At 45.4% G+C, this 144,179-nt stretch overlaps 1 protein-coding gene across 1 annotated transcript; it reads right to left on the bottom strand.

Annotated features, from left to right (window-relative positions):
* Positions 1 to 58,588: 58,588 nt before the first annotated feature.
* LIAT1 (ligand of ATE1) lies at positions 58,589 to 111,627 on the bottom strand. Its single transcript, XM_075589576.1, has 2 exons — positions 111,151 to 111,627; positions 58,589 to 59,317 (listed from the first exon to the last, which is right to left on the bottom strand). Exons 1-2 carry the CDS (start codon positions 111,344 to 111,346, stop codon positions 58,809 to 58,811), a joined length of 705 nt encoding a protein of 234 aa, XP_075445691.1. The 5' UTR covers positions 111,347 to 111,627; the 3' UTR covers positions 58,589 to 58,808.
* Positions 111,628 to 144,179: the final 32,552 nt, after the last annotated feature.

Raw genomic sequence — 144,179 nt, 5'->3', positions numbered from 1 at the left:
GGGCCTGCTCAGTGAGTTCTAATTACCTTTCAAGATTGCCAATGTCCCTCAATATTGCAAGTTGCCTCTTCAGATCAGCAATCTCTGATTCTAAAGAGACCACCTGCTCACACTTCTCACAGCGGTATGCTCCTTGGAACAGCTGCTCCAAGTGCACATACATGTGGCAAGATGTGCATTGAGTGGCATTTTCAATCCTGCTCATTCTAGCAACTATGAAGTTTAGAAGTACTAACAGTAAACTGTACTTCAATAAACTATACCTTGTTTAACTGCTTCCTTGTTCAAACTGCTTCTGGTTCTAACTGCACACACTTTAACCAACCAGCACTTCAATCAACCACACAGATCAATCACACAGGTAAATATTTTGTTCCCAGAGTTAAGAGCTCTGGTCCCCTTTTTGATCCCATGATGGGGGTAAGTGGGCTCTGTGTGAGGGGGATCTGGGGGGGCTTGTGTAGCCCCTGCTGGGATTCAAGAGGGTGGGAGAGACCGGAGAGTGTGAGTGGGGGAGGGCGGGGGAGGTGGGAGGACACATGGGGGGAGGACGGAATGCGGGCTTTCAGGGAGCCCAAGAGAGATTTTCTTGGTCACCGTAGTGAAAAAGGAGGGGGGGTCCGAAACCCCTGGAGAACTTCTCGGGACGCCAAACATGGGGCGAGACCAGGAATTGAGGTCCAACACCCTCCTAGTTCGATGCGGGTAGAGAAACTGCGTATTGCAGGGGGGGAATAACGCAAAAAATATGAAAACCTTTCTAAACAACAGTATTGGGGAAATGGGAACTGTTGGGGGGTTAGGTGATGGGGGTAGATCGGGGGTCCTGTAGAGGGGGGTTAGGTAGGGGGGGAAGAAACCTGGAACATTGGGCAGTCAGCCAACTTAGTATAGTAAACCTTCTACTTGAGATCAGAAAGAAACTGTGGGAGGAAGGGATTGGGATAGGGGGGGGGGGGGGGGAAGGGGAGGGCAAGGAAATATAAGCATCAGCTAATTGGGAAAACGAAAGAAAAAACAATACCGATAAATACAGCTAGAAGAGCATATGTGAGAATTTCCAATTGATATTGTCCTGATTTGGATAGTTGCTAACCTTGATTGAGGAGACTCGTGAGACTCCAGATATCCACCTCGTTGGGGGGGGGGGGGGGTTGATCTCTTGCCATACTCAAGTTCAGCGTGAGACCTTGAGGAGGGGGTGTCAGCTCTATTTCACAACATTTCTCAGAAATTATTAGATATCGTGGAGGTTTAGTAGGGGGGAGGGAGGGGGGTATGGGTATGTGTGAACTATCCAACATATTAAAAAGGATGTTTAAAGGTTAACAGGAGTGTGGATTCAGGTTGGGAAAGTTCTTTACGCCCTTAGTAGGGCGGAGGGGAGGGGAGGGAGAGGGGGGGAGGGGTGGGCAGTACATTAGAGGCATCGCATTGGAACAAATATAAGACTTTTTCAGCAGTGTACATTCAACATGGTATTATACTCCTCTGATACGCATTTGGAGGGATATGACATTTTGAGGGGGGTATATACAGGAGAGCAGGAGTTTGGGGTTAGGGCCAGGGAAGCTCATTATGCCCTTTATTGCAAATGATTCCTGGGGGGGGAGGGGTAGGGTCGTGGGACCCAGGTGGGGGGAAAGAGGGAGGGGGGGAGACAGGGGGAAAGGGGAGGGAGGGGGGGACAGGGGGAAAGGGGAGGGAGGGGGAGGAGAGGGGGGAGAGGGAGAGGGGGGCAGAGGTGGGGGGGAGGAGGAGAGGGGGGGTTGGAGATATACGACCTTCCCTCTGAGTTTATTGGAGTGGGGTGTGAGTCCTCTACCCGGAGGTTCAGAGTAGGTTTAGTGTCTCTTGGGCTCGGATTCCTCCCACCGTTCGTGTCTAGCATTCAGCGGCTTGGGAAGAGAAGCGAAAACCCGGGAGCGACCCTGGGGTTTTCTGCAGCTCCGTGCGAGGTCACTCTCAGCTCCTCGAGGCTCCGGGGCGTGCCGTCAGTCGTGGAGCACTGGTAGCGAGTCAATCCAGGTACAGCTTCGTCCAGTGGGGCGGGGAGGCGGGACCCGCTGGGAGCCCTCCCGTCCTCAGCTCAGTGAGAGGGATCCGTCGGGCCAGCTCGGCGACAGCCAGCAGAGGTAGGTCAAGGCAGTAGGTAGGAAAGGGCAGGGGGTGGGGGGTGGGCTGAGTTGTGAGGGAATCATGCTCGAAACGTTTCCTCGGGAGATCCAGGGATCCTGGGGTAGAGGGGGAGGGGGGAGGGTTGCAATGCCAGCCCAGATGGAGTGTCCTGATGGCAGCTTGCGGGGTGGAGCATCGGGTTTGCCTGGTAGCTGGGCGGTCGAGGGCGTAAGTAGCTTTCTGATTGTCGGGTTCTTTATGTGGTAGAGCGGAGAGGGTAACTGCCGGATAACTGATAGGGAAGCACTTGAGTTAGTGGGTATTCTGGTTGGCGAGATGTTCCGATGCTCTTGGAGTTTCTGTGGGTTCTTGTCTTCCCGTGGCGTGAGAAGGGCGGTCCTCATTTCGCAAGGGAGTAAGGCTGAGAGCTTTCAGGAAATCGCTGGAATCTTCAGGGTCTGAGATGGTAAAATATCTGCCGTTCCTGGGTATGATCAGTTTGAAAAGGAAGCCCCAACTATACTTGACTCCTCGGTCTCTTAGGAGGGATGTGAGGGGCTTCATCTCCTTTCTTTTGGCGACAGTTACCCTGGATAGGTCGCTAAAGATTTGGAAGGTATAATCATCCACACGGATGTCTCCCGCTCCTCTTGCGGCCATCATTATCTTTTCTTTCGCGGAGTATACGTGGAATTTCACAATAACGTCTCTGGGACGGTTCGGGTCCGGGGATTTGGGGCCCAGGGCCCTATGTGCCCTATCGAGCTGAAGGTCATGCTCAGATAAGTCGGGAACCAAATTCAGAAACACTTTTTTAAGGTAAGCTTGGAGGGTATCTGGAGACACTGATTCAGGGATACTCCTGAAGCGCAAGTTTTGTCTCCGGTCTCGGTTTTCTTGATCCTTGAGAGCACTTTTTAAATCTGCGATTTCATGTCCCAGTCTGGTCATATCATCTTCTGTGTTGGAGTGGGATATCATGGCTGCGTCCATTTTGGCCTCCAGGACCTCGGTCCTTGTAGTAAGGGAGCCCAGGTCAGATCTAATCCCCTGCAGGGCCGTCTCAAGGTCTTCTTAAAAACCCCTCCTCATTCTGAGGAACAGGGATTCAAAAAAGTCCCTGTTTAGCCCTTGTTGTGATGGGTCAAATTGTCCCAGCATTGCGGCCTCAGCGGCGTGCTCAGGTTCCTCGCCGCCATCTTGGAGCTCGGAGGTCGGCTCCATCTGCCGTTGTGCGGGAGGAAAAAACTTTGTGACCGTGTTTTGGTGCTTTTTCTGTTGTTTGCCTGCCATTTCCTTGTCTTCAGGAGGGATATTGGCCACTTTTGTGGGATTGTTTAGCAGTGTGAATTGCTCGATCTGATCTTTTTCTTCGGAGGGTGTCAGGAGCTCTCCACCTAGTCAGCCATTCATGGTGACGTCACCGGAAGTCTCTCGTGATTTTTTTAAAATCACAATAATACTATAAAATGTAACAAGTGGTCTGGAAACGTCCTGACCAATACCACCGCAGGTGCCAGAGCGTCAGCGGCGCACGCCCCCTCCTCTCTCGCCCAAACAAGACACTTTTAAATGTACCTTCAAAGACATTCTTTGGAGTTTTCAGGGGACATGGCTAAAAAGGTATTTCACAAAGAGTAAATGTATTAAATGTAAAGATATCATGGGCCTGACACCAATTCTTAAGAATAACTAATAGATATTTGTTACAAATGCAATAAGGCCAAACCCTTCATGTTTAGGAGGTGACAAGGGACAGGTATCCATTTGTCCTCCAAATTTAGCAGTCAAAATTTGTCTTGTTACATTTAGAAAACTGACCTGAACCTATTGATATGAATCATGTTATTCCAAGTATTAAAGGAATAAAGTTAAGAGGTCTTTATGTCAGCCAGAGCTGATTTACGACAGTAGTGGGCTTATGTTGTTTTCAGTGGGAGAAGAATATTACAGTACATAAGTCTTACCAAGGTTTTATGAAATCAGAATACAACAGAGGTGTGTTTTAGGATCAGACACATGAATTTTCATCTTTTCTATGCCACTGACCTCTCCAGGAAGAACCTATGACATGGTAATGTACAATATAAGGAATTTTGCTATGTTTACCCTTTTATTTTAAGAACCTGGTCTGTATTTATTATAACTGTATGTTCTTGTAATCTTGTTTCTGTAATTGAAGCACTTTATTTTTAGTATATTAAAGCAAAACTTTAGTAAGTATTACTTTGGGCTCTAATTGAACTGTTGCACACTTTGTAGAGAGTAAATGACAGTTTTGGACACATTTTGCTACAACAGATGTTTGTGTGTTAAGTGTGTCACGTACAGCACACCTGTTAGCACATAACCTGCATACGGGACAAGGGTTAATACACAGCTCGCAAGCTGTCCCACTCACCTTCGCAAAGGTCCCTCAAATGGACAATATCTCCCCTAAGTCCATCCCTATATACCACCTATCATGAACAGCACACAAGAAAGCACGTGACTTTGATATGCAACCAGGGTTGATACACACATCTACTCTAGCAACTCACCTTTATCCTCCACAAAGGTACCTTCAATGAGTTAATATTAACCCCTTACTGAATTGCAATCATGAAGACAAAGGTACGCTTTTCAGGTCGTGGAGCAACCCTGCTCGAACGTCTCAGTGGGCAAATAGTAAGTGACAAGTGAAGTTCCAAACAACAAATAATCCCCTTGTGCAGCACTAAGACACCCTCAAGTGTATAAAATAAACTTTTAATTGTATGATTAAAAAATATATTTGTTTGGGAATGAGTAACGGCGAAAAGTGGACAACAAATAAAATATATGTTAAAAATGGAGAACGGCATGTAGGCGTAAATGTGCTTTCAGTTAAGCTTGCTAATGGTGTCAGTCGGTCTTAATAGATAATATCGTAACACCCACAGCTAATGCTTAGCACAGAGGAAAATCTTTTGGAATTAGTGGTGGATAAAGCAGAGTTCCACCACTATAAATTCTGCTACTATTTGGTAACAGTTAAATATATAATATAGTATACTGTTCACTGACGCTATATAGGGCTAGAAGTGCTGGTACCTTATCACTATTGGTGCACCTAATAACCCAGAGTAGTGAGCAGACAATTAGTATTAGTGCCTCCCACCACTAAACAGATATTAGTTTGCTGTTTAGTTGGGTAATACTCAAAATAGTACTTCAGTAAAGAACACAGAAGTGTCTACTCTGGTAAATAGATCAGTAGTAGTATTAATTACTTTGTATAGTGAGCAAAAATCACAACAGTTAAATAGTAAATATATTTTGTCAGAGTGCTCTTGCTGCCCACGGCTGCAGTCTCCGAAACACTCTGACTTCCCTTTAACTGTTGCGATTTGGGCTCACTATACAAAGTAACCAATACTACTACTGCTCCATTTACCAGAGGTAATGCCAAGACCCAAATTGATGGACATTGAAATTGAACCAGTAAACCACGGTCATCATACCATGGAATGTTTTGGATGCCTTGTGGGTATCGTGCCTGGGAAAACAGTTGGATCATTGAGACTTTTACTGAGGTTTGTGTCATTTCATGTGCATTACTGTTGGTTTACTCCTCTGTATGGTGAACGTTCTGTGGTTTTAATCAAAATCTGATCTCTAAACTAAACTCTCCTGTCTGTTTGTCATTTTAAGAAACAAGGCCGGCTAAAGTTATGCCTAAAAGGCCACTCAATCTTTAGAATTTTTTTGGTTTTGTGAATTTACAGAATGCGGCGAGACACATTTTTGTATATTGTGTGCTACTAATACAACTCTGCAGTATATAGTGTTTTTGTTGTGTATGTGATTATCAATGTGACTGGATTCAACAGTCATACCCCTGTGATTTCCTTTTAAAGGAAATATGCATTTAAGCCAGAGTTTTCTTAATATTTTTCAAAACAATTGTTTTTGCTTTTCTTGTAAAATGTACATTTAATACCTTGTTTTTGCAGTCTCCAAAAGGAGATTCCTTCTGGCAATACTATATTTCTTTATATATTAAATTAATATATGATTTATTTACCATAATAGATGTGTACAGCAGTATTTTGTATTTTGAAGAAACTGTGTTTACTGTATTTATAAATTAAAAAATAAAAAAAGGAACCTATTTGTTATCTTATACAGGCCTTAAAAAAATCCCTTTAAACATCTAATTTTAATACACTTCTAGAGAAAAGGTAATCCCCAAGAGAGTGGCACTCAGTCATTAGTATTAAAAGAACAATATTTATACTTAAAATGCAACTTTAATATGATTATAAAAAAAATGTTAAAACCCATTTAGATGGTAAGTGCAACTCTACAACTTAATATAGCTGTTATCTTACAAAGATGAAAAAATCCAATGTGAGAGGCAGCTAAAGTGATAAGCTATAACTGTTTTAAATGTAACAGCTAAATAAACAGCATAACATTTCAACCACAGGGAAAAAGGGAAATGCAAATATATATATTTACAGTGGTCGACAAATCACCCAAAAATCTACTCGCCACCTAGTCCTGCCCCTGGTGCCGCCCCTAGTCCCACCCCCAGGCCTGCTTTAAAAAAAATGGAATAAATTCCTTGTAAGAACAACATTCGTTTTTGACATAAGTTTATTTATTGTATTACATTATACTACAAGAATACAGAGAGAGAGAGAGAAAGAAACAGAGAGCGAGACAGGGAGAGACTGGGAGAGACTGGGAGACAGAGAGAGACTGGGAGAGACTGGGAGACAGAGAGAGACTGGGGGAGACAGAGAGAGACTGGGGGAGACAGAGAGAGACTGGGGGAGACAGAGAGAGACTGGGAGAGACAGAGAGAGTCTGGGGGAGACAGAGAGAGTCTGGGGGAGACAGAGAGAAACTGGGGGAGACAGAGAGAGACTGGGGGAGACTGGGAGAGACTTGGAGACAGAGAGAGAATAGGGGGGGTGACTGACTGACTTGGGGGGGACCGAGGGGGAATACCCCCACTACCATCTCCCACCGCGCAGGCAGACACAAGGACTGGGGAGGGGGGGGGAGCGGGGACCGTGGGGGAAGGGGGAGAACACCCCCGCTACAATCTCCCGCCCGGGCAGACACAGGGACCTGGAGGGAAGCAGGGACTGGGGGGTGGGGGGAAGGGGGGAACACCCCCACTACCATCTCTCACCCCATGTGTAGACACGGGGACCTGGGGGGAAAGCAGGGACTGGGGGGGGAGGGAAGCGGAGACCGGGGGGGAAGGGTGGAACACCCCCACTACCATCCCTACTACCATCCCTGCTACCATCCCCCACCCCGTGGGTAGACATGGGAAGCAGGGCGGGGAGGGAAAGGGGGAACACACCTACCATCTCCCACCCCGCAGGCAGACACAGGGATGGGGGGGGGGAAGCGGTTACCGGGGGTGAAGGGGGAACTCCCCCGCTACCATCTCCCACCACCACGGGGGCTGGGGGAAGCGGGGAACACCCCTGCTATCATCTCCCGCCCTACAAGCCAGTTCACAAGGTAGCGGGCCGCGGGATGCAATGGAGTACTAACCTCTTCAAGCAGCAGAAATAAAGAGGATGCGCCTGCGTGGCCTGAGCCTGGATGAAAAAAAAATCTTGGCATCACGCCAAGTCCTGTCAGCCAATCAGTCTGCTGGATTTAAAATGTATTTTTTTCTTCAGCGCAAGCAGGTAAAATTTCAAAGCACTGCGTGCGCTGCTTGGGGTGTGTATGTACAGTATGTACAGACATGGCCTTTAGCGCTCACATACTGTACATACTGTGCTATATGTATGCACACACAGCTGTCTCTCACACATACTAATACTCCTTATTTTTCCATCCATATACACCAATAGGGACCACATAGTATCCACACACACTTTTAGTTGTGCTACAAACTCTCACATTTCCACACCCACCCACACCATTTATATCCCTCTCACTCCACACACACCTTGTGTAGAGCACTGTTTATACTGTGGGCTCTCCATTCATTTTTATTCACACTGATACACATACACACTCTTTCTTCACTTGCTTTCAGTTACCCTTTGACACCTCTAGCCATAAAACACATCCACACCGGGGGAAGGAGAAGCACAGATAACATTCCAGAGACACTGTTTTTAAGTTATCCTTGCTTCATTCATTGTAACATCGCCGGAAGAAGAGATCAGTGTATCTCGAAAGCTCGCACAAATAAAAGCATTTCGTTAGCCACAGAACGGTATCATCTATTTATTTTTTGATTATTGAAGCTCGGCTAACACGGTACTGATACCTCTACATATATATATATATATATATATATATATATATATATATATATATATATATATATATATATTCAAATAACGGGGGGGAAAAGAAACCTCGCATCTACTTTTGCAATATTCCTGCCACCATAAGCCAAAAATAATTTTACATTAGTAAGAATTGGCGGTGCTCACGGGTTGTAAATGATATGATTGAAAAGAGAAAAAAGTAACCCTTATGGGAGCACTCAGGTATGCAAATTAACATATAGTATTTATTTATTTGACACAATGCAAAAAAGGATTAGTAAACAGTACATGATTAAAAACACTTAAAAAAGGCTTGGACCCCTGTCACGGGTACTACCCATAAACACAAATGGGCAAAGCTAGGGAATGACTCAAATTGTCAATCCTTGATATGAGAAGGATAGTGACTCAAGAAACACTAGGATTGATCAATATAAATCACGGTAGGTTAATGGGTTCACAGGCACCTATACAAAGCTAAAGATAATTCGTACTACACACCAATAAAATGACTAGTCAAAATATAAATGACAATCATGAACCATCATAAATCTGCTTAGGCATACAAATATGTAACCAATACCAACAGCTCAAATTAATCACTTGTAGGAAAAAGGTGGTATGATGGAATGCAGTTACTAGATGTGTGGGGCAGTGAAGTGTGTGAATAGCATGTATGGAAAATAACCTGATGAACACCTATTAGATAACCTTGTTTGTGTTGTCAATATCCATAATGAAAAAATAGAATGTCACAGTCCAGAAATAAATTGCACCAGTGCTGGGTAGCATAGTTACGTGAACATCTGTCAGGGGTCCTGCCTAGCACCCCCACTCCGACGCGTTTCGTCCAGAGACTTAGACTTGGAGTGGTGAGGGAACTAGGGCAGGAGACTGTTTATGTAGGATTGAGTTTCGCGCCAAAAACGGGTAGGGGAGGTAACAGCTACAGCTGCTTATTTTGATTACCGGATGTATGCCGCTTACGCGTGTCAGTCTGGCACGCATTATAATGTGTAGTCATGGCGATGTCCGCATGTGTAGTGTGCACATGCGCGACTCGTAAGTAATGACTTATCTCTGGATGTCTTTATCCTACAGTGTTGTCTGCTGCGCGTGCGCAGTATGGTACCTCTTGTTCTCAACGCTTATCATTATGAGGGGCAGCACGTCACGTCACCCTGTCAATGCGTGTCGGCTTGGACCGCACACCGCGCATGCGCACTGGACGTGTAAGGCGACCCATGCGATCCTGTGCGGAGGCGCCAGCAAAAATATCTGTAAATACAGATACAAATGCCCTTTGTAACATTTATGCGTGGAACTAGAGTAATCAATATAGTTATGGTCCTGAAATGACCAATAGGCAGCAAACGCTGTCCACAGAGTCTCTAAAGAGTGCCATAAATAAAGCATTATGTGGGGGCACTGCAACAGTAGTCCCTAAAGAAAAGTGGAACTGCAGTGCGCTTCATGTTGTCTGTAGGTGAAGGATAGTGACAAGAAAATGGGCAATATATCCAAATACAAATCATCACTATATAAGTACTGCATAAGTACCTCCACCCTGCATTGTTCAAAACTATTATGATGAGCTATGTGCCCTTAATCTCTGGGCCAATCAACAATATATAATCAAAACAGTGTGGTATAAGAAAAAATGAGTAACACAGAAGTCATATATTGATACAGTCGAGATATGATAGTGTCCAAAAAATAGCACATTGGTCCGTTGTGTCCAAGTGTTTTTTTACCCCATAAGTCCAGGAGTTGACAAAAAAGTGAGCAGTCCGAATATAGCAGAGATTGACTTGTCTTGGCATCCATGATGGATATCTGTGCAGGAAGGTGAATTCCTTCTACATGATTGTTAATAACTTCTAGCATCTCAGAGTTGTATTTGTTCGTAGATTATGTCCATGGTTATACAGAATTTGAACCATGTAGAATCTTGATCACAGATGCATAGAGTATTGAGAAAATGTTATCCAAATTCCATGGATGATGTAGCTCTTGTTCAGATAGCATGCAGTATCTAAAAGATTACACAGAATACATGCAATAAGTGCACTCATCAGATTAAATATAGAACATTTTCCTATATACAAGTAAATTTGGGGCAAGGTATTTGTTACAAAAACATTGCGTAACCAATGTAGTCGTTCAGACCTTTTGGAATCATTGAATTGATTTGTGTGATCCATCTGGTCTCTTTTTTAAGCAGAGCTTTTTCCAGATCACCTTCACGTATGCCGAGGGAGACTTTGTCAAGCGCAAAGGCCCTAATTAACGTGGTGTCCGCCGCATGTTTATTCAAAAAATGCCGGGCGACACTTGTTATTTTTTTTAAATTATCAAGGTCCCTTTGCGCATTCTTAACGTTCCTTACGTGTTCTAGGACCCGAAATCTGACCTCTCTTGTAGTCATACCAACATAGGGTAGATCACAAGGGCATAGGATACAATAGATCACCCCTTTTGATTTGCAATTAAGTGTGGAATGAATTGTATAAACATGGGTCTTTTGACTATTGGTAAAAGTGAGTCTGTTTTCCATATATTTGCAAGCTGAGCAGTTGGAACATTTGGCAAACCCTATGCGTGGGGTAACGGACAAAAAGGTTTTATCAACATGTGGGATGTAATGACTGTTGACCAAAGTGTCTTTAAGGTTTGGTGCCCGGCGGCTCGTCATGGTGACATGTTTCCCCAGGGCCTGTGCCAGGTCAGGATCAGTCATTAACACCCCCCAATGTTGCTGTAAAACCCCACGTAGTAATGGCCATTGCTGATTGTAAGATCCTACAAAGCGGTTAACTGTTTTGTCTTTTTTCTTACGCTTGGGTTGTAAAAGGGAGGTACGGGTTTTACTCAAGCTGTTACGGTACCCTCTCTCTACCATGGTCTTACTATAACCTCTTTGTTGGAATCTTGCTTTCATTTCCCCTGATCTTACATCAAAGTCATGGGTTGACGAGACATTTCTCTTGAGTCTAAGAAACTCGCTAGTGGGGATACCTTTCACTTGATGGGGGGGATGAAAGCTTTTGGCGTGCAGAATCGAATTCGTGGCAGTTTGTTTCCGAAAAATGTCGGTGCTCAGTACTCCACCCTCGCCAATACTGATTGTCAAGTCCAAAAATTCAATTTTCGTTGGACTTGACTGAAAAGTCAGTCTGATGTTTAAATCGTTGTGGTTGAGGGCATCGATAAACGCAGAGAACCCACCAGCATTACCTCGCCAGAGGACAAGCACGTCATCGATGTACCTCAACCACAACAGGACATTATGTGTGTGTACATTATTCTCATCAGTAAAAACGACTTCTCTCTCCCACCAGCCCAAGAAGAGATTGGCATAGGAGGGTGCACAAGTCGCGCCCATTGCAGTACCTCTCTTCTGCAAGTAATATCTGTTTTTGAAGATGAAATAGTTGTGGGACAGTATAAAATTCAGTAGATTGATAATCAGCTCAATCAGATCACCAGAGAGATTTTGCATGGACAAGTAAAATTTTGTCGCTTTTAAACCATCTCTATGATGGATACATGTGTAGAGAGATTCTACATCACAGGTCGCGAGGAGAACGCCCTCATCGACCGTGATGTGCTCCAGTTTAGATAATACATCCATGCTATCTCTTAAAAAAGATGGTAATGTTTCAACAGACAATTGCAGGAAGAGGTCAATGAATCTGCATATGGGCTCGCTCAACCCCCCTATGCCTGATACTATAGGTCTACCCGGGGGGTGGGAGAGATTTTTGTGTACCTTAGGCAATATGTAGAAGGTGGGTACGACCGGACATTTGGTCACCATGGCATCCATGTTGTGCTGAGTAATTACCCCATCCAGGACGGCAGCTCGGAGTAAACTCTCGAGCTCCTCCTTAAACTTAATAGTGGGATTTCTACTCAGCTCACCATAGCACTGGGTATCTCTGAGTTGTTTAAAGACTTCTCGCTCATACATCACCTTCGGCCATATGATCACATTTCCCCCTTTATCACTCGGTTTGATCTCCACCTCCTTAAGGTCGCGTAGCTCTGCAACTGCTCGTCTTTCAGCTTTGGATAAGTTCTGTTCACCTCTCTGGATATGAATCTTGTTAAATCCTTCCGTAACAAGTTTTGCATAAACTTCTACCTGTGGGCACACTTGCCATGGTGGGCAGAAACTGGACTTGGGTTTAAGTTTGGACAATAGCACACTCTGGTCAACTGGAACAACACCCTGTTCAAGATGCAATATATTGAGGTCCTCTAGGGCCAATATTTCCTGTTCGTTCCATTCCACTAGTAAGGACATATCCTGATCTGGGTCATGTGGTTTGATGAAGTACTTATGTAAAAGCAACTTCCGACAAAATAGCTGCAGGTCTTTTGACCATTCAAAAAGATCCATAGACATGGTGGGGCTAAAGGAGAGGCCCTTCTGTAAAACACTCAGTTGATCTGCACTCAAGATAATTTCTGACAGATTTATTACAGTAAGGGTGTCGATGGTATCTAAAGGCTGTGGCATGGGGTCTGGCAGTCCAATTAGTTTCTTTTTCTTAATTGCCTTTTTCCCTCTTCTTGTCCGCCTTTTTGTGATGTATTCCTTGCCCCTCTGTCTAAAAAAGCTTTTTGCCTTTGTGTGCTAGTGTCAGGACCCCCTTCTAAGTCGGACGACTCTATATCTGAAGCAGTTATTTCAGATGAAGTGGATGCTGCAGTGACTCTCTGTTGGTCTTTCTGTTTTTTATTGAATCTTTTCCCTTTTTGCCACTTATAAACTTTATTGTTCTTATAATCGTCTTGATCTCTGTCAAATTTCTTCTTTTTGAATGCTATTAAGTCTTTTTCGAACTTTTCAAGATCTAGTTCTATTTTGGCAAAAGATTGTGTTTCCACTTCTGAGAGTCCTGATTTAGTTGACTATATTTGATTGGATACCTCCAAAATTACTGCTTTATCATGTTCAATCAAAATTTGTAGTAATTGGAATGAACATGTTGACAGGGCTTCTTCCCATCTTTTTTTGTACGTGACATCTGTAAAGTCAAAGGAGGGGAAGGTTTGGAGACGAAGACCCCTAGGAATAAATTTATATTCCGTATATTTTTCAAGTGCTGTCTTCGTCCACCAAACCCGCAACCTCCTCTGTGATAGATGTTTAAGATTCCTCAATTTGTCTACACTCTCACTGTTGTGTGGTGTTTGTGATTGCGTGTTATCTGGTGATTCTATATTAAAGGCTGCATCTGCAGTTGCTTTTCTATTCTCCTCTTTGGCGAAAAAATCCATGAAAACAGAGTATCAAAAAAACAAGTGAGCCGAGGTTAGTTGAAATCCACAAAGCGGATAAGGCAAATATGTTCAAATAACGGGGGAAAAAAGGGGGGGAGAGGGTGGGGAAAAGAAACCTCGCATCTACTTTTGCAATATTCCTGCCACCATAAGCCAAAAATAATTTTACATCAGTAAGAATTGGCGGTGCTCACGGGTTGTAAATGATATGATTGAAAAGAGAAAAAAGTAACCCTTATGGGAGCACTCAGGTATGCAAATTAACATATAGTATTTATTTATTTGACACAATGCAAAAAAGGATTAGTAAACAGTACATGATTAAAAACACTTAAAAAAGGCTTGGACCCCTGTCACGGGTACTACCCATAAACACAAATGGGCAAAGCTAGGGAATGACTCAAATTGTCAATCCTTGATATGAGAAGGATAGTGACTCAAGAAACACTAGGATAGATCAATATAAATCACGGTAGGTTAATGGGTTCACAGGCACCTATACAAAGCTAAAGATAATTCGTACTACACACCAATAAAATGACTAGTCAAAATATAAATGACAATCATGAACCATCATAAATCTGCTTAGGCATACAAATATGTAACCAATACCAACAGCTCAAATTAATCACTTGTAGGAAAAAGGTGGTATGATGGAATGCAGTTACTAGATGTGTGGGGCAGTGAAGTGTGTGAATAGCATGTATGGAAAATAACCTGATGAACACCTATTAGATAACCTTGTTTGTGTTGTCAATATCCATAATGAAAAAATAGAATGTCACAGTCCAGAAATAAATTGCACCAGTGCTGGGTAGCATAGTTACGTGAACATCTGTCAGGGGTCCTGCCTAGCACCCCCACTCCGACGCGTTTCGTCCAGAGACTTAGACTTGGAGTGGTGAGGGAACTAGGGCAGGAGACTGTTTATGTAGGATTGAGTTTCGCGCCAAAAACGGGTAGGGGAGGTAACAGCTGCAGCTGCTTATTTTGATTACCGGATGTATGCCGCTTACGCGTGTCAGTCTGGCACGCATTATAATGTGTAGTCATCTATCCTAGTGTTTCTTGAGTCACTATCCTTCTCATATCATATCAAGGATTGACAATTTGAGTCATTCCCTAGCTTTGCCCATTTGTGTTTATGGGTAGTACCCGTGACAGGGGTCCAAGCCTTTTTTAAGTGTTTTTAATCATGTACTGTTTACTAATCCTTTTTTGCATTGTGTCAAATAAATAAATACTATATGTTAATTTGCATACCTGAGTGCTCCCATACGGGTTACTTTTTTCTCTTTTCAATCATATATATATATATATACACACACATATACTGTATACAGGGGAAAAAAAAGAAAAAAGTAGCGCTATCAGTGTGTAAGTGTAGGAATGTTCTAAAAATAGTGCAATAACTATTAGTGTTAACTAATTGTGAAAATAGTGAAAAAATGAATTGAATTTGATGGTAATATATATGTAACGGTGTTTGCCCGGGCCAATCTCATATTGCCCCCCCCTATGTGGACACTGACCCATGTTACAAGACATACTAGTGTGGTGCACCTGCTGGCTTACAGGACTCCTGAGTCTCCCGCTTGATGGTATTATGGGGAATGGCATCAGGACTGGCTGAAGAGGTAATGCTGAGTTATACTCACTCATGGTACAGCACCTCCATCTCTTCCAGACCCCAGCATAGTAGGGAGGAGTCTCTGAAAGAGAACCTCTATGTGCACCTTCTTCCCAAGTGACTCCACACACAGGACAGAAGCGATCTCTTTCTTTGGCATCCTTTATTGTCACCATACATGGACAGCCGCCCATCATAGTGGCTGGTCTTCTAGCCACTCATCTCAGGTTGCCAACCCAAAGGAAGTCCCTGACCAAACACTCCCAGGCAAGGGCACTGAAAGCAGGTCTAGCTCTTCCCTTACTCCCTGATGGAGTAAGAGGAAAAGTCTTCCACACCACTCCCTTGAGGAAGGGCCACAAACACTGCCAGAGCCCTGACAGGTTGCTGGACATACTCACCTCACTCAGGTGGTGAGGCACACACTGACTAAATTCAGGAAGTGCTGCACATTATATAGATTCAGTAGGCACCACCCCTGTGTCACTGTAAGTGGACACAGAGCCTGATGTCACTTCCTTCACTGAATAATACACAGCACAGGAGGTGAGGGCAAACCCCATGATTACTCCTGGCAAACCTGCCCTTAACAGGGATTATTGCACAGGAAGAGAAAGGCATGTAACCCCAAAACTACACAGGGCTACAATCTCCCTCTGGTGGATCCAATGGTCCCCACTTGGTTCTAAATTTGCTGGGTCTTCCTTCAAATGAACAACCTACAAACATAACAGTACAAAATCACATCAATACAAAAATACAGATACAGCAGGGCCCCGCTTCTCGGTGCTCCGGTTTTCGGCGATCCGCTGAATCCACTCAGTAATAGTGCCTGAGATCAGGTTTCTTGACTTCTCGCCCGTTGCGATCGATAATAGTAATAAAATACGATCTGGGCGGCCCACTCTCTGGTCTGTACTCTAACTTATGCATATAAGTGTTCCGGCCTACACTCCAAATACGCATGAGATAACATACCCTCTCCTCGGTGCGGTACTCATAGTGACTAGACTTAGATTTAAGATAGTCTTCCACCGCTTCCCTTAACTAGGTATCCCGATTGTCCTCAATTTCCTGCATTATGGGCTCAGGAACATACAGGTACTCAAATCCGTGAGATTGTTTATATCGGGCCACTATGGCTCTCTCAGCCCTGATTACTCTCACCAGATTTTTGTTCCCTGCTTTACCTAGCAATACCCAGGACAGTGGTTCTACAGGGGAAATGACGTCGTACAAAATAGAGGACCCTTTAGGTGTGACTATCTCCCTTTGGATCTCATCCCGCCTCCTCACGATCTCCTCTTGGCCTTCCTCAGCCGAGTACACACCCACATCCCACCAGTGATCAATCACATCTCCTCGCATCAGGATGAATCTAGTGCGGTCCAACCAATCTGAATAACCCTCATATAACGGAGCCCACCACTTATAGTAGTACTATGCTCCCGCAATTGGTTTCGCACCCCCAGTGCAGTCTCATGTCCTCCTGACGAGACCCCAGATGTGATACTAGAATGTGTAGAGGCCCCATAACGCTTAGGCCTCCCTCTAACAATGTGGGTGTAAATAGTAGGATTCATCTTGGGTGGTTTCACATATGGTACTACCTCCTTCTCCATTCTGCCAATGAGATTTGTCCATGGAGGTTTCGCGCCAATTCCACAGCGTGACGTCACTGTTGGGGGCGGGGGATCACATACAAGTTCAGAAGTGCGGACAGACGCGAACAAACTCTTCGACAAAGCGATTGCCTCCCGAAATGCGTCAGAGTGTTCCTGTACCCCTCACCCACCATGGAATAAAGATTCTTTTAACTATTTTGCTGGTTGAAGCCCCCGTTTTTCCACACACAGCTGTGCTCCATTCTGGACCTCATGGACCGTTCTCCCTTACTTCTACTGACGTGATGCACGCATCTGGGTGAGCTGCTACAAAAGTGAGTACTTTATACCTTTCATTATCAAGACGTGGTGTTACTCCAGGATCGTGGTCTCAGTGATAGTATTGACATGACCTTTATGGCTTAGATCTAGGTCTGTCCTTTTTCACAGAGACTATTACATTGTCCTATACACAGGAGTCATATACACAGGTCTCATGAGTCTCACGTAGCTTTAATTAGAGCTCTATCCCCAAATTTCAAGTGATGATCATATCAGAACTGTATATGTACCTGTCCATATTGCTACTGAGCCCTGATATCTGGGACTAGTTCCCTTTTACTCTGTCTACATACTCTGATCAGGAGCTCGTTCTTCTTGGATGGTTGATATTCTTATTTTTATTTTTCCACAGGGGCTACTATACATACCAGACTGGACATATTGTTACATTTTTACTTTTGGATTGGTGAGGGATTTTAACAATGGAAGAAGTTTCTGAGGATGCGATTACTGTTAATCCGGCCAACACCACATTTGTTCAGAATTGTGCAGACAACACTGGGCGGAAGCGGAGAGCTGCACATGTGTTTACAGGTACAACACTAAATAGTTGTGAAGACAATGTTGATTTGACTATGTACTTTGCTAAATTGGAAAAAGCACTTACAACCAATCTCAGACTCTGGTGGGACATAACTACCTTGGATAACTATGTTATCTCAAAAAGGATACCTAGAGGTCTTCGAGTTAAAAAGATGCCTTCATTCGGTTTCCCGTCAAAAGGTTTTGAAACAGAATGGATCAAAGTACTAGACGATTGTTCGATCAAACTGATGGACCTGATTATTAAAACAAAAATACAAGAGAGGAATGTGGTTAAAAAGACCATTAAGGATTTACAACAGAATCTACATACTTTTAGGGATATGGATGATTTTGAAAAGATGGATTACAAGTTGAGTCAAGATGTGGAGAAAATAGAGGACGAGATCATGATAAGGATTACAAATCGACAAGAAAATACACAGAGGAGAAATTCCAACAGACGTCCGGATCACCTGAGAAAATCCACAACTAAAAAAATCAATTTTGAAAAAATATCTTGATACTACTAGTCTTTCAGACATGTCAGATAACGACACTCGCCAGTCAACAGTCTCTTTTTCCACAGATGATGACACTGATAAGAGTCGGGATCACACTGAATATGAGACACGTCACATGAGATCATCACATGAAGCCCCTATGTCCTACGATTTGAGAAGCTCAAAGAACTCAAAAAACCAACAAAAAGGACTAGGCGCTCGCCCAAAAGAAGGGGCGCCAAACAGAGGGAAGAGGGACTTTTGACCTGTCCTAATAATATCCTGAATATTTCGGGTATAGAAATCACGAAATGTGAAATGGCAGTGCTGGATAAGGGACTTAACTTTGCTTTAGGCGATCATTTTGACCTTTTCAGCACTGTCATTGACCTTCAGAAGTATATCAGAAAACTTTCTTTAAAAAAATTCTTTCTCTCTAGGGGTGATACTAATATCAGACGTCCTCCACCGGACGGTCTGGACAATTCCAGTCCAGCCTCTCCGGCTGATGACGTACCTGATAGACTATCCTTTAAGGAATGGAGTGTCCTTCAGGATATGAATGACTTACTTACAGAACAGGAATCAGATGAGACACGAGTTATTAATATTGAAGAACAATACACTTTTTTGACTGACAGCAAACATACTAATTTCAAAAATAAGTCGGTGTTCTGTCCGCTTTTTACCAAGGGGGCACATATAGAGACCTTCGGGAAGCTAGTCGAGAAAGATCTCCAAACTCTGGCAGGAGGTTTTTCCTTTTCTGCATCTACCCATGGAAATTTTTCTAAGGAAGAAAGAGAGCATCTTAATTCCCTTAGAAAAAGAGAGGACATTATAATAAAAAATGCGGATAAAGGAGGGGCAGTAGTAGTCATGCATATTGACACATATTTGAATGAAGCTTTGAGACAACTTAACAACACTCAAGCTTACTGTAAACTAGATAGAGATCCTACAGTCCCTTACCTCGCAGAGATCTGAGACCTGATAGATATGGGCAAAGAGTTGGGAGTTCTCACTCAACAGGAGTCTATGTTTCTTTTCAATCCATTCCCCAGAGTACCTATTTTTCACCATCTCCCAAAGATCCATAAGTCTCTTGTCTGCCCTCCTGGCAGACCAATTATTTCGAGCATTGGATCTTTGGGAGATGATCTTTCTAAGTACGTGGATCATTTCCTTCAAACTATGGTGAAGTTTCTTCCTTCGTATTTGAGATATTCATCAGATTTACTTTCAGATATTCGAAACATTACATGGGCACATTCTTTTTTTATGGGTCACACTTGATGTGACCTCACTATACACCGTTATAGATCATACTTTAGGCACAAAAGCTATTAGTCACTACCTTAATCACTCTAATATTCACTTAGCACAAGGCACTTTTATTTTGGATTGTGTTATGTTTTTATTACAACACAATTATTTCTTATTTGAAAAAACATATTACGTATTTACAGACACAGGGCACTGCGATGGACACATCTTTTGCACCCTCATACGCCAACCTCTTCATGGGATTCTGGGAAACCACACACATTTTTGGTGATACCAACCCCTTTAGAGATTATATCATGTTTTAGCGTCGTTATATAGATGATTTATTATTAATTTGGTGTAGGGATACACAAACACTACATGCATTTTTCGAATATCTGGACACTAATATTTATAATCTAAAATTTACTCATAAATTTCATGACACTAAAATAGACAACCTGGATTTACATCTTTATGTTGACGTGAATCTAAAAATTCAAACAGATATGTTCAGAAAAGAGAACTCCCGAAACTCTTTACTCAGAGCTAACAGTGCCCATCCTAGACCCCTATTAAGAGGAATTCCCTAAGGACAATTTTTGAGATTGAGAAGGATCTGCTCTATGGAGCAGACCTTCCTGTCTCAAGCTGAACAACTGTCAATTAGGTTCAAGACCCGGGGTTATAGTGATGGAGACATTACGGCAGCTTTTGAGCATGCATTACATACAGACAGAACAAAACTATTGGATAAAACTAAAATTATGAAAGACAGGTTTATTAAAGATAAATCATACTCTAAAAAGGATCAAAAAGACGACATACCATTGTTTATAACAACATATTCCAAACAAGCTCAACAAATTAGAGCCATTTTGTGCAAACACTGGGATGTATTAAAATTGGATGAAGATTTGGACAGCTATACCAAGATAGTCTTTAGGAGGGCAAAGACCATTGGAAGTAAAATGTCACCTAGCTTATTTTGTCTTAAGAAAGACATTAATACGATAAAAATAAAAGGTTTCTTCAGTTGTGGTAACTGTAGACTATTCAGATATGCGTTATCTATAAAACATATCAAAGATGTTCATACTCAGCAGAAATATAAGTTACGTTCTTTTATGACGTGCAATACAAAATACGTTGTTTACTTATTGAGATGCTCCTGTGGTAGCGGATATGTCGGGAGAACTATACGAACACTCAGAGAGAGAGTGAGTGAACACGTGAGAAGTATAAAGATTAGGGATGAAAGATTCCCAGTAGCACGCCACTTTAACCATTGTCCATTGGGTTCACTGAAAACTTTCCCATTCAGCGCAATTGAAAATATATGTTTGAACACTAGAGGGGGAGATAGAGAAGCCCTCTTCAACCGTAGAGAGATGCACTGGATTTATGCCCTTGGGACATTGGCACCCAGGGGCATGAATCTGGACTGGGAATTAAAACATTTCCTATAAATCCAGCTGTTCTATTATTATTTTTGTTCATTCTTTTGTTTATTACATTACTTTTGAGTTTTGGTATCTCTATGATTTCATTGGTCTTTATACTTTATGAGGTCTATTATCTCTTATATGTATATCCATACTTATTATCTTTATTATCATTACCATAATTATGTTTCATTACATTTATTATATGTGTATATATTTATCAACAAATGTCTCTTAGCATTCTATTCATAGAAAAAAAGAAAAAACACAAAAGCGCACCAAGATTGAGATTTGATATGTATTGACAACAAATAAAGATAATAATATGCACTTACATATATAAAAACTTTAATGGTCCAGATCACGATCGTCACTTCTATTGGTAGGGCAACATATGGGATGAAGAGGGGGGGTAATCTCAGTCCTCAGGAACAAGCCCCGCGCGCTGGGGCTGTATTCAGAGGCTGCGCTGCGTCTCTGCTTCACACGCTTGTTGGCGTGTTGATCTGCGTAGTGCGCATGCGCGGCAAATGAGGCCCCCTATAGTAGTCCCGGAAGTGCCCGCCCGTTTTCCGTTTCGATCGAAAATGGCAATAAAAATAGCAATAAAAACACTTGTGTGAAGACTGGCTGTATGTGATAAACAGACCAGCGACACCCTTCACAACGCGTTTCGAATACAAAAGTATTCTTCCTCAGGCAATATCAGGGGCACCTGTTTGGGGTCCTTTATATACCACATAGATGATTGGTTAATACCAACATTCTATTCATAGGTTCAAATAATGCATTATAGAATACTTCGTATGCATATATGCCTATTTCTCATCATCCAGACCCATAGATATATATTAACCATATATATATACAGCTAAACCCCGTTATAACGCGCCTCGTTATACCGCGATTCGGTTATAACGCGGTTTTCCCGTGGCTCAAGTTTTTATAAAAAAAAAAAAAAATAAAAAAAAAAAATAATTTTTTTTTTTTTTACATTTTTTTTTGCACACTGCACACACTCACTGCACACACACTGCTCATTGCTCACACTGCCACACTGCACACACACTGCACACTGCACACACACTGCTCATTGCTCACACTGACACACTGCACACACACTGCACACTGCACACACACTGCACACTGCACACACACTGCTCATTGCTCACACTGCACACACACTGCACACACACTGCACACACACTGCACACACACTGCACACACACTGCACACTGCACACACACTGCACACTGCACACACACTGCACACACACTGCTCATTGCTCACACTGACACACTGCACACACACTGCACACTGCACACACACTGCTCATTGCTCACACTGCACACACTGACACACTGCACACACACTGCACACACACTGCACACTGCACACACACTGCTCATTGCTCACACTGCACACACTGACACACACTTAGACACACTTAGACACTCACAGACACTCACAGACACTCACAGACACTCACACACACTCACACACACTTACAGACACTCACACACACTCACACACACTCACACACACTTACAGACACTCACAGACACTTACGCACACTCACGCACACTCACACACACTCACACACACCCACGCACACTTACACACACTCACACACACTTACAGACACACACACACACTCACACACACTTACAGACACTCACACACACTCACACACACTTACAGACACTCACACACACTCACACACACTCACACACACTTACACACACTTACACACACTTAGACACTCACAGACACTCATAGACACTCACAGACACTCACACACACTCACACACACTTACAGACACTTACAGACACTCACACACACTCACACACACTTACAGACACTCACACACACTCACACACACTTACAGACACTCACACACACTCACACACACTTACAGACACTCACAGACACTCACACACACTTACACACACTTACACACACACTCAGACACTTACACACACTCACAGACACTTACACACACTCACACCCACATACACACACCCATATACACACACACACTTTCTCTCCCATATATACATACACACACACACTCTCTCACTCTACACAGACGGGGGGTGGGGTCGGAGCAGAGGAAAGGCCGCGACCAGCACCACCACCCGCTCCCCCCCCCTCCTCCCGCGCAGGCAGCGGGAGCACCGGGGACAGCGGTGGGGAGAAGAAACCCCCCGCTACCACCTCCATGCAGGCAGCGGGATCTGAGGTAAGCGGCGACCTGAGGGACATCCCCGCTCCCATCTCCTGCCCCGCGGCCTGTCCTGCGGTGACAGGGGGAAGCGGGGACAGGAGGGACATCCCCGCTCCCATCTCCTGCCCCGCGGCCTGTCCCGCGGTGACAGGGGGAAGCGGGGACAGGAGGGACATCCCCGCTCCCATCTCCTGCCCCGCGGTCTGTCCCGCGGTGACAGGGGGAAGCGGGGAGCGGAGGGACATGCCCGCTCCCATCTCCTGTCCCGCGGGATGAATATGCGCTAAAGCGCGGCGGCCATTTTTTTTCCGCGACCCCGTTAGTAACGCGGTGGTCTCGGGGTGGACCCCGAGACCCGCGTTATAACGGGGTTTAGCTGTATATATATATATATATATATTCTTCCTTGTTACAACAAGATCTAGTTCGTGTTTTTAACTAAATGTGTTTTTTGCTATAAGCTTTTAAATTAATCACTTGTTTGTTATGATATTTTGTCTTTTGTTCTGTCCAGCTTTCGTTTTTGTTTTTGTGAACCACCGCACTCACGGGAGGCAGGCCCCTCATCTGGCTGTCCATTGGTAGATACTCTCTGCCAATGAGATTTGTCCATGGAGGTTTCGCACCAATTCCACCGTGTGACGTCACTGTTGGGGGCGGGGGATCACATATAAGTTCAGAAGTGCGGACAGACGCGAACAAACTCTTCGACAAAGGGATTGCCTCCCGAAACGCATCAGAGTGTTCCTGTACCCCTCACCCACCATGGAATAAAGATTCTTTTAACTATTTTGCTGGTTGTAGCCCCCATTTTTCCACACACAGCTGTGCTCCGCTCTGGACCTCATGGACCGTTCTCCCCTACCTCCTTCTCCGATCCCTCATCTGAAGGAAAACAGTCCCCCCAGTCCATAGCCGACACAGGCCGCTCCTCCGATGTGTCCCGTGACTCCCCAGACTACCCTTGGCTCGAACGTGACCCCAAAGGTGACATGGTAGGGATAGGGGCAGGGGCATTGGCCTTGGCACTGGGCAAGGGGAATGGGGAAGTGTTCTTACTCTTTGGCAGGTAAATCAGCAGTTTGGCGATGCCACGACCAGTCGTGGCTTTGGGTGTAGCAGAATCACCAACCCGCTGTCCTCCACAGCGTCGCATAGCCTGCCGATATTTATCCACATCCTGCTGCGATAGACGGTTTCTGCTCAGCACTGCTGCCGGATGCTCCCAGTCGGTTCCGCTGCTAAACCCGGAAGTGACGTCATCTCGCGATGTGGCGCCATCTTGGGTAGGGTCGTCCCACCCCGGAACTTCCTCCTCTATCTCGACATCCGGCACCGGATGTCCCACGATGCTTCTCGGCTCCACTTGGGCCTTGGTTGGGGCCTTCACTACGGCCGCCTCCATTGGAGCCTGTGGGGAGTATGGAGGTTCCTCACTACTCCGCCGGCTTGCAATGGTCTCCTCTTCCCCCCGGTCCTGTCTTCGGATGTCCCTCCGCTGTACTGGGAGTCGCCGCGGCCGTGGAACTCTTCCGCTGCTCCGATCGCACCAGCGCTTGTTGTCGAGGGATGTCGATTTGTAGCGGACCCAGGTCACAGGTGAGTCGCTCTTCTTTCACAGCACTGCTGCAGTGGTCCGCCAGTAGGCGCATCACCACCGATGTACTGCTCCCATGCTCATCGTCCGACGAGGATGATGCCGGCTGTAGTTCCTTCCGCCTCTGCGTGCCCAGGTACAAATGGCTCCATGGCCCACAAGTAGTGGATTCCGCATTGAGGGCATCTCGCCGTCGTACTGGCTTCTCCGCCCGGTAGTCTACACTGCATGCATAGACACCGGAGGACTTCTCGATCACCCATCTTCACTACCAGGAAGCCTCCTGGAAGTTGGTAGGGGTGGATATCCAAATCCGCCATGGCACAGTCAGTAGTTGCGCTGGGTAAGGGAGACACAAGGCACAACAGTCTCTCTTGCTACCCAGCTCTTTGCAACTGAAGGATAGGAAGCTCACATCGGCTTCTCCTTTACTCAGATTAGCTTTCCATTGGTGGGTGCAGTGACCCCTCCCTCTGGTGGAGATTAGAAGAGGGTCCCACAGTTGAACGTCAGAACCCAGAATCGGCTCTGATCCTGTCACTGTATCGAGGGGTGCGGCCACAGCTATCGCGCCACTTCCCGGCCAAGTCCCTGCAGAATTTCTCTCTGCACTCTGCCCAAGTGGTTTCCCCACGTTGGCAGGAACCGCCATCTTGAATTACTCTGCAATCCACACTCACCACAGCTTTGACTTGCGTGGTAATCACCGACTGGCAATCAGGTACATCATCCGACATCTCACATGTAATTGCAATGTGCTCACTGATCTCCTGTTCTGATACACTCAGGGAATTCAGACAGGACAGAAAGGGTGCGACCATCGCTTTCGCACCACTCCACAGCCTACTCAGTATTGGCGCCTCCGCACACGACTCTTCCTCTGTCCACACAGCACGTGCGCCTCTCATCTCTGATGCGAACCGCCATTTTGGGCTCTCCGCACCGCGCGGGACCACATCACATATAGCCTCCATCTTTACTTCTTTGCTGAAATCGCACATGGTACTCCTCTGCTGGGCGGCCGCCATGCTGATGCAATAAAGTAAGCCAGCGTGCACATCTACATGTATCTCAAGTGTATATGCCTCAGTTGTAGGCTAGGCTAAACTCTCTCTCTGTATGCTGCACACGATATCAGTCCATTGTAAGTGCTCTGTGGGGTATAGTCTGGTTACTGGCTAGAAGTACCTAGGATCAGCCCCACTCTACTTAACATGTCACCCATTGTTGGTTATACATAGTGTTGACCCATACCAGGAGTTCCTGTCCCAAGTTAACCAGGCTACCCCCTAGGCATCAAACAACTACCCTCCTCCAGGTGACCACAAGCAATAGCCTTGTCCCCAATCCTATATCACACCAGACAGGGGCATTTAGGGTGTGCTTTGCGAGCAGACAATCTACCCCTGACTACCCCTAGGCTCCTTTCCATCCACAGCACTTTCCTGGAAGCATACATGTTCCTACATCAGTTCGCCTAGCTGAAAGCCTGTCCTGTTGCCTATCTCAGCAGCGCCTCCAATTGTAACGGTGTTTGCCCGGGCCAATCTCATATTGCCCCCCCCCATGTGGACATTGACCCATGTTACAAGACATACTAGGGTGGTGCACCTGCTGGCTTACAGGACTCCTGAGTCTCCCGCTTGATGGTATTATGGGGAATGGCATCAGGACTGGCTGAAGAGGTAATACTTAGTTATACCCATGGTACAGCACCTCCATCTCTTTCAGACCCTTAGTGTAGTAGGGAGGAGTCTCTGAAAGAGAACCTCTAAGTGCACCTTCTTCCCAAGTGACTCCACACACAGGACAGAAGCGATCTCTTTCTTTGGCATCCTTTATTGTCACCATACATGGACAGCCGCCCATCATAGTGGCTGGTCTTCTAGCCACTCATCTCAGGTTGCCAACCCAAAGGAAGTCCCTGACCGAACACTCCCAGGCAAGGGCACTGAAAGCAGGTCTAGCTCTTCCCTTACTCCCTGATGGAGTAAGAGGAAAAGTCTTCCACACCACTCCCTTGAGGAAGGGCCACAAACACTGCCAGAGCCCTGACAGGTTGCTGGACTTACTCACCTCACTCAGGTGGTGAGGCACACACTGACTAAATTCAGGAAGTGCTGCATATTATATAGATTCAGTAGGCACTACCCCTGTGTCACTGTAAGTGGACACAGAGCCTGATGATACTTCGTTCACTGAATAATACACAGCACAGGAGGTGAGGGCAAACCCCATGATTACTCCTGGCAAACCTGCCCTTAACAGGGATTATTGCACAGGAGGAGAAAGGCATGTAACCCCAAAACTACACAGGGCTACATATATATAACAAAAAGAAGTTATATATAAAAGAAAAAATAGTTTAACACAAAAATGAAATTATATGGATAAAACAGTGTCCAGTGAAAAAATAAAAATAGAGCAGTCCAATAGGTAGATGAAAACAAGTCCAGAAAGGTGTTCCAGTCACTGTATGGGGAGGCAGCTTCTATATGATCTAGCCAGATCAAAGGAATCTACAAGAACAAAAGAAAAAGAAGCATCAACTCCATAGCATAATACTGTTGTAAAAAACACAAATTTATTAACATAACACATTATTTAAGTTATGGTGGGTGAAAAGGGCAACAAGAAACCTCCACCGTATAACATATAGCCAATAAAGAATATCACTTGTGAACACATTCACATGTCTTAGACGGGTATGCAACCCTGTCTTTCCCCATTATCACCTAGCATACAGTACTTTCACTGCAGCAAGGGATTCTGGGAGCCATAACTTAAATAATGTTTATTGTAAACCTACCCAGCCCGAAAATTTCAAAGCCAATACAACGAACCTCACACTGATGAGACCCACAAGGTCAAAACAGCTGTCTGTGAGTGGTTTGACTGGCTTTGCATCTAATCCCATGATGTGCTAGAAAGCTGTGTGAATAGCAGAGCATTTGCTTATAAGGCCTGGGACATAGCAGGTTCAGCCGCGCTGAGCCGCGCTCCTGCTCTGCCTCGCCTGCTCAAAATTGAGCTTTTTCCTGTCCTTGCAGGCGAGGCAGTGAGCGCGCTGTGGGGGCTGAGGCGGAGCAGAGGCGGAGTGGAGGCGTGTCAGGAGGCAGAGCGGGAGCCGGGGCTAGTCCCTCACTCCCATTGGATGTGAGCGGTCACATGACTGCTCAAATCGCTTCCCTGAGTGGCAAATTTGAAACTTGCCTGTCTCGGCAAAGTTTCTGAGCCTCCGCATGCATCAGCACGCATGCGGAAGGGGAAACTATAGCGGGGCTGATGACAGATGCAGGGGGTTAGTGCATCTGCTCAGCGCGGCTCAGCCCGGCTCAGCGAGGCTGAAGCTACTATGTCCCAGGCCTAATGGTTCCATGTAAAAATGGATTTCAGGCAAAAGTGGATTTATATCAATAGCATGCATATTGCTTATTAAAAGATCTATGTCCATTATAATGAATACATATTAATAATCTTTCCTTTTGGTACTTTTTGCCATTTATTCAATTTTGCGGGATTTAATGAATTAGACCTTAACTGATATATGATTAACATTTACAGTTCTCTGTATCATCTCAGCAAATGTGTATATAACTGTTCTGTATATACCATTCTTTTCTATGGAGGTTTTCTTGACATGTCAGTATGCCCTTTTATGGTTTATACATTATGTATTTATTTTTTCTCTGCTTATTTTTATATATTTTTTCATTCTTGACATGTTATTAGCAGTTACTTTGTGGTTATTAATTAGTTGTTAATTTTTTATTACTGGTATGTTGTTCCTTTATATTTATTGTTTATTTTCGGCTGATCTGGGCGCTTGTGGAGTTAATGTGTTTGTTTCTTTGTCTTTTTAGCATTAATAAAGTTGTGTATATTGAATTAGCTTCACATGGTCACACAGCCCCGTGGAGGAACCTTGTTGCTATAAACACGCAAACGTGCATGACAACAGAGACTTGTTCCCTTTCCCACTTTGTTAATAGCAATAAAGTTTTGTCTTTTGTGATTCACTTATACCAATGGGAATCCGCGATCGTTAATGCTTGCGGAGGAATGTAGTGGGGGTGTGGTCTGACGTAATGCGTGGGACAGATAGTTTAAATTTGCCGGTTTTGCCCACAGTATTACACCATGATGAAGCGCGAAACGCGTTGTGTTTTGTTGCCTCGTTAACTTTTTTTTGTATGATCTAATAAAGTCTACCATTTTTTATGAGTGAAACCCCTCTGGATATTTTTTTTGTTCGTGGATGGTGCTCGGTTCCTCTTCAATCATCTTGCTGTTTACACCTATGGATGCACATCACTGGACCGCCCTGGATTATCCCAGATCTCCATAATAGTGAGTTCTGAATATATGGATATTATTAATGTTATTATAACAGTGGGTGGGAGATTTTTATTTTGTGTCTGGAATTGCTGTTTGTGTATACCGACAGGTTGCACTAGACACTAGTCTCCCTAGATCTGCTTTTTGTTATGGCTACTGAAATTATGGCGGTATCCTTATTTCTCATATAATTCTTAATATATCGGATGGATGGATGTCTGGTAGCACCATATCGTTTTTACATTGTACATTTCAAGATGCACTGTTTTTAATTAAAAACCACTCTTGCTTTATCCATTGTAACATCGACGGAAGAAGAGATCAGTGTATCTCGAAAGCTCGCACAAATGAAAGCATTTCGTTAGCCACAGAACGGTATCGTCTATTAGTTGTTGATTATTAACCTCTGGTAGAAAAAAGGGGGTCCTCTGGCGCGTTGCTCTGCTTGTGGCTCCATGGCGTTTAAAGCATGTAAAATAAAGGAGAGAAGAGAGGGGACCACAGTAAGGGACCAACACAGTGGTTATACACAGCTCTTCGTTTGAATAAGGGGGGGGGGCAGTGGGGGTGGTTAGAAGATCAGTGGAGGTTGAAAGATAATGCTGTATCCTCAGTGACGGAAGCATTGGCGAAACGCGTTTGACTTTTTTGGCCACTGCAAGCCACCGTAGTGAGGATTTGATTCCCCTGCTCTATCTGGCTCAGTGTCCCGCCGTCTGCGCATGCGCACGCGCAACGGAGCAGGGAGCTGGAATCTGTGTATGCTGAGGGGTAGGCGGCTTGAGGAGGACATAGCCTGTGCACGGGCTTTTGGAAATTCTCAGCACAGCCACCTACAGTGAAGACCAACACAGCAATCATCTGCCAACAGGAAAACAGCCAGGACAAACCACCCCAACCCAGGAAGGGACGTGTTGTGGAGTCTGGCAGCATCTCCTCTCTATGCTTGAAATTATCGGCCGCTTGTAAGAGGATACCAGGAGGCTTTTCCTCACCCTCAACAAATACAGTCACATAAAGAGAAGAGTACAACAGCTCAAGATATCAGACATTTGATGTGAGTGTGTCTCCTCTCATACAGCATTATCTTTCAACCTCCACTGATCTTCTAACCACCCCCACTGCCCCCCCCCCTTATTCAAACAAAGAGCTGTGTATAACCACTGTGTTGGTCCCTTACTGTGGTCCCCTCTCTTCTCTCCTTTATTTTACATGCTTTAAACGGCGTGGAGCCACAAGCAGAGCAACGCGCCAGAGGACCCCCTTTTTTCTACCAGTATCTATACAGAGGTTGGTGAATCACCTCTGAGAGACTCAGGCTGCGGAACTGCATTGTGCAAAGACTGAAGCTACATACTGAACAGTAGGATAACCCACTTTTGGCGCAACTTTTCTGTCTTTTATATGATTATTAACCTCGCCTAACAAAGTACAGATACCTCTATTTATTTATATATATATATAAAAATTAACCATCGCTCGATTCAAATATATAAGTGATAAAGTCCAAATATGTCAATATAGTTTATAACAGTGGTTCCCAAACTGTGCGCCGCGGCGCCCTGGTGCGCCGTGGCTTGGCTAGAGGGGCGCCGCGATCAGGGCCGCCAGCAGCGGGAAACAAGGGCCAGTAAATTAAAAAACAAACAAAACAAAAAACGCTGAACCCGGCGCCGGCTCTCCCTGCGCGCGCTGGAGGAGCAGCACCGGGAGACAGATGTCTCCCAGCAGCACTAACACCCCACCCCCCGGCCAAACCCGCCACCCCCTGGCAGCATCGGTGCACCATCACCCTCCCCCCGCAGCACACCGGCCCTCCCCCAATGTGGCACAGGCCCCCGCAGCACTGACCCCCCCCCTCCCCTCACCCCGTGCAGGGACTGGGCCGTTCAGCCACCCCATGCTGCCGCTGTCCCATGCAGCACTGGGCCGTCTGCCCCCCCCGCAGAATTGCCCCCCGCAGAATTGCTCCCCACATCACCGGCATGCCGCCGTCCCCCTCCTCCCCCCCCCCCCCCCGCAAGCCACCGGCCTGACCATCATCCCCAAGGAGATTATCCCCAAGGTAAATATATATATATGAATTGGGGTAATTTTTATATGTATTGGGGGTGTGGGGGTAATTTTTAAATGTATTGGGGGTGTGGGGGTAATTTTTAAATGCATTGAGGGTGTGGGGGTAATTTTTAAATGTATTGGGGTTGTGGGGGTAATTTTTATATGTATTGGGGGTGTGGGGGTAATTTTTAAATGTATTGGGGGTGTGGGGGTAATTTTTAAATGTATTGGGGGTGTGGGGGTAATTTTTAAATGTATTGGGGGTGTGGGGGTAATTTTTAAATGTATTGGGGGTGTGGGTGTAATTTTTAAATGTATTGGGGGTGTGGGTGTAATTTTTAAATGTATTGGGGGTGTGGGGGTAATTTTTAAATGCATTGAGGGTGTGGGGGTAATTTTTAAATGTATTGGGGTTGTGGGGATAATTTTTAAATGTATTGGGGTGTGGGGGTAATTTTTAAATGTATTGGGGGTAATTTTTAAATGTATTGGAGGTGTGGGGGTAATTTTTGTGTGTGTGTGTGTGTGTCTGTGAGAGAGAGGTGTCTGTGAGAGAGAGGTGTCTGTGAGAGAGAGGTGTCTGTGAGAGAGAGGTGTCTGTGAGAGAGAGGTGTCTGTGAGAGAGAGCTGTCTGTGAGAGAGAGCTGTCTGTGAGAGAGAGCTGTCTGTGAGAGAGAGCTGTCTGTGAGAGAGAGCTGTCTGTGAGAGAGAGCTGTCTGTGAGAGAGAGCTGTCTGTGAGAGAGAGCTGTCTGTGAGAGAGAGCTGTCTGTGAGAGAGAGCTGTCTGTGAGAGAGAGCTGTCTGTGAGAGAGAGGACTGTGTGTGTCTGTGTGTGTGTGTGACAGAGAGAGTGTGAGTGCGTCTGAGAGAGAGAGAGTGTGTCTGAGAGAAACACCAACTGCGCACTGCAACTGTTAGGTATGTATATACAACTTTGTTTTTACTTTGGGTGCCGCAGAAAAATCGTGATCGCCTTGGGGAGCCTTGAAAAAATCCTGATAGCCTTGGGGAGCCTTGAGCAGAAAAAGTTTGGGAACAACTGGTTTATAATATATAGTCATGTGAAAAAGAAAGTACACCCTCTTTGAATTCCATGGTTTTACATATCAGGACATTATAACAATCATCTATTCCTTAGCAGGACTTAAAATTAGGTAAATACAACCTCAGATGAACAACAACACATGACATATTACACCGTGTCATGATTTATTTAACAAAAATAAAGCCAAAATGGAGAAGCCATGTGTGAAAAACTAAGTACACGTTATGATTCAATAGCTTGTAGAACCACCTTTAGCAGCAATAACTTGAAGTAATCGTTTTCTGTATGACTTTATCAGTCTCTCACATCGTTGTGGAGGAATTTTGGCCCACTTCTTTACAACGTTGCTGCAGTTCATTGAGGTTTCTGGGCATTTGTTTATGTACAGCTCTCTTAAGGTCCAGCCACAGCATTTCAATTGGGTTGAGGTCTGAACTTTGACTGGGCCATTGCAACACCTTGATTCTTTTCTTTTTCAGCCATTCTGTTGTAGATTTGCTGGTGTGCTTGGGATCATTGTCCTGTTGCATGACCAAATTTTGGCCAAGCTGTAGCTGTCGGACAGATGGCCTCACATTTGACTCTAGAATACTTTGGTATACAGAGGAGTCCATGGTCGACTCAATGACTGCAAGGTTCCCAGGTCCTGTGGTTGCAAAAACGAGCCCAAATCATCACCCCTCCACCACCATGCTTGACAGTTGGTATGAGGTGTTTGTGCTGATATGCTGTGTTTGGTTTTCGCCAAACGTGGCGCTCTGCATTATGGCCAAACATCTCCATTTGGTCTCGTCTGTCCAAAGGACATTGTTCCAGAAGTCTTGTGGTTTGTTCAGATGCAACTTTGCAAACCTAAGCCATGCTGCCATGTTCTTTTTAGAGAGAAGAAGCTTTCTCCTGGCAACCCTTCCAAACAAACCATACCTGTTCAGTCTTTTTCTAATTGTACTGTCATGAACTTTAATATTTAACATGCTAACTGAGGCCTGTAGAGTCTGAGATGTACTGTAACTCTTGGGTATTTTGCAATTTCGCTGAGCATTGCACGGTCTGACCTTGGGGTGAATTTGCTGGGATGTCCACTCATGGGAAGATTGGCAACTGTCTTGAATGTTTTCCCCTTTTGAATAATGTTTCTCACTGTAGAATGATGGACTTTAAATTGTTTGGAAATGGCCTTATAACCCTTCCCAGATTGATGGGCAGCAACAATTGCTTCTCTAAGATCATTGCTGATGTCTTTCCTCCTTGGCATTGTGTTAACACAAACCTGAATGCTCCAGACCAGCAAACTGCTAAAACTTCGGCTTTTATAGAGGTGTTCACACATGCTGATGATCAATTAATCAAGGGCATTTGATTTGTAGCACCTGTCTGCTACTTAGCATCTTAATTCCTATGGAAGCAGTAAGGGTGTACTTAGTTTTTCACACATGTCTTCTCCATTTTGGCTTTATTTTTGTTAAATAAATCATGACACGGTGTAATATGTTGTTGTTCATCTAAGGTTGTATTTACCTAATTTTTAGACCTGCTAAGGGACAGATGATTGTTATTATGCCCTCATATGTAAAACCATGGAATTCAAAGAGGGTGTACTTTCTTTTTCACATGACTGTATATAGTAATCCACAAAAAGGGGTGCTGCGCTTCTGAGAAGTATCACATCCAGTGAATAGATCTAACAATCAAGAGAAAAAGAGCGCACACACCCTAGTGCATTAACAACATAACACAACATTTTATTGGAGGGAGGGGGAAACAAATGCCCACTTATAAAAAGATAGATAAAATCAAGAATTGAAATGTATCCCAATACGGGCAACCGGCTAGATCATCTGCTGTCAGCTGGAGTGTAAAGTACTCAATGGTAAATGCAGAGGTCCCATGAACCTGTATCTCTGTGTACCGACTCCACAAACGGAACACTCAAGTCCTCTTGGGAGTCAGATGTGAGCTCACTCACTGCTTTCGGCGTCCGATAGACTACCTGTATTTACGATGTTTAGAAAAGATTGTCCCGTGGGGTCCAATAGTGGAGCACAGCTGTAGAAAAATAGGGGCTACAAACCAGTAAAAACTATTAAAAAGACTTTATTGGGTGGTCAGCGAGGGGTACAGGGCTTCTCTGATACGTTTCGGGAACAAGTCCCTTTGTCAAAGAGTAAATTCGCGTTTTTATAACCTCCCATATAAATATGCGAACCCCCGCCCCCAACGATGACGTCAAAGAGATCAAGTCTCACGCGAACACCCTAGCCGGCATAACCCATTGGTGGAAACCAACCACCAATTGGATGCCAGGCTGCGGACTCGCCTCCCATGTAGGCTAGGGCTGCATGAGGTGTGTGTGTGGTGTCGCGAGCCGAGGGGGAAAAGAGTGGCAGTTGGGTGACGTCACACACAGCAATCTGATTGGCCAGAGGCTGAGGACCAATCAGATTCACCGCAGATAGCATTAACCTCACTAACCATTCGATTTTATATATTAAGATATTTAGGTCTGTCACCACCTCATACAAACTCTCATACTGCTGCACGCACACATCATTCATGACTCAAGTCAATACAGGTGTTTATTGAGTCTCACGTAGCTTTTATCATAGCTCTGTCCCCCTTACCAATGATTATTGCTTTTTGGATTACATATATATGTCCTGTTTGCTGCTGAGCCCTGATTACAGGGACTAGATCCCTTAAACCTTGTTTACGATGTTTTGGGCAACGCCTCTTTGGTATAAGAATAGCACATAATACTTTGTCAAGAAAAACTAGACTAAACTCTGCGTTATGGTGCTTTGAAGATACCCGATAGCACCTAACAATGCGATAACTTAAGTTAACGTATCGTGAAGTAAATAAAGGAGTTCTGTGGATCTGGGCCAAAGAGGGTTATTCATTAGGCTGTGATAGTGCTAATCAGGGCACTATCGCACAGAAACTCCCTTTCATTTCAGTGGGAGTTTCCTTGCGATTGTGTTCCAATCAGCACTTATGCTATGTAACCCTTTTATCATACCCCCCCCCCCCTTAGTGAGATGGGCGGTATGCTCCTTGCTGGTTACTTCAAGCGGTCTGGATGCTACAACCTGCTGGCAACAGGAGGGCTGAGGGCTCCGCTGTGGTGTGGGGAGAGCCAGGACAGGGAACAGGGGGGGAACAGATTACCTTGATCTTGGTATCTCCTGATGGTGCAGTGCCTCTAGGCAGTGAGGATCCCCTTGAGATCTTCAGGGGATGGACCCCCACTGACACTCCTCCATTCAGAGCCAGTAACTCACACAGCATGTATTTTCATATTTATTCAACAGTCAGCTCCAGGACAGAGAATATACAGCTCACACGATTCTTATCCTCATCTGCTTCTCTCTCTACTCCCTCTACATCAGATTCCTGATATAGGCAGCATGGATTCCCTCCCCTCTCAGCCTTAACTTGGCTAGGAGGGAGAGACAGGTCTTCCTCTGACTGACTTCTTCTCAGATCTCTCTCCACTAACTAATTTAGGAGGCATGTCCCAATTTGAACATCCTTGGGGAGTGTCTCTAACTCTGAATCATTACAAGCCAGAGCCGGATACAGATTGCCCACACACAGCAGGGGGCGTTCCAACCAATATCCACCTCTTAGATTGACAGCCTCAGAGTTGCTAAGCCTGCCCTTGAATACTGATACAATATTCAAGGCTGAAATACACATACAGGGCAACTGAAGGAATTAACCTTTCTACTGCCTATACTAATAGGATTGACAGAGGAAAGGCCCAGAAAAAGAAATAGCTGCCGGAAGGCCAGGCTATAGCTATATGAAATGGCTTCAAAAACATTGGACTAAAGTTTTCTCCATGGCAGGAACACAGCCTATTGGACAAGGGCCTAACTTATGTATTGAAACAGAAGTAACATTTACATAGTCCATTTATTATTTTGTTTTGCAAAGTTCTATAGTAACCACATACGGTACTTTATTGTGAAATGATCCAGCAGTTTTCACTTCAGGGAAAGATTGGTATCAAATAACATCACATGTGAGTCCTCAAAATACTGCAGATTTATAAGTTAGAAGTTGATTCAAAGAAGTCACTGCAGCATTTAATTTAGTGTTCATTAATTTTCACTATACAATGATGCTGTCAAAGAGCATTTACATACATACTTAAATAACTATTTACTAAATCGGGGCTCTGCCAGAAGAGACTTTACAATCTATTCACTTGAATAACCCATTTTAATTTAAACTTTTTCTAACGCACCACTCACCAAGAAATTCCGTAATAGAGCGCATGTAGGAGTTTGGGGAGGACACCCATCCTAGACTTATAACTGGGACCTACCATAAAACCGTAAATTGTCTATTAGAAGTGCACCACTTGGTAAAGATGGGCCAGAAACTTTACAATGCTGAATGCATTAACAAAAAAGCATGCAAATAGGAAAAGTCAATGACATTCCAAAGAAGAATATACATATGTTTTGAACTGAGGAAGTGACTGGTGCCTTAAATAGGTCTGCAAAAAAATATGTTGTTGCTGAAAAGCACAGCTGTGATTCAAACAGCACTGAAAACTATTCAATCCTACCCCCTTGCATTCCAACAAACTGCTGAGAATATAGTGGTAATTCAGTGAATTTTTAAACTATCCAACACACCTCTGAAAGGAACGAACAGAAATTCTTTCAGTTATATAGGGACGTGCTAGCCCACATTTTATTTCCTGTGTACATGTGTAACATACTGTAGCATAATGCCATTGGTGTCTAGTCGTAGGCAAGTTAATGGGAAATCCAGAATTATGTTTTAAACAGATTTTTGTTTAGGTTTCTCTTTCTTTCTATACCCCCCACCCCCCCAATGAGAGCATTTGTGTCTGATACAGTATTTATTCTAGAAGGCCCGAAGGACGATTGAGCAGTTTAATCTAGCAGGAACAGCTTAACTGTTTTTGCAGCAGTTCTGCAAGTCTGCTGAGAGTATTTCAGCAGAGCAGATGCCACAGGTTTCATTGTCTTCTGGGAACTGTTAAGTTCTCTAGTGCTGAAGGAAGTGTAAACATACAAGACTGCCCCCTCTATGCCATACATGGTTTCAGATTCCAAAACTCCACTTTTTCTATTGTGAGATGCACAGAATCATTGGTGGTGTGAAAGAAAAGAGAAAGGGTGTTATTTATACTTCCAGAGAATTACTGTAAGTAAGCAAGGTGCCCTCATTGGGAGAAATGTGATGGTACTGTACAAAAGAAATGGACACCCTCATATTAAAAATCAGGAGGTTAATTAATAAAAACAAAATCAAGTTTGCCAAAATATTTCCCCATGATCCCATCATCCTGATGTATTTCTGTTATCGCCTATTGTCACCTAAAGCTCTTATTTCTTCTCTGTTTCTTCACTAATCTCGTTTTTGCTTCTATCTTTCTCTGGAGTCCACTCTGGCTGTCTTCTTCAAGAACACAAAATCAAAAATACTTTTTTTGAGCGTTACATGCAAGCCAGCTCTGGGGAACCGATAAGTAATGATTTGCTTTAAGAGTGGCCTTAATTGATAGTACTTGTTCAAAAGTTCTGCTCTATTGTATAGAGTATTTTTTAGAGTGTGATTGTCTTGTCTACACAACAGAAAAAAGTTACAATATCAGCAAAATAAGAGAATATTCCATTTAATAAGAACTTATCAACATCTTCACAAAGGGAGGAACCTGTAACTTTCTGCTCTGTTGCAAGCTCTGATAAAGAAGCGTTTAATATTTTTTTCAACATGTCTTTTAAAGATACATACTGTAAGGATGTCAGGTATTTCATGTTCATTAACAAGAATATAATTCTAAGTAACTTGATAACATAATTTTACTATGTCTACTAAAGTAGATGGGAGAAAAGATTAGATAAGATTGGATAAGACTCCAAAGCATATTTTGGTTTAGTACATATAATAATACTACATATAATTGCCCATGAATCCTCAACATATACACGGATATGGATATATATATATTGGACAACTGGCCATGGCCTTTTCGCCCCAGGGTTTAGGCTTTTTATGTTTTTTGGGGGGTTAGGGGTTTTAGGTGTTAAGGTTAGAAATATTATGGTTAAGGTGTTTAGGGGTGAAGGTTAGGAATATTAGGGTTAGCGATTTGGTGTTAGGGAGTAAGGTCCTAGGTTAGTTATTGGCATTACCCCAAATGTCCAGGAATTCCCCAGACTCCCTGGCGGCAAATTGTCTCATTGGCTAACTGTCTGGCAGTCAAATGGCCATGACTATCTGCACTTTGTTGGAGTATTCTGGGATTTTGGGGCTGTTATACCAATTCAGACAAGGCACAGTATTATCCTCCGAATAATGCCAAATTTGGAAACTGCTCTGCGCACCTGCTAATTTGGGACCTATAATTACCAGAAACATATACAGTATCAAGATAACTTTATGCATTATGTGCACTATAATGTCTGTAATGCTTTTAAAGAAAAACCGAATCTGTTTTTGAGGAATTACTATGCCTTCACTATGCCTCAGTTAGTGTGGTAATGCAGAACTTTTATCAATACTTTAGGCTGGTGTGACATTTCTTAAAACAGTTCTGGATGCAGAGACACAGTTTAGAGAAAGGCAATAGTACCAGGAGTCCCTCCTGATGCCTTTTAGAATAAACTTTACAGCAGTGGTTTTCAACCTTTTTTCTTTCGGGTACCACTAATCCCAGTGCTCACTTGCTGAGGCACCCCTACAAAAGGATAGGGTCACAGAAAACACAGGACAGTGAGTCACATAAGACAGTCACAGAAAACACACACCAACAGGACAAAACAAATACACACACCAACACGACAGAACACACATCTCTCTCCGGTCCATTCTGCCTCCTCCTCTGCTTTGCCACACCCCACAGGCTCCTGACACCTACCAATTGGCTGCTGCTGGGTAATGCAGTCAATCAGAATAGAGGAAACTGCTCAGTGCCCTAGCAGCAGGCCTGATTTCTCTGGGAGATTGGGAAATCCAGAGGCACCCTTTTCCCGGTTAGGAAAACTGTACCAGTGTGTTTCTGTTCTTTTGCCTTCCTTTACATGTGAAATATCTCCCTGAGTCTGAACACACTTTTCTGACCTTATAGATTTAGACACAGCTTTCTCCTCATATATTAAGATAGATATGAGCTTTAGTAGTCAAAAAAATGAGACATTTTGGCCAAATGCTGCCGCATTAAATAGCAAAAAAAACTATACATTGCCATTTGTGTCATAAAGATGGCAACTTTTAATACCATATGATGGTCTTTGTAATGGTAATGTATGGCCACAGCAGCCTAGCGATCTACTTCACCAATGTATTTCTTGTAATAAATAATGGACTGAAGTTTGTGTGTGTTTTGACCATGTACAGGAACTGCTAGGATGGTAGTTGTGTATGGTAGTTAAAACGTACACGGCTTTGTTATTTTTAATCTGCGTACTTCGCAACTAGCATATCCTCACCTTGTAATGCAGATGTTACACCAATCTTTTACTTTGTGACAACCAGTTGATATGGGATAGCCCTTGCTGTTTTTCCTGATTGTGCCGCAACCAAGTGTATCAAAACAGTATAAAATTTTGATCACAGGGATATCAATATAATATTGATCAACATACTGTAGAGATGATAAACATAACTTTGAACTTGATGGACGTACGTCTTTTTTCAACCTCATTTGATAGGTAACTGTAACTAGTAACCTAGCAGGGGGGGGGGGGGGGGGCAGGGGAAGAAATCCCAGACAATCTTTCTGTCTATGCTCAAATAAATAGGGGGGATTTTGCCAAATGCCTTGCTCTGCATAGAAGTTTGAATGGGCAACTGTAAGGATCCGCGCTGCTGGTAGACCCGCTTTCAGCGCCTCCTTACCTTCTCTCCGTGCCGCCCAGGCTCCCCGGCGGTGTGCCTCACTCCTCGCAGTCCCCTCCATGGCTGCTCCTGCACCCAGGCTTTCATTTACTGGCGCCGTGCGCCCGACTCCGCCTCAGGTGCTGCGCGTGCATCACACGCTTCCCTGCCCCTGCTCCATTAGGTCCACCCCCCAGGCCCTTGTCCCCTATCTGATCCTTCCCCGGGCCGCTCCTCCACTCCTCCGCTCCTCCGCTCCTCCCCTTGCTCTGATAGGCCCCAGCTTCCCAGGCACTTCTCCCCTATCAGAGCAAGGGGAGGAGCGGCCCGGGGAAGGATCAGATAGGGAGAAGTGCCTGGGAAGCTGGGGCCTATCAGGTCCTCCCTCGGGCCGCTCCTCCGTTCCTCTGATAGGTCCCTATTTAGTCTCCCCTCACCATTACCTCCTTGCTCTGCATAGCTTCTGTACCTTGGTGCTGTCTGCTTTTTCCTGGCCCCTTTTGTCTTTCAGTTCCTGTTCCTGTCCCTGGATATTCTGCTGACCTCCCTGGATCTTGACCTTTGGCTTTGGACTTCGATTACGCTGCTCTCTGGTACCCGTTGGATTTGGCTTTGGACATTACTACCCTGAAGACTTCTATATCCCCTGGACACGGCTTACTGACACTCTACTACGCTGCTCTCTCCATCCCACGACCATTGGCTTACGGACTTACCTTTCTATGCTGGAGTTGTCAAGTACGGTAACCTTTCTATTTTTTGTTACCTGGACCATCTATGCTACTTCCACACTCCGGTCATGCCCCCGTTTACTGCTAGGTGTGTGGTATTACTCCTTTCCATCTCAGTCCCGGGGTCTCATCTGGCTTGTGGGCAGGCCGGGCATTACATTATGCAGAGCCCATCAGACCCAGACCCCCCTGAGGTGGAAGATACCCTAACTACCATCTCCAAACACTTTACCTTCTTGGACAACCAAGTCACCGCTCTTAACCAACAGGTTGCTACCTTAACCGCCCAGATTCCCCAGGTTAATATCTCCAGTTCCATTATCTCCCCCACTGTCTCCCGTGAAGGAACAGGGTCTTCGGAGTTGCGTATCCCTACGCCGAGTAAATATGCGGGGGACCCGCTTGCATTACGTGGGTTTTTAAATCCGTGCGATTTGAACTGTCACCCTCTCGCTTCCCCACGGATCGTACCAAGGTAGCTTATGTTTTTTCCCTTCTCACCGGGAACGCCCTGGCCTGGGCTTCACCAATCTGGGAGCTGAAACCTGAACTCACTTACAACTTCCCTAACTTTAAAAGAGAATTTCGTTTAGTCTTTGACACCCCTGGACGTAGTGATATGGCTGCTTCCTACTTGTTCCACATTTTGCAGGGTCAGAGATCAGTTCCACGTTACGCTCTGGAGTTCCGGACTATCGCGGCTGAGACTGATTGGAACGATGGGGCACTTTCCGCGGCTTTCTGGTAGGGACTTTCGGAATCCTTAAAGGATGAGCTGGTGGCTCGTGAGAGGCCATCCTCACTGGAGGCCCTAATCGCTTTGTGCATCAGGGTGGATCAAAGACTTCTGGAGAGGCGGGCTGAACATCAACGTCCTCGTACTTCTGTTTCCATGTCTTCTAATTCTAGGTCTCCTGCTCTTGTTCTACCAGCATTGGACGCTCCGGAACCCATGCAACTGAACAGTCATCAACTTCCTTCTATGGAGCGACTACGTCGGAGAAACAAGGGCCTGTGCTTCTATTGTGGATCTCCTGGGCACATCCTGCCGCGTTGTCCTTTGAGGCCGGGAAACGCCAACGCCCAGTGAGGTATGAGGGAATCTCACTGGGTACCATCTCTTCTTTTCCCTCTCCTGCACAGGGTCTTCCCAAACGCATCTTACTGCCTGTCCTCCTTACGTACACCAGCATTCAAACCCCTGCTCTGGCCTTCCTCGATTCAGGATCCGGAGGGAATTTCATAAATCGGGCTTTTGCTATCTAGCACAACATTCCACTCTGGGAGAAGGCCTTTCCTTGGAGACACTCCCAATTGAACTTTCTATGAACAATGGACATTTAGAACTAATTTCTTTTGATGTCATCCATTCCCCTTCGGTTCAAATAATCCTGGGCTTACCCATGGCTGCAACTACACAATCCCATCATCGATTGGACTGCCGAGTTCCCCGTCCAATGGAGATCCTCCCAGGTGGAATCGTCTTCTCCGTCCGCTGCGGTATTGGCCGCCTTGGAAACCTTTCCCCCGCAGACGCCACCTTACCGTACGTTTATTCGGAGTTCCTGGATGTCTTCATTAAGACCAAATCCGAGGAGCTTCCCCCTCATCGCCCCTTTCGACTGCCCAATTGACTTAATTCCGGGTGCTCCTTTTCCCAAAGCCAGGTCATATCCATTATCTTTGCCTAAGACGGAGGCCATGTCCGAGTATATCACAGAAAACCTTCAAAAAGGCTTCATCCGGAAATCCACTTCTCCCGCCGGAGCAGGATTCTTTTTTGTAAAAAAGAAGGATGGGACGCTTCGCCCGTGCATCGATTTCCGTGGCCTAAACAAGATTACCGTCAAGAATCGCTACCCATTGCCTCTTATCCCAGAGCTCTTCGATAGACTGCAAGGCGCGACGATTTTCTCTAAACTTGATCTACGGGGGGCATATAACCTTAATCGCACCCGCAGTGGAGACGAGTGGAAGACCGCGTTCAACACGCGCAGCGGTCACTATGAGTACCTGGTGATGCAGTTTGGGTTGTGCAATGCCCCTGCAGTCTTCCAAGACTTTATGAATGAGGTTTTTCGTGATCTATTGAATTCTTTTGTGATCATCTACTTGGATGATATTCTTACCTTTTCCAAAACCCTCGAGGAACACATTCTCCATACCAAGATGGTGCTCTCTCGTTTACGGGCAACAAGCTCTACACCAAGATGGAGAAGTGTCTTTCACCAATCCTCAACTACCTTCCTGGGATACATTGTCTCGGATCAAGAGTTCAACATGGATCCGGAGAAGCTCAATTCTGTACTCGAGTGGCCACAACCTAACTCTTTTTAAAGGTGAATCAGCGTTTCCTCAGTTTCGCAAATTATTATAGGAAATTTATTGCTGTTTTTTCTACCTTCGTAGCACCCAGTACGGCCCTTACCAAAAAAGGGGCCAATCCTTCCTCTTGGCCATTGGAGGCCAGCCGGGCCTTTGAGTCTCTTAAAAGAGCCTTTGTCTTGGCTCCCATTCTGCGATATCCCGTCCCCACCCTCTCCTTTACCTTGGAAGTTGACGCCTCCGACGTGGGAGCCGGTGCGGTCCTCTCTCAAAGAACCACCCCCGAAGATAAACTACACCCCTGTGGGTTTTTTTCTAAAAAAAAATCTTCAGCAGAAAGAAATTACGATGTGGGGAATAGGGAATTGATGGCCATCAAGATGACATTACAAGAGTGGAGACAACTTCTGGAAGGAACCAAGGAACCCATTCTGAACCCGACAGACCACAAAAATCTTTCTTACATTGAAGGTGCTGGTCGTCTTGGGCCCCGTCAAGCTCGTTGGGCGTTGTTCTTCTCAAGGTTTAACTTTATCATCATCTCTTATATTCCTGGGACAAAGAATATCAAAGCGGATGCATTGTCCCATCAGTTTATCACTGAAAAGAAGTGACAGGAAGTCCCGGAGAGTATTCTGTCCCCTCAAATGTTTATCTCTGCCATCTCCTTTGACATTCTGGATAAGATTTTTTAGTCTCAATCACAGGTCCCCGAAGGGCTAGAAGTCCCTGATGGTCTTTACGCAGCCCCACATTTTCATCTCAAAATTCTTGAATGGGGTCACTCCTCCAGATCTGCCGGCCATCCCGGGTTTAAGAAGACTACTGATCTGATTCGGCGAACCTTCTGGTGGCCCAATACTTTATGTTAAAGGACATTAGAGCTTTCACCTCCTCTTATCCAGTGTGCGCACAAAATAAATCTGTCCGTCAAAAGCCTTCCGGTCTTCTACAACCCCTCCCGGTCCCGGACCGTCCTTGGAGTCACATTGCTATGGACTTCATCATGGATCTTTCCCCATCTAATGGTATGACTACTATTCTTGTAATTGTTGACAGATTCTCAAAGCAAGCTCATTTTGTTCCCCTCAAGGGTCTACCCAATTCCAGTACTTTGGCAGATATTTTCGTAAAAGAAAATTTCCGTATTCATGGCGTCCCGTGGTCCATTGTCTCGGATCGTGGTACTCAATTTTGTGACGATAGCTTTGTGACAGGCTGTAATTTACACCAAAAATATATAAAATATATATAACTGGGTCTGAACTGGGACGAGACTTAGATATGATAAAATATAATTTATTCCTTGATAAAGGTGAACACTTACAAAAACATTCAGTTCCTTTGGTCCCTGGGCCAAGCATAAACAATTAGGTAATTAGCCTTTGATCACCAGGCTATGTAAATTCTAGCAAGCTGTCCTGCTTGCATAGGCAAGTGACCCAGCTCATAGGTGTCCAAAACATTTGGTCTGGTATGCATAAAATTTGTTCCTCATGCATTACAAAGGGCAGACAGAGACCCTAGCATCCTGCCTGTACACATTTTTTTTAAACTGCAACAGAAAGGCACTTTATCAAAAATATATGTTTCCCGTATGACAAAGTTTTATTTTTAATAGGTGTGTTCTTGGGGGGTTACCCTGAGGCTACCCACCAAGAATCAGGGTGCTGGCTCACTCCGTTCCCAAATTACCAGTTTTCATGGAACGGCTCCTGTTATTCAGTACTGCATATAATATTAACCCCTTAAGCCCCAGTGTGTGTGTTGCAGACACTGATATAACAATAAAACATGGGGAACAGGGGAATATACATTTAGACGGCTGAAAAATGGAGCATGAAAAGGCGGGAAAAAGGGAACAACGGGCTATAATCACTATTTTAACATTAACCCTTTCCCTCCCGCAGCAACCCTAGTGTATGTGTGAGTGCAAACACCAGGATAACACAATACAGTTACACAGGGGAATATACATTTTCATGTTATAACAAGGGTTAAATCACATTTCTGGACCTCAGCCCAGTTAGCCCCTTGTCTCCCTGGTGAGGTTAGAGGGTGGCCAATTGGGGTGTAACCCCTTTAATCCCGGGCCAAATCCTCACGAACGTCACAAATTTGTTTCTAAATTCTGGCGTGCATTTTCCCAGAGGTTGGGCATTACCCTTCTTTTTTCCTCAGGCTACCACCCCCAAACGAATGGGCTGACTGAACGCATGAACCAGTCCCTCGAACAGTATTTGCGTTGTTTTTCTTCCGATTCTCAGGATAATTGGGCTGAGTTACTTCCTTGGGCAGAATTTGCGATTAACTCTCTCAAGAATGAGTCCACTCAAGAATCACCGTTTTTTGTAAACTACGGTTTTCATCCTAACCGTCTTCCCATGCATTCTCCCAGGTCCGGAGTTCCTGCAGCAGATGATAGGGTATCCACCTTACAGGGGTCATGGAGGAGGATTCAAACAGTTTTACAGGAGTCCGTGCTAAGACAGAAGAGACAAGCAGATAGGCTTCGTCGGGAGGCCCATAAGTTCGCACCTGGAGAGAAGGTCTGGCTTTCTTCTAAAAATATCAAACTGAAGGCCCCAACCCCTAAACTGTCTCCCAGGTTTCTGGGTCCTTTCTCTATTCTGAGACAAATTAATCCTGTGGCCTATCAGCTTCGCTTGCCTCCCTCTATGAAGATTTCACCCGTCTTCCATGTTTCACTCTTGAAACCGTTTATCCAAGGCAAACAATTCGCTCATCCTTCCCTTCGGCCTTATCCCCCCATTGTACGGGGGCAACAGGAGTTCGAAATCCAGTCCATCATTGACTCTCGCATCTCCAGGGGCATGCTCCAATTTTTGGTCCACTGGAAGGGATACGGACCTCAGGATCGTTCTTGGGTCTCGCATGCGGATCTTCATGCCCCGTCTCTACTCAAACGATTCCACCAAAAATTTCCCCTCAGACCTTGGATGGTTCGTCTGGAGTCTGACCCTCCAGGGGGTGGGGGTACTGTAAGGATCCGCGCTGTGGGTAGACCCACTTCCAGTGCCTCCTTACCTTCTCTCCGTGCCGCCAAGGCTCCCCGGTGGCGTGCCTCACTCCTCGCGGTCCCCCCCACAGCTGCTCCCACACTTCCGGGTCGCGCGCAGACCCAGGCTTCCATTTACTGGCGCCGTGCGCCCGACAACGCCTCAAGTGCTGCGCGCGCATCACACGCTTCCCTGCCCTTGCTCTATCAGGTCCGCCCCCCCGCCCCCCAGGCCCTTCTCTCCGATCTGATTCTTCCCCGGGCCGCTCCTCCCCTTGCTATGATAGGCCCCAGCATCCCAGGCACTTCTCCCCTATCAGGTCCTCCCTCGGTCTGCTCCTCCATTCCTCCCCTTCCTCTGATAGGTCCCAGACCCCTATTTAGTCTCCACTCAACATTACCTCCTTGCTCTGTATAGCTTCTGTACCTTGGTGCTGTCTGCTGTTGCCTGGCCCCTTTTGTCTTTCAGTTCCTGTTCCTGTCCCTTGATATTCTGCTGACCTGCCTGGATCTTGACCTTTGGCTTTGGACTTCGATTACGCTGCTCTCTGGTACCCGTTGGATTTGGCTTTGTACATTACTACCCTGCAGACTTCTATATCCCCTGGACACGGCTTACGGACACTCTACTACGCTGCTCTCTCCATCCCACGACCATTGGCTTACAGACTTTACCTTTCTACGCTGGAGTTGTCAAGTATGGTAACCTTTCTATCTTTTGTTACCTGGACCATCTACGCTACTTCCACACTCCAGCCATGCCCCGTTTACTGCTAGGTGTGTGGTATTACTTCTTTCCACCTCAGTCCCGGGGTCTCGTCTGGCTTGTGGGCAGGCCGAGCGTTACAGCAACCATTGATTAAAGAAAGCATCAGACAGAAAGAAACATGAAATCTATTGGTTTCAAATTTGCAATATTACCATTTTGTGGATTAAGTAATTTCCATGATACATGGAAATTTGAAAGACACCTGGGGAACCTAACCCACAGGCCAGTCAATCAACGAGCTTGAGGTCCACTGCTCCATTAGATTAGGATCCATTATTGTAGATTCTAGACCGTGGTGTGATTGTCTAGCTTTTGTCTTGGATGGAGCAATATAAATAAAGATATACAGTTGTGTGAAAAAGAAAGTACACCCTCTTTGAATTCTATGGTCCTACATATCAGGACATAATAACAATCATCTGTTCCTTAGCAGGTCTTAAAATTTGGTAAATACAACTTCAGATGAACCAGAACACATGACAAATTACACTGTCATGATTTATTTAACAAAAATAAAGCCAAAATGGAGAAGCTATGTGTGAAAAACCAAGAACACCCTTACTGCGTCCATAGGAATTAAGATGCAAAGTAGCAGACAGGTGCTGCTAATCAAATGCTCTTGATTAATTGATCATCAGCAAGTGTGACCACCTCTATAAAAGCCGAAGTTTTAGCAGTTTGCTGGTCTGGAGCATGCAGGTGTGTTAACACAATGCCAAGGAGGAAAAACATCGGCAATGATCTTAGAGAAGCAATTGTTGCTGCCCATCAATCTGGGAAGGTTTATAAGGCCATTTCCAAACAATTTAAAGTCCATCATTCTACAGTGAGAAACATTATTCAAAAGGGGAAAACATTCAAGACAGTTGCCAATCTTCCCAGGAGTGGACATCCCAGCAAATTCACCCCAAGGTCAGACCGTGCAATGCTCAGAGAAATTGCAAAATACCCAAAAGTTACATCTCAGACTCTACAGGCCTCAGTTAGCATGTTAAATATTAAAGTTCATGACAGTACAATAAGAAGAAAAAGACTGAACAAGTATGGTTTGTTTGGAAGGGTTTCCAGGAGAAAGCCTCATCTCTCTAAAAAGAACATGGCAGCACGGCTTAGGTTTGCAAAGTTGCATCTGAACAAACCACAAGTCTTCTGGAACAATATCCTTTGGACAGACGAGACCAAAGTTGAGATGTTTGGCCATAATGCACAGCGCCACGTTTGGCAAAAACCAAACAAAGCATATCAGCACAAACGCCTCATACCAACTGTCAAGCACGGTGGTGGAGGGGTGATGATTTGGGCTTGTTTTGCAGTCACATGACCTGGGAACCTTGCAGTCATTGAATCGACCATGGACTCCTCTGTATATCAAAGTATTCTAGAGTCAAATGTGAGGCCATATGTTCGACAGCTAAAGCTTGGCCGAAATTTGGTCATTCAACAGGACAATAATCCCAAGCCCACCAGCAAATCTACAACAGAATGGCTGAAAAAGGAAAAAATCAAGGTGTTGCAATGGCCCAGTCAAAGTCCAGACCTCAACCCGATTGAAATGCTGTGGCTGGACCTTAAGAGAGCTGTGCATAAACAAATGCCCACAAACCTCAATGAACTGAAGCAACGTTGTGGATGAATTTTGTCCCACTCTTCTTTACAACGATGTGAGAGACTGATAAAGTTATACAGAAAACGATTACTTCAAGTTATTGCTGCTAAAGGTGGTTCTACAAGCTATTGAATCATACGGTGTACTTAGTTTTTCACACATGGCTTTTCCATTTTGGCTTTATTTTTGTTAAATAAAACATGACACGGTGTAATATGTCATGTGTTGTTGTTCATCTGAGGTTGTATTTACCTAATTTTAAGACCTGCTAAGGAACAGATGATTGTTATGTCCTGATATGTAAAACCATAGAATTCAAAGAGGGTGGACTTTCTTTTTCACACCACTGTACATACTTGGGGGAAGGGACATCAGGATCACTAGTGATGGTTTTGGCACTAGTGGAGTAAGATGGTTCATAATTAGATCCCAAGTCTTTCACACAATTTAACTCTGAAAGTTCCTGAAAATGTTCAATCCCCCCAGCAAAAATACGTTTTTGCCATCACAGAAACTCCACAACTAAAATAGATTAGCTACAAATGAGAGGTCGATCAATGAGGTACAAAAAGGAATTTATTTGTCATAATAAGGGTGATTATCCTCACCCTTATATACGTTTGTGCCAAAAATTCCTTTTGTACTTCATGGATCTGCATCCAGCCCTCTGTCAATTTTTCACGCATATAAACATTCCTAAAGCCAAACGTGAAGCCCTGGAAACATTTATAAATATTCATAGTGCAGTGAAGGGGCTAAAGAAGGTTCAGGGTCAGTAACAGGGGAATCCAAACAGACACCTAACTCCCAGGTGACCAGTCGTCTTGGAGTTATGACCCCATTGCAATACCTCATTTTGAAAATTGGGAGGGGGGGTGGACAACTAGTTTGGCCGAACAAGTGGACATTGAGTGGGGTCTTCTGCCTGGGCATGTGAAACCTGTTGCAGGTGTGACGATGAAACTGCAGATGGTATGATGGGCCCCTGCTCTATCTCCTTGGTGTCGTCTGGGGAGAATTGCCTCAATAGAACATCTGCTTTGACATTCGTGGATCCTGGACGATAGGAGATCACAACGTTGAACTGGGTGAAGAGAGCCCACCTCACCTGACACGTCCCAAGTCTCTTTGCTCCTTCAATATATTAGAGGTTCTTGTGATCTGTAAGGATTGTGCTCAGAGAAGTTGCCCCTTCAAGTAAATGTCTCCATTCTTCTAGAGCCGTTTTCATGGCCTGAAGTTCCCGATTTCCAACATAATAATTTCTTTCTGTGGCAGAATATTTAATTTTTTTTTAGAAAAGAAGGCACAGGGTGGAGTTTCACATGAAATTCCTTCCTTTGAGAGAGAACGGTTCCGGCTGTCAGATTAGATGCGTCCACTTCAAGCACGAAGGGTTTCATAGGGCCTGGATGGATCATCACAGGTGCGGATGAAAAGGTGGGCTTGAGCTTCTCAAAAGCTAGAAGAGCCTCAGAGGGCCATATCTAGGGTTCACCCCTTTCTTAGTAAGAGCCGTAATTGGTGCAACCACCTTAGAGAAGTTCCTGATAACACGTCGGTAGTAGTTGACAAACCCAAGAAATCGTTGAGTTGGTTTGAGGCCTGTCGGTAAAGGCCAATCTAGCACTGCTGATACTTCTGCACAATCCATCTCAAACCCAAGGGAAGAGCTGAAATATCCAAAGAAAGAAATCTTCCTTTGTTCGATTTGGCATTTCTCAAGCTTGGCATAGAGGGAGTGGTCCCAAAGTCTTTGGAGGACCAGTCTAACTTCTGCCTTATGTTTGGACAAAGAACTGGAATAAATAAGGATATCATCCAGATATACCACGAGAAATTGGTCAAGTAGATCCTGGAAAATCTCATTGATGAAATTAAAAAATATGGCTGGTGCGTTGCATAAGCCGAATGGCATGACTAGATATTCGTAGTGGCCATCACAGGTATTAAAGGCTGTATTTCACTCATCACCCTCTCTGATCTGAATTAAATTGTAAGTTCCTCAAAGATCCAGTTTGGTGAAGATCGTAGCCTTGCATAAGCAGACAAACAGTTCAAGAATGAGGGGTAGAGGATACAGATTTTTTTACGGTGATTTTATTTAGGCCTCTAATCGATATATGGCCTGAGAGAACTGTATTTTTTGGAAACAAAGAAGAAACCCACACCAGCAGGGCAACTTCATTTGCGAATAAACCCACCCTGAAGGTTCTCCGAAATGTATTCCTGCATAGACTTGGTTTCTGGCTCCGAAAGGGAATAAGTGCGGCATCGAGGAGGGATGGCCCCTGGGAGCATATCGATTGCAGATTCATAAGGTCGGAGTGATGGTAACTCCTCTGCCCGTTTGTCAAATACATCAGCAAACTCCTAGTAAGAAACTGGAAGGCATTATGAGGAAGTCTCAGTAGGTAGCTGAACCTTGGAGATGGTGCAAGACACCGAGACACAGGATCCATGGCAATGTTGTCCCCAGGCTGTCACTTGATTTGATGACCAATCGATCTTAGGGGTGTGGTGCCGAAACCAGGGAAGTCCTAGAACCACTGGTGTCGAGGGAGGGCAAATGACATAGAATGACTTAAATGACAAAGTGCCTCTTTGCTGTTTACGGTTGGGGCACTTCACAAAGGATTAGTCTTGAGGGTGATGGTCCCAGGTATCAGAGGTCTTCAATCAATGGCCACTATTGCTAATGGAATCTCACTAGTACAGAGAGAAAGGGAGTTGAGTTCTGCAAATGCGTAGTCAATGAAAATCCCTTTGGCTCCCGAATCCACAAAAGACTGAGTTAAAATGGAGAATGGTCCCCAGGAAAGTGAAACTGGCAGGAGCAGCCGTGAAGGTTGTGATGGAGAAGGAATACAAGAAATACCCAGAGAATATTCTTCTATCTTCATTGGACACTGGAGTTTCCCGAATTAGGACAATTTCAGTCAAGATTACATTTGAACCCACAGTACAAACACAGCCCCCTGACACGTCTCCTAGTTCTCTCCTGATCAGGTAATTTGCTATCACCTAATTGCATTGGTGTAGAAAGAGGGGTCTGAAAGTGTGGTGCAAGCTGGATTATTAGGGTTTTTGGGGACCGGTCTCGTTTGGTCTGTCATCCTCGCATCCGGAGATCCATTCTGAAACAGAGAGCAATTAATTCATCCAGGTCCTTCAAGGTGGGGTGGGGGGGGGGGGGGGGCGCGACGGCAAGTCAGTTCATCCTTTAAACCCTCAGAAAGCCCCTACCAAAATGCTGCCAGCAGAGCTTAATTTCACTGCAGCAAGGATAAGGAATTCAATGACATACTAGCCCACAGTACGGGTTTCTTGCCGGATTCGAAGGAGCAAAGCAGAAGCCCGGGAGCATCAAAAACGCTTTGCTCACTTGGAGAAAGTTAGTGTCATTGTTAACCAGCCAGGATTCCTTTTCCCAGAGAGGGGAGGCTCGGGCCAATGCCTCGTCTGTCAGTAGGGAAATGACGTAGGCTACCCTGGAACGATGGGTGCAGAACATGGAGGGCTGGAGTTCAAACTGAATCAAACATTGGTTCAAAAATCCTCTACAAGCCATAGGGTCCCCTCCATAATGTAGAGACGTCGGGATCCATCGTTCCCTGGGCATAGGGGATGACTGAGTCGGCACCGGAGACGCTGCCAGCAATGGCGGTACAGGGTAGAACCCACCTGGAATGTATTCAGCCAGATGATAATGTCCTGAAGTCGAGTAGAAATGAGTGCCATCTTTTGGTTTTACTGGGTGAGGACTGTCTCAAGTTGTTCCCCTTGGAGAGATACGGCTCGCACTAACTCAGCGGAGTCCATGTTTGTCCGAGCAAAATATGACGGTGCTCTTCTCCAATCAGGAAGTGGACCCGAAGGGCTGAGGTAGGAATGCAAATAATGAAAAAATAAGAGGCGCTAAAGTGAAATAACTGAAAAAAAATGAGTGATTATTAAATTATAATCTGTGTTAAGGTTACCTCATATCATAGGGATTGATGGGTCCTTTAAGAAAATTGACGTTCTGCAGCCGGAGTTATAGGGGATCTCGATTCCCCTATGAACTGATAGGAAAACAAGAGAAAACTCTGGCGCATGAACCCAATTATCTCTAAAAAATATAAAGCTTACTGTGTTGAGGTATAGATTAGAAAAAGCCTGGGATCTATATTAATAGCAGAACAAACTGTGCCAAGGTGCCTAAGAATAAAGTATTCAAGACATACTTATAGTGCAAAATATACATTTATTAAAAATACAATATAATATATAAATCCACGAACAAAATGTTTAGACCCAAACCTTGACTAAGCTTAATCAGTAAAATACATATACTGTACAGGAGAACACCAGTAGTAGAAATGTCTACTCCAAAGAGGAACAATGATATAACTGTCCTGCTATTTTTTCCCTAATAGATCCAAAGCTGGATGTTTAAGTTGATATTATAAACTCCAGCTTATAATTAAGTAGATTATTAACCTAAAACAGGCCTTCTGAAGGATAGAAAAGAAAATCCTCTGTTATTTCAGGATGGTTTGAATTTCATTGGGTGAACTGGCTTCTTGTAGTTCTACCGTTTAATAAACATATATTTAAAAAGTCTTGAATTTTAAAAGTCACAGCAATATTTGCAATATAAGACATCCTGTAGGTGATGTGTGCAGGGGATTTGAATGATAATTAGTGAGTAACTCCACTCAGGCAATGTAAGGATTAAATGTTACCTTATTTTCTGCCCTTTTGTTCAGAGTACTGTGCTTAGACAGACTGGTTAACTCTCACCATCAAGTCTGTTACTCCTGTTCATCTGCTTGAACTCTGTGCAGCTTCTCTGGCAATTTGCAGGGAAAGTGGGGGCGCTTTTTCTCCGTTTCTTTCCTTAGTATACAGGATGCTGAGCTCCGGTGCGCTAGTTGTCTCTCACCACCCGGTCAGCTGCAGCTGATCGTCCACTCAGCCTCTGGGTGGCTCCTCCGGTAATCCGTGGGTTTATAGAGAAGGACCTGGTGAGGGAAACATGAGGGGAAATAGCCTCCAAACCGTGGTTAAAGGATCAGCGATCATTCCGGCTGTCCTCCCGCAGCCAAGCTTTACGGCACAGTCTAGTAGCAGCTCTCCACACCTTACTCAGTCTCCTCTGCTTTCTCCCATAACCATGGCTCAGCAGCTGATGCCTCAATGATTTTTTAATTTGGTGCCAAACATGGAGGGCAGGTGAGTGATGGGAGCTTCCAAGGTTCAGAATCCTCACCCTATGAATTTCATCCATCTATGGACTTCATCAGGGATGCAAATAAGATGACCAGAGCCCAGGGACAGAGTCCTGTTAGAGTATCTGTAGTCAGTAAGCAGGCAGAGGGCAGGGCTTGCGGCAGTGGTGCAAAGTCCAGTAAACAGGCAAAAGGTCAGGGCAAGCAGAAAGCAGCGAGGTCAGGGTCACAGTCTGGGGCCAGCAACAGGAGAATCCAAACAGACAAAAGGGTAAGGCGTGACAGCGTAGACAACAGGAACTGCAAACGTTAGAACCTTTGCTCGGCGACTCCCATTAGGAGCCGCAGCCTTTTATAGCAGGCTCCCAGTACCAAAAATGGCCAAAATGAGCAGAAAGGGCAGGCAACTTGGAAAACCCGGCACGGATTGAGCAGAATCCTTACACAATTACCCAATTAAACATATCACTGCTATTAATTTACTTTGGTCCGAAGTGTGACTGCGATTTTGATAAGGAATAAGTACACAACTTAAGTGTTACATAATGGATGTGATTGGAAAAAAAAAGACATACAGTGACAAGAAAAGTTTGTGAATTGCAATGTTAATTACAGAAATTCCATAGTTTTTCCATGATAATCTTCTTGAATCAAAACCAGTCTTTTCTTAAATATCCAATAGGGTTTTTAATAACCAATTCCATGTTTCTTTAAACAAAATGATGTATGAATTAGACAAACGATGAGTAATTAAGAGTTAAGCTATGTGAAAAAGTAAGTGAAACCCTGGTTTTATCACCTAATTAAGAGGGATAATTAGAATCAGGTGTTTAAATAATTAGATTGTAGATGTAGCTTTGGGGAGTGCAGATCTCACCATATGTGGAACAAAGAAATAATACAATAGTGTAATAAGTTCCCAAATTTTGTGACTTCTAGGTATCAGCCAAAAATAGGGACTCACGCTTTCCCAGCAAATAGATAGCAGTTTCTACACAGGTGTAGTCTTAGATGTCTTCCAAACTCAGGTGGATAACAAGGGTCTATTTGTATTCTTATGCATGGACACATACAAATTAAAGATGAGTAGCTTGCTTACTATAAAGCCCTTACTATAAAGAACCATTTCCATTGTTGCTGATGAAATATCCTTCCTTCAACCTTAAGGTATGAAACAGTGTCTGTTCTGTCCTTGAGATGAATAGTTCTTTTGAAAGCTCCTTGAATTGTCCCCAAAAATATTTGTATATAGTTATCATATCCCCCTCACAAGCCAAGACAAGGAGGGGGACCCTGTATCGAGGTGGGAAAGCCGCAGGAGACACGAGATAGGAGAAAGTTGTTGCACAGCTGGGGAGCAGTGCACGTCCGGAGGAGTGGAGCCAGGCTCCGTGGCACAGCTGAGCCATGTGCACGTGCATGCATGTTCTGTTAGCAGAGCGGAGATGCGCGCACTCTCAGGCACCAGCGCGGGGTGTGAGATGCCATAGGTAAGAAGAGAAGGTAGAGCAGAGTCAAGAGCACAAGGTTATAATGGATGGTTGCTTCCTGAAGGACGTCCAGTCACGTGTATGTGCCGCGTGACGCGCGGCTCCGTGGCACAAGTAGAAGAACCAGGGGTTCGTGCGCGCTCTAACGAGCGGGGATCTGAGATGCGGAAGGTAAGGAGGGAACATGCCACAGGGGGCGTGTTCCCCGATTCTTTACAGACACCTCTTTTCTAATACAAACAAATCTAATTTAACTAGCCTCTCCTCATAAATCAGATTATCCATCCCCTTTATTAATTTGGTGGCTCTTCTCTGCACTCTCTCTAGTTCCATGCCTTTTCTAAGGATTGGTGCCCAACATTGTACTCCATATTCAAGGTGTGGCTTCCTAATGCTTTATAAAGGGGCATAATTAGGTTTACTTCCCGTCCATCCATTGCCTAAGATCTTGTTTGCCTTAGTAGCTACTGCATGATTTTGGGCACTATTGTTAAGCCTGCTGTCTACAAGCACTCCCAAATCCTTCTCTATCAAGGACTCTCCTTTTTTATACCCATTTCATTTGTAAATTGCCTGTTAATTCTTTTTTCCCAAATGTATAACCTTACATTTATCTGTATTAAACCTCATCTGCCATTTACTTGCCCAAATATCCAGTCTATCCAGGTTTTTCTGGAGAGAAATTACATCCTGCTCTGATTCTACTAACTTACACAATTTAGTGTCATCATCAAATATGGAGACTTTGCTCTCTATACCAACCGCAAGGTCATTAATAAACAAGTTAAAAGGCAGGGGCCCCAGTACCAATCCATGAGGTACTCCACTCACAACTGTAGACCAACCCGAAAAAGTTCCATTTATTAAAACTCTCTGTTGTCTATCCTTCAACCAGTTTTCAATCCAGGTGCAAATATTTTGACCATTTCCAATTTGCTTTATTTTGTACAATAACCTTGTGTGGAACTGTATTCAATATGGGTGTCTCCTTGCTTCCCAAACTCCCACTTGCCCCCATTCTACCTCCATGACCCATAGCTCTTTCCCTATCTATTTAGTTAATTTTATCTGTTTCTTGTCCCTCCCCCCTACTTCCTAGTTTAAAATCTCCTCCAACCTTTTAAACATCCCCCCCCCCCCCCCCATAGCACAGAAGACCCCTCTCCATTGTGGTGCAATCCATCCCTACAATAAAGATTGTACCTCTAAGAAAATGAATCCCAGGGCTCTAAACCCAAAACCTTGGAGGTCCTTGCCTTAAACGTGGGACCTAGATCCCTGAAATAATTTTATAGGAACCTCCATCTTTCTATTATTTTGTCATTGGTGCCAACATGTACCAAGACAACCGGGTCAGCCACAGTCCCTCCCAAAATCTGTCTACTCGATCCGCAATGTGCCAAATCCTAGCACCTGGGAAAAAACAAACTGTTCGGTTCATGTGGTCATGGCAACACATTGCCCTATCTCCTACCACCACAATTTTTCTTAGCCTCTGAGTATCCTTATTCCCCTCAGTGCTGGAAGAACTATTGGCTGTTAAGAGGAACCCTGGCTGTTGAGAGGAATTGGTCTTCCCAAGCCTTACCATTCCTGCCCTGACACTCCTAATATATTCACTCAATCTGGCAAATCTACTGGGAAGGGTCAGCTCAAAACTGTCCTTCCTCTCCCCATTCTAACTGTTACCCAGCTACCTACCTGTTCCTGGTCCTACCTCACAGATCCACCCTCTGCAACACTAGTCCCAGCCATGGCCTGCTCAGTGAGCACTAAACTCCATTCAAGATTGTCAATGTCCCTCAATATTGCAAGTTTCCTCTTCATATCAGCAATCTGAGATGCTAAAGAGACCACTTGCTCACAGCGGTATGTACCCTGGAACAGCTGCTCCAAGTGAACATACATGTGACAAAATGTGCATTGAGTGGCATTCTCAATCCTGCTTATTGTTGCAACTATGTACTTATAAGTGCTAACAATTTACTGTACTTCAAAATACTATACCTTGTTTCACACCTTCCTTGTTCCAACTCCTTCTCGTTTTAACACCACACAATACAAACAGCACTTGAAATCAACCAGTAATTAAAATCACACAGATCAGGACATGCAAGCTGAGGATTGCAACAGGTTTGTTTTTGTTGAAAGGGTGCAGCCTAAAATTCTTCTCAGCGATTTTACTTGCCCAGTACACATTGTCTACCTGAATATCATGTGCTCTTTAATAAAAACAGCAGACCCTGTAAATTGTTATGGCACTGGCATGTAAAGGAGCACATTTGTCATTTTTAAGTTCCATGTGTGCCATAGACTACATTAATCCATTCTGAAAGCTTGTGCAGCTAGGAAGCAAACAGCCACTTAAACCATACATTTGTATGCCTAGTCCAGTGATTATCAACCAGGGCTCCGTGGAACTCTGGGGCTCAGTGGAACAATCCCAAGGGTTCCGCCTGGCCGCCCACACTCCCTGCGGCCCCTGGCTCTCCTCCCTCCTAGGAGCGCGCTCTAGCAGTCTGGCACTTCCGGTGCTTGCTGCTATAGAGCGTGTGCAGTCCTCGCCGCCTCAAGCCTCCTGCTGCCTGAGGTAGGCATATGGGATGTGAGAGGGAGATCTTGGTTTGTGAGCTACGGGGGGAGGGGGAGAGGGTGATTCGTGGTGTTGGTGGTGCTGCTGCAAACTTTGCTTGTGAGCTACGGGAAGGGGGTGGGGGGAGGAGAGGCTGCTGCTTCTGCTGCAAACTTTGCTTGCGTGCGAGAGAGGGGAGGGAGAGGAGAGATGAGAGGAGGGAGAGGGAGGAGAAGGAGAGAGGGATAGAGAGGGATAGAGAGGAGCGAGGAGGGGGAGAGGGGAGGAGGAGAGAGATCGATCGATCCGTGGGGTGTGATGTCAGATGCAGGGGGGGGGGGAGTGATGTGAGATGCGGGGGGGGGAGGATTTTTAAACCAAAATCATTACAAAATATATACACATTGTATAAAGTATGAGTTAATTATTATTTATTACCCCTACTGCTTTACATGTCTATTTTGTGATTTACCTCAAACATGTCATCCAGATAGGGGTTCCCTGAAATTTTACGAAATACTTAAAGGGTTCCTCCAAACAAAAAATGGCTGGGAATCAATGGCCTAGTCCCATAATCTTTTGTGCTGGGCAGCTTCAATATTCTGCATAGAGTGTAAACATTAGCACTCAAAAATGTATTCTGCCCTCTGCTCTGTATAATGGTGTTTTCCCCCAAGCTTTATTTGTATTTGCCGGTTAGCTACAAAAACAAGTTCCTGACCATTGACATAATAGAATACTTTATTGACAATATCCAACATATACTCTGCCTACCCAGAAGTCATTAAAAAAAAGTGATTTCATAGATAAGTTTTTGCCAACAGCAAATTGTGACTTAATTCAATGTTTATCTCATAATGAGGCCCAACATGATACCCAACAATGATTGAATAAATGAGCTTCGCAAAATACTTTTATTTGTGTAGTAATTATTAAAAAATAATCTTTAAAGAGAATTCATAGACCATTCTTATGCATTTTTGCCAGCACTGGCAATTTTAGTTGCAACGCTCTTAGACGTGGTTTATCTTGCTGTCTATTTCCTAAAAAGTATGAGTTGGAGTAGTCTCTCTTATTTGATACGTCATTATTAGTGGTCACAGATGGATATGGGTCTTGCTTTTGAGTTGAGTGCAGCGTTGCTGGATGCTCTTTTGTTAAATTATTAGCACTGAAGGAGGTCTGCTGAGCAGCTAACAAATAACGTTTTCTCCTATTGATTTTATATTTACGTATCCTTTCCTCTTCTGCCACTGGATCATCAAGAATTCCCTCCCATCGTAAGGTCTCATTCACTAGGCCTTCAAGTACTATGCTGGAGGGCCAGGCAGTGGCAGGAGCTACCTCCTCGTTTTTACTCTTGAAATCCTCCTTTTCTAGGATGAGGTAATTGATAGTGTTGATCTGTGGGTCAGAAGAAGTGGGCATGAATGGTCGACTCTTCACATTTTTGTTGTGATGCTTATCTGTAAAATGAAGTTGAAAAAAAGCTGGAATTAGAAAAACGGTACCAGATTGGTATACAAAAGATCAGAATGCTTAAGGGTCGATAAAGATGTGTTTCTTTGGGCCACTGTACACTTAATTTTACTAGTTGAGGTACATTGACTGCTGAAAAGATAAACTTGTTCACCAAACATTAAAAAATAGTCCTTAAAAATAATCATGGTATTAACTTTGGATATTAAAATCTGTATAAGCACTAGAGCAGCATTAGTCTGATTGCTTAGTTGGGTATGTACTAGGACTCCAAATCCAACCCAAAAGGAGGCACTGGGAGCCGTTTCCAGAGCATGGAACATAACTGGAGAGAGAGGTCAGTTTGTGCCCAATTGCCTGAACCTTATAAAATGGTAGTGGTCAGCAAATGGATCTCTAGCAAAATGTATTCAGGAGCCATATACTACAGTAATCAGCCTTATTGAGCCATGTTAAATAAAAATACAACACTCAGGGAATTACAAAATAGTAACAGTTGAGCATGTCCAAGACTAGGATGCCCTGTAAACCAATAGGACCAGAAGACTCATGAGTGAAAATGAGAATATAGATCCAAGTACCCTTTGACATTGAACAAGACTCCGCTGTATTTGTTGCTCTATACACTTGTGCCTCAGATAAAAAATATACTAAATTATATACTAATCAGTCAACTGAAGGGTTAATATCAGTGTTCAGCGGCAGAAAAGAAAACCGGGATGGATTATCCTTTTAATCATTTGTATTTTTGTGGGGAAATTAGCTATTAACTATCCCAATATGGTCATTAACCTCCATACTTTTTTTTACTGCTGAGTATTGATTTTAATGATATACTGTTAGTATATAATAATACTGGCAAGAATGGTAGCACATCTGTGAGTACGATACTTGGATATGTGCAAGGGTTAATACACTCAGCTACCTAGTAGACTCTCTTTTCACTCCAACAAATGAGTAATATCCCCCCGCAATCTGTTTCAAATATCACCTTAACGCTGCCACTACCAAAGATACAGAAAAATATAAAATCACTAAGGTCCTTGGTCCCTGTTTACTTAGTAAAATCTGAAATTAACACACCTTTATTGTAGCAAAATGTGTTAGAAAATGTAATCTCTCTTCAAAACATGATAATAAAAAATGCACAAATGCGCACCAGGGATTAGTGGAAGGTAATTTATTAAAAATACACAAAGACTGAGGGGATCCAACCCCACCTCAGAACAGCTGTGCAGCTGGACGGCTAAGTACTACCAAGGAGAACACCTAATGGTGACTAAACCCTAAGCTGCACAGTATACAAATACAGTGAAATTTATATAAAAAACATGAAAGAAAAAAACAAACATGAAAACAACCTATCAACAGATTTGTATAGAAACCGCCATAGGGTTGGGCACTGGCAAGGGGAAACGGACACTCACACTGAGACAGTCAGCAGACTCGCGGTGTCTGCACAGGATCCGGATCTCGGCACCGCGGGGATGGATAAAACCGCTGCTGTCTCCTGCAGGCTCCGTCTCAGCTTACCAGCATACACGCGCAGGATAACCTGTCGGGTACCTGACGAAGTACTTGGTACGAAACGCGTAGAGGTCACGCGTAGAGGTCACGTAGAGGTCATCAACAGGTCATCCTGCGCGTGTATGCTGGTAAGCTGAGACGGAGCCTGCAGGAGACAGCAGCGGTTTTATCCATCTCCGCGGTGCCGAGATCCAGATCCTGTGCAGACACCGCGAGTCTGCTGACTGTCTCAGTGTGAGTGTCCGTTTCCCCTTGCCAGTGCCCAACCCTATGGCGGTTTCTATACAAATCTGTTGATAGGTTGTTTTCATGTTTGTTTTTTTCTTTCATGTTTTTTATATAAATTTTACTGTATTTGTATACTGTGCAGCTTAGGGTTTAGTCACCATTAGGTGTTCTCCTTGGTAGTACTTAGCCGTCCAGCTGCACAGCTATTCTGAGGTGGGGTTGGATCCCCTCAGTTTTTGTGTATTTTTAATAAATTACCTTCCACTAATCCCTGGTGCGCATTTGTGCATTTTTTATTATCTTGTTTTTCAGGGTGCCTTCCCCCCTTTCTCAGGGGGGTTCACCTAGATTTGAGAGTTTCTGGGGAGACGCTTTATGTACATGCTGCAAAGGGATCATCTACACCATCACACAGCACGAGCGCTGAATATCCTGTTTTTTCTCTCTTCAAAACATGCAGAATTCAATTAAAGCACAAAGACAATACAAGTTATTTTAAAAGGTTTGTTGCTTATTTCAACTGTCAATCACCCACTTTCCAAAACAGATCCGGATAACCTCACTCCTAGACAAACACAGAAACCCAGGCTGGGTCAGTGGCCTGCCCTGCCATAAAATCATACATGGATTTTTAAGTTGCACCTTCTAACAAGTTAATGGTTTGTGTACCAGATTATTAAAATACTTGAGTTATGACACATACTATACATAATTTCACAGTTTCTGCTTTTATTCTGTTTGCTCTTCACATTTTAAATGTGTAGTTTATATTTTCATGCAATAAATTAGAATTCAATATATTTCTCATGACATTACAGGGTTTGTTGTTTAGCAACTAAATGCACTGGCTAGTTTGGGACCGGTTTCTGTTCCCTCCCCTTCTCCCATGTTTCTCCTTTGGGGTATGGTGCAGGGGTGTAGCTATAGCCCAGGGGCCCGTGCTCTTGGGGGGTCCTTTTCTGAAGCCAGGGTCACGTTTGATGTGTGAATGGCTCCTGATAGCATTAACTCAGTTCCCTTTTAAATCACTCCAAGCCCTGTAATATTTCCTCCACTTTATTGGGAAAAGCAGCAGAATACAGATACTTGTGGATGGTACTGCACCGACACACTTTATTCGAGCAAATACCCGGTATGTACCTGGCAGATACCTGGAATGCGCCGCTCCTCACCTCTGACAAGCCCCGTTGCGTTTGCCTTCCCAGCCTGGGTTCATGCCTGGCTGACGGGCGGCTGATCTGTTAAATGATAATGATTAGGATTTAATAGGCTGCAATGCTTCGCGTGTCTACCAGATGGCATAAATTCATGAATTGTAATGCAGTATATATATATGTACTGTGCAGTATTGCAGCCAGCGGGAATAAAATGCTTCAATCCCTGCTTGGAAAATACCTCAATGCACTCGGGCAGAAAACAGTCACAAACCTCAATACACCCGGGTATACCCGAATTCGTGGGACTAGCCGAGCTCGAATAAAGTGTGTCGCCAGTGTATGTAGTGGTGATTATTAGTTAGAAACCGGTAAAAAGAGATGGCCTCACCATGGGAGATGAACAGAGAAGGGTCCTGTACTCACTGTCTCCAGGGTGGAAAAGGAAGTGAGGGCAGTGTGGGTAAAGGGAATAGTCTAGGGGCAGACTATCTCTGAACAAACAGGAGGGGGGGGCAGACTAGCCCATTCTGGTGAGGATCTCAGAAACTGCAGTAGCAGCTCACTGATTTCATGCCCAGAGGCAAGAAATGCAACATAGTTACATGTCACACAGGCACAGTATGTGTATGCAAACTCCATGCAGCTGAAATAAGAACTGACAGGCAGAAGCTGCAAAGGAAAGAAGGGGGTGAACCAAAAATGTAGTTCTTGTTCTAAGACAGGTCCACTCTCCCCCCTTGTCTGTGGCCCGGGCCCCTGCCCGCACATTAATTCCCTGCAGCGAGCAGGAAGCACAGAGGGAAATCCCTTCCTCTGCAGGTGGGTGGGGCATCGGTCAGGGGCCTAAGCTGCAGCAGGAAGGACAGAGGTGAAATTCCTTCCTCTGCAGAGCCTCCGTAGGTGGGCGGGGCCTAGGTCAGGGTGCGGGGCCACAAGTAGTGCAAGCTGGAGCTGCAGCCTGAGAGACAGGCTGGGAAAGGTGAGAGGGAGGGGAAGGGTTAAATCACAGGGGTAAAAACAGACATGAAAAGGAAAGGATACCGGAAGCAAGAGACACAGAGTAAAGAAGTACAAGAGAGAAATACATAAGAGGGAAAAGAAAGACAGAGAGAGCAGAGACCAAAGAGAGAGAGAGCAAAAAGAGAGAAGAGAGAGAGCAAAGAGAGAGACATGAGGGGACCCTGACATTTTTTTTTGCTCGGGGGCCCGCACATGTCTAGCTACGCCCCTGGTATGGTGTATAAATAGCAAAGCAGTATCACTATTTTCTTTATCTTGAAAAAGGTGCAAGACTGGGACCGAAACGTTGATCATTTGATGTATCCTCAATACAATTTCAACTGGGGTGCTGTCATTGCTTATGCCAAATTATATTAAGGTTCATATCTAAACTTACAGTGCATAGTGGCTTAGGCTGCGCTTATAGTGCCAGCGGCAGCGAGGTGACGGCAAAACAAATGCATTGCCGCCGTCGCGTGCGCTTATAGTAAGCGCGGCACGACGGATTGGTCTGGATCGCTGGAAGTCATCTCTATTTGATTTTCCAGCGACCGTCGCGTCGCTGGCACTATAAGTGTAGCCTTAGGAATGTCCAGAAAATGGCTCAAACTGGCCTAATCATGAATCATCATAGATCAAATGAAATGGCTAGATAAATAAAACAAATTGCACAGTTAACACACTTACTGTAAGCTACTCTTAAAGGTGCGATATGTTTTCAAGCAATTTTGCCCTTTACAGCTCAAAGTCCATTCTTGCACTTAAATGAATAGGCCACAGTCTCAATTTACTTCCTCATTGATATGTACTCTAGAAAATACATTTTTTTATTTCACCAAGATAACAAGATGTGGTTCACAAGGATCATTAATTATTTTGCTCTTTAAAACCACATGTAGCTATTTCAGTGCCAGAAACACCTATTTTGCAATGCATTGCAAGCTACTTTTGCGCTGACAGGGTTAAGAAACCTAGAAGGTGACCACCACAGAGAAGTGAAACTTCTTTAGTGGCACCTCATTCGTGATGGGGCAAAAATGGATTGTGGAGACAGAAATGAAACGGATGTGACGTCAGTGCTGGCAGTTGAGGCCGGGCTGTGTTCTGGCTCAGCCCGGCCCCAACACTGACATCACACCCGCTCCACAAATCAGATGCCGGCGCCGCTCCTAATGGCCACCGCACCCCCCACACAGCCGCTGACATGCGGCGGCGGCGATAGCCGCCGGCGCCGCTCATAACGGCCGCCGTTCCCCATTCGCTGCCTACTGCCGTGCCGCGCATGCGCGATGGCGCCAGTGACTCCTGGCTCCTGCTCGGGTAAAGTGGGAAGCGGGGGGGTGTGAGCGCGCCGCTTCCCACGCATACGGCGGGCCCGGTGCGGCCGCGTCTCAACCTTCCCCCACCCCTCTCCCCCCAATTACCCCCTCTATTCCTCCCCCCACACCCCCCCACCGGCATCATGGTGTTCTTCCCCGGGGGGGGGGCGTCACACTCACATGGGCCTCCTCGCCGTATGTGCCGTCCTCCCTGCCCTGATCACCGGCACTGCGGGGCAACACAACCTGTGCCCATCCCTCCTCCTACCACACTGCTCTGCCGCCGTGCTCGCAGGTGCAGGGGGTGATCGGAGGTGCAGGGGGTGAGGGGAGGTGCAGGTGAGGAGGTGAAGGGGGGTGATGTGAGGAGGTGAAGGGGGGTGATGTGAGGAGGTGAAGGGGGGGTGATGTGAGGAGGTGAAGGGGGGTGATGTGAGATGCAGGGGGGGTGATGTGAGGTGCAGGGGGGGTGATGTGAGATGCAGGGGGGGTGATGTGAGGTGGAGGAGGGTGATGTGAGGTGCAGGGGGGTGATGTGAGGTGCAGGGGGGTGATGTAAGGTGCAGGGAGGTGATGTGAGGTGCAGGGGGGTGTTGTAAGGTGCAGGGGGGGTGATGTGAGGTGCAGGGGGTGAAGGGGGGTGATGTGAGGTGCAGGGGGGTGATGTGAGGTGCAGGGAGATGATGTAAGGTGCAGGGGGGTGATGCGAGGTGCAGGGTGATGCGAGGTGCAGGGTGATGCGAGGTGCAGGGGGGTGATGCGAGGTGCAGGGGGGTGATGCGAGGTGCAGGGGGGTGATGCGAGGTGCAGGAGGGTGATGCGAGGTGCAGGGGGGTGATGCGAGGTGCAGGGGGGGATGTGAGGTGCAGGGGGGGGATGCGAGGTGCAGGGGGGGGATGCGAGGTGCAGGGGGGTGATGCGAGGTGCAGGGGGGTGATGCGAGGTGCAGGGGCATATGCGAGGTGCAGGGGCATATGCAAGGTGCAGGATGGGTGCGCATACATCACACACGCACACACACAGTCACACGCACACACACACAGTCACACGCGCACACTACACAGTCACACGCGCACACTACACAGTCACACGCGCACACTACACAGTCACACGCACAGACACACAGTCACACGCACACACACACAGTCACACGCACACACACACAGTCACACGCACACACACACAGTCACACGCACGAGGAATTCACGCTTAGTGCAAATAGCTAATACAGGGGATGTGTGCCGAGTACGCACATTCTAAGTCCAAATTTATTTGCGTTTTGTCAAAGAAATTGTATTTTGATTTTTAATTAAAACATCACAAACACAATTTCTGTGACAAAAGTCAAAGAAGTTTTACTTACTATGCGCGTGCACAGCACACACAGCTTTTTTTTTTTAATAAAACTTATCACTAATGGGTAGTCCTCCAATACCTAAATACAAGACTACAGGGACAAATCTATTGCCAAGTATCAAACAACGTAGTAATAAATATCATACACTACACAGTATATTGTACTTGCAAAATCATGACATGATTGCCACCTACTGACAAAACAGAGCAATAAGATATTTTGTGTCAGGGAACGCAACCAGTACAAATAATAAATATAAGCAGTGGCAGAACTACTACTTGTTCAGCTGGTTTAGCTGCACCACAGCCCAGGATTCTTAATGGCCCATCCTCGCAGGCACCGGAACATTGTGTCCACCCTGCCTCCCCTCCTCATTAGGCCCTACCTGTGGAGTGGGTCTGCCTGTGTCATTCCTCGCTCCACAGGCTGTATCCATAGGGGGTTGGGGGTGGAGGGGGTACATATACTTGCAACGGGGCCCACAATTGACTTGTTCCACCTGAGTACAGCACTACTGAAAAATATATAAGGCACAGGGAGATAAAGGGGGTTCATTGACAATGGTCACTAAGAATCATTGCCAACATCACTAACCATCCATATTAAAGACTTAACATTTGCTAATGGCTTTCATGAATTAGTGAATGCCAGCAAAATTAATCATCATGGATCCAGAACTAGTTTGTGAACTCTGAACTCTGAACTACAGTACTTACTTCAGGGGCAAATGTCTTGGAAAAAGGGGTTGTTATCTGTTTCCAAATAACCAATACAAATTCCCAATAATTATATTATATTTGTGATGGAAGTTTTGATGTGGTTGCATCTCTAGTCAATTGCAGTTTTAATCACTTATATTGCGAAATTAGGCAAATCTTTATATGGATTAGGGAGTATGGACAAAATGACCAATATGACTCAGATTACATAGTAATGAATCAGCTCCAACGTTATTATCTACAGTGATTTCTTGGTAACAGTATTTTCATCCTGCTCTTATCTGTTCTTCTAGTACAATAAAGGTTCTGCAGAGGACTACTCTTAAAATAGATAAACCCCCAATAGACTAGGTGTGCTGGCACCCAGATTAGCAATTGACTGATTATTGCGAATAAGAAAGCAACATTCATCTCACACCATGTAGCAGGTCAAAAAAAAATAAAAAATAAGAAGCGTATAACATTGAAGTGTTCTTAAAATTTACATTATTTTTTTTCTTTTAAATCATTATAAATGCTAAAATGATAAAAATCAGAAGATGGCATTCCTAAAGCAATGCTCAAAAAGTAAACCACCAAAGAAAGGTATCCATAGAGTAATATCAATGCTTGAAAATGAATGTCCATCAAAATTGAGTACCGAAATGTTATAGACAATGTCCTCGGATGCATGGAAGTAATAATAATTATTGAAGGTCACATATATACTCCAAGGCAGGTATCTGTGCACCTCGTAAAAGAAAACGCTCAGACCCCCTGGTAATCTAAAGCAATCCACAAGTTCTTGTATGGATAAAGTACAAACAATTAGATGTTCACCCGAGAGATCTGCGTGCTCAGCCTAAAACAGGAACAGAAAAAATGGCATCCCATAGGAGAAGCCTTGGGCGATGCACTGCGTGTCAATGCAGAGAAAATGACGGAATGTCAGATTTGCATACATATAGTGCAGTATGTATAGACATGGCCTTTAGCACTCATGGGAAGAGAGTTCTCTTGTGTCAATAGTATATATAGTGGCTCAGTGAGTAAAGACATTGATTAGCACTGAGTTTGAAGCTGGTTCAATTCCCGGTGTTGGCTCCTTGTGACCTTGGGCAAGTCACTTTATCTCCCTGTGCCTCAGGCACCAAAAAACATAGATTGTAAGCTCCACGGGGCAGGGACCTGTGCCTGCAAAATGTCGCTGTAAAGCGCTACGTAAAACTAGCAACGCTATACAAGAAATATATATTTCATTGGGAATGTGGGGGGTAAATATGGAGAAGCTCCTGTGGCAAAGAGAGTGCCGGTGGATTTTCACACTTGGCACTCTTCTTCCGCACGGCCTTAATGAATACACTGGCTATGCCATGTTTCTGTAATGGGCGAGTCTCTATGTCCCTCCCTTCAGTACATCAATATGAGGGAGTTTAATATTTAATACTTAAATGTCTTTTATTTCTTGTTTATTTCTTTTCACGCAAATCCTATAAAATTAAATTATATATTGTATATTATTTTTTCATTTTTGTTTTTATTCATAATAGTCTTCCAATCTGGAAATCTTAATTTAAGTTTTGGCTACATCACATCATACTTATATATTATATATAGAGATTTTGAGTGCACTATTTAGACAATTAATTCGAGGTTTATAGTCTTTATTATACACTATACAATGATATTAGTTAACACATTTATACATTTAATAATTGCACTTTCACACTTTTATATTATTTATAACTTCATAATTTAATATGTTATTAATAATCATTCTGTATGTATCCTATTTCCTCAATTCTAAGACGCCATCAATTCTAAGACGCACCCTTGATTTAATAAAAAAAATTGGGGGGAAAAAAACCACTATATTAAATGTGCAGAATTTTTTTCTGGGGGAGAGAAGAGAAAAGAGGGAAGTGGGGGGAGAGAGGAAGAGAGAGAGGAAGAGAGAGAGAGAGAGGCGGTAGGGGGGGGGAGAGAAAGAGAGAGAGGGAAGGAGGGAGAGAGAGGGAAGGGGGGGGAGAGAGGGAAGGGGGGGGAGAGAGAGGGAAGGGGGGGAGAGAGAGGGAAGGGGGGAAGAGGGAGAGAGAGGGAAGGGGGGAAGAGAGAGAGAGGGAAGGGGGGGGAGAGAGAGAGGGAGAGAGGAAGAGAGGAGAGAGGAAGAGAGAGAGGGAGATAGGAAGAGAGAGAGAGGAAGGGGGAAGGGGGGAGAGAAAGAAAGGGGAAGGGGGGGAGAGAGAGAGGGAAAGGGGGGAGAGAGAGATAGAGGGAAGGGGGGGAGAGAGAGGGAAGGGGGGGGGAGAGAGGAAGAGAAAGAGGAGAGAGGAAGAGAGAGGAGAGAGGAAGGGAGAGAGAGGGAAGGGGGGGATAGGAAGAGAAAGAGGAGAGAGGAAGAGAGAGGAAGGGAGAGAGAGGGAAGGGGGGAGAGAGGGGGAAGGGTGGAGAGAGAGGTAAGGGGGGAGAGAGAGAGAGGTAAGGGGGGGAGAGGGAAAGGGGGGGGGATAGGAAGAGAAAGAGGAGAGAGGAAGGGAGAGAGAGGGAAGGGGGAGAGAGGGGGAAGGGTGGAGAGAGAGGTAAGGGGGGAGAGAGAGAGGTAAGGGGGGGAGAGGGAAAGGGGGGGGGACTATGCAAGGTATCCTGAGGTATTCCCCTTGAGAACAGCAACAGCTGTTCTCACGGGTTGGACTTCCCCAGGTTATGTTGACAGACCAAGGTACAAATTTTGTGGCAAAACTGATGCAGGATGTCTTAAAATTACTAGAGGTCAAGTCTGTTCTGACATCGGTCTACCATCCACAGACTGACGGATTAGTGGAAAGATTTAACCGAACTCTAAAAGGGATGTTGAGGAAATTTGTAGATTCAAGAAGAGAGCCTGGGATGAACTTCTCCCTTTTCTGCTGTTTGCAGTGCGGGAAGTTCCCCAGGAAACGAACTTGGGTCCTCAACCCCCACGGGAGAACATCGTGGTTGATGATAAAATCCCAATGGGTAAACAGTTGTCCTCTGAACAAAAAGGGGACTTGTTAGCAATAGTTACACAATTTCATGATGTTTTTTCTGATTTACCAGGGCAAACTAACTTAATTTCACATGCGATCGTGACAGCACCGGGAGTAAAAATACGTCCCCATCCTTATAGGTTGCCTGAAAGTCATAGGGCCCTGGTAGAGAATGAGGTACAAGAAATGTTACACTTAGAAGTGATTTAGGAATCATGCGATTGGTGTAGTCCACTAGTTATGGTCCCTAAACCCGATGGGAAGGTAAGATTTTGTGTGGACCTCCGAAAGGTCAATGCGGTATCCAAGTTTGACGCATATCTGATGCCAAGGGTGGACGAGTTAATTGACGCCCTTGGTAACGCGGAATATATATCCATGCTGGACTTAACAAAAGGTTACCGGCAAATACCCTTAGAGGAAAAGTCCAACTGCAAAACAGCCTTTGCCACTCCTATGGGTTTATACCAGTTTGTGACAATGCCATTTGGACTGCATGGAGCCCCAGCCATATTTCAGAGACTCATGGATAAGGTACTGAGGCCCCATAGGACTTATGCCGCAGCCTACCTAGATGACATTGTCATTTATAGTAAACACTGGCGGGCCCATCTAAATAGGCTGAAAGTGGTCCTCAAATCTCTAAGAGAGGCAGGGCTCACAGCAAACCCTAAGAAATGTGCCTTGGGTAAGGCAGAAACCAAATACTTAGGGTATGCAGTGGGAGGTGGAAAAGTAAGGCCACTAGCTGACAAGGTAGTTGCCCTGAAAGAAGTTCCAACCCCCCAAACAAAAACGCAGGGACGCTCTCTGCTGGGTTTAGCAGGGTACTACCGGCGGTTCATCCCCAACTATTCGGAAGTGGCAGCCCCTTTAACGGACCTCACAAAAAAGTGTGTCCCTACACAAGTGGTGTGGTCAAGGGATTGTCAGAGAGCCTTTGAGGACATAAAAAGGTGTCTATCAGAGGGTCCCATCCTTAGAAGCCCGGACTTCAACAGCCCTTTTAAAGTGCAAACAGATGCATCAGAGATAGGGCTAGGGGCAGTGTTGTCACAACAGTTTGAGGGAGTTGAACACCCTATCCTTTTCCTGAGTAGGAAATTGTTCCCGAGGGAAAAAAGTACTCAGTGATTGAGGAGTGCCTCGCAGTAAAGTGGGCAATCGAGAATTTAAGGCATTACCTGGCAGGAGTCCATTTTACTCTGGTGACGAACCATGCTCCACTGAAGTGGTTAAATAGTATGAAAGATTCAATTGCTAGATTAACTAGGTGGTATATGGCCCTCCAAACCTTCTCATTTGAGATTCAGCACAGGTCGGGAAAAGAGAACGCAAATGCTGATTTCTTTTCTAGAGAGGGGTGGATGGTCGGGCTTCAGCCGTGCTTAGCCCCAGCCACACACTAACAGGGGAGGAATGTGACAGGGTAAATAAAAGCCACCAGCTATATGCCTGGCAGACATATGTTTAGTCTGCAGTGCAGCAGTGATGAGGTTAACTTCAGCTGGGAAGCTCATGGCAATTAGTTGGATCCCAGCTGCCTAATCAAGGTGTGTTAAAAACCCCAGGATGTGCACACATGCAGCCTAGCTGGTCAGGAGACAGGAGTGAATTACTGAAGAGATTACTGATATAAGGTCTGTTTGCAAAGTATATGGTTTATGAACTGTTGTGTCCTGCATGCTGAAGAGAAACTGCTTTGTTTGTCATGCTAAAGAGAAACTGTTTTGTTTGCCACGCTGAAGATAAGCTATTTTGTTTTGTCTGCTGAAGAGAAGCTATTTTGTTTTGTGTGCTGTATGTTTTAAGGCTAAATAAATAAGCCTTGTCAAGAGAGCCCACGTGTGTAGTTGCATGTACCCTGCAACAATATACATATACATACAGTGTTTGACAAACCAGGTCGCCCCTGAATTGCACGCTGGCTTTTGGCTCAAGCAGCGCATGTGCTGCTTTTTAATTTCCCCAGCTTGCGCTGAAAAAAAAAAAGCTGGAGGCGCGTTCACGTTGCTACGGGAGACTGCTACGCTCAGTTGTACTGTGCGAGAAAAACAAAGAAAAATAAATAAATACACAACTTGGCCAGCTTCTTCGTGGATGACAAACATCCAAAGTAAAGATGAATCTAAAAAACAAAAGTAAGAAGGGCGCGCTCCACAGTGCAGTAAATTTAACACAATAAAAACAAAGTGACAAGTGCCCACTCACAAGATGTCAGATGGTATCGCACAGCGTTAGCACATGAAGTGCTAATAGCGATAGCCAGATCAAAAACGCTGGATACTCCAGTCAGCACAAAAATTAGGTGACATGGGGAAGGGTAGAAATATCCTTTGGATGGGGACACTCCTAAAAATTCCCAAATTACAACTGTTTAGCTAACAATATGCGTCCCAGCTATGGTATCACTTTGTACTGTTAACCAGTATTCCTAAGGACTAACAATGATGAGACTGGTTAATGAATGGTACAGTTTTGGAGGACACCAATATCTGGATGTATAGGATATTAGTGAGATCACATACAGACAAAATAAAATTATTTTCATACATCAAATAATTATTACACTCAAACTTTAAAAACTATTAAAATGCGAGGGTGATGATTGGATGTAACACGTCTAATACAAACACTAATAACAGTGAATGTACATGAAATCCTTGATCCAAATTTAACTGGCTAAATGCCTGTCATGGGAGACCAGGTTTATTAACACCTTTTTATACCGGGATCATTGATTGAGCAAAGCAAGGAGGTAAAATACATTGTAATTTATTTCAGGAAAAGACATACACACAATGTAACACAATTTACAGGGTTAACATACTTACTGGGAACAGGGCTAACGAATAAATCTATCCTTAGAACGAAATTCGCAAAAATTACCTCTGTAGGAGCCCTTTTCCTTGATCAGTAGGTACTCACGAAAGTCCTGGAACTGATTTCGTTATGCAATGCCAGCCACGACCACTACGTTCTCAAAAGCAGGACTTAGAGAAACTTTTCTGAATTGAAAATTCTTGAAGCTGACTTGTGTCTATTCAGTACAGAGCACCTTTGAATTTGCCGCTGTTGGTTTGGCGCTTGGAATCTGCCCTTATCATTGACTGCAAGGCGCCTTATGAAGTTCAGTGTCCCATTCACAAATCTCTTCAGCCTATCAGAGCGTGGGAATTCTCCTACCAGCCAATCACCGATTTGCCGATATTGTAAAGCCGGATGGGCACCTTTTCTCAGTCTGTTAAGGGGCATGCGCCAACCTGGCACCTCTGCCTCTTTGCATATCAAGCCCACCCACTTGCAAGGCTCCAGAAAGTCTAGGTTCTGGCAACTGGTGGCCAGATAGCCCTGTGTTAGCCCAGGATGTGGGTAGTCAAGCAGAACTGCAATACCCCTCATGTTCTAACACCTTGGCATCACTGAGGGTTTCAAGACATGACTCCGCATAGACCCATAGGCACCAAGCTTGGTTGCCATCTGGTCTCTTGGAATCCATAACTTTGAAATGCCACCGTTCATTCACAGGTTAATCAGTACATATACCTATTAAATATAACTCTTTAATAAAATATACTGTGTCCTGTCTTATGTGTGATAAAATATATAAGTCCCTGTTCTGGTGTCAGGGATGGAGTGAGTGTATGTATTGCCTAAACTCACTAGCCTCATTCTTGGCACACTTTAGAAATTACTTTTAAAACTTTTACACACAAGAAATCACTTTCAGCTTTAACACATAGATGGAATACCCCCTGAACCCCTATACCAGGTCCAGGGTACCTGGGCATGTATCTGGATACCTCTCCTTATACTAGGGACCTCGTGTATGATTGCAGGTATACATTAACCCCTTCATGCCCGTTTACCTTGTCTGGAAGATGCTGCAGCAGGAATCCTGGCGGTGAGTTGTAATAGCGCTTTCAGAGTCAGAGTTTGCCTGGAGCAATGTACTTGGCTGCATCTGAGAATCTCACTTGATTCCCGGATCCATCTCCTGTGGTATCCCATAGCTCTGGTACCCCGATACATAGATACATTCTGTAAAGACTTTCTCCGGCAAACCCACCCTGAAACTTACAGCCTATAAATCTCCAAGTCCCAGCATCCCAGGAAAGGCAAAACACACAAATCTTTAATGTCGCATCATTTACACACAGTCACAGTAATGCATTTAGGACATCTGGGTCCAAGAGCTGACACTCTAGGACCTCAACACACGGATCAGGGGTAACCAAGTGGGCTGAACCTTTATTAGTGAGCCTGGTTAACCACTTCACGGTTACAATGCTGATCGTGGTAGTGTCTAAAACTCAACTCACTGGCAGAAAAGAGAGACTTTGATATACTTCTTGCTTTTACCTATAGATGCCTAATGCTGATAGGTTCATCAATTATCAGCACCTATCTATGGCTAGATAATACAGAAAGTATATAAAAAAACTATTCCTGAGTAACAAACATCTAAATTTCTCTTCAAATAGAGTAGACAATAGTTGCAAAAGAGTATTCTTTAGAATGATGATGCATTCCTATACTTTAAACTCAGATCATTAAAGTGGTAGAACTGGCAAAGGTGCGAAACAGCCAGTCTGTGCCTATTGCAAATAGTAAGAATAAGGCACCAATACAAGCTTAATGGTATCACAAAGAGATTGTTTGTCTCTATTGATATACTGTGTCCACTATAAACAATGCTGGGCTCTTATTTATATTTTAAGAGGTACTGCTGGATATTTGTTTCTACCTTTGTCTAAGAATTACCAAAGAGTATTCTGTCTTTTGAGGGGTATGAATCAGACTTCCTGTGCTTGTTATTGCACAGACAGATAACTCTGATTGCCCCTAGCAAATGTTCTCCATAGAGTTGTATGTTACAGTACATAGTGAGTCCTGTAGGATAATCTTTGACTCTAAAATGGTTTGCATATAATCTCCAGATAGTCAATCTCCCAGGTCTATCACAGTACATAGTATAGTTCAGACAATAGATTCTAATCACCCCTGGTTAGATCTTCATATAAAGTTTGCTTCCTCCATAGGCAGTTGTGAATACATCTGTCATTGGTAAATAGCATTGCGAGCAAACTTTTCATTTATAGTTAGAATCGTGTGATAAGATGAGTGAGGGTATGAATCAAAAAACGTATGTACATAGTTGGTACATAGCATATGATTCTGATTCCCCTACTTATAAAAATGAAAGCTTTCAAAAGCCACAAGTCTCCAATAGTGCTAAAAACGAGTAGATGTTAATATTATCAGCCCACGAAACATCGTGAAACAGTGAGTGTAGTGAGCCGTGTGACAGGTTTGTATCACGCTTACAAGCACTGAGTGAATCACTCCTCTTGCTCCTACCATCTAACAGTTATGCCCGACAGTTGTTTTGCCTAACAGAGACGTCTTCCGGGATTACCTGAGGGCGCTTCGAGCTGGATTTAAAAAGGCTGACATTGTCATGGAAACGCAGTCCACCTAGAAATGCCTGTGTTTACAGAGAAAAAAAAAAAAACCACGCCTCAAAAAGGCGAGTGAAAATGTCTATACAAGAACAAAACATCCTTGTTACATAGATGTGATCGTGGGAGGTAACATACTCAGATACATGATGTACAATATTGTATTACTGTTAGAAACATATCTGAATTTAGATGAATCTTAATGCATTAAAGCAGAAAACCTCCATAGATGCTCCTGATAGTCATCAAACCATTAAAAGTTCATTTAAGAGAAATAGGAAAGGAAAAGCCTATTCCTGAGGTGAAAAACCCAGGACAGGCACTCTTGTAGTATCCTTTTGAAAGTATTAATTAATGAGGATACAAATGCACTAGCAAGACCTACTTATAAGGGATCCATTAATAGGCTGATGGCATATAGATTAATAGCTCCACATGAAAGATATTTTATTTCACAAAGTCATGCTTCTCTTTGGAATTGTTCATTCTCACACTAAGCTTTTGACATGTCTTTAAATTTGCAAGATTAGATCACATTATCCTCAAGATGCAATGTAAATGTAATTTCAATCATAGACTACATTTTAGGTGATAAAAGGTGCTTACATAAAGCCCTCATTAAGTCCTTTGGGCGACAAGGTTTGGAGAATAAAAATCCATCTTGCTTCGTCTGTAATAATTTGGTATCCCAGTCACCTCTTCTGATGCTTGGTGCCAAACGGTCTATACCTTGAAAGGTCAGAGCATTGAGATTGCAAGAGTGCGGCTCCCTTACATGCCTTTAGATGGGGGTGTCCAGACTGGTTTTTATAGACCCTATATGTTTAAGGATTCTACGTCTCAATTCTCTTCGGGTTTTACCAATGTATTTGAGTCCGCAGATACAAGTTACCATATAAATAGCTGTTAGGAATCTGATTTCTCAGCGCCGTCCGCGCAACACACAAACTACCCTCAGGGAGACTCAGGGCGCACAGCGCAACCTCCGCTTACCTGCCTCCAAAGGCCGTCAGCTCCTCCATCGCCGCAGGGACCCTCCCCTCAGCGGTTCCGCTGCTCCCCCTCCTAAGTGGCAGGCACGGGTCCTCCGTCCCGTGCGCACACGTGTGTCCTCTTCCAACGCTGGTCGCATGCACACGCAGCTTAAAGAGCGCGCACCCAGCATCCACTCTTCTACTTCCGCTCCTGCTGTGAGACTCCGCCCCCGTACGGGTGTAATCAGAGTGCTCCCAGTGCTCACTTGGGTTGTATCAGCCACACTTATCCAGAGAGGCTCCCTGCAGTCGTCCTGACCCGCCTCCCTCCTTGATTGGTCAGCCCAGCCTTATTTAGCATTTCTGAACCCTCGCTCATCGCTCAACATAGTCTCTGTATGGAAGTGTTTGGTGTTCTCTCGGTTACTTCAGGTTGACACGGCTCGTATGACTACCCCCTTTGGCCCTCGACTTCGGCTCTCCTTGATACTACGTATACTCTGGCATCCCACGATCACGGCTTGGACTTCAACCTTCCTCATCTCTCCGCTCCCTGACCTCGGTAAGGGAATCACTATTCTACTCCTATACTCGTTACCGGCAAGTATTGTCTACATCACTTACATCTGGCCTGGCAACGCTTAATACCACACTCCGGACACGCTCCCTTTGCTGCGGGTGCGTGTATTCCTACCTTCCTGTTCAGCACATCTATGGAGCCTGAGGAAGCCCAAAAAGGGGCGAAACACGTTGCTCTCGCCACTAAGCAATTTTGGACTAACACAGCCACCGTCAAGGAGTGGATCTGAGGGAAAGCAGCACTATACCCGGACGCGGAGCCAGTTAGCTGCATACCACAAGATCCACGATCAATATCCTACAGACGGGCTTCCATTTAGACCAAGACTTTGCTCTGCTTTGCACTGCCATCAAGGAGGGGCTACTTGCTATCCTTCCTACTTTTGGAAGTTAGCACCACTATCCCAAGAAGAACTCAAAGATACTTTTATGTGTATTTGCTCACACGAGGCCGTGTGAGTATTATTTTATATTTATATTTTTATTTTATATCAGACCACTATCATTCCTGTAGGTTACAAAACATTGAGATCAAATAAGAAAGAAAAGACACTTTCCCTAGGATTGCACTCACACTTGCCCGTGTGAGTGATTGCAGTCTTTGCTGCTTTTTTATTTACAACAGTCTGAGATTTAACAATATTACTTGTATTTTCCCTTAAACATTTGTTTTTACATCTGTTCATTCTGAGGGGGACATCCCAACTGAAAACTGTCGGTGAAAACTAGGAAAAGAACCGAAACTGAAAAGGAGAAAAAACCACTCCAGGGAATACAAAGAAAAGAAAACCACAAAGAAACCTTGCTGTGATAGCATTTACACAAGGCCGTGTAAGTGTTTTTTTTTAATATATTTTGATTACACCCACCTCCATCTATTAGATACCATACACACCCCAAATTCCTCAACCTGTGCTCCCCCTTTTTTTCTGTATCCCTGCTACCAGTGCTCACCTGGGTTTTATCAGCCACACTTATCCAGAGAGGCTCCCTGCACTCATCCTGACCCGCCACCATCCCTGATTGGTCAGCCCAGCCTTATCTAGCATCTCTCAGCCCTCACTCATTGCTCGACCTTCCTCATCTCTCCACTCCCTGACCTCGGCAAGGGAATCACTATTCTACTCCTATACTCGGTACCGGCAAGTATTGTCTACATTACTTACATCTGGCCTGGCAACGCTTAATACCACACTCCGGACACGCTCCCTTTGCTGCGGGTGTGTGTATTCCGACCTCCCCCTTCAGCACAGGGGACGGGTCTAGTTTGCGGGCAGCACCGACGTAACATTAGGTTGAGCCCACAAGACGCAGACCAGACTGAAGTAAGGCAGTTTTTCTCTGATCTGCTTAAGCAAAACCAGGCCATGGCGGATCAAATTGTGGCACTTATACGTCAGGTCGCCGTACTCTCGGCCCGAGTACCAGCCGCTTCCTCTCCTGCTGTTAATCCCCAGCCCACAAGCGCAGCTAGTAGCTCTGACGTAAAAAATTTGCCCCCCCAAGCCTTACGCAGGCGAACCGCAGGAATGTAGGGGTTTCCTCAATCAGTGTGAGGTGCAGTTTGAAATGGCCCCCTATCTCTTCGATACTGGACGTAAGAAGATAGCCAACATTTATAATCTCCTAACGGGCAGCGCCCTGGCTTGGGCTTCCCCGGTCTGGGAGCGACATTCTGACCTTACCCAGGATTACCCAGCCTTTAAGGCTGAATCCCAGCAAGTGTTTGATTTTCCCGCACGCCGGGAGATGGCATCTGTTTCTCTCCTACAGATTACCCAAAGGTGATGAACGGTGACGCAATATGCCGTGGAGTTTCGGACCCTCGCAGCCGAGACTAACTGGGGGCAGGAGGATCTCATCTCTTTATTCTGGCAAGGCCTGGAAGATCTCATCAGGGATGAACTTGCTCGTCAACCCAGGCCAGATCAATTGGAGGTTCTCATCGAACTAGCAGTCCGGGTGGATCAACGAATCCAAGTACGCTGCTCCGAGCGTCAGCCCACACGCTTTCATAATTTTAAACCTCCCTTCCTCAGTACTCCTGGCAGTACCCCTGTGGTTACTAGTGCTATTACTCCTCTTCATCCTGCCCTGGAGCCACCAGAGCCGATGCAATTGGGGGTACAACGCATCCGCACACCTATACGGCAATTCCGCTATGCCGGGGGATTTTTATTCTACTGCGGATCCGCTGAACACCTGGTCCGGGAATGCCCCCTGCGGCCGGAAACGGGAACACCCAGTGAGTACAGAGGGGCTCTCTCTGGGTGTCATGTCTCCTCGTCCCCTCCATAAAGGGAGAACTCCCCAAGAAACTCACCATACTCGTCTCTCTTACAGGCGATAAGTTTCAGACCTTGACCACAGCGTTTATTGACTCTGGAGCAGGAGGAAACTTTGTGGATCTAGAATTCGCCATGCTGAACCACATACCGCTCGTGAAAAAAAAAAGTCCCATTGCACTGGTCGGTATAGATGGACTTCCTCTTACCCCACATGCATCTCCTTAGAGACGGTCCACCTCCTGACCTCACGCCCTCACAAGGAGACCTTAGTCCTCAACCATCCATGCTCCTGGAACACCCATTACCCTTGGCCTTCCCTGGTTACAGCTTAACAATCCGCAGATTGACTGGACTTCCTCTTCTCCCATCACTTGGAAACCGAGGTCAGGCTAGGCTTTCCAACACTTGGCCAATACCTCCGTCCCTGAGATTACCCTTCCCCCTGTCTACCACCAGTTCTGGGACATTTTCAATAAGGTCCAGTCAGATCTTTTGCCGCCTCACAGGACCTACGATTGCCCGATCGATCTTGTTCCAGGTTACTGCTTGCCCAAGTCCAAGACATACTCCTTGTCATTACCAGAGTCACAGGCCATGGATGAATATATCCAGGAGAACCTCAAAAAAGGTTTCATTCACCCTTCCAACTCCCCAGCAGGAGCTGGCTTTTTCTTTGTGAAAAAGAAAGATGGCTCGTTAAGACCTTGCATTGATTACAGGGGTTTGAACCACATCACCATTAAGAATCGTAACCCCCTTCCCCTTATTACCTGTTACGCCGGTGCTACCCGCAGACCAGACCCATCCCCTGTGCTGAGCTGGGACGTAGGGATACACGCACCCGCAGCAAAGGGAGTGTGTCCGGAGTGTGGTGTTAGTGTTGGCAGGCCAGGTATAGTAAGGAAGACAATACTTGCCGGTACCGGAAGTAGAGGAAGAGTAGTTATTGTCGTTGCCAAGGTCAGGGATTGGAGAGTTGCGGAAGGTCGAAGGTATATGCCGTGTGTCAGGGATGCCAGAAGTCACGAAGTCCAAGTAGAGCCAAAGCCGAGAGCGAGAGGGGGTAGTCGTCCAATCCGTGTCAATACCTGAGGAGTCACTGAGAGAGTAATCAAATGCTTCCATACAGAACTATGTCGAGCGACGAGTGATAGGAAGCACAGGCATTATAAGGCTGGGCAGGCCAATGGGAAAAGGGGACAGGCCTGGAGGACTGCAAGGAGTCCTCCCTGATAGGAGGGAGGTGTTACAGCCCAGCTGAGTGTAGTCATTGATTTGCATGGAACTGTGTGATGCTTGGGGGCGACGCCTCACTGCAGGAGCAGTGGTTAAAAGTGCTCTGTTAGGCATGTGCTCTGTAAGCTGGGAATGCATGCGCATAACCTCTGGGGCTGGCGTGCGTGTGTGCGTGGATTCGGTGACTGACGCGCGTATGCGCATGGGGTCAGTGACAGACGCACGTGTGCGCATAGAGCGCGGAGCCGGAGACACACGCAGAGGCTGCGGTTCAACAGGCACCTCTTCGGTTGGTGCAATCCTGGTATGGCGAGGAGCCTGAGTGCCAGTGGCAGACAACGGAAGTATGTGGGAATTGCGCTGCAGGCGCTTGGACGCCTGAGTACCGACGGGGAGGTGAGTAATGGTCGCGCTGACGGCGCTGAGACACCAGATTCCTTACATTACCGAACTGTTCGATAAATTACAGGGGGCTAAGATCTTTTCCAAGTTGGATCTACGTGGGGCCTATAATCTGGTGCGCATCAGACAGGGGGCCGAATGAAAGATGGCTTTCAACACACGTAGCGGCCACTACGAGTACTTTGTAATAACCTTCGGCCTATGTAATGCTCCAGCAGTCTTCCAGGACTTCATTAATGACGTTTTTCGTAAGGTACTCAACATTTTTGTAATAGTTTACTTGGATGACATCCTAATTTTTTCCAAGGATCTCCAGGATCATATTCGCCACACTTCCTACGTTCTCTCTCGTCTCCGTGAACACCATCTGTACAACAAGCTGGAGAAGTGCACCTTTCATCAGACCTCTACTCAATTCCTGGGTTACATCATTTCTGATGAGGGTTTTATGATGGATTCCGGTAAACTTCAGGCAGTGACTGAATGGCCAAGACCCAATACCCTCAAGGCCATACAACGCTTTTTGGGATTTGCGAATTACGATCGTAAGTTTATACGTAATTTTTCTACCGTTGTGGCGCCCCTCACAGCTCTTAAGAAAGGGGGCGATCCAGCTGCTTGGTCACCCGAGGCTCTGTCCACCTTCGAGGTACTCAAGGAAGCTTTTATATCCGCTCCTATCCTCCGTCATCCTAACATCGATCTTCCCTTCGTGTTGGAAGTCGACGCCTCCGATTGAGGAGCAGGGGCAATTCTGTCTCAGAGACCTACGTCCCAAGACAAGTTACATCCCTGTGCATACTTCTCCAAGAAGTTCTCATCTGCTGAGAGGAATTACGACGTAGGTAACATTTAGCTCCTGGCCGTGAAGATGGCTCTCCAAGAGTGGAGACATCTCTTGGAGGGATCGAAAGAGCCGTTTACTATCCTCACAGATCACAAAAACCTTCTCTACATCGAGAATGCCCGATGCCTTGGTCCACGACAGGCTCATTGGTCTCTTTTCTTTTCCAGATTCGATTTTCACCTCTCTTATATTCCGGGACAAAAAACGTAAAGGCGGACGCACTTTCCAGACAACATTCCTCTGAGGAGAGACCAGGGGAGTCCTTGGAGACCATCCTTCCACCGGAGAGGATTCTCGCCACTTCTACCTTCAAGAACCTTGATAAGATTATACATTCTCAGAGACGCATTCCTAAGCACTTGGCGGTTCCTGACAACAAACTCTTCATACCCCCCAAATTTGTTCCTGAAGTCCTGAGTTGGGGCCACTCTTCTAAATCCGCAGGTCATCCACGTTTTAAAAAGACTATTGACCTTATCCGTCGCAATTTTTGGTGGCCTAAAATGTCCCAAGATATTTTGGAATTTACCTGCGCTTACCCTACCTGCGCACAGAACAAGACACCCCGTCAAAACCCCCAAGGTTTTCTGTTACCTCTACCAGTCCCTGACCATCCCTGGTCCCATATTTCGATGGATTTCATTGTGGAATTGCCCAAATCCAGAGGAATGAACACAATCTTGGTGGTCGTGGATAGATTCTCTAAGATGGCCCATTTTATTCCACTGAAAGGACTACCCACCTCTCCCACCCTTGTTGATATCTTTACGGATTAAATTTTTCGGATTCATGGGATTCATTCCTTCATTGTTTCTGACAGAGGCTCCCAGTTTGTGTCCAAGTTTTGGAGAACTTTCACCAAGAGATTGGGCATCTCCTCCTCCTTCTCCTCTGCTTATCATCCACAGTCCAATGGATAGACAAAGAGAATTAACCAGTCCCTGGAAAAGTACATAAGATGCTTTATTTCTGATTCCCAGGATGATTGGACTCAACTCCTTCCTTGGGAGGATTATGCTATTAATTCTGCCAAGAATGAAGCCACCGTGAGTCGCCCTTTTTTTTTTACATTTTTTTTTAATAAATTATGGGTTTCACCCTCCCTTCTTGCCCATCTCCAACATTCCTTCTGGGGTACCGGCCGTAGACAAATGCATTTCTTCTCTCCAAGCAGCATGGTCCAGGATTCAGACTACCCTTCTCAACTCCTCCCGCAGATCTAAACTTCAGGCTGATCGCCGCCGTCGTCCTGCGCCCAGGTACAGGCCAGGGGATTTGGTATGGCTCTCCTCTAAAAATATCCACTTAAAAGTACCATCCCCAAAATTGGCACCTAAATTCCTGGGTCCTTTTCCTATTTTAGAACAGATCAATCCTGTGGCATTTCGCCTCCAGCTACCACACAGTATGAAGATCCCCAATGTTTTTCATGTTTCTTTATTAAAACCTTTCATCACCAGTCATTTCTTCCCGGACTAGACTCGCAAGCCGGATCCAGTTACCATCCAAAATAATGAAGAGTATGAGGTTCAATCTCTATTGGATTCCTGCATGTTCATGGGTTAACTCCAGTTCCTGGTGCAATGAAAAGGTTTTGGACCTGAGGAGAGGTCTTGAGTTCCTTTAAAAGACATTCACGCTCCGGCTCTTCTTAGAGCCTTCAGACGGAGGTTTCCGGAGAAACCGTTTGAGGACCGTCCACAGGCCGTTCCTGAAGAGGGGGGTACTGTTGGGAATCTGATTTCTCAGTGCCGTCCGCGCAAAACACAGACTACCCTCAGGGAGACTCAGGGCGCGCAGCGCAACCTCCGCTTACCTGCCTCCACAGGCCGTCAGCTCCTCCGTCGCCACAGGAACCCCTCGCCGCTCCCCCTCCTCAGTGGCAGCCGTGGGTCCTCTGTCCCACGCGCACACGTGTGTCCTCCTCCAACGCTGGTCGCATGCACACGCAGCTTACAGAGCGCACGCCCAGCACCCACTCTTCTACTTCCACTCCTGTTATGAGGCTCTGCCCCCGTACACCGCAAGGGTTTAATCAGAGTGCTACCAGTGCTCACCTGGGTTGTATCAGCCACACCTATCCAGAGAGGCTCCCTGCAGTCCTCCTGACCCGCCCCTTATCTAGCATCTCTGAGCCCTCACTCATTGCTCGACATAGTCTCTGTATGGAAGTATTTGGTGTTCTCTCGGTTACTACAGGTTGACATGGCTCGTACAACTACCCCCTTTGGCTCTCGACTTCGGCTCTCCTTGGACTACATATACTCTAGCATCCCACGAACACGGCTTGGACTTCAACCTTCCTCATCTCTCCACTCCCTGATCTCGGCACGGCAATCACTATTCTACTCCTATACCCGGTACCGGCAAGTATTGTCTACATTACTTATACCTGCCCTGGCAACGCTTAATACCACACTCCGGACACGCTCCCTTTGCTGCGGGTGCGTGTATTCCTACCTCCCCCTTCAGCACAGGGGACGGGTCTGGTCTGTGGGCAGCACCGGCGTAACAATAGCACCTGCTTTTTTACAATTTATAAACTGCTTGTGTTCATACACTTTCGTGCCCTCACTGTTCTTAAAGTCCTTGCACTTAGTCATATACTGACAGGCCTTGCATGATCCGCATTTGTACGAGCCCAGATTTTGATCGGTCAGCCATTTTGTTTGGATAAAAAATTTTTTTAAGTGGCTATGGACAATTTTGTCCCTGATATTTTTAACTCGTTTCCATACTAGGGATGGTTTGTCCTTAAGTATTTCTGCATGGTCCTCGTGAAAATGTGCCAGTGTCTACTGATATAAAAAATAGTATCTTTCCATTTTTCATTAAAAGTACCACAAGTCTAATCACTTTATCATCATCTTGACCTTTTACATTTGTCTGTAATAGTCTCTCTGTTGGCGTCGATAGCTTTTTGGAGCGTTTTGCATTTTTATTTGCAGTTTTTTTATCGGCTTTGTAGTCTGTGACCATAATTCTTTTTTTTTATTTATTAATTAATTTTTGGTGTAGGAAGGAGGGGTTTGGGTTTTTAGAGCACTGGGACTCCTTTTCTGAGAGGTGCCATCTATATTCTAGGGACGGATTGCACCTCAATGAAGAGGGATCTTCTGTGCTAGGGGGGAGAATGCTAAAAAGGTTGGAGGAGATTTTAAACTAGGATGGAGGGGGGAGGGGAATGAAACAGATAATGAACTAAATGGAATAGATGAGGATACAAGGTGGTATGGAGGTAGAATGGGGGCAAGTGCAAGTTTGACAAGCAGTGAGACACCCATAGTAAATAGAGATAATACTAGAAAACGTCTAAAGACTAAACCAAGTGGGAGCAGAAAGGAAGGAGCAGATAAGATAATAGTACAGGCTGAAAAAAAACTTAAATGCATGCTTGCTAATGCAAGAAGCCTGAAAGATAAAATGGGGGAGCTTAAATTAATAGCTACAAGGGAGCAGTATGATATCATAGGCATTACTGAAACATGGTGGGATGAAACTCATGACTGGACAGTTAATTTAAAGGGGTATTCTCTTTTTCGGAAGGATCGAACAAATAGAAGGGGAAGTGGAGTATGTCTATATGTTAAACCAGATCTAAAACCTATTATAAGGGATGATGTCTATAAAGGGAATGATGAAAATGTAGAGCCCTTGTGGATAGAAATTAGCAGTGGAGGTGGGAATATGCTATAAACCACCAAATATCTGTGCGATTGAGGAAGCTAAAATACATTTGCAAATGGAGAAGGCATCAAAACTGGGTCATGTTTGCATAATGGGGGATTTTAATTATCCAGACATAGACTGGGGCAATGAGATTAGCGTTACAACAAAAGGAAACAGGTTTTTGGGGGTGCTTAAAGATAATTATATGACCCAAATTATTGAGGAACCAACCAGGAGAGGGGCAGTTCTGGATTTGGTCATATCAAACAATGTAGAAGTAAGAACAAATATTCAAGTCCTGGAACATTTGGGTAACAGTGATCATAACATGGTCTCATTTGAAATAAATGATCAAAAAACAGATAACTGGGGTTCAACAAAGACTTTAAACTGTAGAAAGGCAGATTTTAATAAACTGAGGTCTAACCTAGTAGTATTACAATGGGATGATGTTTTTGCAGGGAAAAATGTAGAAGATAAATGGGCAGTCTTTAAAACATTGTTAGAAAAGCAAAAACTTATCAGTGTATACCCTTGGGTAATAAGTATAAAAGAAATAAGTCAAAACCAATGTGGCTAAATAAACAGGTAGGGGAGGAAATGGACAAGAAGAGGAAGGCGTTTAGATTCTTTAAGTCAGAAGGGACAGAGACATTGTATCAGAATTATAAGGAATGTAACAAAAATTGCAAAAGGGCAATTAAATTAGCAAAAATGGATAATGAAAAAAAGATTGCAATAGAAAGTAAGGTCAACCCTAAAAAGTTCTTTAAGTACCTTAATAACAAAAAAAATGAGAAAAGAAAATATAGGACCCTATCAGTGTGAGATGGGTAGGCAGATTATTGGAGGTAAGGAAAAAGCAGAGGTATTAAACAAATTCTTTGCCTCTGTGTTTACCAGGGAAGAATCAAGTTCAATAGGAGCGCCACAGGAGGAAGCCACAACCTCCATATTAATGACCAATTTGTTAACTGAGGAAGAAGTTCATAAGCGACTTGAAAAAATGAATGTAAATAAGGCACCTGGCCCCGATGGCATACATCCAAGAGGTCCCAAGGAGTTAAGCTCAGTAATAGCAAAACCATTATATTTAATATTCAAGGACTCAATTTCCACAGGCTCAGTACCACAAGATTGGCGTAAAGCAGATGTGGTGCCTATATTTAAAAAGGGAGCTAGATTACACCCGGGGAATTACAGACCTGTAAGCCTGACTTCAATAGTAGGGAAACTACTTGAAGGTTTAATACGGGATAATATTCAGGAATACCTAATGGAAAACAAAATTATTAGTAATAGTCAGCATGGATTTATGAAGGATAGATCTTGCCAAACTAACCTTATTTGTTTCTTTGAGGAGGTAAGTAGGAATTTAGACAAGGGTAATGCAGTTGATGTGGTCTACTTTGATTTTGCAAAGGCTTTTGATACGGTTTCACACAAGAAGTTGGTGTACAAAATAAAGAAAATTGGACTCAGTAATAATATATGCATCTGGATTGAAAACTGGTTAAAGGACAGACAACAGAGGGTTGTCATAAATGGAACTTTTTCAGGTTGGGCTAAAGTCGTGAGTGGAGTACCTCAGGGATCGGTACTGGGACCCCTGCTTTTTAACTTGTTTATTAATGACCTTGAGGTTGGGATCGAGAGCAAAGTCTCCATCTTTGCTGATGATACTAAATTGTGTAAGGTAATAGAATCAGAGCAGGATGTAATTTCTCTTCAGAAGGACTTGGAGAGACTGGAAACGTGGGCAGGTAAATGGCAGATGAGGTTTAATACAGATAAATGTAAGGTTATGCATTTAGGATGCAAGAATAAAAAGACGACTTACAAATTAAATGGAGATATATTGGGGGAATCCTTGATGGAGAAGGATTTAGGAGTGCTTGTAGACAGCAGGATTAGCAATAGTGCCCAATGTCATGCAGTAGCTGCAAAGGCAAACAAGATCTTATCTTGCCTCAAACGGGCAATGGATGGAAGGGAAGTAAACATAATTATGCCCCTTTACAAAGCATTAGTAAGACCACACCTTGAATATGGAGTACAATTTTGGGCACCAATCCTAAGAAAAGACATTATGGAACTAGAGAGAGTGCAGAGAAGAGCCACCAAATTAATAAAGGGGATGGACATTCTAACTTATGAGGAGAGGCTAGCTAAATTAGATTTATTTACATTAGAAAAGAGGCGTCTAAGAGGGGATATGATAACTATATACAAATATATTCAGGGACAATACAAGGAGCTTTCAAAAGAACTATTCATCCCACGGCAGTACAAAGGACTCAGGGCCATCCCTTAAGGTTGGAGGAAAGGAAATTTCACCAGCAACAAAGGAAAGGGTTCTTTACAGTAAGGGCAGTTAAAATGTGGAATTCATTATCCATGGAGACTGTGATGGCAGATACAATAGATTTGTTCAAAAAAAGGTTGGACATCTTTTTAGATGGGAAAGGTATACAGGGATATACCAAATAAGTATACATGGGAAGGATGTTGATCCAGGGATTAATCCGATTGCCAATTCTTGGAGTCAGGAAGGAATGAATTTTTCCCCTTAATGGAGTTTTTTGTTTGCCTTCCTCTGGATCAATAAGTTAGTATAGATATAGGATAAAGTATCTGTTGTCTAAATTTAGCATAGGTTGAACTTGATGGACGTACGTCTTTTTCAACCTCATCTACTATGTAACTATGTAACCTCTTTAAGGAGTTTATGGCTTTAATTTTAAATTCAGTGTCATCTAAGCAATTACGTCTGAGATGAAGGTACTGGCCCACCGGTATCCCTCTTTTCAGAGGTTCTGGGTGGTGGCTGGATGCTTGTAGATAATTATTTGTAGTCGTGATCATTCTAAAGGTTGCAGTTTGAATGGTATGAATGGTACCGTCAGTTTAAAAAAAAAATGATTTTAAGATCCAGAAAATTCATTTTCTCAGTATCTACTTCAAAGGTAAGTTTCTAATTATGATCGTTTTTATTCAGTGCCTTGATGAAACTGTCTAGATGTTCCCTTGTACCTCTCCAGATGAGTAAAACATAATCAATATACAGGCATACCCCGGTTTAAGGACACTCACTTTAAGTACACTCGCGAGTAAGTACATCTCGCTCAATAGGCAAACAGCAGCTCACGCATGCGCCTGTCAGAACGTCCTGAACAGCAATACCGGCTCCCTACCTGTACTGAAGCTGTGCGCAAGCGGGGAGACTATAGAGCCTGTTACACATGCGTTATTTACATCAGTTATGCACGTATATGACGATTGCAGTACAGTATAAGCATCGATAAGTGGGAAAAAGGGAGTGCTTCACTTTAAGTACATTTTCACTTTACATACATGCTCCGGTCCCATTGCGTACGTTAATGCGGGGTATACCTGTACCTAATCCATATTGATTCTGCATACTCCATTAGACAGTCCTCTCAAAGACTCTTGTTTCCTCCCACAAGCCTAGATACAGCACCGACAATGTTTATTCGACTAAAAACCGCACGGCTGGATGCGTGGCGGCAGCGTGGAGAAGCGTTGGGAAGCGGCTCGTTCGCGTGACGTCGGTGACGTCACAGTGACGTGCGCGCCCGGCTTCCCCGACTCCCCTGAAGGTTTGAAATGAGGTAAGCGGGGGAGCGGGGATGCAGAGGGGCACAGCAGGAGCCGCTAGGGGGTCGGGAAGGTATTTAAATTGCGCGCGGATTGGAGGGGGGGGAAACGGAGGGGACGCGGCTGGATGCGGCTGGCGCACTGACTATTCTCAGCACCAGCCGGAGTAAGTCCCGGTCAACCGGCGGCTTTTGCTTCAATAAACATTGTCGGTACTGTATAAAAGTTAGTGTATGTGAGCGCACAAGTTGTCCCCATGGCCGTACCCTGTATTTGCTGGTAGAATTTGCCAAAGACAAAATTGTTGTGGGTTAAAACAAATTTCAATATGTTTGGAATGATTCATACTTCTGGATCTTAAGAAATTATTTACTGCATTTATTCCCACTGGATGTGAAATACTTGTATAAAGTGATCCAATGTCTAGACTGACAAGTAAAACATTGTCATCTAGAGTTATTCCTTCAAGCTTTAGTAGAACATCTTTAGTGTCTCTTACGTAAGATGGTAAAGTTGTCACGAAAACTTTTTTTAGCATTTTTATGGACTTTGGGGATAGAATAAAACGTTGCAATTGTTGGATTATTAACGGTCATAAATTTAGCTTCATTTTCGTCAATCACTTTGTTTTTGAGGCCTTTCTGTAATATCTTTTTGAGGTCTTTAATTAATTCTACAGTAGGATCCGGACTCAAATTTGTATAGAAGGTCTTATCCCCTAATAGCCTAAGATTGTCTTTTTTAGAATCATCTGTCTTAAGTAATACAATGTTGCCACCTTTGACTGATGGCTTCACTGTAATGTCCTGATCCTCTGCTAAAGTTTTTAGAGCTTGCCAATTTCTTTCTGAGATGTTTTTTACGCTGTTCTGTTTAGGAGTATGATAGTTTTAACAGATCTTTAGATACAAGACCCACAAAAGTCTCTATGTAGGCACTTAAAACCAAGAAGTATGTTTACACCTAATTTGGATATAATGTTGTAAATGGTCCCTGTTATGGTGGACGGTTAGACTCATCTTGGAGTGAATATAACAAATCAAGATCAAGAGGAGGTGGAGTATGTTTATATGTTGAACCAGATCTAAAACCTATTATAAGGGATGATGTTTATGAAGGGAATGATGAAAATGTAGAGACCTTGTGGATAGAAATTAGCAGTGGAGGTAAAAATATAAAGAAAATGTTTGCGGGAATATGCTATAAACCACCAAATATCTGTGAGATTGAGGAAGCTAAAATACTTTTGTAAATGGATAAGGAATCAAAACTGGGTCATCTTTGCATAATGGGGGATTTTAATTATCCAGACATAGACTGGGGCAATGAGATTAGCATTACAACAAAAGGAAACAGGTTTTTGGGGGTGCTTAAAGATAATTATATGACCCAAATTATTGAGGAACCAACCAGGAGAGGGTCAATACTGGATTTGGTAATATAAAGCAATGTAGAAGTAATAACAAATATTCAAGTCCTGGAACATTTGGGTAACAGTGATCATAACATGGTCTCATTTGAAAAACATTATCGAAAAACAGATTATTTGGGTTCAACAAAGACCTTAAACTTTAGAAAGGCAGATTTTAATAAACTGAGGTCTAATCTACAAGTAATACATTGGGATGATGTTTTTACATGGAAAAATGTACAAGATAAATGGGCAGTCTTTAAAACATTGTTTGAAAAGCACACATATCAGTGTATACCCTTGGGTAATAAGTATAAAAGAAAAGAGTCAAAATCAATGTGGCTAAATAATCAGGTAGGGGAGGATTCTTTAAATAAAAAGGGACGGAGACATTGTATCAGAATTATAAGGAATGTAACAAAAATTGCAAAAAGGGCAAATCAAATGAGCAAAAATGGATAATGAAAAAAGGATTGCAATAGAAAGTAAGATCAACCCGAAAAAGTTATTTAAGTACCTTAATAACAAAAAAAAAAAGAGAAAACAAAATATAGGACCCTTTCAGTGTGAGATGGTCAGGCACATTATTGGCGATAAGGAAAAAGTAGAGGTATTAAACAAATTCTTTGCCTCTGTGTTTACCAGGAAGAATTAATTTCAATTCTAGTGCCGCAGGAGGAAGCCACAACCTCCGTATTAATGAACAATTGGTTAACTGAGGAAGAAGTTCATAACGGCTTGAAAAAATGTAATTAAATAAGGCACCTGGCACCAATGGCATACATCCAAGAGTTCTCAAGGAGTTAAGTTCAGTAATAGCCAAACCATTACATTTAATATTTAAGGACTCCATTTCCACAGGCTCAGTACCACAAGATTGGCATAAAGCAGATGTAGTGCCTATATTTAAAAAGGGAGCTAGATCACAACAGGGAAATTACAGACCTGAAGCCTGACTTCAATAGTGGGGAAACTACTTGTAGGTTTAATACGGGATAATATTCAGGAATACCTAATGTAAAATAAAATCAATAGTAATAATCAGCATGGATTTATGAAGGATAGATCATGCCAAACTAACCTTATTTGTTTCTTTGAGGAGGTAAGTAGGAATTTAGACCAGGGTAATGCAGTTGATGTGGTTTACTTAGATTTTGCAAAGGCTTTTGATACGGTTTCACACAAGAAGTTGGTGTACAAAATAAAGAAAATTGGACTCAGTAATAATATATGCATCTGGATTGAAAACTGGTTGAAGGATAGAAAACAGAGGGTTGTAATAAATGGAACTTTTTCAGGTTCGGCTAAAGTCGTGAGTGGAGTACCTCAGGGACCGTACTGGGACCCCTGCTTTTTAACTTGTTCATTAATGACCTTGAGGTTGTCATCGAGAGCAAAGTCTCCATCTTTGCTGATGATACTAAATTGTGTAAGGTAGTAGAATCAGAGCAGGATGTAATTTCTCTCCAGAAGAACTTGGAGAGACTGGAAAAGTGGGCAGGTAAATGGCAGATGAGGTTCAATACAGATAAATGTAAGGTTATGCATTTGGGATGCAAGAATAAAACAGGCGACTTACAAATTAAATGGGGATAAATTGGAGGAATCCTTGTTGGAGAAGAATTTAGGAGTGCTTGTAGACAGCAGGTTTAGCAGTAGTGTCCAAAGACATGCAGTAGCTGCAAAGCCAAACAAGAACTTATCTTGCATTAAAGCTGCAGTTCAGTCAATATCCTGCATGTGTGTTTTTTTTAATAAATCAGTTCTGTACTGTGAGAAAATACTTGTAGCATTTTCTTTTTAAAAAAACAACAACTTTGAAAGACAATTTTTTATGTATTCTAATGTAACGAGCATTTTTGTTTCTATAGCAACCCTTTAGAAAGGCACAACTCCTTCCTTTAATGTAACAGGCTCTGGCACACCCCTTTGTGAGTCCTGCCCCCTCCACAGCCGTGCACGTGCATGAGCACAAATGTATCAGTCATTGCCTGGTCACATGATCTTCCCCACAGAACTGACAGAGCAGCAGCAGAAAAGGAGAGTAGCACAGAATGAATTAATTAAACCTTATTCCATTGCACGTGTGTAGTTAATGTTAAATATTAACAACTCATTTAAAATCAAATCTGTATATATAATATTGTAAACAATATGTATATTTAATTTTATGTGAATGTGTACAATTCAATGTGTGTTATTAAAATTAATAATGGCTTGTTCTTGTATAGCGCTGCTAGTTTTACATAGCACTTTACAGAGACATTTTGCAGGCACAGGACCCTGCAGAGCTTAGGTGTGTATGTGTTTGTATGATATAGATATATATGCACACGCACACATATACATGCACACACACACGCACACAGACATGCGCACACATACATGCGCACATATACACGCACAAACATTCGCACACGCATACATGCACACATATACACACACACAAACATGCGCACACACGCACATACACAAACATGCGCACACGCGCACATAAACATGCGCACACGCACATATATACACACACACAGACATACATGCGCACACGCACACATATACACGCACACAAACATGCGCACACGCACACATATACATGCGCACACGCACACATATACATTCGCACACGCACACATACACACACAAACATGCGCACACGCACACGCACACATACATCGCCACATATACACGCACACATATACATACACACTGTGTGTGCGCATGTTTATGTGCGTATATATTTATGGTATTGCTTGACCTGAGGAAGAGGAAAACTCTTGAAAGCTTGTCCCATGACACAAATTGTTGGTCCAAATAAAAAAAGGTATCAATAAATACTGAAGAACTCATATATTCTGGTGTGTGTGTGTGTGTGTGTGTGTGTGTGTGTGTGTGTGTGTGTGTGTATGTATGTATGTATATATATATATATATATATATATATATATATATATATATATATATATATATATATATATATATATATATATATATATAGAAACCCTGTCTTCCCATAAGAGAAGGCACAAAAGCAGCAACACTCAGATCTAGCAAAAAGACATGTATTAGCAGTGACAAACCAGCACACTATAAACCCAACGTTTCGGTCCTGGCAGGACCTTCCTCAGGGGGGTGCTACCAGACAATGACACCCAGAGAACATATATACCCCATAGTTCACCATGTGAGGACAATTAGAGGCAGCTAATTGCACTCGTGGAGCTCCAGGATTGTACAATCAGTGTATGAGGTAGCACGGCGGCCATCTTGGAAATCAGGAGACAGAGCAATGTATGCTATCGCACATGGGCAGATGAGTACAGGCTCCCCCGGTGGACAAAAAAATCCTAGTGTCCAATGTTGCTAGGAAACGCATGTATGGCGTCATAAAGTCCTGGGAAGTCAGCTCAAAGTAAAGTTGCGGATGTGCAAGGCTCTGTGACAGCACCAGAACGTCACGCCGATCTGGTACCCCATTCAGTGTCAATTGCATCAGCGTGGCAGCTCCCTAAAGAAAATGACAGTGAAGGAACAAGTGAATCAACACATAAGGGGAATAAAAACAATTTCCAGAGCTGAGGGTGACTGTTTAGATGGCAAGGGGAGGGAGGGCAAGGGGAGGGAGGGATAACAAGGGAAAGTAGGAGGTAGAGCAAAAACATGCATATAAATTAGGCAATTGTAAATGGCATACTGGTTAAATATTAATATTCAGTACTGCGCCATTGGGGAACAATAATGCAAAGTCCCGGCAATGGAAACCTAATTATGAGCATCTATGCATTAATGAAGAGAAAAGGACACAGAACCAAAATTCAAAAGATGCAATCACAAAAAACATCCTAATTTGAAATCTTCATTTAGTCCTCGCGGAGCCATTGTGTTCAGTTCAAAAATCATGCGAGTTTCAAGTTGTAACAGCAATTTGCCCCTGTCTCCTCCACGGGGGCCAGCATGTGCTTGCATGATGGGCATGCATCGTAGCGTTGCCAAGTTATGCTTGTGATCTTTAAAATGTCTCGCTACCGGTTGCAGTTTGAGATCCTCATTATTCGTACTGTCAAGTAATGCCTTCCTGATGGAGGAGCCATCAGGAAGGCATTACTTGACAGTACGAATAATGAGGATCTCAAACTGCAACCGGTAGCGAGACATTTTAAAGATCGCAAGCATAGCTTGGCAACGCTACGATGCATGCCCATCATGCAAGCACATGCTGGCCCCCGTGGAGGAGACAGGGGCAAATTGCTGTTACAATTTGAAACTCGCATGATTTTTGAACTGAACACAATGGCTCCGCGAGGACTAAATGAAGATTTCAAATTAGGATGTTTTTTGTGATTGCATCTTTTGAATTTTGGTTCTGTGTCCTTTTCTCTTCATTAATGCATAGATGCTCATAATTAGGCTTCCATTGCCGGGACTTTGCATTATTGTTCCCCAATGGCGCAGTACTGAATATTAATATTTAACCAGTATGCCATTTACAATTGCCTAATTTATATGCATGTTTTTGCTCTACCTCGTACTTTCCCTTGTTATCCCTCCCTCCCCTTGCAATCTAAACAGTCACCCTCAGCTCTGGAAATTGTTTTTATTCCCCTTATGTGTTGATTCACTTGTTCCTTCACTGTCATTTTCTTTAGGGAGCTGCCACGCTGATACAATTGACACTGAATGGGGTACCAGATCGGCGTGACGTTCTGGTGCTGTCACAGAGCCTTGCACATCCGCAACTTTACTTTGAGCTGACTTCCCAGGACTTTATGACGCCACACATGCGTTTCCTAGCAACATTGGACACTAGGATTTTTTTGTCCACCGGGGGAGCCTGTACTCATCTGCCCATGTGCGATAGCATACATTGCTCTGTCTCCTGATTTCCAAGATGGCCGCCGTGCTACCTCATACACTGATTGCACTCGTGGAGCTCCAGGATTGTACAATTAGCTGCCTCTAATTGTCCTCACATGGTGAACTATGGGGTATATATGTTCTCTGGGTGTCATTGTCTGGTAGCACCCCCCTGAGGAAGGTCCTGCCAGGACCGAAACGTTGGGTTTATAGTGTGCTGTTTTGTCACTGCTAATACATGTCTTTTTGCTAGATCTGAGTGTTGCTGCTTTTGTGCCTTCTCTTATGGGAAGACAGGGTTTCTATATTGATTTCTATGGAGCATGCACCTTGACTTTACATTTGTTGCTTGGAGTGCTGGCTGCTGCTTTTTGTTATATATATATATATATATATATATATATATATATATATATATATATATATATATATATTTACTGTGGAGGGTTTTTGTCACTTTTTTTACCCACCATAACCTTAATGACAGTGGTGATTACCTAGTCTAGTCTCAAACCTGCTTTGCCATTAAGACCAACCTCACACTGATGATACCCATCAAGGTTGAAACATGTCTGTGAGTGGGATTAATGACTTTGCATCTCACCCCAGCCTCTGTCTAAAAGCTGTGTTTAAAACAGCATGCATTGGCTTGAGGATTGGCTTGTGTAATACGAGCTTGAGACAAAAGGTGGCACTGAGTGCTCATTTGCATGTCATTTCCCAGAATCCCTTGCTGCAGTGGAAGCGCTGTATGCTGGCTGACAATGGGGAAAGACAGGGTTGCAGACCTGTCTAAGACATGCAAATGAACATACAGTAATATTTACAGTTGATATATATATATATCAACTGTAAATATTACTGTATGTTCATTTGCATGTCTTAGACAGGTCTGCAACCCTGTCTTTCCCCATTGTCAGCCAGCATACAGCGCTTCCACTGCAGCAAGGGATTCTGGGAAATGACATGCAAATGAGCACTCAGTGCCACCTTTTGTCTCAAGCTCGTATTACACAAGCCAATCCTCAAGCCAATGCATGCTGTTTTAAACACAGCTTTTAGACAGAGGCTGGGGTGAGATGCAAAGCCATTAATCCCACTCACAGACATGTTTCAACCTTGATGGGTATCATCAGTGTGAGGTTGGTCTTAATGGCAAAGCAGGTTTGAGACTAGAATAGGTAATCACCACTGTCATTAAGGTTATGGTGGGTAAAAAAAGTGACAAAAACCCTCCACAGTAAATATATATTTCTTTTAAATTTTTTTATTTATATATACTGTATGTATATATGTATATGTATGTATGGATATATAACGAAGGTCAGCAGCCGGCGGCGGAGGGAGAGAAGGACGGCATCCTGCAGCGAAGCTCGGCAGCGGCAGAGGACAGCAGCCGGCGGCGGAGGGAGAGAAGGATGGCATCCTGCAGCGAAGCTCGGCAGCGGCAGAGGACAGCAGTGGTGGCGGAGGGAGAAGAGGACCATGTGAATGGAGCAGGAGCGGACAGGAGGGCGGTAGGGAGGAGTTACGCTGTAGCAGCGGCAGACACCGGAATACTTCTGTTAGACCGCTGGTATGTGTGTGTGTGTGCACACACACACACACACACACACACACACACACACACACACACACCTCTATCTAGACAAATCACCCAAAAATCTACTCGCCCCATTGTCCCACCTTTTAAAAAAAGAAATGGAATAAATTCCTAGTAAGAACTAATAACATTTGTTTTTGACATAACCGTTTATTTATTGTATTACATTTATACTTTACTACAACTAGTCCTTGTTACTGTACATAGTTCCTTACTAATCTAGTAAAAAAAGCCAGATATAAATGAGTGACGGAGAGGGTGGGTGACGGAGAGGGTGGGTGACGGAGAGGGTGGGTGACGGAGAGGGTGGGTTGGTGAGGGAGAGGGTGGGTGACGGAGAGGGTGGGTCAGTGAGGGAGAGGGTGGGTGACGGAGAGGGTGGGTCGGTGAGGGAGAGGGTGGGTCGGAGAGGGAGAGTGGGTGACTGGGTGGGCGGGAGAGGGTGAGTGGGTGAGTTCGGGAGAGGGTGAGTGGGTGGGTGGGCGTTAGAGGGTGAGTGGGTGGGTGGGAGAGGGTGAGTGGGTTGGGTGGGAGGGAGAGGGTGAGTGTGGGTGACTGTCTACTTGTGGTGACACACTAATATACACACACACACACTCACCACCTTGCTGCCACCACTGCTCCGGGACACAACCCCCCCCCCCCCCCACGGGGGCAGCGCAACCCCCCCTGCATCTCCCGCGCGGGCAGGGAGGCAGGCACAAGGATCGGGGCAGAAGTGAAACACATGTCACACTCCACCCTCCCTTCCCCACCCCCCACAGGGGAAGCGCAACCCCCCTGCATCTCCCGCGCGGGCAGGGAGGCAGGCACAAGGATCGGGGCAGAAGGGAGACTCATCTCCCGCACCCCCCTCCCCACTGGCGGCGCAAGCCCCCTCCATCTCACGCAGGCTGACAGCCACAGGGATCGGGCAGAAGGGGACACCTTACAGCGGCAGATCGGGAGCGATCAAACGTCACTGGGAGACTCATGAATATTCATGAGTCTTCCACTGACTGCCGGAGGCAAATTATAAACAAATCCCAGCTTTAAAAATGTCGCCAAATTTCGCCGATCAATATATCGAGAACGGATTGACCTGCAGCTATACAGTTCTTTAGGTAAATAGAGATTGCCCACATAAAGCTATTGAAGTGAAAAAAAAATTAAAAAAAAAAAGACTGAACTGCAGCTTTAACGGGCAATGGATGGAAGGGAAGTAAACATAATTATGCCCCTTTACAAAGCATTAGAAAGACCACACCTTGAATATGGAGTACAATTTTGGGCACCATTCCTTAGAAAATACATTATGGAACTAGAGAGAGTGCAGAGAAGAGCCACCAAATTAATAAAGGGGATGGACAATCTAATTTATGAGGAGAGGCTAGCTAAAGTAGATTTATTTACATTAGAAAAGAGACGTCTAAGAGGGGATATGATAACTATATACAAATATATTCGGGGACAGTACAAGGAGCTTTCAAAAGAACTATTCATCCCAAGGGCAGTACAAATGACTCAGGGACATCCATCTAGGTTGGAGGAAAGGAGATTTCACCAGCAACAAAGGAAATGGTTCTTTACAGAAAGGGCAGTTATAATGTGGAATTCATTACCCATGGAGACTGTGATGGCAGATACAATAGATTTGTTAAAAAAAAAAAAAAAAAAGAAAGGTTCAACACCTTTTTAGAAAGGAAAGATATACAGGTATATACCAAATAAGTATACATGGGATGTATGTTGATCCAGGGATTAATCCGATTGCCAATTCTTGGAGTCAGGAAGGAATTTATGTTTCCCCTTATGAGATGAGATATCATTGGATGATATGACATTGGGGTTTTTTGTTTGCCTTCCTCTGGCTCAATAAGTAAGTATAGATATAGAATAAAGTATCTGTTGTCTAAATTAGCATAGGTTGAACTTGATTGTCGTATGTCTTTTTTTCAACCTCATCTACTATATAACTATGTAATTTAGATCAAAGTCATTTAGATCAAAGTTACTGTACCCCATATTTTGTATATTTTATGTGTATATTATATAAAACCACTTGAGCAGCTGCTCTCTCCTAGTTGCTGCAGTAAATTCCCCAATGGATGCCAAGGTATCAGGGGAAGATGATTGAGTGGGCCCCCGATCACACACCTGTCAGCATAAGGTTCAGCTACTTCTGCTCATCCAGGAGATATAGACAAATGTGCTCAGAGTACATAAACTCTGAGCTACATGGAGAAATCACTCACACTGACCATATGTTCAGGAACATTGTCAGAGAGGCAGGCAGGATCATTACAAACAATTCTGATATTGTGTGAGAAACCCCATATCTGCATGACGTTCTCTAGTTTTGGTGTCAAAAAGGTCTTATCATTCTAACTTGATGACTAATAAACATGTGATTAAAATTTCAAATGAAAGAGGGCTGGTGATATTGTAGATCAGGGGTGAGCAAACTATTCGCGCTGCGCACCCCCTTCCTACTCCCCCCGGTACTCGTGCCCATCCAACTTTCTTTCCGGCGTGCGGGGGTCATGTGACGTCACGCCATGACCCGCGGCATCATTTGACGAAGACCCGGCGGACAGCAGGTAAGTAAGTTGCAGAGGCCTCACGGCTCCCCCGGTATTTAATTAAAATGCCGTGGGGAAGAGTGCGGGGCCCCTGTAACCGCCCGCATCCACCCCCAGCAAAATCTCCCGCCCCCTCTGGGGGGCGCGCCACCTCAGTTTGTGCGCCGCTGTTGTGGATCATAGATCAAATAAAGTTCAGAAGGGAGAAGGAATGGCTCAGTGAGTAAAGACACTGACTGGCACAGAGTTTGAAGAAGGGGAACCTCGTGCAGTACAATAATAATTGCAATATTTGCACTCCAAATAACCTATGCAAATATTGCAATTTTTATTGTACTGCAAGCATTTATGTGCAAGCGGGAGCACGAAGCCCTGTTCTATCTGGGGTTAACAGCAGCAGTGTTCTCATGTTGGGAGTATTACAAGCTGATCCGGAAGAGCCCTTTGTTGGTGTGAGCAGCTGGAGGTTCTAAAACAGCATTAAAGGCTATGGCAGTCAGTCCACAGTGGTTGTCAATTCAGAGTCATCAGGGCAGCCCCGGTACTCAGGATGAAAAAAACCCCAGATGCAGAGAGAGAGAGAAAAGACACTGCATAGCACAGATCAACCACGTATAAAATAGTTTAATCTAAGTAAAATATGCACTCACAATGTGTCTGATAAAATCGGGCATGTAACACTACAATAGTGTACAGAAGAGACTGTCAGCAAGCCTGCTCACCATCCCGTGGCTTCCAGTGGACCTCCGTCTCCAGCCCCTGCTCCGTCGCGTCACCGCAAGACTGGGCGTCTGACGTCAGGTCTGGTTGCCCTCCGGTGGTAGCTCGGCTTCGTGTAGAGTGGGAGTCATTCTATAACGCGGAGCAGCTGGGAGAGAAACTGTGGGAAGCCGAGCTACCACCGGAGGGCAACCGGACCTGACCTGGAACCTGAAACCAATGCGGTTAAGCTCCGGAGTCCCCCTGCACATCTGCACTACGAATAAAATATTGATTAAAAATATTTTTTTAATATCTGTACTAATGGCCTGGAGCATAACCACTGAGCTATAAGACTTTCTAATGCTTTTCTAGGGCACAGAGGCATAGAAACCTACTGACAGTACAGTGTTCCTAACAGCTCGGCTATTCGCACTCAGTTCAGTTGAGTGCAAATAGCCGCACGGCTATTCGCACTCAGTAGGAAATAAAATGGGAAAAAATGAACATCCCAGCCAGGAATCGAACCCAGGTCTCCCGTACTAATGGCCTGGAGCATAAACACTGAGCTATAAGACTTTCTAATGCTTTTCTAGGGCACAGAGGCATAGAAACCTACTGACAGTACAGTGTTCCTAACAGCTCGGCTATTCGCACTCAGTCCTCAGTTCAGTTGAGTGCAAATAGCCGCACGGCTATTCGCACTCAGTAGGAAATAAAATGGAAAAAAATGAACATCCCAGCCAGGAATTGAACCCAGGTCTCCTGTACTAATGGCCTGGAGCATAACCACTGAGCTATAAGACTTTCTAATGTTTTTCTAGGGCACAGAGGCATAGAAACCTACTGACAGTACAGTGTTCCTAACAGCTCGGCTATTCGCACTCAGTCCTCAGTTCAGTTGAGTGCAAATAGCCGCACGGCTATTCGCACTCAGTAGGAAATAAAATGGAAAAAAATGAACATCCCAGCCAGGAATTGAACCCAGGTCTCCTGTACTAATGGCCTGGAGCATAACCACTGAGCTATAAGACTTTCTAATGTTTTTCTAGGGCACAGAGGCATAGAAACCTACTGACAGTACAGTGTTCCTAACAGCTCGGCTATTCGCACTCAGTCCTCAGTTCAGTTGAGTGCAAATAGCCGCACGGCTATTCGCACTCAGTAGGAAATAAAATGGAAAAAAATGAACACCCCAGCCAGGAATTGAACCCAGGTCTCCTGTACTAATGGCCTGGAGCATAACCACTGAGCTATAAGACTTTCTAATGTTTTTCTAGGGCACAGAGGCATAGAAACCTACTGACAGTACAGTGTTCCTAACAGCTCGGCTATTCGCACTCAGTCCTCAGTTCAGTTGAGTGCAAATAGCCGCACGGCTATTCGCACTCAGTAGGAAATAAAATGGAAAAAAATGAACATACCAGCCAGGAATTGAACCCAGGTCTCCCGTACTAATGACCTGGAGCATAACCACTGAGCTATAAGACTTTCTAATGCTTTTCTAGGGCACAGAGGCATAGAAACCTACTGACAGTACAGTGTTCCTAACAGCACGGCTATTCGCACTCAGTAGGAAATAAAATGGAAAAAAATGCATGCGGCCCATGCACAGGCCTACAACGCGATCTGCGTTCTGAGGGGAGAGAGAACGTTTGCGATGGGAGGGGGCGTGGCGGTAGGTTTGCGGGGGCGTGGTCATGATGTCCCGCGGCTGGTACGCCCTCATTGGCTGAACCGCCGGCGCGGCCTGGCCACGCCTCCATCGCAAATGCCAATCTCAAACTCCCCTGCCAGCTTGGGGAAAGGTGAGCGACACGGTAGGGACTGGGACGGAAGGAACTGGGTGGGCGGGGCTTGATCGCACAGGCCTGCGCTGTAGTACTTACTTGGACCGCAGCCTTCGGAGCAGCTTACGCGTGCGTGCGCAGGCGTGTGTAAATGCCGGCGACAGCCACTGCTTTCCCTCAGCCTCAGCGCACCTCCGCACGGCTTCAGTCTCTATGGACTAAGCCTTAGGCTGCGGCCTGGGAGGGAGCGTGGCGTGCTGGCACACGAGCGCTGTGCCCTTGCTCGGCCGTGCAATTTGTGGCTAGGTGCACGCTCATCTGGGGGCGCGGCCACAACGGCACTGAGCTGGTTCGCCCTCATTAGGTGAACCGCTTAGGTAGGCGCGGCGGTCCCAGTCACTGCCACAGCGCACTGCTCGGCGTGCGCTGTGCATGTAAGCACCACCTCTCAATGGGGAAGGGCCCAGTACGCACCTTCATGCTGAAGGTGCAGCCACGGTGTGCTGCAAGTTTTTATAAACACAATGAAATTTATTTTGCCTGTTTCTAGTGAGCTGAAGGAGCTATGAGATGTAATTAGCTGGAATAGCTGTGAGTAAAGCTGTATGTCCCTTGATGTTCAAGTTCTGTTTAAAATATTTTCTCAGTGGCCTTAAGCATTGATAAGTTTGGTATGTTTGAATATGTAAATGAGTTTTCCCCCCCTCCCCCCTCTTAACTTTTTGCTGTTATTGACCAACTCAAAAAAGCTGAATTATTGGGGCAGGGGGAGGGTCATATGACTGCTTTAGATGTATAAAACACATATCCCCCTTGCATTGGCCTCTTAAGAGTGATGCATTTAAAGTTATAATAATAGTTAGACTCTAGTTTGACTAGAGGTGACTGGGGGACTGCATCCTTTCTGCAAACTCTTACTCAAGGCAACAAATGGTGAGCATATATGACCACACTATGATCCCATGCTTGTTAATCTGCATAATTTAACCCCCCCCCCACCCCTTTACAACTTATTTCACTGCAGCCTCTTCCAAAACAGCCTGCACAAAACACTGAAACCCAGATTTGACAATAGCATTGCAATGCAGCAAAACATTTGACAAGGAACAGGCACACCCTTGCTGTTTAGACTGCACACACTCACAACAGCTCCATGCAGAAATGCCTACCTGTGACATCATGAACCTGCTATGTATCTTAATTTTTTTCTTTCTCCTGGCCTCATGGAGATGTTATACCCTCTATCCACAACAAACTCATCCATCCTGGCCCACAACCAACATCACCAGACACCCTGGACTACTCAAAAGCCTTGCTCTATCTACTGAATGTTGGTGGAGAACTCTAAAAACCAGCACACAACCACTGCTCACTCTAATGGCAAACACCACAAATATACAACTTGCAAAGAACTACCCAAATTCCTACTCGTACTGTTACTCTCCTTAGCAGGTGATATTGAACCTAACCCAGGTTCTCCCATTTCAGCTCTGTCCCATGCCCCTGAGAATTCTACCTTTAATTTCAAAAAAGGGGTATTTGTCGCCCATATAAACATCCTGAGCCTGCTGCCCAAACTGGAAAGCACTAAGGTCATGGTGCCTTATGCATAAACAAAAACCATCGTTCTTACCGTAACATGGCTAACCCATAAAACCCCTGATGCAAATATCGCCATCAAAGGATACTCCATTTTTTGGAGAGATAGGTCAAAGAGAGGAGGAGGAGTGTTATTTTATATTGCAGACACATTAAAATTTACACTGTTACATTGCCCCCCAAGCCCACCCTCTTTTGAAATAGTAGTCGGCTAAATCTGCCGCCCCTTTTCTAAGACCATCTTTCTCCCTGCCATCTACCGGCCCCCTAAAGCCCCTCTACAATCCCTGACAGATATCACCCAATTTCTTGGCTACATTTCCTCTCGGAATGAGATGAGTGAGCTGCTAGTTCTTTGTGATTTCAACTGAAATTGGCTTTACCCACAAAAACCACATTCAACTCAAGTCACTTAACCTATCAAAACTCCTTTTTCAAGCCACACGGACAAACCTGAAATTGCATAATCATTCCTTGATAGACTGGATTCTCTCCTCAAACCCCAGCAGAATCCAATCCTCTGGCATCCTGCCTGATATTTTCAGTGATCATGCAATAGTGTATTGTGTAAGGAACATTAAACAGCCTCATTCAAGCCCTAAAGTTCTCCTCACTAGAAGTTTTAAAAACTTTAACCCACAACAGTTTCTGGATGACCTTAACAACTGCCCATGGCACAGAATCGAAGTAATTCACGAACCTGATTCAGCGCTCGAATAGTTCAACTCAGAGTTCTAAAAACTCTGCAATAACCATGCTCCACTACGCAAAACAAGGGGCAAACAAGACACGCAAAAGCACAATATTACTCTGACAATCTCCACCAAAATACATCAAACCCAGCTAACTTCTGGAAGGTTATCAACAATATATTCCAGCCTCCTAACCATCAACAATCAAGTTATATCACTAAAGGGGGATATTACTCTGACAAACCCAACTGACATTGCAAATGCATTCAATGATTACTTTGTGGGTTGTGCCACTAACTTATTAGCGAAACGCAGGCCAAACCTCAAACCTGAATCTCATCCTGGGAGTACCCACATAGCCCCACCCCCTCCCAATACTGCCCACAATTTTCATTTTGGCCCAGTATCTGGAGAGATTACACAAGCGCTCCTCAAACTAAAAATAAGCTGGCAATGCGGACCCGACTTAGTACAATCCAAGTTCCTATGACTTGGTGTCCCAACCATTGACAAACCAATTGCTTCCATAGTCAACTCTATCCTGTCAGCAGGCCATATCCCTAATACCTGCAAAACTGCCAGAGTTGTCCCAATCTTCAAAATTTACATTTTGTTTTACATCTGTTTTATATACAATTATATACATTATATACATTGTTTTATATACAATTTTACATCTGTTACATAATGATCAACAGAGCCAAACGTAACCCTGGCACCATTACCATCCACACACACCGAAAAAAGTGACTGTTTTTCTCGAAAAACATGATACTGTTGCAAAATGTGCCGAGAGGCAAACTCTGAAAAATTTTTCTTTACAAGGTCAACAAGCGCATCGGCACCCTCTTCTACAATAATCGTTTTGCACTTGCTTAAATACTCACGATGGTCCACATTGAACTTATGCAAGCTACAAAAAGTAAACAAGCCTTTCACACATTCGAACATGCTCGAGTATTTGCGTACCACATCTTTTATGTGTTTGTTTTGCGCTTCAATTCGGTTGGTATCATTCACCTTAAAAGTTTTTAAATTTTTGCGAAAACAGTATGCCCACATTTTCCGACAACTGTACCAATTTTTGGTGAAACGGCTTTTGAAGTCTGCGGGTACCAAGTCATCCGACAACAAGTTGCACCAAACGTTATCAAACAAACTGGAATCATGGGTAAACAAGAGAATTTTCAGGCATTTCAGAATGCGTGTTTTCAAAGACTCAATGGTAGTGCCTGTAGCACTAGCGCTTGGATCAGTCCGCTCCAGCGCTGGGTGTAGACTTCAATGTCAGTGCGTCTGACGTCATGACGCTAAAGTTAGCCGAGACTGACGAAACGCGTCAGGGAGCGTCATGACGTCAGACGCACCGACATTGAAGTCTACACCCAGCGCTGGAGTGGACTGATCCAAGCGCTAGTGCTACAGGCACTACCAATACGGAACTTTTGTCTTGGACTATCTACAGCACACCAGCCCTGGGAAACTGCTGGTACGCTGCTCTTTTGCCAACGGAGCCTGGGAATGCCCCAAAAGTCTGCACTTTGACCGGATGATTTACATCAGTCCTGGAAACCTGCTGAGACGCTGCTCCTTCACCAACGGAGCCTGGGACTGCCCCAAGAGCTTGCAGTTAGACCGGATGGTGGTGATTATTATCACATATGCTTGATTTTATTGTACTTCTTGTAAGTGCGTTTTTTACCCCCCCTCCCCCTTCATTAAATTTACTCCTTTACGCTATGGGTGTGCGCTCTCTCCTCTTTTTTCCTCTCTCTCTCTGTATCTATATCTATATATCTATATCTATATATCTATATACATACATATATACACACACACACACACATATACATTGAGAAATAGATAGATGTATCTGTAGGCATACCCCGCTTTAAGTACACTCACTTTAAGTACACTCACGAGTAAGGACATAGCGAACAATAGGCAAACGGCAGCTCAGTCATGCAACCGTCATGAACAGCAATACCAGCTCCCTACCTGTACTGAAGCTGTGCGCAAGCGGGGAGACTATAGAGCCTGTTACACATGCGTTATTTACATCAGTTATGTACGTATATGACGATTGCAGTACAGTACATGCATCGATAAGTGGGAAAAAGGTAGTGCTTATCTTTAAGTACAGTTTCGCTTTACATACATGCTCCGGTCCCATTGTATACATTAATGCGAGAGAGAGGGTTAGGGAGAGAGAGAGTGCGAGAGGGGAGTTAGAGGGGCATGTGGGGGGGGGGGGGGGCTGACCGACCGGGGCGTGGCTGGCCGAGCGACCGGGGCGTGGATGGCCGACCGACGTGTGGCTGACCGATGCTGACAGTACTGTATGTGTTGGCTGACTGGCACTGAGTAATACTGCAACATATACAGTACTGTATACACACACTCCCATATAAATATACACACACCTATATATAGATATAGGTATATAGATATAGGTATATATACCACACACACAGACACACACAGACACACACGGAAAGGGGGGGGGTTAAGGCCGCGACCAGCACCACCAGGCGCCCCCCCTACCCGCTTGAGGGGCATCCCCGCTCTCATCTTCCGCCCAGGGGGGGGGGGGAGGGGGGGAAGAGCGGGGGACAGGAGAACGCCCCGCGGCCTTACACAGGGGCAAGCGGGACATGGGAGGCATCCCCGCTCTCATCTTCCGACGGGGGGGGGGAGGGGGGGAAGAGCGGGGGACAGGAGAACGCCCCGCGGCCTTACACAGGGGCAAGCGGGACATGGGAGGCATCCCCGCTCTCATCTTCCGCCGGGGGGGGGGGAAGAGCGGGGGACAGAAGAACGCCCCGCGGCCTTACACAGGGGCAAGCGGGACATGGGAGGCATCCCCGCTCTCATCTTCCGCCGGGGGGGGGGGAAGAGCGGGGGACAGAAGAACGCCCCGCGGCCTTACACAGGGGCAAGCGGGACATGGGAGGATCCCCGCTCTCATCTTCCGCGGGGGGGGGGGGAGAGCCGGGGACAGGAGAACGCCCCGCTAACACCAACATAACCGGGACAGGAGGGAAGGCACAAAGAATTAAAATAATACTTACTGTGTCCGTGTTCTCCGTGGAATGGCTGCTCGTTGGGGGCAGGCTAATATATAGAGTCTGGCCCCGCGCCCACAAAGCCTGGGAGCGCGCGCCAATCAGATGGTAGGGAGGGGGAGTATTTTTTTTGTTTCAGCAAGCGCGGGAAATTTAAAAAAAAACACATGTGCTGCTTGGGCCAATAGTTGCTCGGCCAGAGGGTAAATCCACTATCTGGCCATGTAAATGTATAAATTGTTAATACAAAAAGGTTGTATTAAGTGTGTTTATGTGACTTTTTGTGGTATATATATATTTATGTGTATATATATATATATATGTGTGTATATATATATATGTGTATATATAGATATCTCTGTCTCTCTCACTAGGAATGTGTATTAATATAAAAAATAGCTGCAATAAAATAAATATAAAAAAAATTACCCAAACACACCCAAAAATCAGGCTTACCAGCAGGGGGGGGGGGGGCGCGGCGCAAGGGTGCTTGCGGGTGGTTGTGGCGGTACTGCGGGTGGGAGAACAATGCTGCGGGGGGACGGCAGTACAGGGGTTTCCCGCGGCTGCGTGGGTTGTCTAGCGGCTGTGGTGTGTGGCGGGACAGCCCTGTCATGGGGGGGTAGGGAGGGGTGGCGGTGCAGAGGGTGGGGGTGGCGGTGCAGAGGGTGGGGGTGGCGGTGCAGCGGGGAGCCCGGAGGCTGGTCACAGCAGTTGCCTCCAGCCCCGCTGCAGGCATCACGCCACTGCTCACGCGCGCACCAGTGTGCTGCGGTGGCGGGCCGATGCTGGGCCGATGGGGGGGTCACAGCAGTTGACATCAGCCATGAAGCACCTGTCTCGCCAGCTCCCACGTGAAACAGGGCTCCCTCTGACGCCGGCGTGCCGGAAACTTAACCATGACTACATCCGGCGCTACCACAGGGAGACACCACCATTTTTTTGCAGCAATTTCTTATTTTATTTTATTAACAGGCGCCCGGCCGCACTGGGGCCCGGGTGGCCGGGTCAGGGACGCCAGAACCCTTTCTCCCCCGCTGTTGGCGGCCCTGATTAAGATGGCGCGCTGTCTAAGGCCAGGGAAAGCACCCGCTTTCCCTGAGCCTCAGCGCGCCTCCGCACGCCAGCAGGAACCCTGGCCAAGGCCTTATGTGTCTGGCCAGGGTGAGCATCGGGGCTTGAGACGCTTGCAGAGCAAGCTAAATTGAATTTGCCGCCTCCAAGAGGTTCACCTAATGAGGGCGAACCAGCTCAGTGCCGTTGTGGCCGCGCCCCCAGATGAGCGTGCACCTAGCCACAAATTGCACGGCCGAGCAAGGGCACAGCGCTCGTGTGCCAGCACGCCACGCTCCCTCCCAGGCCGCAGCCTAAGGCTTAGTCCATAGAGACTGAAGCCGTGTGGAGGTGCGCTGAGGCTGAGGGAAAGCAGTGCTTTCCATGGCCTTACAGTGCGCGCCGTCCGTGGGCGTGTCTGGGGGCGGGCCAGTGACGTCACGGATCTGGTGCGCCCTCATTGGCCGAAACGTTCACGTGACCGGCCCTGCGCTCTGGCAAGCAAGCTAAGAAACTAAAGATTTATTAAGACACGCTTCCGCAGGCGTGCGCGAGCCCCTGCTAAAGCTGCTCTCATTGCGGCTGCAGAGGCTCAGTGCCAAGCAGCAGCGCGCCTAAGGACTCTGGCATGGTGCCTCGGGCCGCGCTCCTGCTCTGCCTCGCCTACAGAAGCTGGTGCTTTTTTGTGGCCTGACAGGTGAGGCAGTGAGCGCGCTATGGCGGCGGGGCGAGGGTGTGGCGGAGGTGGGGCGGGAGACGAGTCTAGTCCCTCATCCCCATTGGATGTTTGGTGTCACGTGACCCCTCCTCCGCTCCCCTCAGCGCGTATATTTAAACTTGGCTGTCGCCGGCATTTACACACGCCTGCGCACGCACGCGTAAGCTGCTCCGAAGGCTGCGGTCCAAGTAAGTACTACAGCGCAGGCCTGTGCGATCAAGCCCCGCCCACCCAGTTCCTTCCGTCCCAGTCCCTACCGTGTCGCTCACCTTTCCCCAAGCTGGCAGGGGAGTTTGAGATTGGCATTTGCGATGGAGGCGTGGCCAGGCCGCGCCGGCGGTTCAGCCAATGAGGGCGTACCAGCCGCGGGACATCATGGCCACGCCCCCACAAACCTACCGCCACGCCCCCTCCCATCGCAAACGTTCTCTCTCCCCTCAGAACGCAGATCGCGTTGTAGGCCTGTGCATGGGCCGCATGCATTTTTTCCCATTTTATTTCCTACTGAGTGCGAATAGCCATGCTGTTAGGAACACTGTACTGTCAGTAGGTTTCTATGCCTCTGTGCCCTAGAAAAGCATTAGAAAGTCTTATAGCTCAGTGGTTATGCTCCAGGCCATTAGTACGGGAGACCTGGGTTCGATTCCTGGCTGGGATGTTCATTTTTTTCCATTTTATTTTCTTCTGAGTGCGGCTATTTGCACTCAGTAGAAAATAAAATGGAAAAAATAAACATCCCTGCCAGGAATCGAACCCTGGTCCCCTATGCTAATAGCCTGCTGCATAACTGCTGCATAACCACTGAGCTATAAGACTTCCTGAGTTTTCCTGCTGATTAAAGGCATAGAAACCTGTATATAACAGCTCGGCTATTCGCACTCAGTTAAGTTCTACTAGCTCGGCTATTCGCACTCAGTAGCTCGGCTATTCGCACTCAGTTAAGTTCCATAGAAACGTGTTCATAACAGCTCGGCTATTCGCACTCAGTTAAGTTCTACTAGCTCGGCTAGTCACACTCAGTTAAGTTCTACTGAGTGCAAATAGCCGCACGGCTATTCGCACTCAGTACAAAATAAAATGGAAAAAATAAACATCCCTGCCAGGAATGGAACCCTGGTCCACTATGCGAATGGCCTGCTGCATAACCACTGAGCTATAAGACTTTCAGATTTTTTCCTGGTGAATAAAGGCATAGAAACCTGTTCATAACAGCTTGGCTATTCGCACTCAGTTAAGTTCTACTGAGTGCGAATAGCCGTAATGGGACAAGGGTTCGATTCCAGGCTGGGATGTTTACTGAGTGCGAATAGCCGTGCGGCTATTTGCACTCAACTGTGAATATCCACTGCCTTGGCAGGGGAGCCCTTCTCGCCAGGCAGACAAGTGACTTGATAAAGTCCTCCAGGAAGGATGAAACGTTGTGTTCTTTTGTGCTGATTATATTTCTTTAAGAAAATTCTAAGTTGCCCTGGATCATTCATCTTTTCTCCTTTGCACATAATAAACCTTTTTTTTTTTTATGATGATGGCACACATTCTTACATTTCAGGTTAGAAGATGGGCAGGCACAGGTCAGTTTAAAATGAGATTTATCTGCACGCACAAAAAAATCCTGTTTGCAACACTTCATACATAAGCTCCTTAATGTTGCATTTCTCTTTCAATAAAAAGTGTTTCCTAGTTTACTTTTCTCCCTTTCTGGTTTTGAAGCATAAATATTGCATACAATATGCAATATTGCACCCCCCTCCCCTCCATGTTTCATAAATTCAGATTTTAAAGTCAGGCATAGTACTCTACAAATACTTTTTTAAAGCCCCTTTGCCACACAGCCCATGTACAGCATTTAGCCATGCAAGACCTGTGCAGTACAGTAGTCGAGTCTAGTGTCATACTGTATGATCTATTCAGTGATGTTGCATATTGGTGAGTACCAATACTTTTGATTTGTAAAAAAAAAATGTACATTCTTACAACAAAACAAGAAAGATGGATGACTATCATCAGAAGTGTTGTAGCATTAAGAAACGTGACTTCTTCAGCGGCCGGGTGGTTACATTATGCAGTGGAGCAGAAGCAGTAAAATATTGCTTCCGCCTCAAACATGTTTAGTCCCTTCAGTCCCAGAAGAGCTGAAATCCATAGTAAAGGAGGTAAAAGGACTGCCCATTACTGCATTCAAGCACATTGCCACTGCCTTTAAACGTCCCTTGAATCCGTTTTGAAAAGGCCAAGTACCCAGATTCACCCATGGGGGCTGAAGTAGGGGGTGGGGCACGCTGCGGCTGCGCCCCCCCCCCCCCCCCCCCCCCCCCCCAACCCATATACATTTGCACATTATGGTAATGTATGTTATATTACTGCTTTTGTATGTGCAGCACCCGGACTCGAAAATAGTTCCTTCACTCACCTGTCTCATCCGAGGTATTAGGGGTGCTGGATGTATGCCCCACCTTTTTGTGATCGCTGATTGCCTTATGAGCACTTCTCTCTTTCTTCTTGCTCTTCCTCTTTTCACTGGACATTGCTGTGGCTCTGGTGGGCTGCTTGCTGGCTTTAGCTTTCAGCTTCTCTCCCCTCTGCCGATCACCTCCAGCAACTTCCATAACTTCCTGCTCTCCGGCGCTTTGTTTGTCTCCCCTCGCAGGGTAGCGGATGAGTTAAACCCCACTGTTGTTGCACAGAGCACTGCAACTTTACATATGCAAAACCGTATCCAAAAACCTAATTTCACCTATGTCACTTGTTGCACTTAACATATAAATCCTCCCCTGATTACCCTTTCTCGGGATTCCTGGATGTGTTTCTCCTTTGATAATGTTTTAGCAGTGCACCTCTCTGCTGTGCCCGACTACCCAGTCCCTGCAGCAGCTGGCTACGCTGCCTGCGTCCTGCACGTGGCTTTCTAAGACGCGTCTCCATGGCGACCAGGCGGGCTTCTCTTTCCCTTTGTAACATCATGTTCCACCTTCAGGCAGCGCGTGGCAGGAGCTGATTGCTCCCCATGCGCAAAGGGGTCACCAGTTGCATTCATTTTGTTGATTAATGGAGAGAGAGAGAGAGAGAGAGCGCTAAAGTATCTATGCTTACAAGACTGAAACAGTAGAATATTTTACACACTCGAATATTATATGAACCGGGAAATAGATCAAGATGGTGAAAGCAGTATGTTCACAATATTGAGAGAGTCAGTGTGATAAGGCAACGTGTAGTATCTTGTGTCTTCTCTTTGTATCATAAAAATTGCCACACTATTACATACCTCTGGCTTAAAGTCTTGTGGTACAGGTATGATATATAAAAAAAGAGTTTCTCACTGGATACAATTAGACCAATCTTCTCGTGCTGTGGAAGCTTGTATCTCGCTATGCACCTCGCCGGGCGTGTCCAGATGGATCTTGCACGGGGATCTCCCCGGTCTCCGGAAAGGGTCGTCTCCGTCACCTCGGGCTGAGAAAAGGAATGCCTATTATGGCGTATTTAACCGGGCGTTGTATATAGCTCGATCTGACACAGGAATCACCTTGGTCTTTGGCACAACTATGGTTTTCTTGCACTATGCACTCTGACCTCCGATTCCTCTGATCCGCCTCCACTCTCCAAACGCTGTCCGGTGCTCCATCATATGATTATTCGTCTCTGCTTGGTAGCCTACTCTCAGCAGCGCTCCGATAGCCACAGAGACAGCACACCATCCCCATTTTGGTTCTCCGCTGCAAGATACCGCTTCCTTCAAACAGCACAGCAGTTTGGGATTGTATTCGTACTGTACAAGCACCCATCATTAGGCGCACCACACCTCCTCCACCTCTCAGCTGCACACAGATAGAACTCACTGTGGGGAAGCCTTGATTAGGTGTAGAGGATAGCCAGAGGTTTGGCATAGATGACAATAATCAGCAGACATAAACTCATTTTTTGAATGTGTATTAAAGGAATACATCAGAACAAGTGACATATGCATAAAATTATTATATCTCCTAACCCCATGCGTTTCGTCTAAAACATAGACTTCATCAGGGGTATGCCCATTGCCGGGTCCGATGCAGGAGAGGTCCAGAGCGTGGAAGGTACTATTGCCAAAGTCAGGACTGGAGAAGGGCGGATCGTCGGAGTTCAAAGCCAGGGTCAGGATTAGAGAGATGCGGATCATCAAAGTTCAAAGCTAGGGTCAAGGTAGGAGAGGTGTGGAGAGCCAGGTGAAGCCGAGATCAGTATTACAGAGAGCGAAGGGTCCAAGGGCAGGCTGGGTCGGTACACAAGAGATCAGAACTAGGAACAAGGGTAACGAGGCAGGTAATAGGCAAACAAAAGAAAGATTCCCCCCTGATTGCACTCAGACCAAAGTAGATTGGGTTGTGGAATACATAAAATTGTTTAATTAATATACATTGTTAAAATAGATAATTGTACAGAGGGGAATGGTAAACAAGTCCATGGCCACCCCTAAAATGGCATACCAACACAAAAGTAGACTTAAATAACCGTGTAAAGTATGTCTACAAAATGGAAAACAAAGAAATAAAGAGAAACACCTAGACACAATGTATTAATCCTCCGTCCAAAACACCCAAACAGAATTCAGCACAGACCTAGGAGTGGAATGCGCTTATTAACAATAAAACCGGCAGTCTCAAAGTTGAGTAATCTGTCGATACTAATCTGGAGGGTGTATAGCCGGGGACAAAACGTCATAAAATACCATCCATGCTGGCGTCTATGTCGCCAAGCGGTGAAGTGTGGAGAAATTACCTCAAACACTGCTGCTAGGTGTATGTAAGGAATCCGCTCCGCAGTTTACTGGTTGCCTTACCTTGCAGAACTGTGCAGTCCTGGAGCACCTCTCCTGATGTTTGCTGCAGCCTGGATTCACTCACCACAGCTATACACACTCCCTCTGGTATCTACTGCAGCTGTGCAGCCTATCACTGCAACCTAGACTTGCATTCATTCATTGGAGCAGTACCTTCACACCCCCCTCCGGGGATTGGCCCGCTATAGCTAAGATCAATTAAACACATACGGGTAGTCGTCCCTAAACATAGGAAAACTCTAATGGGAACACTGATACCGGATACTCCTAGGATATAACAAAAAATAGTATAACACATGTATCAATGATCTCAGTAAGTAGTGAGCTGTATATCCCGCATAGGTCTCCACAGTTAGTTAATCCATAATACTGCATACCCAAGAATACATAGTAGCAATTTCAAGGGGACACTGATGTTACCAGTCAAACCAGATTGTATGGTAACAGTGTCAATGGATACAAATAGAGATGCTATGAATATCAGCAACGGGACATCGCCGTAAAAAGTGATTTATCCAAGGAGATAAAGTAACCGATAGTTAATACCACACAAATCACAGTCCCTCATCACCCAACCATAACGGGGAGAGGGAAAGAGTGATGCAGCTATCTGGATGATCTTATTCAGTAAACATCCACACACACGTATACGAGCAGCTTAGTTCACACACCTCAATAGCCAAACAAACGGTATGCTGCATGATGGGCTAGATAGCTACAGAGAGCAACAGTGCACATGTTAATATGATCAAAACAAATGGTAATTGCTCACAAGGGCCGGAGTGTACCTGACACATTGAATCATGCCCTGCTATAACCAATTTGCAGCAGAGGTAGCAAAGGCATAATGCACTTATCTGAATAGTGTGATTCCTGCCGCCCACTGCTAGCCCGTAAAGGGGAGATGGAGGTAAAGCTGTCCTGTGATGTGGTATGCGCGTGCACCCATGTGGACCGTGCTGTCTGGTGACGTCACGCCGTACGGTCACCTGACGTACGTTTCGCGCGTCTATGCGCTTTCTCAAAGGTGAAAGCAGGCTGTAAGCGTGCATGTTAAATAGCAGGTTGGTAATAATACAGGTGTGGGGAAATTAACCCATACACTGCTATTGGGATCACAAATCACAATGCCAGATTCAGCCCTGTATATGCGTATGGCTTCAACAGGTCTCTGTTTCTTAAAGGGATAGGGCTGTAATACTACTGATTGGTCAAAATACTTAACCCATAAGATCCAGGGTTATGTATAACATGTTACACGTCCCTCACTATAGGGGTAAGTTAGCAACTGAGGCAGTCAAATAGAAGTGACACTAGTCACTTGTAAAATTAAATGGAATATGAGGTTAAAAACAGTGTGCAGATATTGTTGAGTTAGCAAAGTGGATATAATAACTCAGAAAAAACTCGGTGTGGAAATATCCACATAGAGGACGAGGTGTGAGTTGAGAGACACATGAGGAGATAAAGTAGAGGGTCATAACCGAGAGACACAATAATTAAATAAAGGGGTAGAAAACAAAATCCTCATTGAGTCCCCTGAGTTTGAGGGTACCCAAAGTGTAGATCCACTGAGACTCTCGTTTGAGAATCTCGTTGTCCCAGTCGCCCCCTCCCCACCGTGGGGTGGCGAGCGGTGTTACCTGATGTAAAGACCCTAAAACCATTGCGCATGTCCTTGTCACCTTCGGTGAGTAGGATTTAAATTTTTACCACGGCGGAGCAGTTTCATCTTCCCAGTGTATAAGCACATGGAAGTTTTTACTATGCATACATTATGTCTGATCTAATTGTTTTATAATCCGGTTAATACCATTTGTTTTTTATATAATAAATTGCTCTCTTTACACTATTGTCCTGGGTTATACACTATTGTAGTGCTTTCTACATTTTTGTCTTCCTTTTCTGAGGCAATCAGCCCAAGTCAAGAACTTTTATCTGAGATCCTATTCCTATTCATACCTCAGCGCCACAGGAGGTTTTCCTTCCACAGACTCTACATCTGGTTGAGAGATACCAGATTAACCTTTTGGGCAGCTTCAGGACTACCTTCATTGGACTTTGTATCACAGGTTCTTTATCATTGTTTTATCATTGTTTTATCATTGTATTATTGTTTGCACGAGCGCTATACTGCACTTATATTTTCACCACTTAGAGTCCAGTGAAAGGCTGGATGGAAGAAGGAAGCTGCTAGAAATGGATCTAATGAGCTCTTCTTGACCCGTCACTCGGGTGCGTTGCGCATGTGTCACGTGTTGATGACGCACTGTGCTTCCAGCCTCCAATCCCGCCTGTGCAGCGCATCAGCGGGGGACGCCGCTTCCACGGGGAGCGCTCTGCGCATGCAGGGAGAGGTGGGTGAGGGAGAGCGGCAGCGCGGAGGGCCGACAGTGAGTGTCGGAGCGGGCCACAGGTAAGTGCGGGCGCGCGGGACCTGCGTAGGGATGCGCATGGGTCAGTGCGGCCCGCGAGTCCTTACAGTATCCCCCTCTTCAAGAGAGACCTCTGGGCGATTCCAGCAGGGTTTAAGGGGATATCTCTGGTGGAACTTCTTGATAAGTTCAGGTGCATGAATTTGGTGGTGGGAAACCCAAGAACGCTCCTCTGGGCCATAACCTTTCAGTCCATTCAATGAGGTCCGTAGTTCTTTTGGTGCCCGTATGACCCACAGTTTTAGATGAGTGACCCCATTCCAGAATCTTTCTGCGGTGAATGGATGTAGCGAAAAGACAACCGTCCAGGACCTCCAGAACCTCTGGAATGTTGGACTGGTCCATGAGAATTTTGTCCAGTACGTCAAAAGTATTGGCAAATATGATGTACTTCTAAGGGGCATGGTCTCTGCTCTTGGCCTCACTTAGGAATTGACGAAAAAGGGCATCAGCTTTTAAGTTCTTGGACCCAGGAATAAAAGAAATAATGTAAATAAAGCGGGAAAAGGAAAGAGACCAACGGGCCGGACGAGCTCCCGGACGACGAGCGCTCTCCAAATACATGAGGTTTTGTGGTCCGTTAGAATAGTGATTGGGCTCTCCGTACCTTCCAACAGATGCCTCTTTTCCTCCAATGAGAGTTTGATGGCTAGTAACTCCCTGTTGCCCACGTCATAATTCTGTTGTGCCTGAGAATTGTTTTTTGAGATAAAGGCACAGGGATATAAATTGGCTGAAGGTGACTTTCTTTGTGAAAGGATGGCGCCGGTTCCGATGTCTGATGCATCCACCTCCAGTGTAAATGGAAGTTTAGGGTCGGGATGAATCAGGACCGGTGCTGAAACAGAGGATTTCTTCAGAAAGTCAAAGGCTTGAACAGCTGCAGGGGGCCAAGATGTGACATTGACTCCTTTCTTAGTGAGAGCAGTGATAGGAGCGACAATGGACAAGAAGTTGCAGATAAATCTTCTGTAGTAGTTGGCAAAACCAAGAAACCTTTGAATGCCCCTGTGGGAGGTGGGAAGCGGCCAGTCCAAGATGGACTTCAGTTTGGAGGGATCCATGGCAAACCTGGAATCCGAGATGATGTAACCCAAGAACGTGGTAGAAGATTGATGAAAGTGACATTTCTCCAATTTAGCATAGAGGTGGTTCTGACGAAGGCGTAGTAGTACCTGCTTGACTTGTTCAATGTGTTCGGCAAGGTTTTTGAGAAAATCAGAATATTGTCGAGATAAATGATGAGAAAGACTTTGAGAAAATCCCTGAATATTTCGTTTACGAAATCCTGGAAGACCGCAGGGGCGTTACACAAGCTGAACGGCATAACTAGGTATTCATAATGACAATCTCTGGTATTGAAGGCCGTCTTCCATTCGTCGCCTTGTCGAATTCTTACTGTTAGGAATCTGATTTCTCAGCACTGTCCCCGCAACACACAGACTACCCTCAGGGAGACTCAGGGCTCGCAGCGTAACCTCCGCTTACCTGCCTCCACGGGCCGTTAGCTCCTCCATCACCACAGGGCCCCTCCCCTCAGCGGCCCCACCGCTCCTCCTCCTTTTCAGTGGCAGGCGCAGGTCCTCCGTCCCGCACGCACACGTCTGTCCTTCTCCAACGCTGGTTCGTGTGCACACGCAGCTTACAGAGCACACGCCCAGCACCCACTCTTCTACTTCCACCTCCTGTTATGAGGCTCCGCCCCCGTACACCGCACGGGTGTAATCAGAGTGCTACCAGTGCTCACCTGGGTTGTATCAGCCACACCTATTCAGAGAGGCTCTCTGCAGTCCTCCTGACCCGCCTCCCTCCTTGATTGGTCAGCCCAGCCTTATCTAGCATTTCTGAACCCTCACTCATCGCTCGACATAGTCTCTGTATGGAAGTGTTTGGTGTACTCTCGGTTACTACAGGTTTTGACACGGCTCGTACGACTACCCCCTTTGGCTCTCGATTTCGGGTCCCATTGGACTAAGTATTCTCTGGCATCCCACGATCACGGCTTGGACTTCAACCTTCCTCATCTCTCTGCTCCCTGACCTCGGCAAGGCAATCACTATTCTACTCCTATACCCGGTAACGGCAAGTATTGTCTACGTTACTTATATCTGGCCTGGCAACGCTTAACACCACAATCCGGGCTCGCTCTCTTTGCTGCGGGTGCGTGTATCTCTACTTCCCCCTTCGGCACAGGGGACGGGTCTGGTCTGCGGGCAGCACCGGCGTAACATTATGTCGAGCCCACAAGACGCAGACCAGACTGAACTAAGGCAGTTTGTCTCCGATCTGCTTCAGCATAATGAAAAGTTCAGTCCGCGCTCTGGCTCTTTAAACTTGGAGTGTTGGTCCCTCTCAGTTCTCTTGCTGCTTCTGTGTTTATGAGGTGTCTCCCCCACCTCCAAATGTGGTCTCCACCGGAACCCCGATGGTGATACCAATATCAGCAAAACAAGAAAAAACACAAAAGCGCACCAAGATGAGAGATAGATATTGTATTATCAACAAATAATAAAATTAGTAACTTACATATAAAATTTCTTTAATAATCCCCGATTCTGGTGTCTATCACAGGAGAAGGGCATCACATAGGAAGTATGAAGGGTAATCTCAGTTCTGAGAGATCAGACCCGCGCGCTGGGGCTGTCTCTGTTCACTCTCCTGTCCTCCACGTATGGTAGCGTGGTGCGGAGTGTAGCGCGCATGTGCAGGAACCGGGGCCTTCAATAGGTGTCCTTAGGATGCCTGTCCGTTTTTGATAGCATAGAAACGATCGGAAATAAGCAGGAACGGTACACTTGAGTGTGTACTGGTGGTGGGTAGTAAAACCGCCAGCCACAACAGTCGCTACGCGTTTCGTTTAACAAAGTAAACTTCTTCAGGCGATAGACTGCAAGCTGACAACAAAACACAGGGGATAATACTTCTATACCTGAATCCTGACATTGCCTTATCACACTTGGGTGTGGACACCAGGAGAACAAAGAAGCCTTCCCCTACAAGCAACCCAGCTAACAGATAAGACTTTTCTTTTAAGACTATTATCTATGTCTATCTAAGTATATGAATGTCTCTATGATTTGGGCTGGTGAATCGCTGGGCTAACCATGCAGTTAGAGAGAACTGGATCACAAGTGTATATATACTCCAGAGTGGAGCGGATTTTGGTTGCTGATTTACATGTTTGCTGTGTTTAAAGCCACAGGCACAATAAAGCCTTATTTTAATTTCACCTCAAAACAGTCTCCATTGCATACCTCTGAACACGTCTCTTACAGGGTACAACGCATATGCACACCTGCACGGCAATTCCGCCATGCCGGGAGATTGTGTTTCTACTGCGGATCCGCTGAGCACCTGGTTCGGGAATGTCCTGCGGCCGGGAGACGGAAACACCCAGTGAGTATAGAGGGGATCTTGCTGGGTGTCATATCTCCTCGCCCCCTCCTTAAGGGAGAATTCCCTAAGCAGCTCACCATATCTGTCTCTCTTACGGGCGATAACTTTCATACCTCTACCGCAGCGTTCATTGACTCGGGAGCAGGAGGAAACTTTATGGATCTTTAATTCGCCAGGCTGAACCACATACCGCTCGTGAGGAAGGAGAGCCCCATCGCACTGGTCGGTATAGACGGACGTCCTCTTACCCCGGCATACATCTCCTTAGAGACAGCTCCTCTCCTTCTAACCTCCCATTCTCACAAGGAGACCCTAGTCCTCGATGCCATCCATGCTCCTGGAACACCCATAACCTTTGGCCTTCTGTAGTTACAGCTAAACAATCCTCTGATTGATTGGACTTCCTCTTCACCCATCACTTGGAAACTGAGGTCAGACGAAGCATCCCAACTTTTGGCTAATGCCACCGTTCCTGAGATTATCCTTCCCTCCGTTTACCATCAATTCCGTGACGTTTTCAATAAGGTCCAGTCAGATCTTTTGCCCCCTCACAGGACCTATGATTGTCCGATCGATCTTGTTCCAGGTTACAGTTTGCCTAAATCCAAGACCTACCCCTTGTCTCTACCAGAGTCTCAGGCCATGGACAAATATATCCAAGAAAACCTCAAGAAGGGTTTCATTCACCCCTCCAACTCCCTAGCAGGGGCTGGATTTTTCTTCGTGAAGAAGAAAGGTGGCTCGTTAAGGCCTTGCATTGATTACAGGGGTTTGAATCGCATCACCATTAAAAATCATTACCCCCTTCCCCTCATTCCCGAACTCTTTGATAAACTACAAGGGGCTAAGATTTTTTCCAAGTTGGATCTACGTGGAGCCTATAATCTGGTGCGCATCAGACAGGGGGACGAATGGAAGACGGCATTCAACACACGTAGCGGCCATACGAGTATCTTGTAATGCCCTTCGGGTTATGTAATGCCCCAGCAGTCTTCCAGGACTTTATCAACACCGTTTTTCGTAAGGTACTCAACATTTTTGTAATAGTTTACTTGGATGACATCCTGATTTTTTCCCAAGACCTCCAGGATCATATTCGCCACACCTCCTACGTTCTCTCTCGCCTCCGTGAACGCCATCTGTACGCCAAGCTGGAGAAGTGCACCTTCCACCAGACCTCTACCCAATTCCTGGGTTACATCATTTCTGACGAGGGTTTTATGATGGATCCCGGTAAACTTCAGGCAGTGACTGAATGGCCAAGACCCGATACTCTCAAGGCCATACAACGCTTTTTGGGGTCCGCGAATTACTATCGCAAGTTTCTACGTAATTTTTCCACCATTGTGGCGCCCCTTACAGCTCTTACGAAGAAAGGGGCTGACCCATCTGCTTGGTCACCTGAGGCTCACTCCGCCTTCAAGGTACTCAAGGAAGCATTTGTATCCGCACCTATCCTACATCATCATCCTAACACCAATCTCTCCTTCATGTTGGACGTCGACGCCTCTGACTGCGGCGCAGGGGCAGTGCTGTATCAGAGACCTACCCCCCAAGACAAGTTACACCCCTGTGCATACTTCTCCACCGGCTGAGGTGAATTACGACGTGGGCAACAGGGAACTCTTGGCCGTGAAGATGGCTCTCCAAGAGTGGAGACATCTCCTGGAGGGGTCGAAAGAACCGTTTACTATCCTCACGGATCACAAAAACCTTCTCTACATCGAGAACGCCCTACGCCTTGGTCCACGACAGGCTCGGTTGTCTCTTTTTTTTTTTCTTCCAGATTTGATTTTCACCTTTCTTATATTCCCGGGACAAAGAACGTACTGCACCGACACACTTTATTCAAGCAAATACCCAGTATGTACCTGGCAGATACCTGGAATGCGCCACTCCTCACCTCTGACAAGCCCCGTTGCGTTTGCCTTTCCAGCCTGGGTTCATGCCTGGCTGACGGGCGGCTGATCTGTTAAATGATAATGATTAGGATTTAATAGGCTGCAATGCTTCGCGTGTCTACCAGATGGCATACATTCATGAATTGTAATGCAGTATATATATATATATACTGTGCAGTATTGCAGCCAGCGGGAATAAAATGCTTAAATCCCTGCCTGGAAAATACCTCAATGCACTCGGGCAGAAAACAGTCACAAACCTCAATACACCCGGGTATACCCGAATTCGTGGGACTAGCCGAGCTCGAATAAAGTGTGTCGCCAGTGTAAAGGCGGGCACACTTTCCAGACAACATTCCTCTGAGGAGAGACCAGAGGAGTCCTTGGAGACCATTCTCCCACAAGAGAGGATTCTCGCCACATCTACATTCAAGAACCTCGATTAAATTATGCATTCTCAGAGACGCATTCCTAAGGACTTGGTGGTTCCCGACAGCAAACTCTTCGTACCCCCCAAGTTTGTCCCTGAAGTCCTGACCTGGGGTCAGTCTTAGAAATCCGCAGGCCATCCAGCTCTTAAGAAGACTTTCGACCTTATTCGTCGGAATTTTTGGTGGCCCAAAATGTCCCAAGATATTTTTGAATATACCTGCGCTTGTCCTATCTGCGCGCAGAACAAGACACTTCGTCAAAAACCCCAAGGTTTCCTCCTTCCTCTTTCTGTCCCCGACCGTCCCAAGTCCCATATTTCTATGGATTTCATCGTGGAGTTACCCAAATCCAGAGGAATGAACAAAATCTTGGTGGTCGTGGATAGATTCTCTAAGATGGCTCATTTTATTCCACTTAAGGACTGCCCACCTCTCCCGCCCTCGCTGATATCTTTACAGATCAAATTTTTCGGATTCATAGGATCCCTTCTTCTATCATTTCTGACAGAGGGTCCCAGTTTGTGTCCAAGTTTTGGAGAACTTTCACTAAAAGATTGGGCATCTCTTCCTCCTTCTCCTCTGCATATCACCCATAGTGACAGACGGAGAGGATTAACCATTCCCTGGAAAAGTACCTAAGATGCTTTATATCTGACTCCCAGGATGACTGGACTAAACTCCTCCCTTGGGCGGAGTATGCTGTTAATTCGCCCAAGATTGACTCCACCCGTGAGTCGCTTTTTTTAAATAAATGATGGGTTTCACCCTCCCTGCTTGTCCATCTCCAACATTCCTTCTGGGGTACCGGCCGTAGACGAATGCATTTCTTTTCTCCAAATAGCATGGACCAGGATTCAAATGACCTTTCTCAACTCCTCCCACAGATCTAAACTTCAGGCCGATCGCCGTCGTCGTCCTGCGCCCAGGTACAGGCCAGGGGATTTGGTATGACTCTCCTCTAAAAATATCCACTTAAAAGTACCATCCCCAAAATTGGCACCTAAATTCCTGGGTCCTTTTACTATTTTAGAACAGATCAATCCTGTGGCATTTCGCCTCCAGCTACCACACAGTATGAAGATCCCCAATGTTATTCATGTTTCTCTCTTAAAACCTTTCATCTCCAGTAATTTCTTCCCGGACCAGACTCGCAAGCTGGATCCAGTTACCATCCAAAATAACGAAGAGTATGAGGTTCAATCTCTATTGGATTCCCGCGTGTCCAGGGGTCAACTTCAGTTCCTTGTACAATGGAAAGGTTTTGGACCTGAGGAGAGATCTTGGGTTCCTTTAAAGGACGTTCACGCTCCGGCTCTTCTTAGAGCCTTCAGAAGGAGGTTTCCGGAGAACCTTTTGAGGACCGTCCAGAGGCCGTTCCTGAAGAGGGGGGTACTGTTAGGAATCTGATTTCTCAGTGCCGTCCGCGCAACACACAGACTACTCTCAGGGAGACTCAGGGCGCGCAGCGCAACTCCGCTTACCTGACTCCACGGGCTGTCAGGTCCTCCGTCGCCGCAGGGCCCCTTCCCTCGGCGGCCCCACCGTTCCTCCTCCTTCTCAGTGGCAGGCGCGGGACCTCCATCCCGCATGCACACTTGTGTCCTCCACCAACGCTGGTCGCGTGCACACGCAGCTTACAGAGTGCACGCTCTTCTACTTCCACTCCTGTTATGAGGCTCTGCCCTGTACACCGCACGGGTGTAATCAGAGTGCTACCAGTGCTCACCTGGGTTGTATCAGCCACACCTATCCAGAGAGGCTCCCTGCAGTCCTCCCGACCCGCCTCCATCCCTGATTTATCAGCCCAGCCTTATCTAGCATCTCTGAGCCGTCACTCATCGCTCAACATAGTCTCTGTATGGAAGTGTTTGGTGTACTCTCGGTTACTACAGGTTTTGACATGGCTCGTACGACTACCCCCTTTGGCTCTCGACTTCGGCTCCCCTTGGACTACGTATTCTCTGGCATCCCACGATCATGGCTTGGACTTCAACCTTCCTCATTTCTTTCGCTCCCTGACCTCAGCAAGGCAAGCACTATTCTACTCCTATACCTGGTACCGGCAAGTATTGTCTACGTTACTTACATCTGGCCTGGCAACGCTTAATACCACACTCCGGACATGCTCCCTTTGCTGCGGGTGCGTAAATCCCTATTTTCCCCTTCGGCACAGGGGATGGGTCTGGTCTGCGGGCAGCACCGGCATAACACTTACCAGGTTATATGCGCCACGTAGATGCAATTTGGAAAAGATGATTGCTCCTTAGAGACGATCGAACAATTCGGATACTAAGGGCAAGGGATGTCGGTTTTTAATAGTCATTTTGTTTAACCCTCGGTAGTCAATGCATGGACGAAGGGTACCATCCTTCTTCTTGACAAAGAAGAACCCTGCCCCAGCTGGAGAAGAAGATTTCTTGATAAACCCTTTCTTGAGATTCTCTCGAATGTAATCCAACATGGCTTTAGTCTCCGGAAGGGAAAGGGGGTATGATCGCCCTCTAGGAAGAATGGACCCAGGCAAGAGATCTATAGGGCAGTCGAAGGGTCGGTGAGGAGGAAGAACCTCAGACTTGATTTTATCAAAGACGTCTCTGAAGGCCGAATAACAGCTTGGTAAGGTGCTCTGTACCTCCTCGGGGTTGCTCACACTGCAGATAGTCTGCCATGGTACTTTGCAGGTCGTGGAGCACTGCTGATTCCAGGAGATGGGTTCTGGTTTGACCCAATCGATAGGTGGATTATGGCGTCGGAGCCATGGAAGACCCAAAATGATCTCGGCTGACGGCGACTGGATGACATCCAGGGATATCCTCTCTCTGTGTGTCTGCTCAACCAGGAGGGACAGCGCGATAGTTTGTAGGATGATGAATGCCGGCTGCAGAGGACGTCCGTCAATGGCTTCAAGTCCCACCGGGATCATTTTCCTCTCCAGTGGGATGTTATTCTTCCTAGCGAACTCTTGATCTATAATTTCCCTCCGGAACCGGAATCAATAAATGCTGAGGCAGCAACCAAGATGCCTGGGGCCAAAAGCGATACTGGAATCAAAATTCTGCTAGGTAAAGGTTCCTTGGTGGTAGAGGACTTAGAGAGCGTTCCCACGGAGACTCCTCTGGACCTCAATGGGAGCTGGCGTTTCCTGACTTGGATCCAGGCTTGATGGGGCAGTGTGGAACAAAATGACCAGGATTACCACAGTACAAGCAGAGTCGGGAAGATCAGCGACGCTGTTTCTCTGAAGAGGACAGCCTGTTGCCACCTAGTTGCATGGGCTCAGGGGAATCAGCAGTGGAGGCCTCTCGAAAGGAGGAATGAACAAGAGAGGTCCTGGGGTTTACCTGACGGTGACGGGAACGCTTAGACCTCCTCTCTTGTAGTCGTTGATCCACTCGAATGCAGATCGCAATGAGTTCCTCCAAATCAATTGGACGCTCTTGTGCGGCGAGTTCATCCTTCAACTGTTCAGAAAGGCCTTGCCAAAGACAGAAGAGAGAGCCTTGTCGTTCCACCCCGTCTCAGAAGCGACTGTCCGGAATTCCAAGGCATATCTGGCCACCGGATGATTTCCCTGTGAGATGTGGAGAAGGGAGGAAGCCGTAGTAATTTTACGACCCGGGGTTCCGAAGACAAGTCTGAACTCCTTTGTGAATTGCCCAATGTCTTGTGTGAGGTCATTTCTCTGCTCCCAGATGGGGGAGGCCCAGGCCAATGCATCCCCTGTGAGCAATGAGACTATATAGGCTACTTTGGATCTTGACGTAGGGAACCGGGAGGGAGTCATCTCATACTGTATACGAGGAATCCACGACATTCTAAGGTATCTCTGGAGTACCGGTTAAGAATGGGGAGTCGTGGATTAGCCGGAGGAGTAGGCAGAGGTGGAGGGAATGTGGGTGTATTAGCCTGTTGTACTTGGACTGAGAGGGCCTGGAGGTCTTTCTGTAATGAGTCCATACGATGATCAGACTGTTCTAAGTATTTCTCGAGCTTGGAGAACATAGCGGCATGAGATGCCACCACATCTCCCACCCCAGCGGGGTCTATATTTGTGGGGCTAAGCATACTGTGACGCTGTGCTCACCACAAACTAGACGAGACCCCTGTGCTGAGATTTGAATAGGCAAACACCAGCCACAGACACGGGGACCCGTCCGGAATGTAGAATGGTCTTGCTGGCCGAGTCTAGGACAGGAGAGATCAGAATAAACGTATAATTGCCGGGTCCGATGCAGGAGAGGTCCAGAGCGTGGAAAGTACTATTGCCAAAGTCAGGACTGGAGAAGGGCAGATCGTCGGAGTTCAAAGCCAGGGTCAGGATTGGAGAGGTGTGGAGAGCCAGGTGAAGCCGAGATCAGTATTCCAGAGAGCGAAGGGTCCAAGGGCAGACTGGGTCGGTACACGAAAGATCAAAACTAGGAACAAGGTAACGAGGCAGGTTAAGCAGAGGCAAACACAGGGTAACGTGAGTCTATGTTCAGCCAAAGTGCCAGTGGCACAGCTGAGCATAAGTAGCAGGCACTGGCCAATCCCCCAGGAGGTGGAGCGGAGGTGTGACCTCTGCAGAGTCCAGTGATAGGCTGGATGGAAGAAGGAAGCTGCTAGAGATGGAGCTAATGAGCTCGTCTTGATCCGTCGCTCAGGTGAGTCGCGCGTGCGTCACGCGTTGATGACGCGCTGTGCTCCAGCCTCCAATTCCACAATGCAGGGTCTGCGCCAGTGCAGTGCGTCAGCGGGGGATGCCACTCCCGCGGGGAGCGCTCTGCGCATGCGGGGATAGGCGCGTGAGGGGGAGCGGCAGCGCGGAGTGAGTGTCGGACAGTGAGTGTCGGAGCGGGCCGCAGGTAAGTGCAGGCGCGCGGGACCTGGCGGGGACGCACGTGGCTCCGCGTGGCCCGCGAGTCCTTACAATGTGTGTATATATGTATATGTAGCCAGGTCCCCCTCTGGGTTCCCCTCGGTTTTCCCCTTACCTCTGCTGCAGTTGGGGAGAGTGCGGCTAGGCAGGGAGGTTGAGCTGGGCGACCGGGTCGCTGGGAGGCTTGTGGCGCACCCGACAGCGGGGGCCACCATGTTGAATTGGTCGTGCATGCGCAATAGCACTCGCGCATGCGCAGAGTGTATTCCGAGTTGCGGTGGCCATCTTGCTCCACATCGTGCATGCGCAGGAGCTAGTATAGCGGTGGCCATTACACCAGAAACTCCACAGGGGAACTACAAGCCCCAGCAACCCCTGGGGCTGCTAGACACATGGGCTGCAGCAGCCAATTGCGCGGACAGATTCCCCTGCTTACCAAGAGATACATTTGGCTCGCTGAGGAGACCACACCAGTCAGAAGAGGGACCTCAATGGAGCAGGTTGTGTCCGGGGAGCAGTGCTTCCCTAGACTAGGCTAGTTCTCCCCCCTTAGGCCCCAGCTAGGCCCCGACTCACAGTAGGTTGTGGCTGCTACAGGGAAAGTAGCTTTGGGCATCTTTGTCTGTTTTTTGTTGTATACATTTAGCCACGCCCACTAGCACTCCTTTTGACACATATATATATTATGTGGTAATGTTAGGGGTTTCTCAGAGCTTTTAGGGTATCTGTGTGTTTGTTAACTGTGTGCAGCTGGTCTCAGCTGCTTTTGGGAGGGTAGTGGCCCCTCCCCCCCCCCAAGGTTTAAGCTTGCCCCTCCCCAATTTCCAAGTTGGCAGGTCAGTTTTATTTTGCCAGGTTACCACAGATCCAATGTGATAATTCTTCCTGTAATTATACAGGTTAATAAGAATTTTAAACCAGGGAGTGTTAGGACCTGCTATGGTCATGCCTTGAAAGTGGCAGCAGGCTTAAGACGCTTTGGCCAAAGGGTTAAACTAAATGACCCTTTTTTCAAGAGAATATATAGGTATTGCACTGTGTATTTTTGTCACATTGGAAGTAGCTTTGGGCATCTTTGTCTGTTTTTTTGTATACATTTATCCACGCCCACTAGCACTCCTTTTGACACTTATATACATATATATACATACAGCTCAACCCCGTTATAGCGCGATCCGCTATAACGCTGATCGCTTATAACCCAGTTTGAGCATGGACCCCGAATTTAAATTTTTTTTTTTACTGCACACTGCACACACTCACAGCACACCACACTACACCACACACACAGCCCCCCCTACCTTTGATGTCACAGCCCACCTTTGGGGGCATCATGGGGCTGCTGGGGGGGAAGGAACGGTGCAAGGCTGGGGGATCGGCCGAGACAGGGGAGTCGGTGCGGGGATCGGCTCAAGGCTGGGGGGGGGGAGGGCGGTGCGGAGATCAGTGTGAGGCTGAAGGGGGGGAATAGGTGGGTGGGGGGATCGGTGCGAGGCTGGAGGATAGTTGCGGGGATCCGTGGTTGGATGGTGCGGAGCTGCTGAGGGGAGTGCGGGGAATGCTGGGAGAACTACAGTGGCTGTTAGGGGACATGTAGGGCTGCCGGCACCTCACTCCACCTCCTCCCCCCTCCTCCCTCCTCCCCCCTCCTACCGATCGGGCGCGCGGAGGCCATTTAAAAAAAAATTCGAGCGACCCCAGTTATAGCGCGGTCAGATCGGATGGCCCCCGAGGACCGCGCTATAACAGAGTTGAGCTGTATATATATACAGGATGCAGTGCCATGTATTGTTGAGATGAATACAGTTTTTCTATCTACCTGTCGGTGTGCTGTTTCTGTTTTCCGGATCCACGTCTGGTAACATTTTTGTCTATATATATATATATATATTGTGACAGAAACCAGGGGTTGGTAATAAACTCCATATACAGGGCTCCCAGGATACTGAACAGTTTCTGTCCTGTCTAAGCTGAACAGGGCAGCCTCGTGGTACAGGCACTCCACTCCACAGTTTGTCTGCTGCCTGTTTTCTGTCACCTGTCATGCTGATTAGAGTTCAGGTATATAAGACCTGTTTCCTGTTTCCTCTGGGCCCCGCCCAAGAGCCTGGAAGGCTGCTGAACTGCAGAGGGTTGAGAAAGCCTCTTTCCCAAATCTCTTCATTCATTCTGTTAGTTTGTCTAAAGACTGCAAAGGTACTTATTTTGTTGGTGGAAGTGGACAAGCCACTTCCAACTCTGAGTCAGGGACATCTAAGTTTAAGTTATCGCTCAGACGAGCAGCTTTTTTGTTTGGCTTTGTTTTCTGTTTAAACTGTGGCAGTCTCAGTGCCTGGGACTGAATAAACCAGGCATAGCCTGTTTAAAGGAACAGTACGTGACGTCTCATCATTTAACCTACCCTAAAAGACCGTGTTCTAACAGTCCCGGACAGACGGCGGAGCCCCGGAGTAAGCCGTTTGTCACATATGGTGGAGAATGCGGGCAGAACACTAAAAGGTCTGGGGGTTAAAGAACTTTAAAGAAAAAAAAAAAAAAAAAAAAAAAGGTTTTTTTTTCTCTCTCTCCAAACAAGATGGAAGACGTGGTGAGTGCGCTGGTACGCAATGTCGCTGTCCAGAGAGACGCGAATGAAGCCCTGCAACAGGCGAATGCAAACCAGCAAGAGACAAACCGCTTGCTGAAAGAGGAGCAACAGCGGTTCGCTCAGGGCTTACAGCAGGAACTCGAGATCCTGAGGGAGACTATCAGTAACCTTCCACTGGCAGCGGCAGCCCCAGTTCCGAAAATGACCAGGGCAAGCCACTACCTTCAGAAGATGGGACCCTCGGATGATGTGGAAGCCTATCTTCTCACGTTTGAACGCACGGCACAGAGAGAGGGATGGCCAGAAGCTGAGTGGGCTGGTCTAATCGCACCCTTCCTAAGCGGCGAACCCCAGAAGGCTTACTTTGATCTAGAGCCAGCCGAAGCTAACGTCTATGCAAAATTGAAGTTCGAGATCCTCGCCCGCCTCGGCGTAACCACGGCTGTTCGCGCCCAAAGGTTTCACGCATGGTCCTTCACGATGGATAAAGCCACCCGAAGCCAGATGTATGACCTCATCCACCTCGCCCGGAAGTGGCTACAACCCGAGATCAACTCAGCAAGCCACATCGTGGAACGGTTGGTCATGGACCAGTTCTTGAGGAAACTTCCCTCTGCCTTATGCCATTGGGTCAGTCGGAGTGACCCCCACAATGCGGATGAGCTTGTGGCCCTCGTAGAAAGGTACAATGCAGCAGGAGAGCACCCGCAACCCACAGTCGTGGAGCAACCCCACTACCCGAGGTTCCAGGACTCTTCCAGAGACGGTAAAAGGGTACCGGGGTTAAGGGGAGCTGAAGAGCGGCGACCACCTTCACGCAGCACCAGCAACAGTGGTTCGCACACTAAGGGAAATAGCCAACATGGGGAGCCGGGAAAAGGCTCTAAGTGGGACACAGACTATGTACCTAAATGTGTAAATTGTCATGAGAGGGGCCACACAGCAAAAATCTGCCCACTAAATGATGAGCCCATGCAATGCAACAGCGTGGAACCTTATTCGCTGTTGTCCCAATGTATGGGCCCTAGCCCAGAGGACCCCTTGAATAACCATCTGTGGGCATTTGTAAAGGTTAATGGTAAGAGGGTTCGGGCACTTCTTGACTCTGGGAGTATGGTCACACTAGTGTCCGAATACCTATTGCCCATTAAGAAGAAACAGGTAAACAGTTCACAAAGAGTGGCAATTTGTTGTATACATGGGGATAATCATGAATATTCCACTGTTGATGTTTTTTTTGAAACAGAATTTGGTTCTTTAGATTTCAAGGTGGGTGTTGTACCCAAACTGGCACATGATGTGTTAATAGGGACCGACTTTCCCCATTTTCTAAAAATGTGGTCCCCAGCTCAGAATAGCGCCCAGAGTTCAATAGCAGACCATAACGAAGTGTTAGAAGAAACAAATCCTTTCCCTTTTTCAGAAATGGAGGTTGACGAGGGCCCAAATAAGAAAGGGGAAAAGGAGGAGTGCTGTGAAATTCCCTTCCCCATCACTACTTTGGTAGGGAATACCCCAAATCAAGATGTTGATCAGGCACTTACCACCCCAGTACAGGATAAGACCCTCGCTGACCTAGAGGTCAGTCCTGGGAGTTTTAAGAAGGCCCAGTGGGAGGACCCCACATTAGCGGTAGCAAGGGGAAATATACGGGACCAGAATAGTACTCATGGCCAACCAGATAGGTCACTTGCTTACCCCTACTTCGAGGTAGAGAACGACCTAGTATATCGGGTTGATAAAAGAAAATCAGTTACAACTAAACAATTGTTGGTACCACGGACATTCCGTAACGTAGTATTACACCTCGCACATAGTCATCCATTGGGGGGACACCTAGGGGTGGAAAAGACAAAAGAAAAGGTTCTCCGAAGCTTCTATTGGCCTGGGGTTCTGGCAGAAATTACAAACTATTGTTCCTCATGCCCAGAATGTCAGATCACCGCCCCGTTCAAAGCATACCGCAGCCCATTGGTACCCCTTCCCATAATAGAGGTACCATTTGACCGGATTGCTATGGATCTAGTAGGACCCCTAATAAAGTCTGCTAGGGGACATCAGCATATATTGGTAATATTAGATTATGCTACCCGATATCCGGAGGCAGTTCCCCTACGTAGCACCTCTGCTAAAAACATAGCAAAAGAGTTAGTACTTCTGTTTTCCCGGGTCGGAATTCCTAGAGATCTTATCTGACCAGGGAACACCATTTATGTCCCAAGTAACAAAAGAGCTATGTAAACTCCTAAAAATCAAGCATCTCAGAACCTCAGTCTATCATCCACAAACAGATGGTTTAGTGGAAAGGTTCAATAAAACCTTAAAGAGCATGTTACGCCGGGCGGTCGATAAGGATGGGAAAAACTGGGACTGTTTGTTACCATACCTGTTATTTGCCATTAGGGAAGTTCCCCAGTCATCCACAGGCTTCTCCCCGTTTGAACTATTGTATGGCCGACATCCAAGGGGCTTACTGGATATAGCCAAAGAAACTTGGGAACACGAGGTTACCCCTTACAGAAGTGTAATAGAGCATGTTGCCCAAATGCAGGACCGCATTGCTGCAGTCCTACCCATAGTGAGGGAACACATGGAGAAAGCTCAAGAAGCACAAAGGAATACGTATAATAAGGGTGCTAGGGTCAGAATTTTTTTTCCAGGTGATAGGGTACTAGTTCTGGTTCCCACCGTGGAGAGTAAATTCCTTGCTAAATGGCATGGGCCATATGAGGTCTTGGAAAGAGTGGGAGAAGTAAATTATAGGGTAAGGCAGCCAGGTAGGAGGAAACCTGAGCAAATTTACCATATAAACCTACTCAAGCCCTGGAAAGATAGAGAGGTCTTGTTAACCCTAGTACCCCCAGGCCCGTCAGAGAATCAAGAAACTGACCCAGAGGTTAGCATAGCTGAAACACTGTCCGTGCATCAGAAACGAGAGGTCCAGAGTTTAGTGAGAAGGAACAAAGAAATCTTCTCTACACAGCCAGGTAAAACTAACGTAATTAAACATGACATAGTCTCTGAACCGGGGGTCCGAGTTAACCTTAAACCGTACCGAATCCCAGAGGCCAAGAGAGAGGCTATAAGTTTAGAGGTTAAAAAAATGCTAAAACTAGGCGTAATTGAGGAATCCCAAAGTGGGTGGAACAGCCCTATAGTTTTAGTCCCAAAGCCAGACGGTACAACAAGGTTTTGTAATGACTACCGGAAACTAAACGCGGTGTCAAAATTTGATACTTATCCTATGCCCAGGGTGGATGAACTTGTAGAGAGACTGGGCAAAGCCCGATATCTCACAACCCTAGACCTAACAAAAGGGTACTGGCAGGTTCCCCTCACAGAAAGGGCAAAAGAAAAAACAGCCTTCTCAACCCCAGACGGCCTCTTTCAATATAAGGTGCTGCCTTTTGGCTTACATGGAGCTCCCGCCACATTCCAAAGAATGATGGATAAAATTTTAAAACCACATGTTCGGTACGCTGCCGCCTACCTGGATGATGTGGTAATCCATAGTGAAGATTGGCAGTCCCACCTTCCAAAGGTCCAAGCTGTGCTCGACGCAGTTCGGTCTGCTGGACTAACTGCTAACCCCGCTAAATGCACTATTGGTCTGGAGGAGGCCAAGTATCTGGGGTATTCTATTGGTAGAGGGTTACTCAAACCACAAACACTCAAAGTAGAGGCGATACAAAATTGGCCAAGGCCAGTCACAAAAAAACAAGTAAGGACCTTTTTGGGGTTAATTGGCTACTATAGGAGGTTTATTCCCAATTTTGCAACTAAGGCAACCCCACTAACCGACCTCACAAAAGCAAGAGGACCGCTAATAGTAAAGTGGTCCCCCGAAGCCGAACAGGCCTTTAGAAGCCTGAAAGAAGCTCTCTGTGCCCAACCAGTGTTGGTCACACCTGACTTCTCCAAAGAGTTCGTAGTCCAAACCGACGCATCTGAGGTAGGGCTGGGGGCGGTACTCTCCCAGGAGTCTCAAGGGGAGGAGCACCCCATCCTTTATTTAAGTAGGAAACTAAATCCCCAGGAGAAAAATTACTCCATAGTCGAGAAAGAGTGTCTCGCAATAAAGTGGGCTGTAGAGACACTCAAGTATTATCTGTTGGGGAGAAAGTTCCGATTGGTCACAGATCATGCACCCCTTACCTGGATGTGTCAAAATAGGGAGAAGAACGCTAGGGTGACCAGGTGGTTCCTAAGCCTACAGCCCTTTAAATTTTCTGTGGAACACAGGTCGGGGCACAAACATGGCAATGCCGACGGGTTGTCAAGGATGCACTCCCTAATATCCATGGTCGCTCACCCCTCGAGGTCTGAGCTGGGGGGGAGGATATGTGACAGAAACCAGGGGTTGGTAATAAACTCCATATACAGGGCTCCCAGGATACTGAACAGTTTCTGTCCTGTCTAAGCTGAACAGGGCAGCCTCGTGGTACAGGCACTCCATTCCACAGTTTGTCTGCTGCCTGTTTTCTGTCACCTGTTATGCTGATTAGAGTTCAGGTATATAAGACCTGTTTCCTGTTTCCTCTGGGCCCCGCCCAAGAGCCTGGAAGGCTGCTGAACTGCAGAGGGGTGAGAAAGCCTCTTTCCCAAATCTCTTCATTCATTCTGTTAGTTTGTCTAAAGACTGCAAAGGTACTTATTTTGTTGGTGGAAGTGGACAAGCCACTTCCAACTCTGAGTCAGGGACATCTAAGTTTAAGTTATCGCTCAGACGAGCAGCTTTTTTGTTTGGCTTTGTTTTCTGTTTAAACTGTGGCAGTCTCAGTGCCTGGGACTGAATAAACCAGGCATAGCCTGTTTAAAGGAACAGTACGTGACGTCTCATCATTTAACCTACCCTAAAAGACCGTGTTCTAACAGTCCCGGACAGACGGCGGAGCCCCGGAGTAAGCCGTTTGTCACAATATATATCCTATATAGGGGCGTTTGTTTTTCCCTGACTCCCCTGCGGATGGACCCCTCGATTGGAAGATCTTTACCCTTTGGACATTTTACTATCACAGTGTGGCATGGATGGTCTCATGGACTATGGTAACTGACGTGAACTGTTAACCATTGTTGATCCCATACTAACAGTCTCTTTTTGGTACTGTGCCTGGTTTGTCTTCATTATACCAACTGCATTTACGGTGTATGTATATAATATATGTATTTGACATCAGCATGTATTAGGCAATTTGGTGCATGTGTTATCTATGCTTGCTGTGTGGTTTTATATTTACTAGGGGTGGGGCCAGCTTGTAGGTTCAAGGGTTTTTTGTTAACCCCTTGTTCTACATATATTTTGTGCTTATAGGTTTTTTTCCCTTGCCTTGGGTATAAGGGTCCATCAGTATCTTCATATCTATTTAATATTTTTTGTATTTTATGTTTGATTATTTGTGCTGTTAAATAAATCATAATTTTCTTTGATATTTGTTCTGAGTATACTTGAGCGCTGAGTTGGGATGCTTTTCTTTTTCTTTTCATATATATATATATATATATATATATAACATAAAGCAATCAGTCAGCACTCTAATGTAAGGCAAAAGGCAGTTGCTAGTCCCATAGGGATCCACATATCATACGAACCAGCCCAAAGACCAGTAAAGAGACAGCAACCAACGAGGGGTAATCCAAAATAATCTGTATTGAATGAACAGATACACGAAAGCCAACGTTTCGGTCTCACAGGGAGACCTTCCTCAGGGCCGTGCAAACACCACACTAACAGTGACCCTACTTATATACCCACACCCCTAGTGCAACCAATTAAACATAACCAATCACCAGCAACCTGTCATTAGTTACCTGTTGGGCAGCTGAGCACCATATGAGAACAACCAATGCCTGGACCAGAAAGGAGCCATGTGGATCCACGAGCAGGGAAAAGCAATATTGTAATCAAAGGCAGCCAGCTCAGACATCCGCGTCTGATGTCCTAGATCCACGAGCAGGGAGATCCCTCTCGTGATCAAGGCTGCCTGCTCTGATGTCCATAGCTTGCGACTGGTGTCGGGAGCTACAGCGCGTCACCTGACTAGCCTGCGCGTCATAGGGCAAAGGGTGAGCCGGGGAGCCAATGGGAAACATCACTGCGCACTGGAAAGGCACGCAGTACCCTAATGGAGAAACCCTGGCAACCAAGGACGCCAGCACACAGTCCGCGCAGGCGCAGTAGTGAATACTGATAGAGAGGGCAGCGCTGTACCCACAGCACCAATACAAGGCAGACACTCGAGCAATAAAAGCCTGTGGCTGAAGTTAAAGCCACAAAAGGCAGTAGTGAAGGTACCAGGAGTCCCAGCTGCACCAACCAAAATAAAGAATGACAATAAAAATAACAATAAAAAATGACAATAAAAACAAGGGAGTGACAGTGTGCAAGGGAAGTGAAGCTATGGAAGGAAAGTGTCCACACGTCAAAATAAACATGCAAACATAAAAATAAACATTCAAACATGATCAATCATCAAAGCAAGTAAAAATCAATACGCAGGTTATCTTAAACAATTTACAAAAAACAGCCCAGTTTTAGCTCTTCGTTCAGTCCTCCTGGTGCCATGGTCCGCAGTTCATAGATGAGTCTGGCCTCCTGTTGTAGCAAGATCTTGCCCCTGTCACCACCATGCGTAGGAACAGGGACCTGTAGGATAGGCATGCATCTAAGCGTTGCTAAGGAGTGTCTATGTTCTTTAAAATGTCTCGCGACGGGGAGACATTTAAGATCCATGTCATCGCCACCACTCACTAGGGCTTTCCTGATCGTGGTGCGGTGCATGGCCATCCGCTCCTTCAGCATCCTCACAGTTTTTCCAATATATAGGAGTCCACAAGGGCATCTGATGTAGTATACCACCAATCTGGACTCACAATTAAGTGCATGTTGAAGTTTGATAGGAATACCACTGTGGGGATGATTGTAGCTGGGGCCCAATTGCATGAACTGGCAGTTAGTACAGCCATGACAGGCTCACATCATGAGAATATTTTTTTATCTTAGCCTAATTGGTAGGAGCGAAGGAATCGTTCTTTTTGTTTTTCTATATGTAAGGCCTATCTTTTTACCTGCAGCAAACTTCTATAGGAAGGAGCACGGTATTATGTACAGTTTCTCACTAATATTAGGCAATCCTTTTCCTTGCTGCATACTCCCATAGGGCATTTTAAATTTAGTATCTCTGAAACGTCATAGTGGTAGGTTTATTGGCTCATCTGCTTTATATAGCAGCTACTGAGCCCCTACCAATTCTCCAATTTGTGCAGGTATAATACACCCCAGTGTCAGTCTGAACATCACCCTCCATTGAATGGCAGGTGAATGTGTAAGGGTGACAGAGAGATGTATATGTGTAAGTTGTATTATATTCACACCAGCGAATTTGTGCACCCTGTTTACCTTTATAGCAAAGGTAAGTATGATACTGGCTTTAGCCAGATTTTAATTGATCTACTCACTTAAGCTCATGCTTTATTTAACCCCTTCAGGGCTTTAACACTTTTTTCACTAGTCCATAGGACAATTATTACATGTATATACAGTATAGTGTAGGTACCTGCATTAAATGGGTTGCCTTGACTTGGCATGCAGGCTTACAAATGCTTTGGCTAAAGGGTTTAACCAAACACTATTTTTCATGAGAATATTTTTTTATATATTTTTTTAATATATTTTTTTTATCTTAGCCTAATTGGTAGGAGCGCAGGAATCGTTCTTTTTGTTTTTATATATATATATATATATATATATATATATATATATATATATATACTTTTTCTTTTTTTTTCATATATATATATATATATATATATATATATATATATATATATATATATACATATATACATACAGAAAAAAAGAGTAGCGCTATCAGTGTGTTTGGTGCGTTCTAAGATAGTACAATAAAGATTTGTGTTTTTGTGTTATGTGAATCTGTGATAGTGTGAAAAATGAAATAACAATAAAATGTAATAATAAATATATAACAAAATAAGTTATATTTAAATAACAGAAAAAAAGTAAAATGAATTAAACAGTGTCCAATATGAAAATAAAAATAGAACAGACCAGTCCAATGTAAAAGATGAAAAACAAGTCCAGAAAAGTGTATTCCAGTTACTGTATGGGGAGGCAAGCTTCAATGTGATCTTGCTAGATCAAAGGAATCTACAAGAACAAAAGAGAAAGAAGCGCCAGCTCCATAGCATAATACTGTATAAATAAGACACAAATGTATTCAATTGCAAGAGAGGCTGCCAGGATATGCACTCCAAATATATAAAAAACATTCATGGGAGACAATCTGTAAATTTCCAAACCATGGAAGAGGAAAGTGCAGCCAAGGTGAAGTAAGAGCAATGTTACTGATGATGTGGGTATACAGAAAGATACTTATCAGTATAAACGTCATCCGTAAACCAGGAAGAGTGTATGTGGACACTGTAGCAGCCACACGTGGGATAGAACTGGCGATTCTGCTTGGTACAGAGTGAGAGGAGAGAGGCTATTCAATCCACATGGCTGGGGCGGCGTTCCTGTTGCTGGATACACAGAGTGTGGACATTCCTGCTGTGACGCTGAGAGTCCCTTCCTAGTGCTATGAGGGGTTTCTGTGGACACAGTTACATCACCACTGAAGTGGAAAGTACCATCCCTACCCCCTCTCATCTGATGACATCTATACTGATAAGTATCTGCCTGTATACCCACATCATCAGTAACATTGCTCTTACTTCACCTTGGCTGCACCTTCCTCTTTCATGGTCTTGGAAATTTACAGATTGTCTCCCATGAATGTTTTTTATATATTTGAAGTGAGTGCATGTCCTGGCGGCCTCTCTTGCAATTGAATAAATGTGTGTCTTATTTATACAGTATTATGCTATGGAGCTGGTGCTTCTTTCTCTTTTGTTTATATATATATATATATATATATATATTTATATATATATATATATATATATATATATATATATATATATATATATATGTAACCCTGCTTCCCCCCTTCCCCCAGACTCTACGGTGGTGTCTAGGGTGCATGAGGGCAGATTACATGCGGTGTGGTGCGTACTTGTGAGGACCAGGTGAGCCTGAGCTTCCCGCGATGTTGTGGGGGAGCCAGGACCGGGCTTCTGGGGTGGTAGCCTTCATGATCTCTTAGTGGTGCAGCGCCTCCATCTTCTATACTCCCAGGAATATGGGACAGGACCGGTATAGAAGAATCCCTTGGGTCCCAGGGTAATACTCTCCAAGTCACACACAGTCTTTGATAATAACGAATAGTCTCTTTATTTGACAGAGCAGCACTCTCCCAACGATAGTGGCTTCAAACAGCCGCAACAACAATAGTCAAGACGGGTTATTACGCCACTCGCCTTCCACCCCGATAATTCCTCCTCTCCTTCCCTCCAAGTCTCTCCTCCGGCAGGATGGTCTGGGCTAGGGCTTCAATACCCCGTGGCCCACCCCCGAGGTTAGCCTCGAGGTGGGTCTTGAATTCTCCCCAACACCCCTGGCAGCGGGGTGAGGGCATTGGTCCACCAAGTCTATACTTCTATCAGCTCTACCTATAGACGCTGAGTCTTTCTGCTCCTCTCTCTCTCTCTGATCCAGCACTCTGCGCCGGGGAGACCGCGGCCTCCTGATACTCCTCGGACCGATCTGCAGGATTATTGGGCTCACGGCATACTAACGGCAACTCCAGACTCGCGATATCACTATCTGCAAACTAACACACTCTTACTAACTCTAACTCTCCGGAGTTGGCTGCTAAATATAGAGCTAGCCCCGCCCCTCGTGGTGTCAGCAGAACCTCCCCTCTTACTCACGCCTGCAGCAGAGTCCAGGCCTGCGTCTACCACTCAGGATAGGGCTATGAAGGGGGAAAACCCATGATGATTACTGGCGCCTGATCTTAACAGGGCTTATCACAGTAGAAGGAAGATAGGTATAGCCTGGGCTATTTACAGGGGGCTATATGCCAGAACAAGAGTGGCCGCCAGGACATGAACTCGCTTCAATAGAAAAAAAAGCATTAATGGGAGACAATCTGTAAAACCGTCAGGAGCTGTGGGAGGATAATTCAGCCACACAATATAGCATAGGTGTATGTGGGTGGTGAGTAGTGGATACTTATCCATAGGTGGATGGACGGTACATCAGAGAGTCCCCTCTGTAACAGCAATGAAGGTAGTGATGCCCACAGATGATCTGTGCTCCGTTCTGCACTTTAGGTAAAGTGTCCAAGTATTTCGTATTCAGACCTCCACACTCCGTGTATCTGGTTCAAGAACACTGCCATAGCAGCCCGTCAGGAACGCCTCACTTAGCTCTGCTCCACCCGGAAGTTTCCACTGCTCCCACCACCTCGTGTAAAACACAGGCTAACAACCTCTGAACAGCTCCCTATAGGCGTAGTGACATCAGTGCGTCACGACTTTCGACACGTATCGTCACACAAGTGACTTCTTCAAGGAATGATGGGCTACTGACTGCTATGACCATATATACCCTATTCAGCAATCAAAGTAAATTGAATCAAGCTGTGACAAAGTAGCAGCTACCCATCATGTCGTGAAAAAGGTTCAACAGCAAGGGGAAAAAAACATCCTCATATAAACAATGCAATTAAAATGCATAATCCACATTTTCCCTATAACGATCGTCAATAATGACAGTTAAAAATATATATTTTTATATGCTGTTTCTCTTCTTACATATATGTGCTGGAAGATGTCATAATTTGTGGTGGATTCTGAGATCCTGCGCGATCAACATATTTCTCCCAGCCCACCCGACATTTTAAATGGAATCTACAGTACAGTATATTTGGAGATCGCAAGGACGCTGTGGGGTGCTGGAAGATGTCATAAGTCCTGGTGGATTTCTGGGATCCTGTGTGATCAACATATTTCTTCCAGTCTACTGGACATTTTAAGTGGAATATATATTCGGAGATCGCAAAGACGCTGTGGGTTACATAAAGTTTACCTGCGCACTATTCCAAAGGACCCCATGGATGAAATTAGGATCGATCATCACAGTCAACTTAAACTGACGCTTTGCGCATGCAAAGTCTTCAACAGATGCAGCATTAATGAGGAATAATGAGGATTCAGCATACTACAGCAGGTGTTATTTATCATCATCAGCAAGCATGCTGGGAAATTTATGTGGCTATAAAAGACTCTATGGTACAATTTAGTTTAAGCCACTCACCACTTGAAAAAGACCGCTCTGGTCGAAACGACGCTAAGTTTTTGGCTCATTAAATAGCATTAAGAAAAACTGCAGTGCCTTGTGTTAATCTTCTTTTTTATTGCAAGAACCAGAACAGAACATGAGGCTAGCTGACATATTTGGGTGGAGTTTTATACCCAAACTGTCTGTTAGTTATTTGCTTGTCAAACTTTTTGTTTACAGGTTAGGAGTCAGGTTATTCTTTTTTTCCCTACTGCTGCGATTTTCCCTGTTCCTTTTTATCAAGCTTCCAGTTCTACTTCAGGTACCTTCTTGTTTTTGTCTTGTTTTCCCTTTGCACTATTTCCCCCCCCCCCTGTTTTATTTAATTTCCTCCTGCTATTATTGCTATGTGCATGTATTGCTTTACAGGGCGAATTTACTGTTGTAGGAGCCCAAAGGCAAGTAAATTGCGGAGGCACCCTGTAAAAAATCAGCTTATTGATTTACATGAAATTCAATGCTCCTAACAATTTTTCTGGGTTTAACTGAAATCTTTGCACTAACATCAAAATAAAACAAAAACGTTATTAAACGTAAGAAATTCAGTTGGTTATATTTATAATGCAACAAATGTAGGAACCATACATAGAAATGGATTAAATTAAAAGAAACTGAATTGTCGCACTTTGTGAGAGGAACATTTTTCAATAATGTCTTCGAATTCGCTTTCGATGCTCAACAATGCAAGCCGAGAGCCGCTACGGCTTCATTGTTGATTTTAGTTAGCCTGTTCTTTATGATTTTCATCTTTGGAAATGACTGTTCGCCAGTACAATTGATCACCATCTGTACTAAATACAATCTCAGAGCAATTTCAACATTAGGAAATGTAGCTCTGAAATCGTGCTCAACAAGAATTTTGTAGAATTCTTCGGCAAGTTGTCAATGTAATCTTTTTTGTAGAGATTAACAATCGCAGCAAACTGCACTAATTCACTGCCGAGGCTATGCTCCAAGTCATCCTTCTATACGTTGACAAGATTGACTGCAGCAGAGATCAGAAGCATTCAGATTTTCCAGCTGACGAAGGAAGCCAAACCATTTCACAGACACTGTTATAGACACCTATTTTCTCTGTCAAGGATGTAACAAATGATCGACAACTGGAATGAAGCTGTACGGAACTTCTCTTTGGCTGACATCTAGACTTCCTGTGCTTGTCCGTAATCCAATGGATTGAGGCACACATTTCTCATTCTGTACTTTAAATGATTCGCATAGGCGCCACAATTTCCTTGGATATAAACAGTGATATACAAATTTAAAATACAAATATACATAAGATGTTACCCAACCGGATACTTCTCAACCTTTCTAGGAAATTTGCTAAGATTTCCCACAGATGCAGTTTTTCTTTGGGGTGAGAAGGGAGCGATCCAATCAGGAGCACCTCATGAAAAATAAAAAACATAAAAAACAATAATAGTGTAGTATGTTAATATAATATGGGCTAGATGCAGGTCTTGGCTCTTGAGGATTTTCTACTTACAAGATGTAATAAAAAGTAGTGCTTTTATCTGACTCAGTCAGGAGGTGTGTATGTAATTGGTCTTCTATTCCAGGGATGTTAGCATTCAAATCTCCATTCGGTTCATGCAATTGAAACAAAACAGATATAGCCCAGTAGTGCAGATGGTAAATACAAAGCGTTTATATATTGAGGAATAAGAATAGTACTCACACTAGGTACAATTATATGTACATGTAAAGGTTTCTTTAGCAAATAAATGCTCTTATTTGCGGCAGTGTTTTCTCCCAGTCTTCCTCCTATGGCAAAGTGTGTCGCCAGCGACGGCGTCTGACGTCACTTTCGGTTTCGCGGGTGGACCGCATCCGTTGGATATTGATAGCGACGCACTGGAGGAGAATCAGCCTGGGGGTTCTAGCGTCCGGCTTCTTTTCTTGGAGGCAGCTGCAGCTAGTTGGTTGGCTCTACGCGTTTCGCTGACACACAGCTTCGTCAGGAGCATTATTATGATAATGCTCCTGACGAAGCTGTATGTGTCAGCGAAACGCGTAGAGCCAACCAACTAGCTGCAGCTGCCTCCAAGAGAAGACGCCGGATGCTAGAACCCCCAGGCTGATTCTCCTCCAGTGCGTCGCTATCAATATCCAACGGATGCGGTCCACCCGCGAAACCGAAAGTGACGTCAGACGCCGTCGCTGGCGACACACTTTGCCATAGGAGGAAGACTGGGAGAAAACACTGCCGCAAATAAGAGCATTTATTTGCTAAAGAAACCTTTACATGTACATATAATTGTACCTAGTGTGAGTACTATTCTTATTCCTCAATATATAAACGCTTTGTATTTACCATCTGCACTACTGGGCTATATCTGTTTTGTTTCAATTGCATGAACCGAATGGAGATTTGAATGCTAACATCCCTGGAATAGAAGACCAATTACATACACACCTCCTGACTGAGTCAGATAAAAGCACTACTTTTTATTACATCTTGTAAGTAGAAAATCCTCAAGAGCCAAGACCTGCATCTAGCCCATATTATATTAACATACTACACTATTATTGTTTTTTATGTTTTTTATTTTTCATGAGGTGCTCCTGATTGGATCGCTCCCTTCTCACCCCAAAGAAAAACTACACATTTCTCATTCGACATCGAATTTGAACAACATAGTGTACTCTTGTTACAGTGTGCTCACCACAAACAAGGCAGGCCCGCAGAGCTGAGGTGGGAGATAGATATAACACCACGCACAGCCGCGTGAGCACGTCTGGAGTGTAGGTTGGTCAAGGCAGGCGGGTCGGAGTTGGAGAGGTACGGATTGTCGGTACTGCACCGACACACTTTATTCGAGCAAATACCCAGTATGTACCTGGCAGATACCTGGAATGCGCCGCTCTTCACCTCTGACAAGCCCTGTTGCGTTTGCCTTCCCAGCCTGGGTTCATGCCTGGCTGACGGGCGGCTAATCTGTTAAATGATAAGGATTTATTAGGCTGCAATGCTTCGCGTGTCTACCAGATGGCATAAATTCATGAATTGTAATGCAGTATATATATATATACTGTGCAGTATTGCAGCCAGCGGGAATAAAATGCTTCAATCCCTGCCTGGAAAATAACCCAATGCACTCGGGCAGAAAACAGTCACAAACCTCAATACACCCGGGTATACCCGAATTCGTGGGACTAGCCAAGCTCGAATAAAGTGTGTCGCCAGTGTATACTTGCCAAGGTCTAGGATGGGAGATGTGCAGATCGTTGTAGGTACTATTAGTCGTATAAAGAGTATGTTGCTCCGTGCTAACGTTGATACTGTAGGGAATCCCTCTTGCAGCCTTCAGTCTGGGGGGGAGGTTCCACACGTCCCCTATAAGAGTGAGCTCCCACAAGGGGGGCTCACAGACAGGAAAAACAATTGACAGACAGGCGCACTAAGGGGTATGAACACTTTAATGATAATATTGGACAGTGGGCAAGGCATCCACTGATATAAATTAAAACAGCAAAATCAGCAAGGGGAACAAATAACGTTAAAAACGGGACTGGTAAATACACCAGTAAGATCGGTCTGGAGCACCGGGTGACCACTGGATCTAGCTATGTCCTACAGGAAGGGTCCGGACCAGTCTGAGTACTTACCCTGCTAGAAGCGTGGAGACCCGCTCCCACCGGCTGCAAAAACTCCACAGGAACTGCCGCTATGTGACCTCTACGCATTTCGCACGTAGTGCTTCGTCAGGAGGTCATGTGATAGCGCTGTCCCTGGAGTTTAAATGCAGAGCAGCAGCCAATGGATCTAGCGT

The sequence above is a fragment of the Ascaphus truei genome, chromosome 3 (genome assembly GCF_040206685.1).
Source record: "Ascaphus truei isolate aAscTru1 chromosome 3, aAscTru1.hap1, whole genome shotgun sequence".
Classification (NCBI taxonomy): domain Eukaryota; kingdom Metazoa; phylum Chordata; class Amphibia; order Anura; family Ascaphidae; genus Ascaphus; species Ascaphus truei.
This window is presented reverse-complemented; position numbering and strand designations above follow the sequence as displayed.

Bases quoted from the DNA above. Each gene is read 5' to 3' on its own strand.
- LIAT1 (XM_075589576.1), bottom strand. From the start codon at position 111,346: ATGGAAGTTGCTGGAGGTGATCGGCAGAGGGGAGAGAAGCTGAAAGCT. The intron at 59,318-111,150 runs GTGAGTGAAGGA...TTCATTTTACAG, and splicing joins TAATACCTCGGATGAGACAG to ATAAGCATCACAACAAAAAT.